The 144179-nt window shown below is 40.5% G+C and overlaps 3 protein-coding genes across 3 annotated transcripts; 2 read left to right on the top strand and 1 right to left on the bottom strand.

Annotated features, from left to right (window-relative positions):
• Positions 1-42562: 42562 nt before the first annotated feature.
• On the bottom strand, positions 42563-47350 carry LOC137272881 (piggyBac transposable element-derived protein 4-like). The gene has a single exon (XM_067805296.1). The coding sequence runs from the start codon at positions 46267-46269 to the stop codon at positions 44560-44562; it is 1710 nt and encodes a 569-aa protein (XP_067661397.1). The 5' UTR covers positions 46270-47350; the 3' UTR covers positions 42563-44559.
• A 9715-nt stretch (positions 47351-57065) lies between these two features.
• LOC137272025 (protein FAM133-like) lies at positions 57066-58109 on the top strand. The gene has a single exon (XM_067804399.1). It carries the CDS (start codon positions 57066-57068, stop codon positions 58107-58109), a length of 1044 nt encoding a protein of 347 aa, XP_067660500.1.
• A 2235-nt stretch (positions 58110-60344) lies between these two features.
• LOC137274339 (guanylate cyclase soluble subunit beta-1-like) lies at positions 60345-115851 on the top strand. The gene is made up of 8 exons (XM_067807486.1): positions 60345-60627; positions 66784-66857; positions 96169-96269; positions 96733-97714; positions 99747-99984; positions 101236-101379; positions 102141-102295; positions 110350-115851. Exons 1-8 carry the CDS (start codon positions 60625-60627, stop codon positions 110507-110509), a joined length of 1857 nt encoding a protein of 618 aa, XP_067663587.1. The 5' UTR covers positions 60345-60624; the 3' UTR covers positions 110510-115851.
• The last annotated feature ends 28328 nt before the right edge of the window (positions 115852-144179 follow it).

The raw sequence follows: 144179 nt of genomic DNA, 5'->3' as shown, positions 1-144179 counted from the left end.
TTCGTATAAAGGCTATGATTTTGTCTTCACGTGTTCACAGAATGTAAATTCCCATGTAACAGAACTGATGCACTTGCCTTAAAGACGTTTTTTCTGTCTTGAGTGACTCTTTCACAGTGTAATCCTGCATGGATTGCACATATCTGTACATACTAGTCACGTGAAGACACACTGTCCAATATTTCCATGCATCGCTAGTGCAACAACAGATGCTAGTTTTAACTAGCAAAATGCAAATGTGTGTGACAGCTTATACTATACACTCTGTCCTACAAGTAGCAGTATAGAGATATCATGACTAAGGTTCTCATTGATTCTGCACTGAGACACAATATGCTGAATCCGAGCCAGTCGAACTAAAGACACTCTATCCAATGGTTGGTTCTTCTATGTTGTTGATGAAGAATAAACAAATTAGTACGCTATTACAATACCACACCCACCTCAGTGGTCTATACTAAAATGTGTCATCGAGCGTTATTCTTGTGCTAACCCCGATAATACTAAGCTTCAGGAACTCTCTAGTTTACTATATCGCAATTATCCCATTCAGTCCGATTCCAATATTCTAAGCATGGTCGTCAGTCCGATCCGTGATGATCCAGGTTAGAAATGGTCTTCAATAAACCATGCATGTGGTTAGAGGCGACTAAAGAGATCGGTTAGTCAGGCTTGCTGATATGGTTGACAGAACAGAAATGTTATTCTCAAAAATCACATCATGTGACACAGAGAACATGCAACAATTTGATGCATATTAAAACATTGAGCAAAGTCCAGTTTTAATGAATCTGGCAATTTTAGAATTAAGTGGCAAATAGTCACATTTCTTTAGATGCACCATTTTTTCAATCGTAGGGTGTTTACAGACTTATTGAGGAAGAAATTGATATCCTAAGGCTTTGAGTGCTGGGCAGTATAATAGGAAGTGAAGTTGACAGATATCATATCCAAAATGCGTAGATTGATGCTCGTTATTTTGATGACTGGATTGTCTTAATCCAGACTCCATTTTGTACAGGTCGCCGCCATACTGCAGGAATATTGCTGACTGTAGTTTAAACAACAAACCAACCAGCCTCGTCAATCTGACTGGCTAATTCAAACAGTTTATCTCATTTCTTTGTTGTCATCAATGTAATCATCATAACCTTCATCAGCTCATACTTTCGTGTATTGAATGTAAATTATTATTTTAACCTACTTATCACACGATCTACAGAAGACAGAGAACCATCAACCCGAAGCAGGTGCGATCCTAATAATCTCATTGGTAAAATTATACTTGTAATTTTAATAGAATATATAGTGTGATTTTATCAAGGTCACGGGTTGCATAAGTATGTCCTGAAACAAGGATGCGAACATATTTTTTTTCAGGAATACAAGGATCTAGCCAATCATCCCAACCAGACAAAGGGATGGAACGAGTTGTCCATGAGTATATTGTACAGTTAAGTGTCTTAGCAACAGCAGGATTCTGGTTCAAATTTCTCTCTGAACCAAAGTTTCAGGCCTCTGTGACCGTCAAGGCTGTTCGTCTACAAGCCGACACGACACGTCATGGATAGAATGTTGGGAGAATAAGAAAAACAAGCCAAACTCACTCATTTACTAAATACATGTATATACCCATTTGAATCAAGAATCACCTCAGATCACCTTTGAAACCGTAATGTTCTGCGCCCCTTGCTTATCTGAAACTTACGTTTACTACATACATGTGAGACTCATCACAAAACCAGGATGATGACTTGGCAGTTAACCCATATAGCCAACTGCTGCATGTAGAGATACAGCAGGAAGCTCATAGCTGTTTCCTTAAATTATCATTCAGATATCACACTGATATGGTAAGAGTTCTATAATTTTGGTCAATAATACACAACATTCCGTTTCTTTGATTTCGTTTTATAATATATCCACTGTTTGTTCTATGATTGTGCAGTCAAGATATAATTTCTACGCCATGTCCTTAAAGAAACACTGGCAAGAAATGATGCAATGTATTCTTATATGGATGCAAAAATCTTTGCTGAAAATCCTCCTTCATCGCACCCTTTCAAATATCAACGACGAAACTAAAATGTTGGCTTGATGCATGTGTCCTGGTCCTATTAGATGTCAATTATTTGCTATTTGTCAGTTTTTCTTTCTTTGAGGTATTGTAGGAAGTAATTACACATTAACAAAATTTAGCAATATGACTGAATATCAAGAGAGATCGATTATCCCGTGTTTTGTTTTGAGAGCGTCCACCTCGTCAGGTCCAGTAAAGCTGAAATTGAACTTATTCCCTCAGTATATTTAAAGGTTGAATCCCATCTTCTACATCGTCGACATGGCAGTCATCTTTATGACCTTAACATGGACTTCTGGGAATAATTTATCACTTAAAACACAGAGAGTTGGGACAAGTGTACTTATTATAGATCTTCGTTTCCCACGGTATTTATTTATCACCTTTGTTTTACTCTTTGTCCTCTGGAATACTCTCCAACATTTTCTGAAACAAAATATCTTGCACTGTACACATCGTTTCTTCAGATACATCCTAAACAAAGACGCTAACAATTTACACGCTTCTTCAAAAGAACAAAGAGACCTGACGACAGAATCTGATACAATCTTTTGTGGTTTATTTAGCGTCACGAATTGCCATTTGACTGTGTATTGAAGTTCATTACTGGTTGTGAGAAATTGAACAACTGGTGTACATGAACAAATATTTTGCGACACCTGTACATTCCATAGATTCAATGTTCTACCGAAACGTTTTGAGAATTATAAAAGTTCTTTATCAAAATCGACCTTAACCGATTGCTACCGGGTAGGAATACTAAAACCGACTGATGGCATCGGATGGTTGGTCTAAATGCTTTGACTGAGGCATGACGTAATTCTCCAGTGTGCATCATCGTCATGTCAACCATTGATCCAGATACAATAGTTTCACTGAGAAGCAGCTGTAATGTAGCTTTCTGCGACGTTTGAAAAGAGTTTTTTTCTGAACTTAGCTTCAATAAAGAAAGAACTTCGCTCCAATAATTAATATTGTGACCGTTCTGTGGAATTCAAAGAGTTTGTGTTATAGGCAATTTGCACTACTGCAATATTTCGTCTCTTTATTCTAGACCTTAGTAACATAATCACCAGTTGTATAACATCCTCATACTTAAAGGTCGTCTTTTTCCTATAATGTTCAAATCTTTGTTAAAATGATATAAATGTTTAAGAAGACTTTGAGTCATACGATTGTGGGATAAATGTCAGCCCGTCCCCAGAGTACACTCAAGTCCACCCTCCTTCGAAAGCATCCAAAAGCATAAAAATGGTAGCGTGGACAGAACCATAATTCTCTCTTTAATACCGAAATAATTTTAGGAACAATTCTATAATTATTGTGATAATACTGCAATGAAATATATAATTTGATATTTCATGTGGAACAAGACAAGGATGCACACAGCTTGAGATGATGGAAGATGAATGTACAAAGAAAGTCAGTGCTGATCACATCGCTTAAGTGAAATTATAACCACTGATCAACAAGAACCAAACGAGAAGGAAAGACTAATCTCTAATGTTTGTAGTCCACTGAATCTTGAATAGTCTTTGATAGGCGCTATCGCTTGTCCACTCGTACTGAGGGACTGATGGACAAAGTTACCCTTCATGACCCTTACAGTGGTAACGCTGGTGATGTGTGGAATCGAAATGAGCTGTAAAAGTGAACCATAGCCAATCACAATCCAAACATGACTTTGAGCTATTCATACAAAATAACGCTAATCAGAGCAGACATGCAATTACACAAATCAGTACTGTTGTCTATAATAGTCATTGTGAAGAAAATGAAAAAAAAAGCATCAGCCATGTTTGAGAATTTGTTTTGCTCTTTTGGTGGTTAGGAGTCACAGTGCTGCAAGATGGAGCGCAGGGTAATGAGTTGGCAGACAGAGACCACTTGTTTTTGACACAAACCCCATCCATTTCAATCCGTTGTAATTAGTGCTGTAAGAACAACATATTAAGAACTAAAAAGAGGCCTTTAACTAACAAGAACATGGGCAAATTATACACAAGCTGATTGTGGAGGCTATAGGTATCTGTCCAAGACACGGGCCTTAGAGTGTGATCGTCATGTAGCACGTTCTCAAGTGATACTCCGTTTCTAAAGTAATGCACCCATCTGTCAGAAGATGGGTTTGTAAGTAATGATTCATAAAAAATTAGAACTTCCGTCGTCTGTCTTTTCTGTAGCCATCCATCCCTGTAGTTAGTTATCAGTATTATATCCATCTGTCAAATATGTTCCACACTCTTACACACTGACGAAATTCCAAATGTGTTTCTTTTCCGACTGCATGGTGAACTATTCTCATCTCCACCTGGCCTTCAGTTTGAGCTGGCTAATGAAGATATGTCACCATACAGAAAACGTCTTGTTTGAGTGCCAATTTAAATTAGAGAGAATAACATACAACAATGGTGACGCACTTACACAATGTCCCAATGGTTCTGCTCAAAGCTACATGTTGGACTTCAAGTCAACCATCCAGAAATCTCAAATCACATAAAACATACGTTTTGTGTTCAAACGTGGAAACTGACGTCCTTTTGTTCTAAATCTTTTCCGACAACAGCAGCATTCCTTTCTGAAGGGAAGACCGTTGAAACAATTTAGAAAGCAAATATTGTCAGGTGAAATCCTTCTGAACATCATGACTTTCATTTACTTTGGCCATGGAAATGGACATGTCATCATTATTTTTTGCGTGTCTTCATGCCCCAGCGTTTGGGGTCCATTCATGTAAAATAGCTATGATATTACTGACACATGAACCTAACATCCCTTACCTCACAGTGTTTTTTATGTATGAATTGAAAGCAGTTTGTGCAACTGTGTAACTCTCCGGTTGTGAACGCGGTACTTGCGAAATATGTGTAATATGCTGATCGGAGAAAATATGGATACATTTATCACAACCCAGCAGACAATTCAATGTACATATGAGAAAGCATCTCACTCGGGTTCAGTTTGGTTCAACTGAATTAACCTGAATGAATCTGGGGGTTGTCCGATTGAGATTCGATGATTTATTAGAATACATCTGCGTTAAGCAACAAACATAGACAAACTTCCTGCTAAATATAATGCTATTTGTGATGGTCTTATGTATTTATCGCAGAAGGATTTTCAAGTCAGAAATACTTGTAAAAATGAACCCTTGATGTCATGAAAACTGTCCAAAGTCTTCGGTCAATCAAGTCATATACTGCTTTGTCTTTAGCCCACCCACCAAGGTAAAACAGTACAGCCACGAATGAGTCAGTGACTAAGTGTGGGTATAGACAGGAGGGGTGGAGAACCTGAATTCCACTTTCTGTCCTTTTTCATTCCCATTTGTGAAATATACACATGAGCGGATACCACTTATCATACAGGCACATACAGGGCTTATTTAGAATATCCATCATGGCCTCAGCAGTCTCGGCTGAAAGAGCAATACTTTATACGCCTAATGTTCAGGACAACGCTATTCGACAATTCAGTATGATACTACAAAGACTCAAAGGTTCAAAGGTTACAGTACCAAATTCTTTCCTGACCATTCTAACACAAACACACCAGCGTTCCCAGATTTCGTTCACCAAAATGGTCTGTATATTTATATAGTAGTAGGTAGATGATTTAGTACAAAAAGGGTTTCTTTGAAACTTAACATTTTAGAAATGTCTTAGCAATAAATTAGAAATAATTGCTAAATGAACATACTGACTGGAAAATATGATGGAATTTTATAAACTCTATTGGTTCCATGCATTCTACACACAATCATTCATACTGTTATCTCAGTGGTCAACTCTAAGGATAACATTTTTTTCCATTAGATTAACGAGTCTACAGTCCAACCATTCTTTTTCAGATGTCCAGTTTATGCTGACAAACTATGGCCAAACACACATGTACACTCTTGAATGGATTTCTCTAATGTTAATACGTCCGTCAAAAGAGTAATCCAGCAATAAACACTTTTATAGAACCTGATTAAATTTCTCTGAACGCAGATTATTGGCGTCCACATGGAGGTATAAGTTTTCTATAAGCCAATTACAAAGCCCGCAAGGATTTACATAACGCATCAGGTTCTTTTTTGTAAACATCTCTCTGAAACAGATTACGATTTTGGGCCACTTTAAACAGCTGCTCCACTGGCTTTACAAAAACAATCTTCAAATGTAGCTTTATACGACTAATGCTCACATATTTATTTCAGATTACGTTTGAGTGACTATTTGTTCTTCTTCGTTAACGTTAACACAGTATTGAATCGTAGAATTGTTTGTATGTATTATTAAATCCATCTCGAATGGTTTTTAGTTTGGACGAACCCTTGTCAACAGTGAAGTAACAGAAATTACGTAGGTTCTCTGAGTGAGTTTAGATTTACGGTGCAATCAGCAATATTCCAGCTCTATGGTGGCGGTCTGTAAATAATCGAGTCTGGACCAGGCAATCCAGTGATCAACAGCGTGAGTATTGATCTGCGCGATTGGGAACCGATGACATGTGCCAACCAAATCAGCGAGCCTGACCACCCGATCCCTTTAGTCGCCTCTTGTAAGGCAAGCATGGGTTGCTGAAGGCCTATTGGACCCCGAGCCTTCCCGGGTCGTAGGTTCTCTGCATTAAGCCATGTTACAGCCAGGGCAACATTAACAGTAATGATCGTATCTTTCTTCTAGATAACCCTCGAGTGTTTGAATGATCATTAGCAAAATGATGCATGTATGTGTATTTTCTTGGCGAGAATTACTTAACAGGAATATAGACTAGCAGTCTAGAAAAAATAGATAAATCCCACCGCACGTTAATAACCAGTGTCTATTGAGACCATTGGGAATGTAAGTGAAAAGTATAGGATTAGATGACTCACAGCCATTACGTCAATATGGAGCTAATGGGTTCTTCAACAGACCAAAGATGACATGTTGCTTGACATCCACTATGCATGAGGGTAACGATATGAATAATGCAATATACACAAGCAAAGTATGGCTGCAGTATAAGCTCTAATACCGATGCGAAAATCTGTTTGTATACAGAACTCCGTAGAACAAGAACCTTTGTAAATCTCATTTCAGTGGATGGGACATTTAGTCAATATATTCATATATTGTTCTGAAAATATCAATTGAACAAAAATACAATACGAGTGATTGATGGAAATAGACATGAAGAGTTGAGCTGCCTGTTTCTCAGATGCAGATGATCTGTTCAATGGTGGGCTGATGAATAAGCTCATCGAATTCCGGAAGTTTCTGAACCCGGCTGTGTTCCGGGTGTTCATTGCCCTATCAGATTACCAACATAGTCCATACCTCTGTGTTAATAGTCCCCTCCTCTGGAAGTCTGGTCAGATACCCGGAGGTGGAACATGCGTATGTGGGCTGGTGTAAATATAACGAGAAAGTCAGCTGTCAGCAATGAAGAATACAGCAGCATTCTTGTAAAACGAGCACTGGCTAATTTTTATCCCTCACCATGAAGTGGGAAAAGGGTGATGGTTTCAGCTTCGTCCATCCGTCCGTCCCTACTTCTTCAGCCCATCCGAGATGATTGGGGCACATTTCCTCAAGAACAGTCTTGATGGAGGTGGAAAACGGAAACGTGCAACAATCTGTAACAGACTGATGGCCCTTATCATAGTTACATTTCTTGATTACGTGCACCGTATAAATGAGGAAACCTACTTTGGTATGCATTTTCAGAACAGAAATGCCTCGATGGAGTTTGAAAACAGAAACCATGTTAAGATTGTTTACAGAGTTATGATCCTTGTCATGCGTTTCTTTACTTAGTGGCCGCACATTATCATCAAAGGGGACAGATTTTCTCAGGAACCTTTATAGATAAGGGAAACATCTGTAGTCTGTGTTTTCTGGACCTGAAAGCCGTCAAACAAACCAGGAACCAAACACTGTTAAAGATTGAACTGATGACCATGTCCTCTTGTCGGAAGTGCATTTACAGGCGGACGTCGTGTAACAGGAAGGGAAAACAATTAACAGATATTTACTTCTTGAGCTAATCGTGTGAATAACGGATGCTACCAATTGGGTACGACATCCTTACCTGTTTAGCAAAACACTGGTGTCACCCCTCATTTCCAGGGCAATTTATATTTTACGATGAATGGAACTTGTTTCGGCGAATGATGGAAAGGAATCATTGTCTCACTTTTGATGTCACGAAGAAGATAAAAACCTGACAAAGTTAAACCGTCTACCTATATATGCTGTTAAAAAAGCAGTGGAGCCTTGAGCTTCACTTTGGACAGGAAGTATAAGTGCTGAAAAACATTTCAAAGACAGACATATTATGAATGTACCACCATTTCTTTTAGATTTGGAAAAAGCCTGAATCTGAAATTCAGGCTGTAGTTTCCCGTCTTGTAGGATCATGATATGCCATACGAGTCGACGTATTCCCACGCTTACTCAATGAAATATATATATTTATGGAAACGCCAAACATATTTATAGACTTGCCTCGTTTGGGCTATACCATTACATTGAACGGGGAAGCATAACTGCATGCGATTTGATTGACCAATTGTCCTTTCCGGCTTATTTGATGACGTTGGACGGTATTCATAGTGAGTGAGTTTTCACGCCACATTTAGCAATATTCTAGCAATAACACGGCAAATGGCCTTCACGCCATTGTACTGTTCTGGGGAATCGAACCTGACCCTTTGGCGTGACTGGCAAACGCTTTAACCACTAGACTACCCAGCCAACCGCACGTTTTTGTTTAGAAAGGCAAGGTTCCGTTGCTCATTAGCCTGTTTACAGGCACTTCTGACATGGAACTCCACCGGGGAAGAAGACTAACAATTACATCACCACCAAGGCGTGAAGTCATCTGTCATTCGCCAAAAGTAGGCACACCTTCACATTTTGCGCATAATATTAGCGTGTACCGGGTCACGTCGCGTGCCAACGGAGCCACCGTTAAAGTTCTTTTTAGTATTTGAATCATTCAGGTTTCTAAAATTTTACAACTGACGCGAATTACGCAATTGCACTGTTTTGAATTCATACATACAGACATTGTGAGAACGGATAAGGGTTATGTGTTCGTGCTGTAGCAATAATATGACAAAATCGCAGAATGAAGCCAAGACGCTGGGTCATGATGACAGACAAATAATAATGACAATAATGTATGTGCATTTGTGTAGCCCCAAAGTAAATGTAAGGCCACGATAATTTGAAGCATTAATCCTAGCATTGTTCGCTTTTCAAATTCTTTCAGCGTACAAATCAACACATGCAGTGTTTGTGATGACACGATGGAATTACTAATAAATCATTATTGATGATTTGTAAAACTTTTTCAGAGACATAAAGGGGCATTTCTTCAGACTGGAATAGTCACTTGAGAACATGCTACAAGAAGATCATACGGTAGGATCCCGTGTCTCGAATAGATAACTTATATCCTCCACAATCAGCTTGTTAATTAACCTGTCCATGTTCTTGTTAGTTTAAAGCTTCATTTTGGTTCTTAATATATCGCTAGACCTTGTTCTTACAACATTAATTAGAATGGATTGAAATAGATGGGCGTTGTGTCACAAACAAATGGTCTCTGTCTGCCAGCTCATTACCCTGCGGTAGCTCTCCTAACCACTAAAAGAGGAAAATCTCCTCAAACATGGCGCCTGCGTTGGTTGAGGACAAACATGACTGAAGCGGTTTGGTTTTCTTCACAATGCCTATTATAGACAACAGTACTGATATGTGTAATTTCCTGTCTATTCTTTTTAGCAATGTGTATGAATAGCTTATCACTGAGCTATTAACAAAATGGATGGGGATAAATGGTTATTGTTTCAGCTCATCTCGATTACACACATCAACACATCACACAGTCTTGCAAATTTGCGTTTCTGTACTGTCGGACATCAAATTTTGTACATCAGTTCATCGTTTGAGCGGACAGGTGACACGTTTTGCTACTTACCATCTACTTATCCTCTCAATCTTTATTCAGAACTGGAGGCCACAGGCCCATAGAACAGATATATAAAAACAGTTCAACAGTAGAAAGGATTTCTTTTCGAAATAGCATGATAAATAAACAAAGCAACATTTCCAATGAGTATCCCATTGGAAGTTGACAGCAGTTGGAAAGTTGAAGACAAGGATGTAGACAACTTGAGATGTTGGAAGGTGATAGTACAACGAAAGGCTATGGCCTTTATTGAAGTAATAACTCACTGGGAAACAAGAAGAAACAAATTGATAGCTCTAACTAATTCAGATTACAAACGGGCCCTATCTTACCCTTAATTAGTATTGCTAGCAATATTTAATTGAATCTTTATTGTTTTGACGGTTGTATCGTAAAATAATTGAGTATATATTTGATTCTAATGTTTCTATAGTAATCCCAAGTAATTGTACATGGTATTCGTCTTCCAAGATATTCATTTTACAATATTTGCACACGGTGGATTTCTTGTGGAATTTTCCTTTATAACAGCTTAAGTCATAATAAACGGAACAGAACTGGAATAGTGCGCATGCGTCAAGCAGAGTGGTTGAAGTCAACATTTGCTCTCATTTGAAATGTCCTAAATTAGAGACTTGAAGACATATACGACGTGCAAATAGCTCAAACACTTGTCGGACATAACTGTCGTGAGTTTTGTCGACCACGATGGTGGATATAACAACATGGAGACAACGCAACGTATCGAAGATACACACATCGACCAGGTTGGAGACAGATAGACAAGATGGCTACTGTGTATAACCCAGAAACGAATTGGTCAACAACGACTGAACATAACTACAGAATGGTGAGCCTTCTTGTTGTTGCATGCCTGCTCGGTAGTATTCATCACACAATCGTTTTGAACTTTGCCTTTTCAGTAACAAGAAGACTATTAAAGATTCAATTAAATATTACTAGCAATACTAATTAAGGGTAAGATAGGGCCTGTTTGTAATCTGAATTAGTTAGAGCTATCAATTTGTTTCTTCTTGTTTCCCAGTGAGTTATTACTTCAATAAAGGCCATAGCCTTTCGTTGTACTATCACCTTCCAACATCTCACGTTGTCTACATCCTTGTCTTCATCCACGTCACATCTAAAACATATATGATAAGGCATGTTGTAAAAATAACTACAGATTTCAATACAGTGAAAACCATTGTTCCTAAGTTAATCTTGGTATTACTGAAAGGAATTAAGTCATGATCCCATAAAAATTATAATGCCTGTGAGGTGAGTGAGTAAGTACGGTGTTACATTGCTTTTAGCAATATACCAGAAATATCGTGGCGGGGTGACCCAGAAATGGGACTTGCACTTCGTAGTCATTTGGAGAATCGGAGGGGGCCTTAGGCATGACGTGCCAACGCTTTAACCACTAGAGCGCCCCGCCACCCCTAATGCTTGTGATTTGTGAGTGAGTTTTGATATCATTCGAAGGAAAGTGGAGTGAAATACAGCTTCAGCGGTGACGAACGCTGCGAAAGTAGGACGTTTGCCTCAGAATTATTAGTTTCAAAGTCTTTAAACTTTTTGATCATTATAACAAAGGTTTGCCACATGCATTCAAAAGATTGTAGAAAAGAAATATGAGCTATAAGTACAGAGATGTTTTGCAGGTCCAGAGGAAAGATAAGATTCCCGCGGAGCTGATAACGTATAAAACAAACCCTTTGATCAATTGAACTGGATAGAAAGGTTGGAATCTAGACAGGGAAGAAAACCATAAAGTAATCTTTTGGGTTTTTAAATGTCGCAATGGGCAATACTACAGGTACATGTCAGTACAAATCTGGATCAAATAATTTATTGGTTGACGTGATAAGCATCGCTTATACTTAATTGGGAAATGTCATGCCTCACCCGAATCACTGAAACTGATAACTGTCAGTCCTTGGGCCCTGGTGTGGGGATCAACCTTCAGTTGTTGGCAATCTATAGCACGTGTTTTATGTCGTATTTTCTTCTTCAATTTCAATGTTCTAGTTGTGTATGCTAGTTTTATGTTTATGTCTGTGATATTCTAGTATTCCACTGTCGACAGGTTTTACTCTTCAACATTTTTTCATTTTTATGATATGAATTGTTTTCATCACGATATGGCTGAGATATTGCCGATGGGACGTTAAATATTACCTCACTCACTCACTCATTCAATCACTGATACCGTCAGTCGGTTTGTAAATTCTTACAACAATGATGTTAAGGTCGATGATAAAAGTACTTTCTTAACTGATTACACGATGCCATTTAGAAAGTGGTCAAATGCAACATATGTCATATTTATAATTTCACTTACTCAGTAAAGTAGAAATTCTAGTACTTTTTCGGTTGAGTCCCATCCGAATCCGCACCCTCAGAGTCAGGCTCCTGGTCGCCAGCACACAAAGTCAGCGGCATGGCCCGCTCAGCCACCGTGACTTCCACGAAAATGACAGTCGGACAACTGGTAGTCTAGACAGCGTACTTTGTGTACCCCTCTGATAAGTGTGAATTGGCACGGCTCCCACGACCGAAAGCTATGATTACACGATGCCAGTTAGAAAGTGGTCAAATGCAACATATGTTACATTAGGGATTTCATATTTGAGATTACTAGAATTTGTACTTTACTGAGAAAGTGAAACTGGCTTTGTGTGCTGGCGATTAGGTGCCTGACTCTGAGGGTGCAGGTTCGAATACCGGATGGGACTCGGCCGAAAAAGTACTAGAATTTGTACTTTACTGAGAAAACGAATTCCCAAATATGACTGAAGCTCGCTTGTCAGCAGTTTGGAACGTAAACAAAGAAAGATTTTTTATAATATATTTTCAGTTGCTGTCAGCATTGCTTTGGCTATATTTTGTTTAAATACAGAGGCCAAAGGTGCCAATAATTTTGAAACAGCATTGTTTTGGCTATATTTTATTTAAATACAGAGGCCAAAAGTGCCAATAATTATGAAACAAGAATGGACAAGTACTATTTTAGAACAGAGGTGCAATGCACAGTTATGTTTACTTCGTGCAAAGTTTTAATATACTTGCCGATGAAAAAGTGAAATGTCTAACACCATGCAGATTTGTCCATGATCAAAACAACAACACATAATTCTCACGATTTGAATAAACGATTAGATTATCCTGAAAGTAACTTACTTGCTGAAGACCAGCGTTTTCAGTCTAACAATTCTGCAAAAATGTTTACTGACAAAGCGATTTAATTAGTGGCCGCAATATAGAAATGTCAAAATAGCTTCCATCAAAACTAACTAACTAACTAACTAACTAACTAACTAACTAACTAACTAACTAACTAACTGGTAAATTGTTATCTGCTTTGTTTGGGATGTTCCTGATGACACGATGTTTGCGCGTTTTCCAAAGCGCGAAGGAAAATCAAAGATGAGAAATAAGATACTTGAGGAAAGAGATGCGTTTAGGGTAATAATAAATACACATGTACCAAATATTAATTAGTTTTGAATTGATGAGATATTCCAAGAAAAAATACGTGCTCATACTAATTCGACCTTCAAACACATTTGGCAAACAATGTACAAGTATTGAGGTTCATTTTATTGTTGTTTCAGTCAGGTGAGGTGAACAATCAAACACATCTGTATAATACTGTATTTATTTGTAATCAAGTTGCAAAATTCACCAAGTTCAGAAAACAAACTGACTAGTAGCAAATCAGAAAGATCCCGAACACATACATCAAGTGATATCGTTCTACGTTATCACAAAACGCGTGATCATTATGCAGGAACAAATCGAGTCTGCTTTAAGCAGATACTTGAAAGACTTTTATTGTAATTTGAAATGTGCGATCGAGATTATTTTAGGCTAAGCATTTTGCATCCGCATGAGAATATCCCGGAACTTTGTTTCTAAAAGGACACGAAGTAGAATTTGTATCTCGCCTGGTGCAAAACAAACAAACAATGTATGAAATGGTCGTTCTTCATTTTTCACTTCAACGATGTTACAATATCAAAAGGAAATCAAAGTATTATGGACCAGAACTGTAGACCGGTTTGAATAGTAAGTTACAAAAAACGGAATTCAAGTTCCTCAAGTATTATCTTCACGAATGCTTTTATTGCCAATTCACCATCCTGGTTCTAGAACATCTGAAGACCCTCATATTCAAACACTCAACATAGGATTGGTTTCATATGAGTAATATGGAACATTGTGGTTAAAAGTCTGTAACTAATAGCCGCTGTGGGAAAAAGGCAAGAAGTGACACTTGCAGACTGGATTGCATAGTATTTTATGCAATTAGGTAAATGCGTTAGATGGCGTTAGTCACAGAGGTACTAAGTAGACCACTGTATATCTGACGTCGTTCAGAGATTCAAATATTGATTTTTGTCAGTTTGCAACGTGTTGGGATGGACAGTGCAAATATAGTTCACAGAGGCTAGAAAATTTGGTTCAAAGACTATCAACTGATTAAACAGGATTGCGACTATAATCCTGGAAGATACGTACATAACTCTGTAGAGCGTATGTATTACCCCAGGGCGTACTGACAACGCGTTCCACGAGTTTATGTTCTGGTCATTAGCTCCATACTATATCCTATTCATATTCTCTTCCTTGCTCTGGGATGTTCTATTCAGAATAAGTATATTTTTGAGATTACTGGGGTCGTGATTATTTCGGTTTAATTTGATATTTTGTTTTCATCTGTAAACCCTTTGACACCGAGAGAATAATTTACAATCATGTCTAGAAAATCATGTCTTAATACGAGATAAGATATGAAAGAGTGATGACAATAAACCAATCAGATCATTTTGTGCCGTAAAAATACACACAGGTTTGATTAGCATAATGCCAGATGGTTCCTGTAGCTTAGTACTTTCGAGGCTCACACATGGGCAATAACGGTCGATGAAACATTTGAGTATAGAATTGTAAGGTGGGTGTCGTATTGTAAAGATCTACTTACTTATTGGAATTTGTCATAATCCAAAAACATACAACAACCTCCCTCTGGATAGCTCTAGTGTCTGCCACGAGAGCGGAAGGTTTCGGGTATCTCATTTTTGGTCAGAGCAATCGATTTCTATAGCTATCTGTGTTTCTCTCTATTCTACCTACCTGACAAATGCTTTCTCAAAATCTGTTTTCATCACTGGATTTTGTACAGAGGCAAAGTCCATGCTATTTCCTCACATACATACATATATTTTACTGATTGACGGGGTGTTAAGAATCCAACAATCAAACTTATGTTCCTCTCACACAAAAGATCATTATACTTTTACTTGATGTTCTACCTTGCAGTGAGTGAAGAAAGTTCTGGTGTCCCGTGATAGTGGTGAATATTGATAAAAGCAGTGTAATACTAATCTCACTAACTCTACCTTGACTGACATATCACAGAGATAGAATAGTCTGAAACCGATGGACAATTCCCACCCTGACAAATGCCACCCGGACAATTCCCACCTAGGGCAATTACCACCTAGGACAATTCCCACCTAGTTATTTTCACTATAATTCCCACCATATTGAAATAAGGAACTTGAAATTGAAAAGAAGTTTTAATTTGAATTTTTTTGTGGGATATTAGTTTTGATAAAATTGTGACATTAAAACAAACTGACTTTGATGAAGCTTTTGGTTTCTCCATCTGGACGTTCCTGGATGTTCTCAGACGAGAGCAGGCCCTGAACAAAACCGCGCTTTGGACCCTTTCACATCTTGGCTAAAGATTCACCACTGGTAACCATTTTGCCAACGCCGTACGTAGCATGACATCAAAGTAGAAATATTATGTACTGAATTATGTATTATGTTTAGCCATTATCCAACATATATGCTTTATAAATACGCCTTGCACTCAGGACTGGGCATATACCTCTAATGCAAGAATTATAATTGCCCGTTTCCTGTTTATGACCGATCAAACCAAATGTTCCCTTGCATTATTAACTACGATGTTCTGTTGGCACCAAGCGTTTACATTGAATTATTGCTAATGGAGATCATGAAATGAATACATCGCTTCAAAATGCCCATTCAGGATATTGGGATCTTCCTATTCCACATACTACAGACTGAATTGATCCTGCAAGGGTAGCTTTTAATCATGAAATGGGTGTTTTTCAAGTCCTCTTTCAGAACGAATGCTGTTTAGTCAAGACAAATACATCATTTACGAAAAGTCCAGCATTTACACCTCTGATAACGCGGGGTAAAGAGTTTGACCACCCTTGTTTTCGTACTCTACCTTCATCTGAAATACTTATTTTTGCGATGAAAGCTCAACGGGCTACATGCCTCAAGTAATCATTCATCTTAATACGTTGTCTGTTTGCCATCATCCGTTCTCTTGTTGCAGATTCGGATTATATTCGACAATCGATATTCAATTTGAAATATGGTTTCTTCATGCGGATTTCCATCAACAGCTTTCATATATCCCCACACCATGAGTACAGGAGGATCACAAAAGTTGGATTTCTAACAAATAATATGATATTAATAAAGGGAAATAGCTGAATGACATTAGCTACGTCGATTAAACAGTTGCCATGAAAAACTAAAATATTTGAAATGTGCATTGGCCAACATAACGTACGGTTATGTGTATTTGTGAAGTAAATGTTCGATTATCTCCCTTTATCTTTTGTGTGTAACATTTTAGAAGTTGGGACGTACAACATGATACAAACTTTATGGAGAACAACACATTTTCATTTCGATTGCATCTCCCTTTATCGTCATGCCCGTTAACATTTGTAACGTGTTTCAATGTTATAGGCTCATATATGCTCACTTTATGATAGCTCGGTGAAATGTTTGAATCTGTGTAAGATACAGTGAAAAAGGCTAGAACAGAAAAACGTTATGTTTTTGTTTAAACTGAACAGAAATAATAAAAAGTTGAAGAATAAAAAAAATTGAGCCATGCCTCTATTGGCATACTTGTTTGAGGTGTTCTGCTTAGCGTTTAGTTGTACTAATAAATGTAGATCACACCACCGTACTCTGGATGACTCTGGAAAACATTATGGAACACAGTTAATAGGATGTAAACTGTACTTCCCATTAGCCCCCACCTTCAGATAATATATAATGAATTCAGTTCAAATATAACTCTATGCTATCAATAACATTACATACTATTTTCACTTCGATTTCACCTCGCCTCACGATGAAGAATTATAATTGATAAATAGTTCACAGAAGATGGAAGTTGTCTTCGTGTCAATCAGTTCAGGAATTCGTTTTTCAAGGACGTTCTTAAACCAATGTGCACAAAAGGTGAAACAGGTGCATGCAGTGCCCAAAGTGGTGTTGAAGAACATGGAAGACAGACACCAACTGGTGGGGTAATCCAGTCAGTGTTCGCTATTATATCATCATCTCAAACTTGGAGGTTTGTGAATGCGGGGAATGGGTTAACATGCGCTTTGACAAATATTTTCAGGAGTATATCTAAGATTGAAGTTAACTCTGTATCAGGTGTGTCTACAAAAGACGATGACCAGAGAATCAGGACTGTGTTTGGTGGATGTACTGGGTGTTGGAAGTGAGGATATTGTCACATGTCACATTCCCTCGTCACATGTAGACATGTGTATGCAGCTAAGGGATAGCACATACCTGGTGACCCACAACAGGTGTGGATCAAGTTTCTTTTTGTCTTTGGAGAGGCGTCTCTGCTGTTTGTCAAGCTTATAGTAAACAGTGTTGGGTTACTTATGGAGTCAACACATATTTCCGGTTTCTTGAGGCCATTGTCCAGTAATGTTATAGATGTTTCATGCCATTTTTGTATGCGATACACTCGGTCGCCTTAGGGCATGATGAATACGTAAAGATGCACTTTTATTCATGTCAGAATTTTCTCGTGACATTTGAATGGAGAGTCAGCATGGCAATTTCTTTCCGTGTGTACATATCCGTCTTATACTATTAAAACAGAATTCATCCTTGCACCCATGCTCGTTGCTGGACACAATACACCGTTTCAGGAAGCATTACAAAAATGACAACAGTGTCATATTTCTGCTGCATGTGAGGGACACTATGGGAGGAAAGTGAAACTGCGCCAACATATTTCGTAATATTAGCAATTAAATAAAAGATTGGAGTACTTATCCATTCCTCCCAAAATGAAAGATGAGCAAGTTTAGCAGATAAAATTAACATGATTTGAGTCCAGTCACTCTAATGATCCAAGCTTCCTGGGACACTTCGGTAAAAATCTTGAACCTGGCCGTGGCCTCCTCTCTATTTGCCTGACTGGAATAACTGGTTCGAGTAGGTTCCTTCCTGATGCTCTGGTCATCGGCCAATAATAGGGTTCACACAGGTTTGCCACATCTAAAGTTGTGTCCCTTAAGTCACGGTTAAAGGTAAATATCTCGCCCTTTCCACAAAATGTTACACCGACCTTGTAGCTTACAGTCTTACTGGTCGGATTGATGACATGTGCCACTCCTCTGGTAGTGTGTAGACTCGGTTTCAGGGTCTTCTGTGACACTGTTCTCATCCTTTAAATTTCTACATCAAAACCCTGTAACCAGTGTCCCGTGGCTTAGTACATAACGACATCATTTACAATTAACTATCCCGCCCTCTTGGCACACGCTGTGTGTTCCCTTCAAATGATTATCAATGCTGCGTTGTCATTAAAACCAAATGCAGTCAGTTGTGATGGATAAGTGATGGGCATGGATATTCTCTAGTTAAGGAGTTCGCTGGTCACAACTGGATGACCCGGATTAGACAACATGGGCATGATAGAGGAAGCCCATTTCTGGTGTCCCCGGCCGCCATGATATTGCTGAAAAATTACTTAAAGTTGAGAAAGACCATATCCACTGAACCATTGCACCTCAGTATTTGCAAACGAAACACACTGAGCCAACTGTTACAGAAAGCGCGGTCAGTACATAGATGTCAAAATACTTTATAAAACAAATCATTATTAAAATTCTGAAAACTACCTCAAAGATACTTGAGACCACGGGAATTGTTTAAAAGACAATGCAAAACATAGTCTGTTACCTTTACAGACATTCTGAGGTCTAGCAAGGTCTCCTAGTCATGGGGTTTGTTAACGTTGGCCCCAATTCGCCTCCCCCACAAGTCCAAATGATATTATTCTTGTTTGGAAGAGAACAGGCCCCGCCGTTTACGACCGTGAAATAAATGCATATGTTCCATGTGCCGGGAACCGTCTAATACACGAGTCTCTGGTCAGCAAATTCTGTTTACATCCTCAGGTTTGTTTATACAAAGGTTCTAGTGAAACCATATTTGACAGAACTGGTTCAACGCTGTGCAACGCCTTGGTGGCGAGTTTCATAGCACGTTTCATAGCAAAGAGTTATTGGTCATGAAGGTTTACTTCCCTTCTGTGATGGTTTCTTTGTTTTCTGGACCAGACAATCCAGTCAACAGCCAGAGCTTCGATCACTGGGATTCCACGACATATGTCAAGACTGTCTTGGAGTCTGACCACCCGATCCTGTTAGTCGCCTCTTACGGCAAACATTGGTTGCAAAAGATCTGTTCGGACCCGATTATCAGACTCCTCTCTCAAACTAAACGTTTAAAGTATATTAATGACATTGACATTTACACTGCAAAGGAAAATGTGTATACCTACAAGCAGAAGATCCACAAAAAACTAATATCTGGGCAAGTATGTGCCCGATAGATGCAAATAGTCTGCAACGGTTTTGTAATCTGCTAAATGGTCCATCTCCAACGTGTTATTATTGAAAGTGAATTCCTACCTATTTGCAGGTACACCTGTGATGTCGTCTAATGGAGCATTTACATATGTCAACTTGTCAGTGCAGAAACATTAGTTGGTGTATGCATTAGCGACAAGGAATTTACATTTTCTGTATTGTACTCAAGAAGCTGTCAAAACGCATTTGGTGAGTAAAATGTGAATGATTACCGAAAAATGGGATGCAGCCGGCTGAAAGCTTGTGGAATATTCTCTTATAATGGGGATAAATCGTACTGTTTCCACAGTTTTCAATCAAGTTTTTCATCCAAACATTCCCCTATAGGAATTTTCCCCCAATGTGCAATAGAACATCAGGTACAAATATATACAAAGTCACCCACTCTGACTAAACATCTGTGCAAGTTGTGAATGCTGCAATTACAGATGGGTACGGTATTTATGACGGTGTGTCAGTAATGGAGCCAGTGTTTGTCTTGGTAGTTGCCACCCATTCCCTCTCATTAAAGTAAGGGGCAGGTGTTAGCCATGATTAATCGGACTTCAAAAGGAAACAGTCTCTCTTCGTCTTCTCTGCCTCCTCATTAGCTTATGCTACTGATGGGCTCACTCCGCGTCCGATGTAGTCTCTCATGGCTCCCTCATGGAGCCCTCATGGAGTCCTCGTACGGCACGGCCACTGTGTCAGTGTGTCAGCCTCTCTTCAACTTCTGTGGGTATGAACATGTACGTTTGGCAACTCCTCGTACGTCTAGCAGCTATGTTTATCTCTGTGCCCTCGTGTACATGAAGCAACAGTATTATGTGCATCCCTGCAGTCAGTTGGATTCGTTGTTGTATGTATATTCCCATGTATTTCAGTCAGTTGTGTATGTCGAGAACTGTCATTGTGCTGGCCCTCTTGTGGCAAAGCATCAAGTACACGCTCCTTACGATGTGTAAAACTGTAGTTCCATGGCCTGTCTAATTCAGGGTCAGTGATGAACCTTTGTGGGAGAGTTTAGGGTTCATTCTTTTACAACGTCCCTGGACCCAATGGCTTATCTATTTGGGAGGCCTTAGGGTTACCAGCCTGTCCATCTGGCCAACTTTAGGTCTACTCTTAGGAGACTTTAGGTTTCCGGAACTTTATGAGCAAACTCCTGGGGTCACCTCTCTTACAAAACAAAAAGGCATCACTGTCCATATGCAAGACTGTTTATTTGTAATTGCATATATTTGCATATCAGTCGTAGTCGATGGATCTATGCGCATCCCATTAGGTCAGTATGGACAGGTATATGTCTCTTGGGATATACTGGATAGTTGGGACAGAAGCATTTGAATTTGCCTGTTTAATTTGTTGGTTGGGCATATTTCGTTTGTAGGTACAGACTCCTTGAACTAACACCCCACCAGGTGGCGTCTTACAGGTCATTCTCTCCCACTGTGCTCCTTCATGGCATCCGTCTCCTAAATGTCAAGACAGGAAGCACTCCACATCATGATTGATCGAGAAAGTGACGGCAAACAGTATCTGCTCAATCCTGTATATTGAAATATATCACACTTGTGGACAGCCCGTCATTTCTACAACCACCACAATAGTTGATTTATCTCCCTTGAATAGACTTTCTCTGACTTGAGAGCTGGCTAATTTGTCGTGAAAGCGCTCTGAATGAAGCTAATGAAATAACGTGAAGATGATCTGTTTGATTACATCAACAGAATTATTGAACATCAAGAAACCTGCAAAACATCTTAGCGTTTCCGAAAGCGTCTGTCACTTCCTTTTCCAAGTGAGGGTTTCCCTTCTCAAGAAATAAGAAAACCCCAATGCCCGGACTTTGGATCAGGGTTGTCTGCCGTAATGGTGGATGGAAGAGGAAAATCTTGATTGCAGGCTTTCTCTTTGCATCTTGCTGCCGTCAACGAGTAGATTCGCCGCAGCATAACATTGAACATAATTTGTTACGATTGAAAAATATACGAAATGACTGATACCGGTGTCAAGATGTAATTATTTTTTGTTCGGAAACATGATAAGCACATGAGGAATGAAGCGTTCTTCCAATTAAGCAGATTATCTAAACACTCACTGTAGGAGAAGCAGCCTAATGATTTGTAAACAGACGCTTTTATCCATTAGTGTCCATGAATTCTCGTAATTGCAAGCGTTTTTATGTTATTCATAATCAAGCCTAGTTTTTTCTTCTTGTTTTTATTTTTTCGGGGGCTGTTCTTTGGTGAAACACATTGGGTGGACCAAACTGTATCTTATCTTTTCTCGTCATTAGTTTGATTGAACACAATTAGGAAGTGTCCTGAATTTTATGCATGCTCTACGAATGCAATTAAAGCGCTTGACTTCGGGTTAACTCAACCCTTAATTATATTTCAGTTCAATTCACGGCGTGTCAGTTAATACTTGAGTGACTATGGACTCCGACGTTTGGTGACATTGACGAGAACTGTCGCAATACCAGAGCAAAGGAAACAGGCTAATGGTTGTATCTCACATTACAGAGAATGAATGAATAATGATTCAGTCAGAATGAACTGAAGATTGGAAAGTTCTTATGATTCTGGTAGTCTTCCAAACGTTCATACAAGTCGCTCATAACATTTGGCATGGGGCCTTTCCCGAGTAGTTAATGTATTCCATTAAGGCAGTAATGATTCAACATATATTTTACATGATACACTAGTAGCTACAGCAGTACTCCTTTCAAGGCATGACATGTATACTTTCATTCGCTTTTAGGAAGAAACCGAAAGTGTAAAGCGGTAAATATTCTTTGTGACACAAAACGTGAGCATATACAGAGTATTGACTTGATATGAAACGTGCAACTCTATTCTACAAGTAACCAGTCATGGTTACGTGGCACTATTTGTAACTCCTCAGTGAAACTGTATGAAATCTCAAATCTGGCAATGTATTGGCATTTATAAGGGCTTGCTTAAATGGCTTCGGACTGGACATTGATGCATGGAAAATACATATTAGTTTTGCTATGTAATCACACTCTATGAAATACTGTTATAGCTAATGCAGGAGCCGTAGAGGGAGCACGTACACACCATTAGTTGTATAAACAGATGCACTGGTAGTGGTAAATGTTGCGTCAATTGTTACCGAGGGAGTAGTAACAGCAGCAACAAAAGTAGTAGTAGTAGCAGCAACAGCAGCAGCAGAAGCAGTAGTAGTAGTTGAAGTAGCAGTAGTAGCTGCAAACGCAGCAGTACTAGGAAAAAGGGGCGTGCGAGAAAGAGAGAGACAGAGAGAGTACGAAGGAGAAGGGCGTGTGGGCGAAGGGTATGGAAAAAGAGGAAGTTGTATGTCTTCTGACTTACTAACTGTAAATGTTGATATCTGAAGACCAACTACCAGAGTGGCTAGGCTTCCATACTAATAGCAGAAAAATGCAATGTGTTTATTGATCATGTAATTTTTTTGGTTGAACTGATAATTGTTACAGGATTCATGGCTCAGATGAATCCCTACTACAGCGGCCATTGCCATCCTTTGCCTTGCCCTCATCAGAAATCTGGAACCATTCAGACCTTAGCCTTAACCGATTGCTTGCACCACTGACGTTGCACATTTCTAGCAGTTGTATTCTATTCCGTGTGCTATATGTTCTTAAGATTACAAAGGTAAATCCCACATGGGGTTTGTTTTTGACTGAATGGACTCTGTTGACTTGCTACGTGCTTAAATGATGCAATCGTGCTGAAACGGAATTGCTCTATTCCTGGCAAATAACAGTCACATGCCGTTGATTGCAGCGGAATTGCTTGGCCGTCCATAGCAATATGCTTTCCATTGAGTATTTTTTGTTTGAGTCTGATTTGGTTCTAATTCTACAATGCACGACTGTTATTCACAGTTGGAGAATTGATTACTTGTCAGCTGTCATCGTGGTTGCGAGTGCACTAAATTCAGTTGGAGAATTATTTTGTTTAGGGGTTTGAAAACACTTCTCTGAAAACACTGAGACTTCATCCGAAGCTGTTTACGTGATTGACAGTTGAACTAGGTGCGAACTATAGACAGAGGGATTGACAACTCATCAGATGAGCATATTGTCGGGGGCATATTTGCAATCAGTGGCATGACCAAAACGTCCTGGCCAAGTGATGGGCTCTAAGACGGACTAAAGTATCATATATGTGAGATTCGGAGTGTGTTATTGTGAATAAAATGGATCACAATCATAGAGTGCTCTATCCCCATTGTCTCTTCTGAAGATGATGTCCTAGGTAATTTGGAAGATGATAATACAATTAGATTAATGTTAGTTATTAACCAAAGTGATGACTCGGGTTATCAAAGACCTCGTCCCGGGATCATAACCTGCTGATTTAAGTTGAATGGTACATGTTTGAAACGAAAAGCATGTGTATTCTGTGAAATAAATATTGATGATTTAAGAATAACGACTCTGGATACAAGGTAAATATATCTGAGTGACATAAAAAAAACCTGCGCTGTCATGAAATGACGTATGTTATAAAACGTTCTAACTTCAACCTATAATGTCTACCACAAATTTTTCTGTGATCACAATTTCCGTTTGTCACAATTTGTCCCATGTTGATTTCATTCCCCATTCCGCTTGTTTTGGTTTAACGCAATGGATATTTATCTATCCACACACACACACACACACACACACACACACACACACACACACACACACACACACACACACACACACACACACACACACACACACACACAAATACATACCCAGTGGATTATGGTGTACCAGCATGATGCAGGGGACCCTCCAAAATGACGTAGTCTATGAGTTGTTTTTTCACCACTTCCTTGAAATCCATGACAACGGTAGGAGGTGCATCGTCGGGCTTTTCTTGTAGTAACCATTAACTCCAACTCTTCCGGTAAATTTAGTAATTCCGTCAAGAAATGTAAATGCTCTCCTATTACATTGTTTATAATTTCAGCAATCGTAAAACACATAATGTGTAATAGGGTTTAATGGACAGATTGTTGCTGAATTCCCAAAGCAATTCTGGAGCAAAGCCAGGTGTAAAAACAGTTTACAGATCACCTGTATTCGAAAGATAGAGTGCCTACTTCAATTACACGAAGATGTTCGTCACGAATAGTTTTGGTCTTATGATGCATAACAAAACAGAAAAAGAAGAAAACATTGATACCCAAAGTATTTTTACCTCGTAGATTAACAGATATAGTGTAATGTGAAAGCCAAATGAAAACAATGACAGCCTGAGGACGTGGAGGGTCTTTACACGAACTCTTCCCCTCATTAAACGTTGTCTAACATACCACTGTCCGATTCTACAATATATTTACCTCAACAAAACTTAAGGCTTCCTTATGCACGTGTTCTTTGAATCATTTTGATATTTTTTACATAAATGATTTTACAACAGTGCACGTGGAGGGCATTAATATTGTTCTCACCATGATGTGACTTACGTTGCTGAAATAATATATTTGATTTGAAAAAATAATGATCACCTTCAAAATCATTCACATTGAAAATGCTATCTTAAAACAGCATCTGGTTACCCCCGCAGTCTAAGCTCTGAAAAGACTTTAAAATCTTCGGCAAGAACACTTTTCAAGTTTGACAACAAGCTAAACTGACGGACACTGGTAAGTTATTTTGATTTCAGAGGAGAATTGTGAAAAAAACCCTTCATGTTGCTTTACTGTCTGCCTAAATCTGGACGAATCAAGATATATGGTCTTGAAATTAGAACTGGAGACGAATTCATCTTCTGGTGAATCTACTTCAATAGGAATGAATTATACAACAGAATACCCTTGGGGTTAGTCATTAAGATGGAACATGCAGGTAAATCCCCATCAAAAGTTTGGGCTGGAAGTATTAATTGCACATTTATTTAAGAGACGTTTCCAATATACTGATCTGAATTTACTTCATTTATGAAATAGGCCGGAGGTAGTCCGATGCGGTCTGCTTAGAAGCCAGCACGCCCAGACGGAAACGGTATCACCCGACAGCAGGAATGGACACACAGCAAGGTACGATCCGGAGTCGAAATTGTTTGAGTTATATTAGACAGAATGAATTTATCAAGTCACATGGAACCAAGGTCCCTGTAATTTCTGAAGAAAAGAAGTAAATTTCGGAAGGCCAAGACCAAACAGCTGCTGTTTCTGCCATGAGCGCTTTTATCATCACATTTGTCTTTGTCGGTTCATTGGTTACACACCACACCAGCTTTCAAGCTATATGGCGGTGGTCTGAAATTAATGTATTCCAGACACTGACAATCGAATTGCTTTCGTGTCTTCGTTTGAGATTCGGAATTTTAGATGAAATTCAAGAGTGAGTGAGTGCTGTTTTACACCATATTTTTTAGAAATATTCCATCGATGTCACGGTGCAAAAGACCAGAAATGATCTTCACACCTTGTGAAGAATTTGTTGGGAATCAAGCGAACGCTTTAACCACTAGGATATCCAAACGCAGATTTTAGAAGCTGTTACTGTGTTATTTTAACGCATCCACTACATCAACTACAGTCATCCACAATGTTTTCCCTCCGTCATCTTTAAGGACAAAAAAACGAGCACATTTTTTTCAATTAGATTAACGAATCTAAAACCCCACCATTCCTTTACAGATGTCCAGTTTCTGCTGACAAACTACGGAGCTAGACTATCCAGCTTTGCCAGCAGGTAAACATACACTTCTGAATGGATTTCTCTAATGTTAATACTTTTGTCAAAGGAATAATCCTGCAATAAAGATTTTATAAAACCTGATTAGGTTTTTCCTCCACGCAGATTACTGGCGTCCACATGCAGTGATGATTACCCGCATTCTATCATGCCATTTACAAAGTCCGCATGGATTTACTCAACGCATCAGATTTTCCGTAAACAGGTGATACACTGGCTTTACAAATACAATCCTGTAGAATTTTTCCAACTAATGCTCGTATCTATATTTTCAGATATATGTTTGGGTAACTATTTGTCTGGCTTAGTTGATGCCGTCACAATGCTGATTGTTTGAACATATCATTAGATTTAGCTCTAACGGGCTTTGGTTTGCACGTGTCGTTCTCAAAGGTACAGTAACAGTAGCTTTGTAGAAAGGTACCATACAGTCATAGCGAAAATTAACAGTAATTATCGTATCTTTGTTACTGATGACTTGCAAGTGTTTGGAAGATGATTAGCAAAGTATGCATGTTTGTTTTGTTTTCTTGACGAGAATTACATAAGAGGATTTTAGACTCATATGGACAGACAACCTTAACGTCCATACATAGCCTATCGGTTCTTCAGTCTACAAAAGATGACACTTTTTCAGAAGATTAAGATACTGTACGTATTATCGTAACAATAATAACACTAGCGAAGATAGGCTGAATTAAAAGGCTAAAGGCTAGGCGGCACTAATAGTGAAACATGTCTCCATAACAAATGAGAAAATCTGTTGGTTACGAAAGGAAAAGACAAAGGCTCCCTATTCTTAACTCTGTAGAAAATGGATATTTGCATATTTGATTTCATTTGTACCCGGAGGAACGTGTTCAGTGTCTATATGTACTAACAATATTTTGACGTCGATGATCCCGTGCCATAGAGATCCCCTTGAAAGGTCCATGGGTCTGATTACTCTATGTGGGCAACTGTGTCAGATGATGTCCGTCATCCTCAAATGAAATGACGGAAATACTGATATTCATTAATAAGCATGAAACGTGGTGTGTCGGTCTACTGATTGTCAGACTGGGTACATTGTACCGGTCATACAATGAAACAATCTCCAAGCCTGAACACCCATTCATCACTCCACCTCTTGTGCTCACCACAGACTGGCTTGAATATTAAGATCCTCTGAAGACTATTTTGGAGGTGATGGCGACAGATGCGATCCCGGAACCACATGGGGACAGTGTTATGCCTGGCTCTTATCAGTGTGAAAATACCCCTTCTCTATTTCAGGCAGATGACAGTGGTATGATATATTTGATGTCTGTACTCCTCTTTTTGAGGAATATTGTGAGCTTTCGTTGTTCGCATTGCGTATCTGAACCACCCGAATTTCCAATGGTAAACCTTCTTCACAGGAATTCAGTGAACTAAAGCGACAGCTGCATCCGTCCCCACGATTGCTGTTTAGTACATTACTTTGTGTTTGATGCCACATTGTGATATTTGAGTAGTATATTTTGCTTGTTAGCCAAGTTCCTCATTTCATACTTGGATGATTTTCGCACCTTGATTTAAAGAGTGCGTGTTGTTCAATACCGTACATCTAATCTACATAAACCTGTGACTAAACAGTCTGATTTGCAATCCTTAGCCAGCCTCGACATCTTTGGATCACTTCCTCATTGGATTCCCTATAGGTAATGGTTTAGTACGCGGTAGACGTTATTGGCAATGCGTGAGGATCACTCTCTGAAACCGGCCCAGTAGCCGTACGTATCCTTCCCTCTGTCAGTATGTCTCAAACGTCCTTTGCCAACCCCTTAACCAGGATTGCCATTCGCTTTCGAAGTCGTAACGAAAAGCGTGTTATTATGACGTACAACTTTCAACAGCACATGTTCAGTCGCAAAGACTCATTTAGGGGAAGGTGGATTGAGATTATTGAGATTCTGGAAAATACGAAAATAGTGCACTATTAGATTTGATAATAAATAATGTGTCTTAATAAAAAAAATGCTGTTAAAAGAGGTTGTTCATCCTACTGTTTCTGGGGACCTAGTTCTAACTATGCGAAATCTCATGACATTTGCTAAGTGCCTGATCCATGACAATACGTACTTAATATAAACACATTTATGAATAGTTATATTGTATTTACCCACATGGAACACACTGGTACGAAGATCTAGGAAAGCGATACACCTTAGTGTCTTCAAAATGGAACAAAACGCCACTGGCTAAAGAGGTTAATGTGGCCTGTTTCACCACATAATATAGTACACACAATGCAGAGTTCTGTTCACGAAGACAACACGGCGACCATCCATGCCACAAGCCACCATTGGACTGCAAATGTGTTTGCAAAGCGAGATTTGGCATGGTTATTAACTGATTCTCAAGTCTTATTAGGATCGATACGTACATCCCTCTGTGGTCAATGTTGTCTAATAACCATAGTGAATCAATTGTCCAGGAATTATTCCTTCATCGGATCCTCCCTCAGGAATACCTCTGTCAAATGAAACAGGGACATGATCGACTTCAGCGCCAAAGGAAACGTCAGAAGGATATTACAAAGCGTAAATTTGATTCGAATAAGGGTTTGGAGACCAGGGCGACAAGATGAACTGTTGGGCTGTCTGTTTCCCAGACACGATTGGTAATTGTCATCTGCGGGATGGTGGCCAAATGGATAAGCTCATCGAATTCCGGAAGTTTCTCAACCTGCTATGTCCACTGACAGACACATTACCTGATGTTCATGGCCCTATCAGATTACCTACGGTGTCGATACCTTTGTGTTAATAGTTTCCCTCTTCTGGAAGTCAGGTGCCCCGAGGGTGGAGGTGGGGGTGGGGGTGGGGGGAGGGTGGCTAGGTCGAAGTGTGTATGTGGCTGATGTACATATAACTAGAACGCTTTCCCTGAGATAGGATCCAGGTGCATTCTCGTGAAACGAGCACTAGCTAATTTTCGAAATTGGTTTTAAAAAGACTGGCCATGCTGACGTCGTGTGGGAGAAACAACAAACGTATGACAACAAACAAATACTTATCTTATGTGCTAATTGTGTGAATAACGGGTTCTACCGAGTAGGCAGGACATTGCCTACAGAGAGGAATTGGTGTCTAGTGTTGACGTTTGATGTCTGAAAGACTTACATTTGACCAGAGGAAAATATGCAAAGTCTGCAACAGCACGTCTTCAACACATTAAAAACTTGTAAAGGCGTCGGTAAATAGCTACTGGAGATGACATACACTTGACCAAATCAGCCAGGTTAACAACCCGAACTACATTTTAGTCGATTTATACCAAACGCAGAGAGGACTGAGAATTTACACTACACGCGGGTTCATCATGGGCATCCTTTCCAATGAATGGTTACCAAAGATCACTGGAGCCCAACCAATTGATCTCATCCAATTGGCATTTATCATTGGGATCAAGTGTATGACCGTTATTTCTCTATAATGTACTATAATCAAATCAATATTTGACAGTGCCACTATCATGATATCATACACTGACCCAAACTTTGTGTTAAAAGTGAGGAGTGCAGAACGTCCATTTAACGATTCTTTCCTTGGGTAAAAGCTGATGGGAAACAGTTTGTGTCCAAGATGTCTAACAGCGTGTTTTGTACCTTCAGTCAAAGGAAGATCTATATGTCGTTAAATGCAACGACAGGGAATTTGTAATTGATGACCAACTTTTTAAAACCTTATTACTTATTCGTAGAGAGACTATAAAATATTCTTCAAATAAAAAACGCAGAAGAGAAAAAGAAGAAAGAGTGTTGATACAGAATATTGAAGAAACAACAGAAGCTTTGGACAAAACAACTGACTCGCATACTAAAGTTACCTTATTGGAACAAAGCAGTGACCTTAATGAAAAACTAGAAAATATAAATAAAACAAAAACCCAGGGACAAACGGTTAGACCAAAGGCTATTTGGGCCGAAAAGGGGGGAAAACCTACCCAATATTTTTTCAATAAATCATTCACCTGTCTAGAAACCAATGACGGCAAAACTCTCACAAAACAAAAGGAGATACAGGACGAAGTGAAATCTTTTATTCCAAACTATGCAGGAAAAACAATGACATAAGCGATGTAAACCTTGAAGAAATACTGAAAAATGTAAACTTTGCAAAACTGGACGATGCTACTTCAGCAACGTTGGAAGGGCAACTGAAATATGACGAACTGGTGGCTGCACTGAAATGTTTAAACAATGATAAAAGTCCTGGACCAGTTGGTTTCACGGCCGAATTTTAAAGTTCTTTTGGACCGATATAAGTAAATATTTAATCAGATCTTTAAACATGTCCTTTATGAGAGGAGAATTATCTGTGTAAACATTGCCAAAAAATGGAGCAAAATATTTTAATGGATGAAGGGCTATCCCATGACTGGAAAAACTATAATAAGATACCTTTCATATGTACCAATGACACTATATTACAGTGGTTCCAGTATAGAATAATACATCACACCTTGCCGACTAATGCACTTCTAGCTAAATTTGGATATGTAGACGATTCAAAATGCAGCTTTTGTCAACACGAATGTGTGTCACCTGACCACATTTTCTAGTCTTGTAACAACACCACACATATCTGGCAAAAACTTGAAATCTGGCTTAAATATAAAGCACATATCAATATTAAAATAACAAAAAGACATTTACTTCCTTGCTTTCCCGACAAAAATAAAGATCCTCTAAACATTCTTATCACTATCTTCAAAAACATCATTTTTGGAAGCAGATTTAAAACGAAAGTGCCACATTTTCATGTTTTCCAGAATGAACTAAGGCACTACTATATGATAACCAAATGTTCTTCCCTAATTTAGTGTTATATCAACACCTTCTATAAGTTCACGGACTGTTCATTTGATGTTCACAACTTCTTTTTATGAATTTGGATATTCATGTTATTTATTGTCTCTGCCAGTATTTCCTTGTATTCATAGTCTGTTAATCTGGATGTCAAATTGTTATCTTTTTCCCCAAAAGACTGTAAAATGTATGAAAAACAATAAAAAAATATATAAAAAATTGTTCAATAAAAATAAGCAGTACAAATGAATACGTCGAAGTGAAACTGATTACGTTAAAAAAAAGCTTTGCTGTTGCTGTGAGGTTGAAACTGACGCTGAAACTAATATGAATTGGCCGCTGAAGATCGCAAATGTGAACATTGCTAAAGATTGCCAAAGAGGTTGTCCATGTATGCAAAAGGCACATCTATATAAAAGGTTCATCGATGCGTATTGATGCGTTCTGTTGCAAATGATTTATCCGTGCTATTTTCCTGATTATCCAGCATATCCAGTGAATGACAAGAGCCATTATATGGATGGCATATTCATTTAAATAATATTGACTGTTTACTAAAACTATCTATACTTTATCCGAAGTAATGCTTGCTTTAATAGTGCTTTATAAATATCAAGTGAACACTTAATCCTTTCTCTTTTATTAGAGGTAATGGTCACCTCTTTTGAGGAGACGTGTGGTCTCAATTGACACATTTATAGCTTCATATCTGACCACTATCAGACTCATCGCCTTCCGCTCCCTAACAACGTACGCCTCTTGTGATCTATAAAACACAAGGAGGGACGGATAAGGGCTTGGCATCAACTTAACTATACCCCAGGAATGTTGTCTTCGGAGGGGCGGTGGATAGCCACGTGGTTACAGTGGTCCGTCCGTCACGCGGATTCCCCATGTGGGTTAAATGTGTAACGCCAGATTCACTGCTTTCTGTCCACACAAATGGAACTACATTCTGAAGCAGCTTTTCTCCATCTTGTCTATAGGAGAGGTTATCAGTCTCTGTTTCTCTTGCAGTTTCTGCAGCGCGAGCATAAACAAGGTTAAACTCAGTAATTGTCTCCTTAATCATTTTGATTACGACTCTTTTGACCTCCAAAAATGGATCCGGTTTTCTGCTCTCACTATTGCTATTGCTAATGATTATCTCACACAATTGTGTCAGATAAATGGTCTTCAAATCTACAAATATTACATAGATGTACTATATAAGCTTCAACGCGATAAAACTGTAAATCAAGCAAACTATATTAGCAGTTTGCAACCCCTGAAGATCCGGATTTGAATTATACATCTAAGACACAGTGTACCGTCTAGGAGCGTCAGACTACTAGTGGTGTGCCGATTAACTGAAATAATCGAAGACTGGTCGCAGTGACCAAACGACTAAGCAATCGATCACATTTTTTCATAATCGAACGCAGTCGGTTTTGTAGCTACTGTTTTAGTGTTTGAAACAATTGACGATGGAACTTTCGAAGTTGTCAGGACCTGAAAACCTGAGATTTCAACCTATTCCCAACACTGCAGACTACCCGTGAAGAAGGATGGTGACCCTATGATTTACGAAAGAGGCGATTAATGGGATCAGATGGTCAGTCTCAGTGACCTGGTTAACACATGTCATCGTATCCCTCTTGCGTAAATCGATGCTCATAATATCAATCAGCGGAGTGTAAATCGAGATTGGGTTTACACACCGCCTCCATATAGCTGGAATGTTTCTGAGTGAGGCGTCAAGAAACAAAGAAACAAATATATCAGCTGCTTGACTGAGTAGGCTCGCTCACATCCATCCTTTAACGCTCCTATCACGATTGACAAATATTCTATACTAGCGTGTTTAATTCAGTCCTTCTATCGACACTATTTTTCACATAGAAAAGAAATCAAGGGAGATATTCTGTTATGTTCAATAATTCTATTCAATCCCATGGTTTGGAGCAAAGAGTCCTCAAATCAGCTAATGCAAAGATCCCAAGATTTAGGAACGCACGAATACATCGTCTCATCAATTCTGCGATGAGGGAGTTTAATATGTCTAGTCAGCGGAAGTTGATGTGCCCTACTTTTCTCCAGCAATCATTCTCCAAGACTTTGTCTCAATGGGCCTGCATTTTTGTAATTTCCCTCCAAATACGATTTCCTTCATATCCCCCAAGGTTGTCTTTCGTGTAGCCTTGACCTTGGCCTTGGTTTGATTATGTAGCCTCACCCTAACATTTATGGATGTGTAATAAACCTTATTAAGCCATCGTATCGACAGAGTCAATATGTACCCATACCATTACGCTGCGTCGATACCAGAGAGTTATCGGCCAAAACGAACGGCAATCTGGCATGTTTGAGGTGAGCATAGATGATCTCGTCAAACAAACATCACTGAGGGACAATAAGTGATCGATCGAGGGCGGGGTGATACCATATCTCAATAAAGTAAATTTACTCCAAATGATTTGTGTAAATGAGATATTCGAGATACCACAATTTTGCTACACAGGGTACAGGGTTTGTCAAAAGAAAGTGGTTTTGATTCTGTCGTTGATCGATGTGTAACATTTCTTTTGTGGGCAGGTATTATCGGTATATACTGAATATATACCTGTACACCATCTAAGAACCCACCTGCTGAAAATAGGTTTATGGAGACTTTATAGCTATGACAGTTGATATAGTCATATCGTTCAGATGGTACTTTTGTTCCTGACCTCCATCAGCTGGTTTGTTGGCGATGCTGTGTTGATTGTAAATGCTGATTTTGTTGCCGTCCAAGATGCTAATATGAATTTCGAGTATTTAAATACAGTTTCAAATTTTAGAATGAAAGCTGAAGTCACGTGTCAATATTCGAAGAAATGAGAAAATAATTTCCTTGAATTTCTTTCCCTAAATAACCAGAAAAAAATCGAAGGAAAGAGAACTTCAGCTGAAAACAAGTATTATCTATGCAACAAAAGTGACAAAAAGAGCATGGTCAGCTTCTGAGTCGTTTTGAGACATATACATTTCGGTCAACTATTCAGCCGTATCTTCAGCTCATTTATCAGCAGACCCGTGAAGGTCCCGGGGTAGAATAGGCCTTCAGCAACCCATGCTTGCCATAAAAGGCGACTATGCTTGTCGTAAGAGGCGACTAACGGGATGGGGTGGTCAGGCTCGCTGACGTGATTGACACATGTCATCGGTTCCCAGTTGCTCAGACCGATGCTCATGTAGCTGATCACTGGATTGTCTGGTCCAGACTCGATTATTTACAGACCTCCGCCATATAGTTGGAATATTGCTGAGTGCGGCGTAAAACTAAACTCACTCACTCATTTATCTACATGTAATGGAAATGTAAACAACTTCTAAGAAAGCATATCCTTCCAGATGTATGCATTAAAAGTCGATAAAGATCGATGCCAACCAATGGAAGTTTATGACGGGAGATTGTTTTTTTTGGCTTTACCATCGCGGCTTGTCCTTTCATGTCGAGCAAAGTACCAATAGCTCCGGATAGAAAGATAACTTCCTCAGTGAAACATATCCAAATCGGACGTTTTGGGGTGGGCACGCGTTCTCGTTGCCCTGTTGACTATTGCGCTCATGCTGTTGATCACTGGTTTGTCATGTCCAGACTATATAGCTGTTATATTTCTGAGTACGGCACAGTTTTGTCTGAGATAGTAATATACGTTTTTGTGAGTGGCCGTGCTATCGAGCGGGGAGTAGATGTTTACCCTTTGGGAGAAAACATTTTCATATGATCTTAATTACAGTTTTGTATTTTACCCCCCATGGAGTCTGTTTCGGCAGATAATCGAGTCGGATTTCTCCCTGGCTTTAAAATAACCACGATATTCGGTACACCTATGCTACTTAACTTGAACAAAAACAGTGTTTATTTTGTAAACTGTGGAGATGTGTGTAACTCCATAATACCGTTAACATAAACTTATCGAATTAAAGAACCGTATTTATCGCATCGGTCAGAGCGACTACCTCATGTACAGAATCGTTTATCTTCTGCTTTAGTGTTTCATCTTCATTTAATTGAAATTCCACAAGACGAAATTTACACTTTTAGCATGTTCATGGAAAGTTGCCATGGCAGATAAAACAGACAACGTCAATTTCAAATGCACGGGAATCTAGCAAAGTTCTTAAAATATCACACTTCCCAAGACTTTTCCTAGTGTGGGTGACATTTATAGAAGGCGAACATTGTTCTATCCATTCTAGTAGTAATAATAATTACAAAAACAAAAGAAATACGGAAAAGAAAAAGCAAGTTGAAAGTAATGCGCAGTTACATGTCTGATGGTGCGCCTATGTGTTTAGCTTCCTGTTCAATGCAGCACTCAGCATTAATTCATTTGCATGTTGACAGTATGTAAACAATCGAGCCTGGACCATACAATCCAGTGACACGATGAGCATCGATCTACGCAATTGGGATACGATGACACTATTCAAACAAATCAGCGTTCCTGAACACCCGATCGCATTAGCTGCCCCTAACAACAAGCTTGCGTTGCTGAAGATCAATTCTGACCCGATTTTTCACAAGTGTAAGACCTACAGCATTTGATAAAAACAGTTGGAGGAAAGCATTTGAATGGGTCCATGCTTGGCATGTTCTTTCCCGTGAGGAAGGTTATTCCATAAGCTTGGCGAAGCGTAGTAGGCAAAATGACTTCGACCAGTTTGTCCACGAAGATACTTCTATGTCAAACAAAATACATTTTGACTTCAGTCAGGACCCTGGGTTTTCATGATCTACTGACGATGCATCGATGCATGCAGCTGTGTTCTGCAAGATCTAGCCAGACTACAACAAAACATCATATCAAAAATACTCCTAACATCGAACCTCCCCACTGAAATGCCGTGTACGAGAGCCTTGACAAAGAAAGCACCCAACTACCTGTATTGGATAACACGTATCGTGTCTCACAAAGTGTAGATTAAAGAGATTTGTCAGACTTAACGGGCTAACGATTTCTTTTATTTGTCTATATGGGATGCGCCATGTGGTGACCAGCACGCGGGTTAATACAAAATACGCACTGTAGATAGACCCGATACACGACGCGATACATTGCGTGTGAAAGTGAATCTAGTCACCTGTTACACTAACATGACCCAGCCTAATAAATACGGTAACAATCCCTAGGGGCTCTCACCTTGATTTAACAACTGGATTTATCGCTTATCAAGACTCAAAGCATCTGACTCAACTGGAGGCATTGGCTGCAGTGGTGGTGGTTGTATAATGGACTTGTGTTAGTGCATGTTCTTTTTTTCAAAACTACATTGATGTGATTAATATTTCATAACATTTATATGATGATAACCAATTGTTTTCTTATAATAGTCACATATTTTAATCATTCTGGAACTAGTTGTGAGACAACTGGACAGTGGTTAAAGCGTCAACTCGAAATGCCGAAGACTCGGGTTCAAATCCGCATCGGTACAATGTGTGAACCTTATTTCCACCGCTTTGATAATGCTAGATATTTTGCCAACAGCGTCGAAAAACAATGTTCACTTTAAATAAAGCTTTTGATAGCACAGTTATATTAAACTTGATAAATGTTCTAGACTCGACAGCTAAAAAAGGCTGAATATTTACGTTCCTAACCATCCAATCATTCACTCAAACACCCATTCATCTTATTTAATGTAGATAACACAACAACCAGTCAGTAAAACACACCGTCTCTTCCTTTATAATTACATAATTTTTATTTGCAAAAAAAATATTTTTGCGAAGAATTCGGTAGTAGAAAAGGCGTTTGCCCTCCGATCACGCAATCAAGTAATGTATTGTTCTACAGATGCATCGAGCAAGCACCACTTCAAGGTATAAAACACAATCAAGCCAAGAATGATTGAAGGACCTGCTTGATAGTAGCAATTTTAAACAATGGAGACTGCTTTGAAGGGCATGTTATATTACCATCTCATGCTTCGGAGGAATGCTGTTGAGCGCCAGTAGGCTTATTGTATTTCTGATTTCGAGCAGTTTCTTGCATTTTGAGTATGGTAGTATTGAGTGATGCGGACAGTCAATCATGCATCGGCCGTGGAGGTGTGTTTACAGATTGACAGGTGAGACGCCACTTGTGGATTCACAAGAAGGAAGCGCTATTTGAGAAAATGATTATGTGGTGATTCGCATTTTCATCCAGATGAACAAACAATGGGTCGAATTGAAAATGGAAAATCAGGACCGATATGGAATATATAGCAGGAATTTGTCCATATTAGAGTTTATAGTCGAGTTACCCTGACTATATATTGTGTTAGTCCATAAGGAATTTATAAAAGGAAGATTGTTTACTTCGAGTGAAAAGGAGTGTACAGATTGTGGTGTTAATCGTAAGGCATGTTAATTTGGAGTTGCACCTTCTTAGTAAGGTATAAATTCTAATAGGCTACGTCAAATATGCTGAATCCTATCCAGACTTATCTCTCACAATTTAAGAGTCAGGTACCTAGTCGCCAGCACACAAGTTCAGCCTTCTAACCCACTCAGCCATCGCGGCTTCAAGAAATGTCACATTTACCAACATTCTGAATGACGTTGCCTATCAGTAGTGTTAAACAATGGACAAAAGGGGTGCAGCTTGTGCTAAGTTCTAACAAATATGAGTATGAAACTGGTACAAGGAAATGAAATATGGATTGGATCTTATCCTGAATTCAGGTAAATGTGAGAATGAGTGTAGGTGGTGTACACGAAAATGAAATTTTGAGTTACAGTGTATTTTTAAAATCGAAGAAACAGAAACGGAAGAGAAACTCACAAGCAGTTCTGCTATTCTATGATCACATCCCCTTTTAACCCTTTATCTCATTCCACCACACTGTATATTTTTGTCAAACGGTTCATCTGACTTCTGATACAAAATTCAGATAAACCCAAAAGCTGTCTACTTGTTTACAGACTGTACAAGTGTGTACAGATTGTCGGACATCCAATACGCAGACGCTCTGTTCTATCTAAACACATGCAATGAGCAACACTCCTACAGCCGAAACATAACCTAAACACGACATTCACAAAACCTAAACATGTTTAGATACCGATCTGATATTAATCTGATTCTAGGTTTAACACGTCCCTTTCCCGTGTTAAACTCTCGCACATTAAACTGCTAAAAGCAGGGGGAATATAATCAAACATAATATATAAAATACTCTTACTGTAAAACGCAGGCCCCAAACCTGCAATTATCAAACGAACGGCAATTAACAGACAAGTTAAAATGTTGAAACTCATTTTTTTTTATAAATTATCGGTCTGAACACAAATCCATATTTTCAGTAAATATAATCTACGCAAGTCATCACGACAAATATTAGCAGTAATGGCACGTTAGTATTATTGTTTGCGATAAAGGCTAATACTTCACTTCAAGCACAATGTTGTTTTTCATTAACAACTCATTTAGAGCTGGTGCTATCAACAATATGCCATTGGTGTTACATATTGAGTAAACAAAAAATCAAAATGCTAATATGTTATCCCTTGCACATTGTTGTTAGCATGTGGATACACACTTAGTTATGGAAATATCTCGCACAAGTTGCAATTATGTGTAATAAGGAAAATACGCCATAACCCTACTTTATCATCTCTTATTACGAAGACCCTTCGTCATGACAAATTACTAATACGTCGCTGGGCCGATTATTTTGCTTCCGAGTGTAAATACAGTTGTAAACCAGCTTTCAAGCCAGAATCTAATTGTGTAGAAAGCATAAATTCACTGACGTTCATTTCCCTGTCGATATGTTTACTCTCACATAAATAAATCATGCTTTTTTATCCCGGTGGTAATGCGCATGCGGGGGAGCCAATGCTTTGGCCTTGACCTGACATTTTTCACATTAAAACACTGTAACGAGGTCACGTGTATTCGGGATTGTATTGTTCTACCTTGACAGATCTGAATTCTCTTTGTTTTGATTTACGGCCATATAACGGGGCGGCCACAGTCGTTTAGTGAGATGAATGTGTTTAACCGGGTAGAGGGTACTGAATGACTCGATCCAACTGAAAAGTAATTTATAGCATGAATACCTGGGACCGTATGTTTAATCACTTGCTTTTTCCAAACCAATATTCGATTCAGTACATAGGTACAATGTCTGATGCCCACTTCTGGTGTCCCAGCTGTGACATTGCTGGAATAGTGCTAAAAGCGGCGTAAAGCACAAACTCACTATAGCGCGCTTCTCCAACCGATGTGACCGGTAGAAATGTGGGCTGAAATGAACAGCTGATCAGATTCAGCACCTTGTCTGGCTTGGCACATTGGCAGATGACATTAATCAGTGTTCCTTATATTTAAATCTATGTTTTCATTAAGCGTTTGGCCTTGTGGAAGAGTAACGCCAATCGCAATGGCAAGTTGTTTCACTTAGGTAACTGTCCAGATCCAGTGATCGTGGACTCGAATCCAGATTTCGAATGTAAATTGATGCTGAGATATGCTATTTTTGAAAGTGTAGACATGATATAAAGAAACAGTAATAGCGGTTTCAGTAACACTCTCGATCCTCTGGTTTTAAAATGTAGTGTGGTATCGATGTCAAAATAAATATGAAAAAAATGTTACGGATGTTATCGATGGGGTCTGGGTGCAAGATGGTGCTGAACTGAAAATTGTATGAGAACATTGTGCCAGTAATATCGATGGGGTCGGCTAGGGAGCTGGTGCCGCCTACCACAACTGTATAGTTCCGCCAGAAATACTGGAACCTGGATTGAAACATGTACCCAAGTAATGGGAGCCCAGTCAACATGACACAGGATCAGATGCTGTGAAGACACATCAAGGTGTAAACGATCCTGACGTTTCTTACAGTGCATCCTTACTAGCTGACCTAGCAATGGCTATATCAGTCTCTTCAACAATGTCTGTGACAATAGTTCCTTTCTTAGCAGGCATGACATGACAGTAAAAACAAAGCACAACAGCCAGCATGAGATAAGGCAACAAAAGGTCCTTGAGAACACAGATAACAGCAGAGAACCCCAGCATAAACTGAAGCTTCCCAGGACGCTTCTGACGGGAGCACGGATGCACGTAAACGTTACATGCAGTCTTTTCATTAAACCAGACACTCGTGTCCCAAGTTTATATGAGTGCGTTTGTTTGATTGATGTAATATTTGTGGCCCGTGTCGAGGTTTTGACATCAGCTGAAGAAATTGAGGACCGAAATAGGTTTCTGATTTACGCACTAAGTCTTCATGACAACATTTGCACTAAAGACACCGTCGATGTTTCATTTCGTACGTCTTTATTTGGAAAGGGAACCGAGGTAGTGTCTCTGCACCTATGTGAAGGGTTGGGGTTCTTGTTGTGCCAGGAAATTTATGATTAGGAGATCCAGTTCCAGATCGTCATGATGTTTCTAGGTTTGTCAGCGTTATAGCGTGTTTTGTTTGTGTGAGTGAGCGAATTAGATTTTTCGATGCTTTTAGCAATATGTCTACAACATCAGGGGAGGGAGACACCAGCAATGGGCTTCACACATTGTATTCATGAGGGCCGGGGAATCGAACCAGGGCATTCGGCGTGAAGAACGAACGTACACTTTAACCGCTAGGGGTGGGTTTCACTGAAGTGCTAAACATTTGAAGACTCTAACGCGTCCTTCCACACAACACTGACATCCCGTCATCTAAGTACAATCCATTAAATTCATCAGTTTAAGTAGCAGATTGTAGACATGTATGTGCATAATGGTACTCCATCTTCACGAATGCTGGCTCTGGTTAGAACTGGTCCGACCTGAAAACGATTCGGGTCAAGTACGTCACTTTCATTATCACTAAATAATCTGAACCAAACGTTCCAAACAACGGTCACCTGTGTCAGTTAAAGCTAATCGTCCTCCCCCTGAAGATACCGGTTGGAATTTGTCTTCAGTGACTCCTACTTGTCGCAAGAGGCGACTATGGCGATCATGAGGTCAGGCTCGCTGACGTAGCTGACACGTCATCGTATCCTAGTTGCGTAGATCGATGCCCATTTTGTTCAACAAACTGAAGCTTGCCATCCAGTAAACTAACTTTCTCAGGTTCTTTATTCACTCGGGTTTTGTACCATCGATATGTACAGAATATAGAGATTGCAACCATGCCTGTATCCCTGCGTTGAAGAGTTATAGCTCTTTAGAGTGATGAATTCTCATTTTAGGACATAGTCAGACTTTCACAAAGAGCATGATTTACAATGCAAAAGGTTCCCTCAGACACATGCAGTATCAGTATGAAAGAAGGACATCTCCATATTACAGACACCTGAGCCTGTCAAGATAGGAAGTCCTACAGACGGTTATTTTACTGCCAGTTAAATATGGAGCCTTAGTGAGACCTTCCATTCTTTTATATCCTGAAATCATGTCTACAGTATATGAGGCACGGCTTGACGATTCAAGGGTGTAATAAAAATGCGTTGGACTATATATCCACTTGTGGAAAGGCTATATAACCATAACCAAGCAGAAATGAGTAGATGTTAAGATACAATATGGCTACTGGTAGTTCAATACGTCTGGTCACAGAAGTGGTCCATTATACAGTTGATTATCGTTGAGTTCAGACAAAAGCCAACGAGAATTCAGCGGAAGCGATCAGGTGGTATATGCAACAGTTTACTGAATCAGTTTTTAATCATAAATTTGTGTTTAGATGATATAACGTTCGAATAACCCACAGACATCTTTCCGGTTCCGTTCCACTTTGCATTCCAAATCAGAAGTTGCAAACACGAGATTTAAGTGAGTGAGTGAGTTGAGGTTTTCGCCGCACCCAGCAATATCCCAGCTATATGGCGGCAGTCTGCTAGTAATCGAGTCTGTACCAGACACTCCAGTGATCAACATCATGAGCATCGATCTACACAACTAGAACTAGTACATGCATCAACACATTCAGCGAGTCTGACCACTCGTCTCCTCCAAGTAGATGTGTTTGTAAAGAACGTTCACATGACCTTGAATTACTGTTATTTCACAGTGTACACGAGTGATTTAGCTGGACGTGTTAAACAGCAAATATAATATTGAACCGTACTGGAAGTTCCTGCTTGGAAGGGTACAAGTATGGACGCGATTTCGACATTGATTGGTAGACGCATAAACGCCCTCTCCGTATTTAAAAGAGTATGTTTGTAGTTTATCATTCTTTCTAGTTTTCAGTCGTTTTGAACACTGAAAATATTTACCGAAAGCTTCCCTCATTTAACCTTTAGCCTGCTGAATAAATTTCAGCATAAGGCGTTGTAAAGAGGGTGGGTGATTTCAAACAGATGGTGTGCCATTAAAAACGTGCCAAGGTAACCAATATTTTGAACATTAATTATAGATAGAAAAATGAACATAAGTATAAAAAAAATTCCAAATATTTTCAAACACACAGGGGTTAAGGCCGACGCGAACTTAAAAATTGTAAATATTCGTAAAGTTCCCTGAATTACGTGATGGTAGGTGGAATACGTTTTGTATCAGGAATCTGTATAAATCGTGAAATCAGCGCTTGTTGCTTCCATCCATCAATTCTCCAATATCTCAAATATAGCTGAGTTGAAATTAATATTTTTTCATTGGATGGCACCGACGCGAAGGCAAATTATGAACTGTAACAGGAATATATCGTACGAAAATTGTCGTCAAAATACATTTGTATTTTCGATGTCATCGTGCCATATGTTCAAATGACTATAATTAGTTTGATTTAACGTGTCATGCCATAAAAAATACAGGACATAACAAACGACAATTAAGGACGCTACAACTCAAGTTTCAGGGGGTTTGGTTCCATATATTCCATGTTCAAGCAGATTTACCCGTCTCGTACTGCAAGCAGACGTATCAAAATCAAACATGGCGCGCTTCGATGTACACGATTTAAAATGTTGTTATTTAATCCTCAGTAAAGTTGCTCTTTCTATCGTGTATGTGTTATCGATCGAAAGCAGATGATCTCCTTAGTCGATAGGTGTTAGATTTGATATAACCACTTTATTAGAACGATACATAAACGATAGGAGAGATCAAACATGTTCACGACACCGTTCAGGCAAAAGTTGCCGGATGTGATGTCACTCACGGGGAGACGTCAACCGATTCATTCCTTGATTACAGAAAATAAGTAGGTATGTTTGTATCACTGTAATTCGTTTGTATCTTTTAGAATACACAAAAAATATAATTATGATAAATCATAATGGATAACGATTTGGCCCAGGCGATAAAATTCGCACATTTCTATACCAATTTGACCTTCAATACTCCCTTGACCCGGAAGCGGTAGTTCTGATTTGTATATGTTACCACGAAAAGGAAGTTCGTCAGTATCATTTGTTTGAAGATGTATTAGACGAAATACCGCATGTTGATCACTCTAAAGACGCCCATAGGAATATCATTGATTATAGATAATAATGTTAAGGAGACAACAGCACAATATTCTGAATTATATTCTGCCCCAAACAAGTAACATTTTCATACCGAGCGGCATGACGACCCAAGCTGTTGACAGGTGCGCGAAAGAAGCAGAATGTGTTTGAATGGATTTCTATACATGTAGGTGTAATATGATACAACGTTTGAACAATTAAATATTGTTGATTAATATGTTTCAAATAAATATATATGTCCTATGTACAATTGAATAAGTACTAAAATAAATAATTACAGAATAAATACACCAACTGAGGGACTGTTCATAACTTATTGCTGTGGGGAGATAATGATTTACGTGGAGGAGCATGAACAACGTGACTGCCCCGATCCTATGACTTACATACCAAATAAGTGACACTCCTGCCCCAATTCCCAATTTTTAAACATAACTTTAGGTACTAAATGTAAAAAGTTTGATTACATCTGTGTCCCCAGTACATTAGTTCATATGAATAAACTTGTACTGTATAGTGCGAAGTCGTCTAGTTATATGCTTGACTAGTACATGTGCACAAAACTGATGACCTTTCTTCCTCCCCAGTACAAAATTGGTGACGCCCCTATCCCTCATACAAATAAATATCTCTCTCTCTTTTTATACTCACACGCTCGCTCGGTCACACACACGCACGCACGCACGCACGCACACACACACACAAAATGAACAGTCCCTAAACATATGTACATTCTTTTTGCAAGAAATTTTTTTTGGTATTTGTTTTCACAGCAACAACAACAACAAAGGTAGTAACAGATACTGGACATTTTGACTGCTATTTTTAATCATGGAGACCTGGGTAGCACTGGACTTTATAATTTATTAAGGTATGGTACCTTTCAAAGCATGGTACAGGGCACATGTGAACATTACAGTTCTTGCAAATGAAAGTGGTCTGATGTCTTTTGGCACCTCTGAACGAACAAACCACACAGTCATTGCACGAGATCTTACCTTTAGGAGTTTTATCCTGGGTCTTACCTGGGAAATGGCGAGCTGTTAGTCTAGCAGGACGCTCCAGGTTGGTTGCAGGACGCCCAGATCGTGCTCTTCCCTGTCGCTCATAACCCTCCAGGCACCTGGTTGCAATGACCAGTCTGAACTTTTCAGAACTTACTCTCTTACCTGGGTTTGCAGCTTTGAAGATTATCAGAGCATTACTAAATGAAACTTCCATCAGGTACAAAAACACCTTCTTCCACCACTTACAACACCTGTGGAGCACCATGTAGTATTGCAACTGCTTGTCTGCCTGGTCCACTCCTCCCATGTGCTGACTGTATAGCTGAACTGCTTTGGGTTTTCTTACATCTCTGAAGTTGTTTGGCGATGCCCTAGATCTTACTCTTTTCAAAAAACAAGAACCATTGTGAATGCTGGTCAGAAGGTTTACTTTTCTTTTATCAGTCCATGTAATATACAAGAATTCATTATCCCTATATAAATGCGGATCATCACCAGCTTTTGGTCTCGCATCCTTGACAGGCTGTGGTACATCCAGTCGGGAGGCCCTCAGTGTGCCACACGCACCAGTCTGGTTGTCACTTAGTTCCTGGAATAGAGAAGGAGAAGTGAAAAAGTTGTCCATGTACACATGGTGACCCTTACCATACAGAGGCTGACACAATGACGTAACAACCTCGTACGTCAAACCGTGTGGTCTCCCTCCCTCCTGTCTCCCTGTGTATATTTGCCAGTTCCACATGTACCCAGTCCTGCTGTCTGCCAGACCCCATGACTTGATACCCCACTTATGTGGTTTATTTGGCATATACTGCAGCAAACCTGTTCGTCCCTTGAAAGGAATCATACTCTCGTCCACTGATACCTCCCTGCCTGGGTGGAAGTGCCTCTGCCATTCTGGAACAAGAATTTTCATGAGTGGTCTTATTTTGAAAAGTTTGTCATGTCTTGGGTCCTCTTTGGGGAAATCTTTGGCATTGTCATTCAAGTGAAAAAACATGAGTATCTGAATAAATCTATCCCTTGCCATGATAGCTTTGAACCCTTTACATTCGAGTAGTGGGTCACTTGACCAGTAAGATTCATACGATGGTTTCTTTGACAAACCCATCACTAAGAGTATAGAAATGAAAGCCCTCATTTCGGAGGTATCAACCGCTTTCCAATTCTTAGCACGTGAATGTACCTTCAACGTGTCCATCTTTTCAGCTATAAATTGTGCTGCATACCTGTTCGTTTCTGTGACAAGCAAGTCAAACACTTCATCATTGAAAAAGAGAGAAAAAGCATCATACTCACTCAAATTTTCACCTGTATTTCTTGGCCCAGATCGATCAACAAAATCTTGTAGCCATGGCGTTTCACTCACTCCGACTGAGGGGTCCTCCAAAAAATCTTCTTCATCGTCCCCAAGGTCCAAATTTTCAACTTCTTCTAAATCAATGTCCTCGAACCCGAAAAAGTCTTCTTCACCTTCACTATCCGAGTTTCCGAAAAGTTCGCGAAAATCTTCGATCGCGGAAGCCATTATGCAAATCTAAGTTCTAGATCAATTGCGGGTTACAAAAATACAAAACTATTAAGACTGAGGGAGATTTCTATGAACCGTGACTACCCAGGTCAATGAAAAGTAAACAAGTGAGGCTGTATATAATTGCTAATTACGTCATTTCCTAATTATTTGGCGGGAAAATAATTCCGGAAATTTCTCGAAGGCATCCATATTTAGCGAGAGGCGTGGTGGTCCGGTTTCCACAATCGAGGAAAACAATGCAAGTATTGCAATATCGTTTATATATATGTAACACTTGGTCATTGCAACCTATAGCCGTTATTGCGTTGCATCTATGAATTAGATGTTATCAATCGTTTTCATTTATTAGCTTGGATATGTGGTTATGTGTGAAAGTGATTCAACAACAAATTAGCGAGTTAGCCACGCCTACACGTGTCATCCACACACGTCAACAGCTGGTCATTGCCGATGTTTTCATGAATTGTGTCCAAAAATCAATGGGGAATATTATGCTTTACTAAGAAGAAAACTGATAAATATGCGTATCTGAAATCAGTAAACAAAATTAAAGTTCTAATGTGGCGAAAAACGGATTTTCCAAATATGTTGATGTGTTTGTTTACCACCGTTGCTATGACAGTTTCCGTGTCAGCCTGTCGATGATGTAACAACCGTTCTCGTTTTTGTGATTAATATCTTCACATAAAGTGACTACTTTTCGAAAATAAGCTTTGTTTCTGACTCTGTATTATAAAAAAATAACAAATTTTGGTCAGTTAAAAAAATTATAACATTTCGATGAAAATATCGGACTTTATGTAGCTGAACGTGAAGCGCCTCGCATAAACAATGGCCGTTGCGGGAGCCTTGTGCCGATAAAATTAGCTAATGCATTTTTTAATTCGTGGGCGTTTCGTTTTGAGGTACAAAAACTTCTTAAACTTGATATATTTAGAAAGCTGAGAATTTGTTCATTCCATACGTAATTCAAGTCATACGTAAATCATGTTTGGTAAATAGTTGTTGCAAGTTATGTTTAGGGATGTCATTAGGCTACTGTTCTGTCGAATGGGTTCGACGGCAGCATTGAGAGGATTAAGAAGGAAGTCACACCTCTACGGTCTGTTGTTGTTTCATGACGTCAACAACAAAAGGGCGACAACTGCATATGTTTCTTTTGGTTTGACAGGGGCGTATGTTTACATGCGTTTCCGTACTGAATTGCTTTCAGTTTACATTCAAGTGACCAAAACAAGTACTTTGCTATGAAATCATGGTGCGGGTTTGTTGAAATAATATAGGATCGCGAAGAAGCTGTGTTGGCCCTTTAGTTTTCAAGAGCTAAATTAGCAAGGGTAACCTAAATGCACTTGTTTTAACCCGTTCCTTGTAAAAGCTAACTACTCGGTACGAAGTCATGGAAATCGAACTATCATGTCAACACGGACAAGAATGTACCAATTTTGCTGATCGTCCTCTGCCAGATAGGGTCATGGTTTAACTGATGTTTTGCTTGAGTGGAAGCGAAAGTAAACAACAGCAAAGTCAAAGCAACATATACCTCTTCGATCGCCCGCTGTTCCTTCGTAAACCAACAACCAACTGGTCGATAGACAATTTCCTCCATCTCCATAGCTTGGAAAGAAAGCGCGTGGAGACTGTGAAACGTCACGTTCTCGTGTGATCAAGCCGAGACTTGGGACAGTTGATATGACGTCACAATGTATGTGGTATGACAATAGAATCGGAACGTACATACACCGCATCCGATGGTGTCAGACGATGAATGTGTTCGTCGTTCCTGTTTGGTGTGTGACTGTGTGAATTGGGTCATCGAGATGTGACCACGCACGTGGGTCTTGAACGGCTTATTGGATCATGTCTGAGACGATCGTTGAAGGTTAACGATATGCTATTTTACATGGACTAAACACGCAGTCAACACGCAGTCAACACGTAGTCAACACGCACTCATATCGAACAATGTAGGCCTGCAGGTAATGAATCAAGCCCGGGGTGATAACGAAAGAAATATCCGTCCCACGCCACCGGATTCGGAAGCCCAACTACCTGAACGTTAACACATTGCGCCATCTTCTGTTTAGGACAAACTATATTGGATAAACTATTTTTGACAAACGATTCCTTTCCATTGAGGAGAAGCTAACTATTATAGGGCAAACAAACAAACTATTATAGGGCAAACACACAAACTATTAAGGGCAAAAGAGTATAAGGCAAACTATTTACCAACTGTGCTGGACAATCTGTTTGTTTGCATTTTGGACAAACTATCAGGTCAAACTGTTAGGACAAAGTTTTAACTATTAGGGAGAAATATTTAGGACAAATTGTGAAGACAAACTATTTAGGAGACTCTATCAAGGCAAACTATTTAGGATATTTTATATTCTTTTCCTTTCTTTCTTCCCATTAGGACACACACCAGATGGCATCCTTAACCTAAATCTATGGCAGCTATTTATGCAGTGCCCCTTTCACAAAACTCTCGTAAGCCTAAGATCTCGTACGTTTTCTCGTAGCCATTGTACCCGCTATACTGTAACACAGGAGCTACGGATGCTACGAGAAAACTTACGAGATCTTAGGCTTACGAGAGTTTTGTGAAACGGGGCCCTGATATACATGAGAGTGTCGACCAGGAAACATTTAAGGATTAATGTGCTCAGACATGATGACTGGAATACATTTGTTCCAACAGCAAGGAGGTTTGGTCGGTCCTTTAATGTGTTGTAATTTACTTCGTCGCAGTCGAAGCACAAACTGCATCGTGTGTCCAAGTGTTTGAAGTACCAAGCCACACGGAACACTATAAGGAGCCACAAACGAACAAGCGTTCCACCTGGTTAGTGCCCAGAGAGTGCTCACGTTAAAGAACATGCTTGTGATTCAAAGGCATTCAATAAGGACAGATTAAGTGAACTACGAATTACTTGGATTTTTATGGATTTCTATTCGTGGTTGAGTTTTAACCTGACCTAGAAATAAAAAGCACCAGAGAAACTGTCTCATCTGTTTTATATCAGGAGCTCAGAGTAAACTGAAAACAGCGAACATACATGTAACACCAAAGACCACATGAAAGAAGAGACGTTTTCCAAAAGTCAACATACCCACTATGCAAACGTTTGAAATACACTTGAGTTTGTCCATTTTTATACGAACATGTCCTGAGATGATTCTCGAAAGCTGGTTGATTAAGATACATCACTCAAGGCCATAGTAATGTTTAAGTTTCCAAACGTTTAATGGCAAACATGTGGAGGACATTTCCAACTGATGAGGAAAGACGATAGGACCTCAGGCCCTTCATGTCAGTGGTCAGCTTTCACAGTGAGATAGCACCGTAGACCCTTCATGTTACTGGTCAGCTTCTCAACTGGGCCGTTTCGAGCTGATTGAAAACATATTTTCTCTTGTTCCTTGCATTTTTAAAGTAGCGCATACACATAACAATTCATAATAATTAAGAAAATGTAAATGGCAACTTGACCATGGACATGTCGATAATTGAGTGAGTGAGTTTAGATTTACGCCGTTTTTAGCAATATTCCAGCAATATCGGGACACCAGAAATGGACTTCACACAGTGCGCTCATGTCGGGAAACGAATCGGGATCTTCAGCGTGACGAGTGAGCGCTTTTACCACTTTAACCACCACCCCTGTCTATATTTAAATTGATAGAGGCTGCATATTTTGTTAATCAGTAATAGTCAGTTGGTTGACATTTTCTTGCTATTGTTACAAATTTTACCTTTACAGTTTACATATTCAAGGCTGACTTGAACACTGAATAAGAAAGATTGTTTCCTATTTTCATAACATTGGTGTATAAACATTCTGCACAATGTCACTATATCACCATATCCTGCGCATCATCATCATATCGTTCTATAGACCCTGCTATTATCGGGGATTTTCTACAATTATAGAAAATTGTTTTCGCAGTTTTACGCAGCAGTACCTCTCCTGAACGGAAAGAATATGATATGTCACGCATGCACTTTAAGTACATAGTTCTCCTTTTTGCGAGAAGAAAACATAAATAATGCAATCGCCTTATTATAAGACAAGAACAGAAACGTACACTTGAGCCAACCGGTTCATGAACACGAGTTGATGACTCAGCCAGTATTGTCTTTAAAAAAGTACTAAAATATTTTTTCGGTGTTTGGTTTGGTTTTGGACAATAGATCAACTGCGGTTCTTTCGCGCACTGCAGTTATATAACACCATAGGGAAGCTTAACACAACAGTCAAAACAAACGAACAAAAGTTAATCAACGTGAAGCAGAAACTGTGTCTCTCAGGGGGGAAATTAATGAAAATGATGTCCCCGTTATCTCTGTATGTCCTTACGGTTTATGTTACTTTATCTACACCTTCGCAATTTGTGTTGGCATTTATTGCGATACGGCTAGGCGTGGGAGCAGGCCTAATCATTTTAAACATACATAACACTTAATTCGTGTGGATTTTCGTCGAAATCAGCAATTTTCAGGGGTTGATAGGAATCAAGTTTGTCAGCAGTGGTAATTTGTCTTATTCTAGTTTCGTCGACATAATGAAAACATCGTTTCGTCCAAGAGAAACACAAAAAATGCAGTTGTCCAGTGAATCACCGTATACACAAAGCTGGGATTCTTGGAGAAATTGAGTCAATGATGTTAGCAGTATTTTAGTAACATAGCGGCGGGGAGACCAGAAACTGGCTTTGCTCATTGTACCATTATGAGGAATCGAACCCGGCTCTTTAGCGTGACGAGCGAACGATTTCACCACGTGCACTCGACTACCCTACCGCCCCAATCCTTGGAACAAACGTCGAGCGAGTATGATTTAAGTTGCGTTTGGAGACAGAAATAGGAATAATAAATCATTGAAATCAAATGTACCCAAACCTTACAGAACTCATTGCACATAAACACATGATAGATTTTGTATCAAGTAAAATTTCTTTAAATTAAAAATTCTCATTCCTGAAGATCAGACAGGCATTCTCGGTTTCAAGATGCTGAAATATTTTCACTTCCATTATATGCATTAAAACTGTCCTGAAAACTATGCACTGCCAAAGTTAAAGCAATACTGTTAATTCAACCATTGAATTAAAACCCCGAAAATCTAAAAATATTGTGATATAATTATTATGAGCATTTAATGACATTTTACATCCTCATCAGCACAATTTTCACAAAATCTACAACAGAAGAACAAATTGATAATATATCATGCCCTACTAATCGATTTTCGTGTTATTTTCCCAAGCGTGCATAAAAAGAAGAACAGCTGCTGATTTTGAATCAAGTAGTTTAATGGCTGATGCTGCGTTAAGCAATATTCAGTCACTCACACACGCAGAATATTCTAATTAAGTCAGTAAAGACGTATGACATAACCTCGGCAGTATATTTGGTCGTATTTATGGACAAGTATGATGACGATAGTATAAAGTAACAGTGCACGAAAGTATTTCCTTCATGATTATACTTTGATGACGTTATTTGAAACGTTGAGAAAAATGTTAATGAAGACAAAAAAGACTGCAGCTAGCTATTACAAGGTTGTTGGAATACATATTAAAACACAACGCTCCTTGTCAGATGCTTGTTTATCATATCCATTCAACTTTTATCACTGGGCTAATTCCGTTCGAATAAAGTAATGAATGGTTCCAAATAAACGTTGCAACAATATCCCCTCAACCAATGAGAGACTGGCGGAACTCGTATGCTGATCCACGAAACAAGGGGGCAAGGAATAATCCAAAAACGTTGTGTAAACAATAGAGAGGACGTTGACATCCATAACATTTTGTCTTATTCCTGACTATCAACTTCTCTCAAGAACCAAGTATGATGATAGGACACATTCACACTACTAAACATTGCTAGATTCAGCATTCGGATACCTATTGCTATTGCGAAAGACCAAGGCACATATTCAAGAACAACAAATGACTCCCCTGTTAACACCAAGGGATAGTTTATCATTCGGACTAGTCACTTATAAGCTAACAAAATGAGCACTTAAACAGATATAACTACTTCTGTGGTCCGCTCCCATCTGGACCTGTGATGGTCCAAGTTAGAATGTATCTTCAATAACCCATTCTTGTCTTGACTGTCTGGTTCAGACTCGAGTACTTACATACCGCCGCCGTAGACCCGGGATATATTGCTGAGTGCGGCATAAAACTAAAGTCACTCACTCAGTGACTCTTCCATCTGAGGAGAGATGTATTTCTTTGCGGGTTATCAACATAATGACGTTTGGGTGTCTTGGAGAGACAGGGAAACATTACACACTTTCCAAGCCTAGAAGTGTAGAAAGTCTTATAAAGGGACACAATAAATGACTTTTCGCATGGTACGTATTTGGTCCTTTGGCTTTTGGAAGAGAAAGCCGACTCACAAGAAGAAGAAGTAGAGGATATGACAGGAGTGCCCATTTCATACTACGTAAAGGACACGAGTGCCTAAATGCTGGTATGTTCCGAGCGAGATCGAGGGATATGCCAGTATTCAGGCACGAGTGTCGTAAACGTAGTATGACACGGACACAAATATAATAATATATTTATTACAGAAGTCGTCAAATAGCGGAAAATAAACCCAAATCTATTTTCAAACAAAGGATGGCTACCCGCCGTCGCCAAATGTAGAACGCAACGTCATAGTAGAAACGTGCCGTCAAAGTATTGTTCATGACCTCACCATGACAAAATGATAGTTTGCCTTATGGCATGGTACGGAAAATATGAACCCTGATATGTTTGTGCTCATAGGTAATAAAGAGAGTTATTGCTCTTTGCCTTCGTTTGGAGAGTTGTCTCCCTTGGTGTTAATTGCTTGCAATCGGTTAGCATATGCACGACGGCAACAAAACATTTGTAGCCGTTTGTGAAAAAGGAGCGTCTATATGTAGCTTGAGATTGCAGGCTCGGGTACTGCTCCGAACTTGCAGAGCCCAAGATACGAGTCTCCTGTTTGGAATTCCTTCTTAAATTCACGTAAACACTGTCACTCAGCGGAGATTAGAAGCTGCCCATTACTCATAAACGTTATCCCCGCACATCCGACGTTGTTATTTTCATATTCCACAGTCTCCTTGAGGCACATCAGTATTTCAAGGGCAGGAAAGGTCAATGATCTGGACAGACGATGGTGGTGTTCTGGTTAACAACATGGAAGAGGACATTATGCTCCGTTAACCTCTCCATATCCTTGACAGATAGAAATGTTTCTCTTTTTGGAGGTTACTGGAATGTACTGACCTCATGGAGCTGGTTAAGTCAACTTGAGTCGTTTTTTGCAGGAGCACGTGGTGACTTCAGAACTTATTTAAACTAGAAGAGAATAAATATGTCGTGGCATTTCGCGTACTCATTTGCTCCAATGACAGTAACCTAGTGTAAATTGTTTAAACTTTTTGCTTAAATCAAGAGGCAGGATAATATCCTGGACCTACACAGCTTAGATCCCCAGCAGGTGTTACACGTTACATTTATCCCTTCCATTAATGGTCCTAAACTTCTTGTTAATGTGCAAGAGAGAATCCACGCTGATGAAACACTTTATCGTTACTGAGGTGTTTCAAACGACACTGACATGTTCATCGGGCTCGACAAATGTAACACTTTTCATCTGGAACGTGACATTGCAGAAGTGAGGTGATCAGTTAATTTACTCTGGCAGATAATTTGATATATACTGACGGTTTTGTTACGTAACAAGCAGGTAAGAGAAGAATTCTGGGATTATGAAAAATAACTTCGGCAGAATACCAAAATAGGCTTTGAAAATCTGGCGTTTAGAGCAGTAATGCCGTAAGACGTCAAACCCAAAACACATATGCTATGTCCGTCCTTTTTTGCTTATAATTTTGTTGATTGGTCATGGCAAAACTCTACTACACAAAGAATAATATCAGTCATCATATGTGCCCGCTCTCTCACCAGTCATTCACTTACATTTATCAGTTATAATGGAAGGGCGAGGTACGACAGGATGGTATTGAACACTTTTGCACACATAATATTATATGTCTTTGATGCTTCTGATGTGAAGCCATGTCAAAACATGATGTAAACACACATTCCACATCTTCCATAAACGAGCAGAGGATTTGGGGAAAAACGAAATCTCAGTGTTGATTTTGTTAACGGTTGTGTACCTTTGGATGTTACAGAAAAGAGTGTCAGCTAATCGTCATATCAAGGCTGAATTGAAATTTTACGAACTGAGCCAAATTAACCTGACCCTTTATAATTATTCATATAATTAAATGTTGTCCCGTTTAATATTATTCCTATTGGCAACGTTCAACAGCCTTCGCCTACGAACTGTCACGTGAACATCCAAAGTGCCGAGATGTTCGACTTGGAATAGTTTGTGGTGCTTTTGGTACCTTATGACCTCACGGCTGACACTGGGTGACTGCACCAGGGCCTGCTGCTCCGAACATACCTTTGGTTTCTGGGAGTTGCACATTCTCGGAAACGTTCTTGGTGAGTTCAGCACTACTGCTCCTCTTCCTCGGAGAGGCCCCATGTAAAGAAGGCAAGGTGAGCCTAACCAGTCTAATTGTGCTAGGAAAACCAAACCTCCCTACCGCATTTTACTTTAATTTGTGAAAAATATTAATAATGAAAATGCGTCAGATTCCGTCAATCATGCAAATGCTCTTGTGCAGGCAATCCCTCGGTCCTTGGGTCAGTATTGATACTTTCTCATTAAGCTTTTAAGCAGTCGCTGCAGTATATTCATCAACATGCATCATAAAAATACGTTTACTGTTGAAGGGTTAAACATGCGATTTTGTGCCCAACAAACATCAATTAAAGTGTCATGCTTGGGAATGATTTATTTTCTCTGTAAGACATACATCATTACGGTCTATCAACATTTATCACATATCTATCTGTATGTAATCAAAAATGTATCAAAAGGTCGCATCTCCGGATACAGTTTCATCTGGATGAAGATGGATTACTGATTATTATAGCATGACCTATACTTAAACGATCCTCTCGAGTTTTTTGTATTTGTAAATGTCTCTTCGGTGAATTGCATTAAAATAATGCGAATTCACAAATGTACGCGACCATTGATTGATTGTTTGTTTGATTGAATGAATGGGAATTGTTTTACATTGCTTTCAGTCGTACTCTGGCATATATCAAGGGGGGATAACCATGCATGATAATCTTTGTACATTTTACCCAGACTGGTTATAAAACCCGGGTCTCCAGCGTGTGAACTCCCAGTTACATGGAAGATAACCCCGGGACGATATACTTTTGACTTCTGACTTTTTGTCACCCTGCTTGGATCCCTTCATTCTGGTCAGAATACGGGGCGTCGTATGGATCATCCGTGACAAAATGTTAGTATCTTTAGGCTAGCACAATACAACCGGTAGTATTCCGGTAAACTGCCTCGTTGAATCTGTAGAACTAGTTCTGGGTAGCAGGGGCGGTGGGGTAGACTAGGTATTCAAACGTTCGCTCGTGACACCGAAGATCCGGCTTCGATTCCCCATATGAGTGCTACGTGAGCCTGAATATTGCTAAGAGCGGCGTATAACTAAACTCACTCACCGAACGGCGTTGTACCACGATGATAGGATCCTGCAACACTTGGTCCGGACCCCTGTTAGTCTTCTACTGTTACTGAACACCAAGGATTTGGGCAGTGATGTAGCCTAGTTACGTGGTCTAAGCGTTCTCTTGGTTCATGAGTGCGGCGTAAAACAATGCTTGAAGAACATAATTCTGCTTTAGGCTGTAAAACAGGTGAAATTACCTACCGCAAAATACATTGTTGCTTCTGTTACGAGGATTCGTAAGAGAATTATATTTCAGTTATTATTCCAGAAATTACGTTCATGCAACAGGGGCTTATATCAATTTAATCTGGACAGAAATCCCAGCCTCTCCCTCTCTCGCACGGAGATAATTTAAAATGATTGCTCCAGTCCTTTTTAATATCTCATGGGACAGAACCCAGCAGATTGCTTAGCTTTTAAATAATTTGTTGAAACGTTTAAAAGTTAAAATTGCACAAGAACACAATTAAACTCATATTCCATGTTTCCTGTATTTAACGGTGTTTGGGGGTTTACGTTTTGATTTAATAATGAATGAAAATAACGGTTTCATCACGATAATTGAATACATTTGAATTAAACCGTACTCGAGGATGGGAAAACATCGTTATTACTCACCCGTTGAAGATATGACTATTTAATGATTTTACAAAGTTGTTACACATTGAGTAATAACATAGCGCGATGCCAATATGTATGACGTCAAAGTATTTTACAGTTATGACGTCACAGTGCTATAAGACCTTGTTTGACTCGCGGAAAGCTAAGTGTCACCGTGGAATTCTTGGGTAAGAAGTAAGAGACTTATACCCCGTTTATACGGCCACATTTGCTCACGTATGTATCGTTTGCATATATGCAAATTATACTTACGTGTGTAAATGTGGTCGTATAGACGCAATTACTCATGTGCAAAATTTGCTACAAGGAGCAAATTTGCACCTATCAGGGGGTAGGTGCAAATTCATTTACTAAGGGTAAGCAAAAGCAATTTTTTTGCTACCCTAAGCAAACATGCCGTATAGACGCACAGTAACTTTACTGACGGTAAGCAAATATTCCCGGGTAATTTCATCATACCTATTTTTAGAGTTCTACCGCCAAATCTGATTGCACCTGATTGGCTTTTCGAATATCACTTGATGTTTTGTCGTCACACTGTCAAGACGTGTTACGATGGCAAGTAAACAGAAAAACAATGATGGAAAAAAACGGGGAAATTCCTGGAATGACGAAGAAACAAATTGTTTGCTGGAAATATGGGAGGAAAATAGTATTGAAGAACAACTTGAAAATCCAAAAGCCAATAACGGGTCAGTTTCCACCGAAATGTTGGACAGAGGATTCCATCGTACATCTGATCAGTGTAAAGTGCGCATTCACACGTTAAAGAGAACCTACAGACAATACAAAACAAACATGAAGAAAAGCGGGAAGGGAAGAAAGATGTGTAAGTTTTATGAAGAGATGGACAGAATTTGGGGAACCAGACCGGCCTCGTCACCCGTAAAAGTGATAGAAACTATGAGTAAGACGATTGAGAATGACGAAGTGAATGACCTTGGCGTAGATGATAGTGACTCAAATGTACCTGCCGCGACAGAATACATTGGAGACATGGTGACTGTTGATGATGAAGATATCGAAGCACAGCAAGGATGTGAAGAGGAATCTTCAACGGAGACAGACACAATGAGTATGCCAAGCATATCAAATGCCGAAAACGCACCGGATGCAAAGCGAAAGGAATCGAGTAGCGAAGAGACAGAGAAAACTAAAAAAGAAAAGAAAAGAGTCAGAAAATCCAAATTTGAACTAGCTATCTCCACTGTCATGGACAAATTCAGTTCTGAGAACGAGAAATGTGAAAAGAAAATGTTGGATATTGAAAGGAGTAAAATTGACCTGGAAAAACAGAGACTTGACCTAGAAAGAGCAAAGATGGAGTCAGAGGAGAGACAGAGACGGGAAGAGAGAGAGCACCAGTTTAATATGATAATGGGGGCTGTGCGAGGGCCTGATGGACCGCCGTGTTTTCCTAGCACTTATGGACAACGATATGGTCATCGTGAAGATTCATTCAGAGGTCAAGGGTCTTTAGCATCCTCCGTGGAACACCCTCATGCATTGCACCTGATACTATCGATGACAAAACCTATTACAATCTCTAATGCATGCAGTTTAACTTTGATGGCCGAATCTGCATCGATACTTGGATGATACTTTGTTCATGATGTGTTTGCAAACTATAAAGGATTTTATTTCTTTGAAGAAATAGTAGATTTGTTTTCAGGTTTTAAAACTGTCATTTTCACAAGAGTGTGAGGTTAAACTGATTATATCTGCGATTTTTGTTACACAACTGATTGTTATTCAGTGTTTCGTTTCTTTTCTAAATCATAATGTAAACAGAAAGAGTGGAAATGTTTGTTTTTTTTAATTAAAATAAAGAAACAGACGAAAGGTTGCTTTTTTCATATTGAATAAGAATAATTAAACATAAGAGATGTAATCACAGGGATCCATGAAAAGCCAGCTGACATGCGAAATGAACATGGAGCATTATGATAAAGGGTAATGTCTAAATGTGTTCATATTTGCAAACATGAACGTTTTATGGAAACAAAATACAGATTTTACAGTCTGTCTAGGGTCTGTTTACTGTGAAAGCCTGTGCAATGTCGTCTCGGAGAGCCCTGGCGCAACAGGGTAACTCCTGTGCTGCATCTTGCATATCCTGTCCACCATCTTCATACTCCTCCTGATCTACTCTCCACTCTTCCCTGAACACCTCCCTGAAACTCTCACATATGTTGTGGAGGACGACACAGCAGCCTATCACAGTGCACGCAAAACCCACACCCACATCCACATCTAGTCTCTTTTGTAAGCATCTCCACCGTCCCTTTAAACGACCAAAGGCATTCTCAATTGTCATTCTGGCCCTGCTTAGGCGATAGTTGAATGTGGTCTGGGAAGGTGTGAGGTTGTCCCTGCAAAGATAAGGTTTCAAAAGCCAAGTCTTTAATGGGTATGCCCCGTCTCCAAGAAGAACTACAGGCATCTGTGAGTCTCCAACCTTCTTCCTCCAGTTTGGAAATAGGTCACCGCTATCACCAAGCATGTACAGTTCTGAATTTGCTAGGACACGGGCATCATGTACCCTACCTGGCCACCCAATGTTTACATCTGTAAAGACATAGTTGTGATCACACACACCCTGTAGTATTATAGAGTAAAACCCTTTTCTATTGAGGTAATCGCCATGGGAGTTTTGGGGAGCTATAATCGGTATATGACAGCCATCAACAGCACCTGCACAATTTGGAAAGTTCCATCTTTCCTCAAAGCCTTTAATTACATCCTTAGGGGCATTTTCATCAGGGAACCTCACAAATTCATCCAGAAGTACCTTCATGATAGCTGTACAGACTTGATGGACACATACGCATACAGTTGCCTTCCCGACACCAAAAAGATTGGCCACTGTCCTGTACTCGGAGCAGGAAGCAAGCCAGTATATTGCAATTGCAACTTTCTTTTGAACACTTAATGGTTCGTCAACTGTATTACGCTGAGGTGACAATTCATCCCGGAGTCTCTCGCAAACAAAAGTGAATGTTTCCTCTTTCATCCTGAAGTTTTCTTGCCAATCCAAGTCATTAAATTCCCGTAAAACAGTATCTTCAAACCATCTACTGTGTCTTGCTTTCCTCCGCATTTCTCTGAAGTTTGATGTTCCCAGTAAAACACCCAAACTAAAGAAATATGGAAATCTTCTACATCGACTCAGTCTTCTCAGTCTGACCCAGTCCATGACAACTGTTGGAATAACAAATCCCCTGAATTTTGCTACCAGTTAACGTATGGATTTAAAATGAACCATGAACGCAACGCAAATTTATATTTGCATATGTGAGTAAATATACTCACATGAGCAAATTTGCTTATATGTAAATGTTTGCCGTATAAACGGGCTAGCTTTGCTGCTAATGGTGAGTGAGTAAAAAATAAAATACTTAACTATGTCCCGTGTAACACCATATTGATGAAACTTGTGAATGGTATCGTATCGAACGAGTTAGATATCAAACCATTCTCTCATTTCATAAATATGGTATTACACGGGACATAGTTTAGCATTCTTTATTAATCGTTATTGCCAGCACTTACATAAAACTAAAAAGAAACGCATGAATGCCTGAGTTTTCGATGTATTACTAATAAAACAGATTTCTAAAACAGTGCTCGCCTATAAACGGAAAACGGATCTAATTTTATCAATACGGCAACTGCCTGCAACTGTGGGGTTATAAATAGCTGTGGTTCTCTTCAGCGAGGAACACAGCTGAAGCCCGGATCGTTTCGTTTCGTTATTGGTGAAACGCGCCCACGTTGCCGATCCACATTTTCTAATCACTCCGATCTAAACACATGTGCCGGGCGGTAGGGAATGTTTACAATTGCACTGATATGAACTAGGTTGCGTTTTCAATGGTTTACTTCGACAGTGTGTGCCGCACTGACATTAACCACTCGCGTCTCTCGCAACGCCATTGTGTCGAAGGGGTGAAGGTAGCTTGTTTACGGTGTTGTTAGAGGGAAGTGTTTTGGTCGACGAAGCCTAGCCATGTCTCAACTAACATAGCGAGCCGAACGGACCACTCCGAAGGCGTTCGAGACGAGCTGACACATCGACGGAGAGAATTTGTGTAATTCCCCACTATAATCAAAAATGGTGAGTACATTTTTCTTGGTGCCAATTTCCACGCATGTTCAGACCTCGTTCAGTGGCTAACCGCTTGTTGTCACGGTATGCCGGTATCGCAATTCTTTTCAATCGTGTGCTTCGAAATTGCGTGTTTATTTGATTTCTGCTGTTTATGATATTTGCATAAATCCATATGTATTAATGAATTTAATAAAACCTTAAATAACGCGCCATTTACAAACATAAATAATGCTGCTTATGACTTTGAACTATAAATATATTTCATATATGGCGTCACTATTTTACTCTGATCGAATTTAATTTGAGCTTATTGCTAAAATTATTACAATTGTATTATGTCTATAAACTAGGCCTCGTAAAGAGATTGAACTTGTCATAGTGGTGTATACTGAGTTACATTTGGATTGACATAATAATCTAGTCCGAACATAACCCTTCAAAATAATTCCCACTGACAGGTAAGAACCCAAGTGACGGATATAACGCTCATACATAATCCCCTCCCCTCTTCTCCTGTATACCGCCCCGCTATGTCCAGCTTGTGAACAGGTTGCTTTTGTCCCAAGGAGTTCATTGATTCCGCCTGGATTTTGTTCAGATTTTACGATGTGATCGGCAACTGATCTCGCCACTCGCGGAGTTTTATTTAATAGATCGATATGCTGAGAACGAGTGTAGGGTCGCGGCCCCTGTTGTGGCGAGCGTCGATCAAGAACGCCCTCCCAGAGAGGGGTGTTGGTCGGTATGTAGACAATAGCCTGTTACTTGTTCTGTACTATTTACACTAGGGCTTGAGTAAGGTCGGCAACTGACCAAGGTTCTTCCTGGAAAACGAACTAGAAAGGGTTCTCCACTCTCGCTTTGTACACGGGCGAGGGCCCAATGTTATAGACAGGTACCTTACCTTGCCCATGGATCTTACTGAAGAGCTCTGTGGGTGATTCGCCATACAATGAGACACATTAACGGATCATTGGATAGAAAGTTTAGACCGATCATTTGGAAACTCATGCTGGGACTATGAGATTTCACGATACCAGAGACATCCCCTTGAACTTGGATTAACACTCGTACGACCCAGACCACGGAATCTCCCATCATTCTGTGATCGTTATTAAGTCATTGTAAGCACAATCTCGATATTGGAATTCCCCATATATTTGGACTGACGTTCATCGATCTCGAATCAGAGGGCCCCTGTACTCGGACTGGTGTTTGACTATTGTCGGGATGAGGGTCCCTGCTTTGTATTCACTGGTGTTTGACCATTGTTGACCAGAGAGACCCGGTATACCCGGATGAGGTTTGACTATTGTCGACCAGAGAGTCCCTGTTATATTTGGACTGGGGTTTGACCAGTGTCGAGCGGAGCGTCTCTGTTGTACCTGGTCTGGTGTTTGACCAATGTCGACCAGAGAGTCCCTATTAATATGGACTGTTGTTTGACCAGTGTCCATCAGGGAGCGCCCCTGTTGTACTTTGACTGGTGTTTCACCTATGTCGACCAGATAGTCCCTGAAATATTTGGACTGGTGTTTGACCAATGTCTACCACAGAGTCTCTGTAGTACCTGGACTGGAGTTTGACCAGTGTCTACAAGAGAGAACCTGTTGTACTTTGACTGTGTTTCGCCTATGTCGACCAGATAGTCCCTGTAATATTTGGACTGGTGTTTGACCAATGTCCACCACAGAGTGTCTGTTGTACCTGGACTGGCGTTTGACCATTGTCGACCAGAGAGTCCCTGTTGCACTTGTACTTGGACCGCTGTTGACTCCCCGTTTTACATGAATTCGTGTTTGACCAATGTCTGCCAGCTCGTCCCCGATGTAATCTCGACATTGGAATTCCCTATATATTTGGACTGAGGGTGATCTATCTCGACCAGAGAGTCCCAGTTGGCCACCCCAACCAGGGAGTCTTCCTACGCCCAGTCCCTTGTGTGGATAGGTGGTTTTACTGGTCGTAAAATATCGTTAAGTGAGAGGCGATTTCACTGATCCGATGGTCAGATTTGATTGCTGAGGTGTAATCTTGATCGTTGCCCTCGGTGGCAGTCACTGGATTGTCTCATTCAGACAAGTTTGTACAAGTCGGATGGCCCAACTCCACAGATACCACGTCTGCTTAATATTCGATGTTACCTACTGCTGAATCCGTACGACGTGCTGATGGGTTTTTAACGCAATTATGTCCCGCAATTATGTCATTACTGGTATCCCCTGCCTTGTTATTGTTTGGATATAGGTAAAGACGGCGTAAAACCTGCTCACTAACCCACTTGACTGCTTTGGTAAAACAAAGGGTGACAATTTTTCCAACGCAATATCTGCCGATCAATCTTCTAACCCTCGACCTCTGGCTCCTTTCACGGCCAACTGAGTGATTCATCAGATTCCAAGTCTGCCTGTGCCTACTGTTTATTTTGTTATTTGTCTGCTATGTTCCGTAATCAGCAACATTCCAGCTCTATGGCAACGGTCTAAAAATATCGAGTTTGGACCATCATATCCAGTGATCGACATCACGAGCATCAATCTACACAACCCGCCCCTTCCCATGTCGGGATATCTGAAGAAATGGAGACCAGCCGTATTATTTCTGGACCCTTTGCCTGTACAACTGCACGGGATATTATTTCTTACCTTCAGCTCCCGGCAGTAAGTCATGCTGTAACTATTAGAATTACAAATATAACTGTATCTTTTTCACTTAATCTAAAATTTAAAAAAGAGAAAAACAAAAACAAAATGAAAAAAGCACGAAACAAAGAAAAGAGCACGAAAAACAACAGCAAAACCTAACAAAACAACCAAAAGTACATAAAAAGCAACAACCAAAAAACCCAAACATTTACACACACACACACACTAAAAAAAACCAAAAAAACCCCCAAAAAAACCAAACTCACTCAATACAATGGTTTAAATGTTATGATACTATATGAAGATATACTAAAAATTCCGTTTCTGAACACGTCTGATTGGGAAGCGTTTGGCACAGGAGCGTCCAGAGCATAATAATATATCGTCACGATGAAGTCCTGAGCTTGTCCCCACAAACCATACCCATTTATGGCACCTTGCCGCAGTGATAGAAACGGTATATTGCACAAAACGGCGTAATGGTTATCTCGCTCACAAACCCTTTCAGTGATATGTACAGACTGTAGACATACTTTAGTCATTTCGGGTCAAATGAATGAGTTTGCTATTACCGCTCAACTCCAAATCCACAGACCTGAAGCCACACGACAGTGAGATTAATTGACGTACGCTAACTAAATATATTTTGGCCTGATCTTTTCCTCATTGAGAGAGGTTCGCCGACATCGGAAGTGTCGAATTGCGGCCATGCATGTAGTATCCGTGATACGTGCGTTGTCCCAACAGTGAGTCGGTACAGAGTCTGCTTAGTAAGTAGAAAGAACAATAACGACCCAGGATGGATATCGCGGATACAACTATGTTCAGACGCGACCATTTTCGTTCCAAAACCGCCCCACATTTTTTGAACGAGGACAAGGGAACCCGCGTTACGTTTGTCAGGCGAATAATGTCCAATGAAATCAGATACCTTAACCTATCGAAATATAAATATCTGTCTCGTCGATAATGGAAATGAACACGATAGAAATTGTCATTGTAGTATTAGACGACTGTGTAGAATACCCCAGACGCCATTAAGCCACGTGCCATCTCTACCACCGGTCACTTTGAAATGTTAAGCTCCAGTCGTCCAATGACTTTCCCATTTGTCGCTTAGGTATGCATCAGTACTCACATTCTTCTTCGACAATCATATGGATCTGGCTTTTATTACTCCGTACTCGCATGTAGCATGAACAGCATGAGGTATGCGACCTTTTGACCTCATTAATATGCATAAATATATACATACCTGTTGGCTAGTATGGACTGGCTGGTTGAGGAGAGCTAGCCGAATAAAATTATGTGAAATATGACCGAGGTGCGGGTATCAATGAATATCGTTCATTGTTGTAGCGGTGACGTTTCAAGTTGGTTATCATCAGAAGATCTTAAACAGTGTTAAATGTCATCCTATATTCAACGTGCCCAGACATGACTGTAAGCCCGACAGCTATAGATCGTGGTGACATGTGTATACAGGCGGAGAAATACTCGCGATCCCCGTCCACTTTATTATCGCAGTAAATTTAGTCATGATATTCCAACGGGAGCCAGTTTGTACACAACGTTATGTACGCTGTCACCCTTTGCGGGGAACTGTGTCTCCTGAATCATCTTGCTGAAGTGTCATTCTTATATAATCGCACAAAGCTGGAATATTACTGAGTATCATCGCGACAACTCTAGGGGTTGTACTGTGAGAGCGAGTTTTGAACGCCGTTTTTAGCAAAGTATTCCAGCAATATCACTTATGGGGACACCTGAACTGGACTTGTACCCATTTTCCGTGTCTTCTGCATGACGAGCAAACGCTTTAGCCACTAGGCTACTCCACCACCCTGTAAATGGCAGAATAATTAATCCACGATGTCTTTGCACAAAGCCCACAAACAAGTGATAACAGTTTTATTCACGTACTAAGTAGGCATAAGCTAGTTAGTCAAGTGCTGGGTCAATAAGAATAGGAGCTCCAGAATGTCTAGGTCAATTAGTGTCAGTGTGGAGGTAATGGATGCTGCCCACCACAATACGTGCAGTGTAGGGTGAGTGAGTAAGTTTAATTTTACGTCCCTTTCACTAAACTTCAATCAATATCACGGCGGGTTACATCACAAATGGGCTTCACACATTGTACCCATATCGAACGCTTTAACCACTGGGCCACCCAACGGCCCCTGATCAGAATTTGACGGCAGCAGGGAAACAAGCTGGCAAGAGCTGTTGCGGAGCGTCATCATTGGAGAGGGGCGGTGGGTAAAGTGTTTGATCGACACTCAGAAGACCTGTGTTCGAATCCCTTTGTAGGTACAACATGAGTAACCCGTGCCATCGTCATATCGCTGAAAATAATTTTGCTAAAAGTGGCATGCAACAATACTCGCTAGAGGAGAATCTACAGGGGAACACACATCGCCTTCCCTCTTCCCACCATCAATAGGGAAAGGCTGCTTACATTTCATTAGGGGCCGTCAAATTCGTTCGGGCATGGTGGCGTAACCTAGTGATTAAATCGTTCTCTTGTCACGCCAACGACACGAGTTCGATACAACGTGTGAAGCCCATTTCCTCCACCTGGATACTGCCTGAATAGTGCTAAAGTTATAATGAGTATAACTAAACTCCCTCGCTGAACAGCGTTGTACCATGGTGACAGGTTCCTAGACACTGTGTTCGTTTCCCATGTTAGTCGTAATTTGTTAATGAACACCATTTCCATTGAGATACGTGGGGGTCTGGGGTAGAATAAGGCCTTCAGCAACCCATGCTTGCTATAAGAGGCGACTAACGGGATCGGGTGGTCGAGCTCGCTGACTTAAATGACACAGATCGATCCTCATGATGTTCATCAATGGATTGTCTGGTCCAGACTGGATTATTTACTTATGTCACGATAACACTGTAATGCTGTTCCAGTGCTGATTTCCGCATACCACCCTGAAGCTCTCTCCATGTTACCGGCAATCATCTTCCCAGTATGCCTGATTCATATAGTGTAAGCTGCCAAACCTTGCCCGCAGAGCCATGAAAGATATATGTTAAACTGAGAAGATCACAGTAATAACCGAACCAGATACCGTTATGGAATAACCAAACGCCGGACGGTAAACACGTAACCAGTTGTCGGCATGTCTCGTCCCCATCTATTATCATACGGGGCGGTGGGGTAGCCTAGTGGTTAAAGCATTCGCTAGTCACACCCGTCTCGGTCCCCCACATGGGTAAATCATATGAAGCCCCTTTCTGGTGTATCCCGCCTTGCCGTCGTTGTAATATTGCTAAAAACGGGATAAAACTGAACTACACTTACGTATATTGATGCGGGGCAGTGGGGTGGCATAGTGGTTAAAGTGTTCGCTCGTTACGACTGGGGTTCAATTCCCCACACGAGTGCAGCATGTGAAACCCATTTCTTGTATGCCCGTCGTGATCATTGTTTAAAGCGTTGTAAATCTAACCTCACTCACACATTCCACGGTGATGCATGTTCAAGATGGTGTTTGTTATGTTACAGTACGGGTTCGTCAATCACGCTCTGGAGCTGCTGGTGCTGAGGCAATTTGGGCAAGAAAAGTGGGAGGCAATCAAGTAAGACTAATACTGTTTTTGTTTAGGTGCGCGGTAAACAACAAACAAATAAGATAACTGTACCCAACAAACAAACACAACGATCAAACAACAAAACGCTTCACCCGGCACAGATGTGGACAACATGTGGAAGGAGTTTGTTTTTATGTGCACGAATACAACGCTCATCGTCCATTAAGGCTGTTGATGTTAGTACATTGTAATACAACCCAGGAAGAATAGAATCCAGATCTCAATTCTATGTTTAGACCTCCTCAACAAAAAGAGGGAAAAGATGTGATTCCGATTTCCCCGCCGACCCATATCTGAAGAGGCTGACCTTGATTATTTTTAGGTGTCTTGGATTTTTCACCACCTCAGGTCGCGCTCTACAAACCGTTCGTATTATTAGGACGTTTGTAAGCCTGTGATAAACCGTTAAGTCCCGATTGGTCGTACTGCGGTGAACGCCTAGGGACCACGGTCCTAATAATGTCCCATACCACTTGCATAGTTACGATGTTAGACTAAACATTATAGAAACACTCGGTTTTTCATAATAGATTGCAAAATTACAGATTTTCAAAGAAAAATATAGTTAGAATTGGTCTTATGGAACCCTTGCTTGCCGTAAGGGGCGACTAACAACAACAACGAACAACCACGTATATGGAGTAATTATGGACAACAGTACCTTTTACCCACAGTGAAAAGCGATTTTTACTAGCCACATGTAGTTAACATTAGGACGACAATGAGCCCACCGTGACATCTAAACAATATCTATTTAGACCTTCCATGCAGCAACTGTTCCCAACCCAGTAACGTAACGTCCGCTAATTCGCACATTAAACATGCCAGTAACGGCATGTTCCCAGTACTCCAAATATATTCTTCATAATGCTTGTCCATGTTCCTATTGTTTAGTTAAAGACACATTGTAATTTACACACATTTAATCTATACTACTCCATCTCTTATGGTAGAGTTACTTTCGTTAGCAATACGGAAGTGAGTTATTACGAACTGTTCGATTAAACGAACTGATATTACGGGCTCGGAATATACTGGTTTGCTGTAGGCGTCGCAATGTGTATTACCACGTGACACATACATATGCGCACGCAGGATGGCCATCGCAGACCTGCCTGCCTTGCGTATTTTAGCGTATTTTGTACGAGACTTTTCATTAAATACGGGTATAGGTTGTACGCCAATCGAGTCATTTTCTTCAAAAAGTAGTTTCATTCCACAATGTAGTTCAACTTTTAGTATTAACCATCATTGAGGACGTCCTTATCTGTTCTACTCAATGCCATCACCACCCATACCGATGTATTCCGATTGTTTACTAATGGCAATAACAGGACTGTCCAAGCCATTGACAAACCCCCGGATTCGGAAATCCAAAAAGTATCCTTCGATCAGAAGATTATTGAGAAATACACTTCTATCACCGGAATAAGCAGGTCAACTAAAGGTATGACAAGTATGACATTGTGTATTGTACATATTGCTGAACAGGAACCAGATTATGTTCGTTATGAGACTGCACACTTTCACACCTGAAAACACAACTTTTAGCCGCCTTGAATACACTTTGAAGCAACTGGGGTAGGGAGGTCTGCCATCGGTCCTAACTGTAGATTTGAAAGCATGTCTGGTTCCTGTTCATCGATGAGTATTAGTGGGACGAAGTGTTTTTCAAATTCTCTGTATTTTGTAATGTTATGGAGGGGCACGTGTGACCTAATTCGCTTAAGGCGCCGTAACTGTTTCTTTGTATCTCGAGGACTTTTCAGAATCTTGTGGTAGCGGGTTCCATTTGTCAGTTATCGGATTTTACTGGTAGTTTCAGAGTAACTGTGGGGTTTTCCCCGTCGCCGGTGAGTCCAGTGAGAAGCAGCCCTAACTTGTAGGCTAATGGCTCACAAATACGTGCCATGGGTTGGAAATGCCCACATTACAATTTAGTAACGTGTTTTTGCACGAACCTTGCGCACTTCTACACGCTTGGGAAAAGGATGTGTGGCGACTGTCAGTTGAGTCCTGTCGTATTTAGAAACAAATTAAGTAAAGTTAAGACTGTTTTGCTTGTGTAATACGTCTCTTTGCTTGCATGGCACCTGCTAAGCAGACGCAGGAATAATGGTTATCTGGAAACAACACATGGGATTCCAGCTGCTACAAAATGGCTGGGCGCTGTCATTAATCAGTAGCTCAGTCATGCTCCAGGCTCCAGATACCGCAATGGCGGTGGGGGCTGGGGTGATGTTGGAGTGGGGTTATCTACGAATAGGGTTATGTAGGGGCGGGGTTATGGAGGATGGGGAATGGGGGAATGGATATATGTACATGTCAGATAATGTAGAGGTGGGGTTTTATGTCTTGAGGGTTTATGTTGTGTGGAGGGTTTATGTGGGGATGGATTATATATATGCGTGTAGGTTATGTGAAGGTGGGGTTATGTGAGTGTGAGATGTAGTTAAGTGGAGGTGGGGCTATGGAAGAATGGGATTATGCAGTGAGTATCTTTAGTGGACGCAGCCATGCACAATGGGCGTTAAATCCTTTCACGTAACATGGGATACAATATCGCAGCATTGCTGGGTGCTCAGACCTCTGTGTACCACTGTGGACTCGACAGAACAGACAAGACAAGCCAGATACGGAAGCGACTGGTGCACCATGACCTAAAGATAGGTCCCCGAGTATAAGCCATACCCATGGGACAATAGACTCGAGCATGAAGCATCTAAGGCTACTCTGTCAGCCTCGGGGATCTGAAGTATACAGTTCTCCTCCTCCAAGAGCAAGTATACAGAGCGGTTGTCCAGATCAGTAAGGTCCATATACAGTGGAAGCTGTCTAACCTGGCACTCATCAGGACTGAAGAAATAGTCCGGTTTAGACAGCGTGCTGGATTGTAGAGCTGATGATAAACGTACAAGCAACGGGTAGGACAGGCTTTATGCTGACATTGACAACTTGCCGAATGGACGGATGCCGGTTATGACAGCTATAGTATAGACAGAATAGTTCAAACCTCATGTTGTCTAAGTTAAGACGTTAACTGATGGTGCTTGTTACTGCCATGCCTATCACAGAGTACGCAGTGTAGTAATCATAATCTGTGCAACTATAGATTACTAAGTTTGTCCAAGTTGATGCATCAGGCCTGAGAGACGGGCATTTGTCCTTACAAATAACGCACGCACGTTTGTACGTGCTCATGCCGCTTGTGCACACGTAAACGCAGCTAAACACACCTAAACAATTATGTGTATGACAAATCGTAAGCGCGAAGTTAATCCATCCATATGAAAAGAACGCAGAATATGTTATTGCACAGGCTTATTGTTACCTTGGTACATATATATTCGTGAACAGAGGCGGTGTTTATATTTTGATTACCACGTGTGATTGTGGTGCCTCAAGATGAATGGTGTGAATGGCTACCTAGGGAAGACCAACCAGGAAGCTATATTGTGTGTCAGCGTTGGTATTTTTCACAGTATTGGCCGGCCAATCTATACTCGAAGACGACTAAATGGATTGAGTGGTGAGACTTATTGTGCAGTAATAGTGTGAGACCCTTCTTATCTTATCAATCACTGTCCATTTACTGGCCGTCATCATATAACTGAAATATTCTGAATGTGATCAACACCTAACTACAGTTGGGAGTGGTTATCATACTTCATACTGACAACCTGATTGATTCATGTCATTACTCATTATATACTTTATCGGGAGGTGAATCTTTTCAATCTTAATTGTAAAAATATTTCGCCATATGTGGTCCGATTGTCTTAAGCGCAATTTGCTATGCAGAGTTATTCATCTTGGGCTCTTCAGGATTCTGTGATTCGAATCAGTGTTTGGCCTTCGTCCCTTATTAACCCGACGGACAGTAAATGACTGCAAATTTGCAGCCACTTACACCGTGCACAAAACACACAAAACACGAGGTATGCATTTTAGTTTCACCCGTCGCCATAGTGATAGATGAAGATGCATACGCTGTTTGGTACAATCCTGAATGAAACATTTGAAACTTTGAATGATACATGATGTCCAAATACCCCATTTTAAATTCTGCTTTAATGTTGCTGCTTCATCCATAAGATATTCCATCAACTGTTACACTGGACGTTGGGCCCGTACAGCTCCTGGTGACCTGCAAGGTGATATACTGAAATCATCAAATCCCCTATTCAGACATCCGAAATGTGAGAAATTACAAGCCAATTTCAGATCAATACTAATGCAATGGTACCGTCGGTTATTTGGAATTTCACAGCTCTGTTTGGTTCAGAGTGTAGAACTTCGGTCATGCGTAGAATGTTTTCAAGGTCTTCACAGCCACGATGACTTAAGAGATGTGGATGTTCGACTGATGCGCCTTCTTCCGTCCCAAAGACGTCATGAAAAGCACATTTGGAAACATGAACTTAGCTGCCATTAATAATTCAAAAACAAGCGCCAATTACTCGGTTCCAAGGTATCAAGTTCCAGTCAAGATGGCTTCATGGATATCTTTGTGAGGTATGCTCCAATCTGGCTACAGCAACGAAGCTGACATGTCACATTTTAAATTACCTACACCTCCCGATCAATGAACACTGGGGCAAGGTCAGATACATTTCCCTTGGTGAAGTCCAGTGTTGCTGTCTATTCCAGAGGACAGGATGATGGAGACGTTCGGAGGCGGAAAGGAAGCGTGTTCTTATTGAGCATTGGGGTCGGGTTCCGGTTCTGGCATAGGGTTATGATTTGTGTTCCGCTGTCAAATAAATCAACGAAGGTAACGTCACAGAGACGCTGGCCAAACTCAACGTTTGGCAGTATTATGCAAAGCTGACTTTTGGGACCGTGACTTCACACGAATATTTCCAAAAGAGTGAGTGAGTGAGTTTAGTTTTACGCCACACGCAGCATAATTCCAGCTAGATGTCGGCAGTGTGTAAACAATTGAGACCGGTCAATAAATCACGAGCATCGATCTACGCAAAATGGATAGGATGACATACGATGACTTTTTCCAACCGAGACGTAAAGCCTTTACCTTCACTTTCGTAGATAGCCCTGCCCTGGTATTGCTGGACAATTGTGAAAGCAGCGGAAAGCCGAACTAAGCCGTTGAAGATTACGCCACGTTCATAGGGGCTTTGAACCCAACTACTCACTCGTCAAACACCCCGATCCCTCTTGCCAGCATTTGCCGCTGAAGACCAAAGGACACCGGAAATAGGCATCTCACATTTGGGAATCGAACCCTGGTTTTCAGCGTTACGAGCCATCATGTTAACCACTAGGCTACCCCACATCCACACAATGCATAACGGTTTAACAAATATATCAATATATCAAAATATGGAGGTGTCAAAATCCTATTTTAGAATGCGCGAACTAAAATTATGTTGTTAAAATTTTGGCACTACGATTTAATACGCGATGTGTTTATATTAAACAGTGATATAAGTAAGTGTCGAAGTTGCACTGAAGGATGTGATGATGATAATGCTTCATTTAAGTGCTGATATTTAGCCAACATTGTCCACTTGACTAATGATATAGACAGCCGAACCTGCCCACTTGATCCGTAATCTTGTCTGAGCGTCTGTTTCCAGCAATATAACTCCCACAAGAGGCCAGGTCTGCCTACCTTTTGATGATCCTCAAATTGAACGACAAATTATCTTTCCTTTGATGCCACGGCTCCCAGGTGTAATATGGCAATTATAGCAGTCGGAATAGACTGCCATCAGCACACTATCAGCTGACCTGTTACCACGGCCGGGGCACACATCCCATAAAAACACTGACTTGATGCTGTCTTTTGGGACCTGTCTTGGTTCTGTGTCACGGCGAGTAATTGTCTTCCCTGTCCCGAACAGAGACCCAGCAATCAAGTTTCAAATAAAAGTGGAAGAAGTCAGTAATTTCTGCTGATATGAACTCGCGAAACGTTGATGAGCACACACGAGCAAATATTTGTTGTGATGTCCCACTGACCTATCTTGTAACAGGCGCATTACTGGTCAGTCGAACGCTCTCAAGGAGGAGACATTGTTGTTGTGATTTCAGCTGTGTAGTCGATTATTTCTAAAACCTGCTTGTTGCTTGAATGTCCAGTGAGCGAATTTTTGTTGTTTAACGCCCCTCACAGCAATATATTAGCTATATGGCGGCAGCCCGTAAATAATCAAGTCTTGACCAGTGAACAACATCATGAACATTGCCCAACGCAGTTGCGATACGATGACATGTGTCGACCAAATCTGCAAGTCTGACAACCCGATTCTGTTAGTCGTCTAAGCGTGGGTTACCAAAGATCATTTCTAACCCGGATCGTCAGGAGTGCCCAGTAAGCCGTACAACTTGCCTACTTGCAGGATCAGCAAGTTTCAATTGAATGCATCACTGATGGTGAGTTATTGTGGTTCACCGACACGTCCCGTCCAAACCACATTTAAGAGTATACAATATTAACATCAAAGTCAGCAACGGCTCCATACATCAGCAACTGTAATGTTCAGATGTTGCAAGTCGATAAAGAACCGTAACAACGATCGTTGCCAATTACATTTAGACACTCCAAGCCAAATGAATCCACTTCATACTTTTTCAAAGAAGCATCGAATAGCCCTTAATCATTTTTGTTTGAAGAAGGTATTTTCACGAGCGAAAAACTTGGCTGATTACAATTTTTGCCGTAACAGTTCTCCGTTGTGGTCATTACAATCGCTATACAAAAACTATCGACCATCTGTGTATTGTTACATGGCTGCAAGGGACTCTATCATCTTAGTTAACAAATCTGTCCGCTTCTATCAACCGCCCCACCATACAGCCAGTCAGGGCCTTAGTGTGTATCTTATTAGATACATTGAAAGACGCTGCAGTAATTACTACACTCCCCTAGCTCCAATCAGCTTGTGTTGGGATGCTTTGATCTGGTAGATGAAATTCCCTTTGTCTAGTGCATATCTGGAGGCAAACTAACGCTCTGCTTTTGTGTTTCGATAGGGCCTGATGGTAGAGTTCAGTGGAACGTCCGGTTTGTGGGAGTATTTGCGGGCGAATGATGATAAATCCAGTAGAGTTCACATTTTGTGAGGAAATTATTCATGACTGTACTCTTATATCTGGCATGGAAACAAAGAATGCAGGTTACTGTAACTTCTCTGTGTTTGGGAATCTTTAAACATGTTTTGTGCTACCACAGTCATCCCATCAAGTGATTTGACAACTCAACGATTTTTCCTGCTTATGTCATGGCACACTGCAATTAGCTGTGTAGAGTCGTGTCCCTTAGTCCTCAGGGGATTCGCTCATCGTTATGTTAAGTGCCAGATTCATCTTGACCATGATTCGTAGTCTTTTTAGCTTCACACCCATTGCTCATTGGTTTCACTTGATGGGGTGAAGTTAGTTAACCACCCAAATCGTGCGGGTCCCCTTAGCACAGGATGTGTTATGTTGAGATGTTGTGTTCTATTCAAACTAATAAAGGCGCAATGGAGTAGCTTAGTGGTTAAAACGCTCGCTCGCCATGCCCATGACCCAGGTTCGATTCCCCACGTGTCCAGCTCATTGCTTGTAGATATTGCTGGATATTTTGCTAAAAACCTCGTAAAACTAGACTCGCTCGCACTGACGATCATTTCATTGATGTTATTACATGTACTCCAGTGAGTCAGGGTATAATGCGAATCAAAATCAGTTCGCATTGATCAGCCTGCTGTTTGTGTACAAAACGTTTCGATTAAGTACATGTTTACATTTAGTCGGAATGCATGGACATTCCTCACACACCAGTAGACAAACACGACTGATATATACATGCACGCATCAACATCATTTTGCACATTGCATCGTCTCGACAACCACGTTCCCGGTAAGAATTCCAGTGAGCAATCTAAATAATGAGAGTGAATACCGAGTCCTTTACGGTAAGCATTTCGCTCTGCACTGTTGTGTTCCATTGGGCCTGTAAGTCTCCAGAGGGGCTACTTTCGGTACAAAGCTGATTACCAGCGCCTTTTACATGGGCCAACGAGACGGGGCCCACTTTATTTCCGGTACAAGATTTCCAGTGACAAGGGAATGAATAAATCAACAACCAAACCGCAAGGTATGACTTTACTTGACAGGACCAAGTGTACGGCCATGGTCTGTACACAACTGTCATACTATTTGGCTAATGTGTGGATGGATGTAGATCTAAGTTTTCGTATTCCTGCAAGAATTAACGGTTCCTTGCTGGCAACTGTCAGCCATGAGACCATTCGGAAAGTACTATTCAGAAGTATCTAGGTCTTGCAAAGTGCCGTGACGAACGAACCCTATTGGCATGACTAAACTATGCTCTCAGGATCAAATCGAGTTGTACCCACATGAAGATCCGGGTTATAGCTAGTCTTCAGCAAGCCACGCTTGTCTGAAGAGTGGACTAACGGGATGGGGTGGTCAGACTCGCTGACCTGGTTGAAACGTGTTATCGTATCCGAACTGCGTAGATAGATGCTCATTCAGTTGACCACTGAATTCTCTGGCCCAAACTCAATCATTCACAGACCGCCGCCATATATAGCCGTATATGTAATTATATATTCTCATTCTATAGAAAAAACTCAGTAGATGTAATCATATAGTCGACAATCAGAGGTACCTGCCCGCACAGAAGCAGTCTTTGCACATCGCTGCATGACGCTTCGTCTGAAATTTTGTGTGAAGTTCTGACCCACAGTGGTTGTTAAAAGATGAAAGCAGGCAGTCATACAATGGCTGACGCTAAGATGAAAAGTCACTAAGGAAAAGCGACGATGACTTGTTTAAATACACCTACCATAGAAGAGACTGACTTCTCCAGACAACACTCTTTTAAGGATATTTAAATCTGATTATAAAATATTGCCATATTTTCGTTCATTGTGATGTTATTCGTATTGTAACTTCATCATCTTGAGTACTTGGCTTACAGAGGTGATTATGTCGTCAAAAGTATCAGGATTTGCTGCGGCGTTAACTGGAGTGGAAAGCTGTACAAATGGCATGATCTCTTAAGTGCTTCACGCCATAATATAAATAGCTTTCACGTTGATAACATTGACAAAACGGTAAGCGTGACACGTATATGATGAACATGCTAATGACGATGTAACGAATATTGTTTGAGTTTGTCCCGACCATTTGCTGTGTATTTTAGTGGAAATGCCTATAACGAATTACTGATGTAATGAAGTAAATTTTTCGGTCCCTTACAGTTCGTTGTACCTATGGTTTACTGTACCACTTTGTTATTAACATTGCGGGCGGTGGGGGAGAGTAGTGTTAAAGCGTTCGTATGTGGCGCCGAAGACCCGAGTTCAATTCCCCACGTTCGTACAATATGTAAAGCCCATTTCTGATATTCCTCGCCGTGATAATGCTGGAATATTGCTACATGCAGCGTAAAGCAAAACTCATTCGCTGTTAACATTATCTTATTTACTCTTGTCGTACAGTGTTCTAGAAATAAATAGTCTGAGGCATCTTAAAAATTAATCCTTTGATAAACTAAGAATGCCAACGAACGCACGGAGTTTTGTAAATAGGAAGTAATTATTGCATATACATGTACATCGTTATAATAGTTATACAGTTTCCTGCAAGACCCTTGCCGATTATGTTGGACGTGCAGTTAGTGACATTTCCTAATATGTAATCAAGGAACGTCGATACGATCTGACAACCACTTTCAGAGTGGACACTCAGTTTAATAGAAATATGAGGGTTATGTCACTCAATGCTGTAATGATCGTACTTTTGCATCTGTGAGGGACAAGTGTTTTCAGTTCCTTCCTGCTTTGCTCGTGAAATGACAACTCCATGTGTCTGATGGGCGACTTGACATTCTCCCTGAATTCCACCTGTATAAGGGCTGTAATTTTGTTGAGGTGAGGGTCCTTAGACAGTCCAGTTGATAACAAGAGCGTGGTCAGCGTTCATAGCTTGGAGTTCAGCATAGACGGGCCCGAGGTCTAAGCACAAGCTGCTGGATGGCAGGAGCTGTCCTTCACCACACCTTCCCGCTGGGCTCGAGAAGGTTCTGATAAGAGGAAGAGAGTCAAATTGGATTGATCACGATGAGGACCTAACTAAACTGGGACTTGCATTCATGCCTCATTGCATGAAGACTAGATGAGGGTTGACAACGAATTTGGCATCTGCCATGAACGTCCCTTCTGAGTACCTCTCAAGGAAACAGTCATCCTATGCTATTGTTATAGGGATTAAAAGGAGAGAGATTACTTTGTAGCTTCAGAAATTGACGGGAGAATTTAGCAAATCCTCCTTGATTGTAGTAGAGGATTGTAATATCCCTAAATAGTCCTATCATCGGACCAGTTCCTGGTCTCCCCAGTACGTCACGGGTACCCGCTATTTTAGGGCATCATAGCTGGGTGTTCATTTGTCGCTTTGTAATAAGTAAGCTTTTCGTGATCCGTTGGTGCAAATCCAAAACCTCACTCTAATATGACGTGCCTTGATTATCCGGTTTCGAACTGATCTTCAGTAATCCATGCTTGCCGTGAGGGGCGACTGACGAGATTGAGTGGTCTGGCTCGCTGACTTAGTTGACACTCAACTTGACACGTCATCGTATCACAAGTGCATAGATTGATGCTCATGCTGTTCTCAGTTCCGGACTCGACTGTTTTCAGACCGCCACCATATAGCTGTAATAGTGCTGAATGCGGAGTAAAACAACACACAAGATCACAGTTATGACCCGTGACCTGTCAGTATTTTACACGAGCTTTTCAAAGTTGCACATCATTGGAATCGTGCTCCTTGGGATGTGACCCATCCCCCGTTCTACCAACCTTGGCACTCAGGGTATGCACATTAGCTTGTGTTGTGTGAATTTGTAATATTTGGCCGATCCAGTGAAACAGCGCAGTGAAAGGAAACATCATGTACATGTAACACCTATAAAAGAACATTTGTGTGAGTATTTGATAAAACGTGAAACATCCTGATATCCCTTCCCGTTTATTCAAACGACACGAAGGGCACTGATGCCTGGATTAAGCCATGGCTTCATTACCCTTACCAATAATTGGCTTCCCTTGCTATGGTCCTACCTCTGTTGTTTGTTTCACATGGAGATATGTCTGGCAACCTGTTCACCAGTCTTTTCAACCACATGAGTAAGCAGTAAAAATATGCTCCAAAACTTCGTGTTCATAAAAACACCAGAACTTGACATCCATCCATGTTTGTCCTTGACACGAACGTATTACCAGCACCGTCTTAACTAACATTCCTTGATCAGCAAAAGCTAAACATGCAATATACAGGAGGTAAGATCGTTCTATATGTGTTGTAACTTAATGTCTATTCAGAAAAGATAGAGAATACTCTTGAAATTAAACTCAAGGAAGCGATCAAGACACACCGTTATTTTCTTGCTCATCAACCTGATACAGTTTATTGATAACAACGTCTGAGGTTCCAGTCAGATTCTTTTATCTCTGCAAAAGGTTCACTTCAGAATGCCTCTTTACATGCGATGCTTTATCTAGACAGTAAATTTCAGTGACGTAAAAAGTACATAGGCATGCAAAGTATCACCTATTGTTTTGTCAGGTGTTTCCCACACCTCCGTACCTTTCCATCGTTCGAGTTTGTTTGTGTTTCATAAACAAACACGTGCAATATTTCAGTAAAATAAGCTGACATATGCGCTAAACGAGGTAATCTTTGGTAACTTGAATCCCGAACTGTCACATAAGACTGCTGTGTTTACCTGAGTATGGCTTTCCTTTTGAGGAAAACGTTATGCTCAAGAGCTCCTGCTACCGTATTATATTTAATGTATGTGAGTTGTGAGTGGGAGATTTTTCTTCGCTTTTAGCATTATCACAGTGATATCACGGGGGTGGGGGGACACCTCGGGAAATCCTGTTCAAGATACATTTGGGCATTACTAAGAGTTCGTGTTGCAGGCTTTACTTGCATGGATGATTCTGGTTCATTTTAGTAAAACTTCAACCGCTTATTTAACCCTTTGCATCCATTTTATAGTGGTCGATCATTATAAGCGGTTTTACTGAGACGTCAATCCAGCGCTCATTATAGGCGATTGAGCTTTGTTTTACATACTACCTCACAAGTAATTTCCCTTGGACGAAGGGAAACAAAATAGCGGTATTTACTGTTAGTGTTACTGAAATGTTAGGCATGATCCATTACAGTTGTTTTAGTAAGACACGAAACCACCATTTTATCTCCTTCGGCAAACTGGTCAGTGAAGATCCGGGGTAGAATAGGCCGTGAGAAACCCACGCTTGTCACAAAAGGCGACTATGCTTGTCGTAAGAGCCGACGAATGGGATCGGGTGGTTATGGTCGTAGACGTGGTTGACACATGCCATCTGTTCCCGATTGCGCAGATCGATGCTCATGCTGATGATCACTGGGTACTCTGGTTCAGACTCGGTTATTTAGAGACTGCCGCCATATAGCTGAAATACTGCTGAGTGCGGTGTAAAATTCGGTTACTCCAACGGCAAACTGAGTCTAGGACAGTGATCACTGTCCTTCCATCCGCTTGTTCGTGTCTCGGTCCGGATTTGCCTACGGATCATTTCTCGGAAACCGGTTAATATTTGTTTTAGAACTTTACATATGCGCCAAACAGATGCTATACTAGTTGTCGTTTGGCGTTTGCTTTTTCTAACAAAAATTTAAAACCCCGGAATGTTTGCGTTTCCTTGGCTGCTCATTTGAGGCATAAATAACATGCAGTATTGGTTTCCAGGCTATAACTTGGGTTCAACTGAATATTTTATGACGAAGGGATGCATATGCATCAAGCACTTTGTGAACTAGTGTCGTGTAATGTATTTATTATATTTACCTTGTTTCACCTAAAGGATGTGCCCACGAAGATTACTGTTATGGTCGGTCTTCATGCTTGTCGTAAGTGGGGGTTTTCCGGGGTAATTGCCATGGTACGTACCTAAATACGTATAGACGTCCCGTTTCTGGTCAACGCTATATCTTATGAAGTGTTGTTCCCAATGTCTTCAAATGTGGTGACAACCTACATTAAGGGATTACACAGACACCAGGCCTTATTTTCAAGGTCACCACGACACTTTGCACGCTTTTCAAACTCTTTGCTAACGCGATATCTCCCGAACTGTTGTACGCTTTGTCTTCAAATTTGGTGACATCATACATTGACCTGAATTTGGGTGACCTTGATGTTATTTTCGATATGACCACAACACTTTGTCAACTTTTCGAATTTACGGTAACGTAGTATTCCAGAAAACATTGAAACCAATCTCTTCAATTTTGTCGACAACCTCACTGGGTGATTATCCAGACACCAGTCATATTGTGTGTAAGCAAAAAGTAAAGAGAGTAGTGAATATGGTTTAAACATTTCATTCTTCTTTAGCGGCAGGGGACATTGCTATGTTAGTGGCAAACACTTGTTATAGTCAGATTCGGAGTGTCCTTTGAGCAACTAGACAGATGAAATCCAAGCGATATATACGGGAATTATTTTTATAACGCTGATTCACTTCAGAGCTTAATTGGACCCTATTTGCCGACATAGATTTGTGATACTGAACATATGTTGTTTATTACAAGACAGTCCCAGCCTGTTTGATGCATCGACTGACGGAATGAAGAGCAAGGCACAACAATGTCCTTCGGTTTTGGTTAGTTCGATGTCCTCTCAAATCCTAAAAACGTTTTGACACATTTTCCCAACACAAATCATATCAATCCTCGGTTCAACAGACTAATGTAGCTGAGTAATGTCAGCATTTTTGAGTGTTTACACATTAGTTCCTTTAAAATCTACAAATAACGATCGTACATTAGCGAAGCTTCTTATCATTGTCCCTACTATCGATGATGGTCGGATGTGTGTTTTTTCAGTCACACTAATTGTTTTCAGTCGACTAGGAACGCCTGCAGCAGGCATGGCGAGACCATTATGTCGATACAGTATCTGTTCTGTCCAATCAAAGACGTGGACTTCTATTAGTATCGCATCTCGCGCCTTTGAACGAGACTGGCAGTACAGGTGGAAAAGCCAATTAAATCCTCGCTGAGCTAGTTCGTATTGCAGAAATGGTAGAGGTGTTGTGTGCGATCTTCGTCCGAGAAGAAGAAAATTCTGGTCATTGATCCGGGGACAATTTGAAAGGAGAAGATGTCTACAGAACGTCTGCACCTGTCCAGATATGTTTATATCCCTTGGGGTCGATAGACCGTGTTATATCACCTGTTGTCCAGTGTAGTCGAATGGGACCTTTTACGTGTTTTCAATACTTTACGATCGTGTCTTTTAGTCCAGAAAAACTTTTGATGTGGTCCTTGTTTGGGTGTTCATTTGAAGGTATTGTTGAATATCTTTGCTCTGGAAACACTTGTAAAGTATCAATTCGGCCAATCATTCAATCTCACGAGTGCAATGTGCTGATTCTATAGATAAGTACTTACGGAAATAACATAACTGCCTTCAAAGTATATGTTGCACGACCACGGGGCCTCTTACGAACAGCTATAAGTACATAAAGTACGACGGGAAAAATATATTTCAGGAGAGAACCGATCGAATATGGTGCTGCAATTCATTATGCAGGTTTCCGTCACCCAGACGAGCCAGTATGAGCCTATACAGACCTAACTATTTGTGTTTGGAGGTGCCGCACCCAAGGGGGTAAAGCGTCACTCCAGAGTACCTGGTTCACAGTGTGACTAAAAGCGACAGAACACCTTCCACATCCATGAGCTACCTCTGCCAAAAGAAGCACATTTCCGGTGTTCCCTGTGGGACATTACCTCTCACTCTTTGTTACATCTGCAGATGCTCTTGCGTTTTTAAGTGATGCAAACGTCAAAAATGACACATGTTACCAATCTATTAGCCATAGCGGCATTTAACACCCAGTTTGGATTGTGAACACAACAACTGAACAGGAATCATTAAAGATATGTTTTCTGTTTCATATTTTTTCACATTTTATAGCGCACCTTCACACGAACCTATCGATTTATTAATCAATGCTAAAATGTCATGATGCAAAACGAACCATGTTTCACTTCGGGTCGCCCTTATAACGAGGAATCGTCGAGAGCTTCTAATTTGTGTCTACCTAAACATAAGGAATGCCTTTCCGTTTTCACTTTGCCATGTTTAACATTAAATATGAATGTCAAGCACGTAAGGGGTGGTATTCAGATATCTGTAAACCAGACCTTTGCTCACTTATGGCCGATATTTTGAGTGTTCCGGATGAATCAGCAGATTGTGCTTATGTAAGTATGGAGCTTAGTGCTGCCCCTTGACGGCGTGGCAAGCATATACATGTATTTGTGTGTGCTTGTTTATTTGGATTCTATCTATCACTTTGGCATACGACAGCTTGAAGTGAATATTTGTGTCCTGGTTTATATCGCGCACTATTCTACATATTTGTACAAAGCAGATCCTACTGACATTCGTTAAATAAATCACATGAAAGGCTGTTGTGGTTTAAAATCCTCTGATAAGGACGGAGACAGTTGTTTCGCTGTAAAACACGACTAACCTATCATCATCAGATGACTTAAATGGCAGTTGATTTGGGCAATGTATATACTGGGAGAAACTGAAAAACGGACACTTGAAAATTCAAGCCTTTCTAAAATATTTTCTAGTTTTCATCAAATAGTTTAAATAGCGTTGTGGGAGGAAATCTGAGAATAAAAGACTATTGCCATGAGGTGGTGTTCCCTTGTTTGTTTCCTTCAGTATATGTGCTTAAATATGTGCCCGCTTCAAATAAACTGTCAGTCTTCAGTGTACACCGAAAACGATCCGGGTTGTTTTTCTCGTCAGCTACCTGTACTTATTGGTTACACGCATTTAAGAGGATAGCAACGGGATCGAGTGGTCAGGGTCTATGAAATGATTCATGCATGTTATCGTACCCAAGTTACGTAGATTATTTCACGATCTCAGTCACTAGATTGTCTGGTCCACATTCCGCTTTGTACAATTTGCCATATGGCTGAACAGTTGCTGGGTACGATGTGGTACAATTAACAAAACAAAAATATGATCGAGTGTTCACCTGTCAACCCATACCAGTTGTATAAGGCGAACATTGTCATTGGGCACGGTGGGCAGATATGTCGACGTTTCATAAGCATTGCCAAGTGTTGATGGACTTCATAATTAACAACACCATACAGGTAGATGGCATTTTAACAGAGGAACGAGACAAGAACAAGTCGGGTTGTTTTTTTTCAAAACAGAAGCTCAACGCCAAACTCATTTCAGCTTTTGAACTGTATGTTGCGGAATTTACTGCCACGTTTGACAGTGTAGTAGGCGAGGACGGTTTTCTTGGCTGAATTTTCTTTCACATGTCAAGCCCAAGTTGGCGCGTATTTTGTAGATGTTATTCTGGTTAGTGAGAAGCTCTCGTATGTCTGTCATACAAACGGAACACCCGGCAGGGTGATTCATGCTCTCTTGGTGTCTCTGCAGGAGGCCTTGTATACTTGACACTGCAGGGCCTGCGATCGCATTTGTTAAAGCTTTAGGTAAAGAAAATATTTGCCTACTCATGTGGCCTTATCCACATTCTATACAGAAAATATTAATCATGCATAACGCGTATTATCTCTCAGGGGAAAGGCTTGGCCACCTTCACTCTCAAACATAGGGTCAGTTATGAAATGCTCCTTTTGAGCCGATAGGTCACATGTACAGGGCATTATATGTTATAGTTATATGTGTTATCACTAATCCAACTTCGACACCTGATTAGCTATACATTAACAACAGTGTAAGCAGTCAGACTATTTCGGGCTTTCATAACGTACTCGGGGCGTATGGTAGGTGAGACATACGTACTGTTGGAGATCTTCACTTGATGGGTGTGATGGGTGGCACTAGGGCGAGTGATGTTAGTTTTACGCCGCATTCGGCGGTAAAACACGGACAGGCAGTGGGTCAAAACTGAGGTTTGGTTTGCTTTGTTGTTTTACGCACTCAGCAATATTCCAGCTATTTGGCGACGGTCTGTAAAGAATCTAGTCTAGACCTGACAGTCCAGTGATCAACAGCATGAACATCTTTCAACGCATTTGGGATACGATGACACGTGTTAACCAAGTCGAGTCTGATCCCCCGATCCCGTGAGTCGCCTCTTACGACGAGCATGGGTTGCTGAAGATCAATTCAAGCACGGATCTTTACGGGTCGGCCTTACTAAGGGATTAGATAGAGGATGGTCAGAATGGGTGACACATCACAGGCGATATTATAATCGGATGGGTGCTGTTGTGGTTTCAAGCACCCATATAACATCAGACCATTTACAACGGACCAGTCATTTCATATTCTCGAGGGTTAGTGGCATATCATGCACTGTTGTAATAATCAGTGCGATGAGTAACCAATTAAAATATGGTAGGGTAGCCCCAAAGCGTTCGCACGTCACACCGAGACCAAAGACCAGGGCTCGATTTCCCAACATGAGTATATTGTGTGAAGCCCATTTCTGGTGTCCCCCGCCGTGATATTGCTGGAATATATCTAAAAGCAGCGTAAATCCCAACTCGCTCACCCAGGACCAATAAATAGACAATAGGGATGTCAGTCGTAACATATATCTTCGGGTACGCGAGTCGTTAAACGGATCAGGGGGTGTGATCGACGTAACATATATCTTTGGGTGCATGAGTCGTTAAACGGACCAGGAGGTGTGATCGACGTGTGCCGTGTCGGGGAATATACTTGTGAAATATATCATGGTATATCCACGTCGTAAAACAGACAAAGCTGAGTGGTCGTCTGGGAACATTTTAGTCGTTAAAATATGTTTAGGGTGTGTTAACAGGAGATACGGACCTTGTAAGCTTATCAGGGATCATTTAGTCATGAAATATACCAATGGGGGCATTAAACAAACCAGGAGATGTTTTGGACGTGAGTTATGTTGGGGATTATGTTATTCTATTAAATTGGTGAGACACATCAGCATGTATGTTAGTCGTGAGGTGCATATGTAAGTTGTTGCATAGATCAGAGTCCTTAGGGGTTGGGATGGGTTGATTTGGGGGTATGCTGGCCATGAAATATATCCAGTAGTAGATCGAGAGATATTGCTCCAGCCTACATATCAAGGTTATTTGATTGTGGAAGACTTAGAGTTCTTGACTAGATATTCTCGAAACTTTGTTTGTGCTGCGAACCTCTTGAGCCAATTCTTAACAGAATAGCATCGATCAACATTTTAAGAATTCTTAGGGCTACGAACGTTTCGAGAATAAGGGTCATCACAAGTGCGCATGAAGAGTCATATTCAGACGAACAATACGAAATAATGTTTTTCCAGACAACAGTTCAACAACAACCTCTTTTGGGGGACATTTTGGCCTTATTTACCCAGCTTCACATACGATGAACACACACACGTGTGGGCTGCTCACCATGTCCGGCAGTTTCGGTTTAGGTACGTTTCGGGGACATCCCCGCCAAGGTTATGAACTACGTCCTAGAACATTTGCTGTCTAGGGAATGTATGTCAATAAAAGGGAAACATTAGAATCACTACCATCTATCAAGTATTGTCTCCTGTTCATTGTCTTAGAAAACACCATTGTTGATCGGAGTGTTTGCCCAGCTCATTACATATTTAGGAAACGGAGGTTTAGGGGATGGGTGTGCTTAGTCCAGGTTTCCATAAAGAAAAAAAACAGGAGAAAATTTTCATTTTTGTTGTTGTTTAGGGCCGTGCCTAAGGAGCCAATTTGTTAAAAGATATATACCTTTCAGATATCTTTCTGAATTTAACGGATAACAGTTGGTCGCATCTAAATGGCAGTATGGTTGGTAGTCGTGAGCTGTGTGTGTCTGTTTCGTGATACATATCAGTGGGCTGATGTTGATCTCTTGGTATATCTATGGAGTCTCATTTTTGCAAAAGAAATGGGAGTGTGTTGTTATTTCATAATAAGGGGTTTTATTGGTTGAAAAAGAAAGATCACTTGTTTTAGTCGTTGGCTATGTCAGGAAGCGCTTTAGTAGTGAAATGCTGTAAAGGGTGTGTTAGTCGTGTAATTTTTTCGAGGTGTCTTAGTCGTAGACACCATTTATTAGCGAAGCCACCACCTACTCAATGGGGATACGGCGACGTTCATTCATCTATGTGGACCCGTGGTAATCCAGGATTGAATTGACCTTTATAGCAACCCCTGCGTGTCCTGAGAGGCGTGGGTGCAATGTTTGAATTTTGATGTCCCTCGTCGCGATACAGCCGATCTATTGCTAAAGGCGACGTAAAAGTCACTCACTCACTCGTAAGAGGCGACTACTGGATCGTGTGGTCCGGCTGACTGAGTTGGTAAACAAACATCATCGAATCCCACTCGCATAGATCAATGCATATTGTTTAAGGACAGCCCTCGTACAGATAGAAAATTGATGGATGCAAACAAACAGCAAAGACACAAATATTCATTCAAGTTTTCGTTAAGGAACGGTACTGTCCGTTGTTGCCGTTTTTGTTAAATTCATTGTTTACTGACATAGATATCCGCAACAACACATAAAAACTTGATACAGATAGTAAATTTCCCCGATAATCATGAGGGATTCTTTAATACCAACATGCCGTCACCTGCGTGCGCAGCCACGAGAACACGTTAAGTCATAAACTGGTATTTTCAAATTGTTTGTCTTCGCTCATTCAGTTTTTATTGCATTTCTATTTGTAGACCGAAACACGTTCATCACCGTTGGAGAGATATTTCATTGGTGGAAACTTTATCACTTGATGGAAATAGCAGGCAAAGTTTTCGCAAGTTTGACTGTTTTTGAAAAACGTAGTTAAAAATAAACGCCGACATTATTGTTGGAAGGAAATTGATTATTAGGCATAATGTGCCCGCCGTCTGATCGGATCGTTATTTGCTGTCCGCAGTTTTCTTGCTTCGCCAAGAGGCCGATAATAAACCCAGAGGACCGTATTTGATTCATCACATACTGCTTTTACCCCATGTCGTGGAATCCGTTCTCATTACAATGCTTTAGTCTACATTCGAATAAACACTCCCATCATCGGAAGGTAAAGGAAATTGATATTTTTGATCAATGATATTGTCTATCGTTTTACGTTCAGTTGATTATCCGTTTCATATTTCGTCTTTTTAACAAAATAATGCGGCTAATTACGGATGTTATTTCCACGTGCTTGTTAACGATACCTGTCCATTATGGCCATTAGAGTGACTACTTCTGATGTTTATTTTCTTCTCACTATTATTTTTTCTTTCTGAAAACTTATTTCACGCACTGACGATGTCAGTAACGACACGTTCAGAAATAATGTATTAAATGTAAGGGAAAGGAATTAGATACGTCAATTACGCGATCATTGTGAGAGGAGTGAATGGTGAATAAAAAATCTGAAATTGAGAAAGGAAACAGAGGAAAGGTTTTATTGATTGGTTAAATGATACTTTGTTGTCTAAAAGTTTTGGATTATGTCATGCCAAAATCCGATGTAGGGACTAGGTCGAATACAAGGCCTTGTCTGAAGATAAGATCTGTTGTGGCGTCAAATACGTTGATTCAGTCAGATATAGGGAGTCTGTTGCTGGAATAAAAAAAGAAAGACTATCTGATGATTTACATATATATATACTGAAGAGCAGGAGTAACGCGCCTGTTGTTTTTTTTGTTTTGTTTTGTTTTTGTTTTTTTGTTCGTTTGTTTGGTTATTTTTTTATTTTATTTTTTGGTCAAGGTTTACGACAGAGGATATAAACATGAATTCTGACTTTTATAAGATTTCATTTTTTTCAAAAGTTGCGTTTCTTTTTCCGTTCAGTATACATGTTCTGGTCTTGTGTTGTGAGTGGAGCATAGTAAGATTATGTTATGCCTAGAACTGCATGCACTGATAATGAATATTCCCCATACTGGCCGTTTCATTGTTACCTTAAAATACAGGCTACTGTCAATCTGCCTCGTGGCTGTATACAGTTTAATGTTTCATGTACCGAGCTAATTTCAGACTGAATCCCTTTCTTGGCAAGAGAGCTTGATACGGGAAATGTTAAACTATATCCAAGCACGCGATATTGTGATAACCACATGTATACCAAGGCAACGTGGAATAGAACTTCAAGGATATGGCTTTTTGAAGTGCATATCCATCGTCAAGGACACGACACGCATGTAAACGCGGTTAATGTGTTCCCAAAGAACCAGTGAAAACGAGAACAAAGACCGAATTTAATATGCTCGTGACCTTTTATTGATTGCGTGAACCGAACTACATGTTCTTGGTTCCATCTGAATGTTTACCGAAAATTAGACGTGTCATTATTCGAACCGAAGCGTCTTCGCGTTCTTCACGATGGGGGCAACATCTTGACACAGTATCAGGGATCGCCGCTATCAAAATCAAGTCCCAACCATCGATAGTGGGGATATTGACTAACGTCCATGGCGCTGGGTTCGATGAGAGTCAATACAGTTCGCATAATATCTCAATTATTGTGGATATTAACGGCACGATTATTGCATACTGATTATTGGCAAAGCGCTGATCACCCTGGCGTCCATTGACCACAACGGAGTGAAGTCTTTGAGGCAGATATTGCCATCGAAGCGGACCAAGACATGATTTTAATTACATCCAGGGACATTTTGGCTAATCAAGTACAGTTTGTACTGTCGTTCACATCGAGAGCCAAACGGTAAATTTCACCGGCGATATTTATTTCTTGATCTTCTGGCAATACAATAACCGAATGTCTTTGTGGAGACAATGTCCATAGTTCCCTGAAATTACGTGCCGAGAAAAAAATCTGTGTATGACACATAGCAAAGCAAGGGTCAAAAGTACTCGATTCTAATCTTCTTTTAAATGAACGTTTGACAGAGAGCTAAGCCTGTGCGTCCTAGAAAAGGCACGAACCGATCAGAATTAGTCGGAATGATAAATCTGCTCAAACAGACAGCGCGGTGATGTGGTTACATAACGCAAGACCATTCCAATGCAGATTCCGTTAGACGTACGTCCTCGCCTAGCATCGACACACGTAGAAAGCCAATTTACACAATTCTTTTGATTCCACTTTGGGATCTTTAAGATTTCTTTGCTGCGTATTTCATGCTAGACGATGACATAAAGGTCGCTTTATCGTGTACCGATTCTTTGATTCAGTTCATGAAAAGGAAGTATGTATCGGACTGAAGAGGAACTCCTCAACCAGAAACAGAATAAAATGAAAATAGTGGAAGTAGAGGCCATAGAAGCTTTTTAGAAGCATACGTGCTTAGAATAAAAGAAGTGAAGATTAGCGTCTGCATAGACATAGCGGGACAATAACAATTTATAGCAGGCAATATATTTCTGTACTGTCTGATGTTCAGAAGGCATCCTGTTTGAAATGAAACGATGTTTTTCAACAACCAAAATAATACTAGTGTGCCCCAATGATTGCTCTCAAACAGGCAAAGGTTATCTTTGGAAGAAGTTTGAATAAGTAAGTATTTGAGAAGTTCATTGTGTGTAAACTATTCTTCCTGTCTATTTATTTAAGGATTTTTGATAGTGTCATATTGATTGTGTACGATTAAAATGATTATGTAATAAACTCTCTCTCTGTGTGTGTGTGTGTGTGTGTGTGTGGGTGTGTGTGTGTGTGTGTGTGTGTGTGTGTGTGTGTGTGTGGGTGGGTGGGTGTGTGTGTGTGGGTGTGTGTGTGTGTGTGGGACAGACTATTGAAATGCTGATTTGGTCTGAAGTTCACCCGAGGAGCAGTTTTCTCTTCCCACACTGTTGACCTCTATCGGCTGAGTACGTCAGTCGCAGCGGGCATCCTCAACGGCGGTGGGGTAGCGTAGTGGTTATAGAGTTCGCTCATCACACCAATGACCCGGGTTCGATTCCCCACGTGGGTACATTGTGTGAAGACCATTTATGGAGTCCCCCGCCGTGACCTCTCTAGAATATTGCTAGGAAAGGCGTAAAAGTATAATAAATAACTGACGCAGTGGATTTGTCCAGCAGGCAAAGCATAAGTTCGTTACGCCGAAACACCGGGATATTTCCAGAGATGAGTAAAATGTAAAATGGAGCTTATATGTCTTTTAGATCTGACATCTTTCAGCAACCCATATCTTTCTTCAAACTCAGCTGAAAAATAATGAACACACCAAAGTGAACATATATATATTCTTATTTTGATGATGGCTTAGCAGTGAGTTGGTATGGCAGAACACCCGTCTGGTTCTACTTATATATAATCAGGAATGATAAGACAGAGATATGGGGTTTATGGATGATTACAAGGTGGGTGGCCATGTTGGCGAGTTTGTTGCCATGATAAAACAATGGTCGTTTAGAATAGGCCTTCAGTAACCCATGCTTGCCGTGAAAAGCGACTATGCTTATCGTAAGAGGCGACTAACGGGATGGGGTGGTCAGGCTCGCTGACTGGTTGACACATGTCATCGGTTCCCAGTTGCTCAGATCGATGATCATGTTGGCTACTGGATTGTCTTGTCCAGACACGATTATTTAGAGACCTCCGCCATATAGCTGGAATATTGCTGAGTGCAGCGTGAAACTAAACTCACTCATTCACATGTGGTCGTTATGCTCAATTAGAATCTTGGTGCTTGCCAGTAGACATTTACATTCGTCTGAAGGTGCAGACGAATAGCAGTCAATTTGTGTGGTCATATATACGTGTGTGTACTGATGAGTTTAGTTTTACAGCGCCTTATACCAATAATATAGCAGTATTACTGCGGGGGACACCAGAAATGGGCTTCACACCTTGTACCATGTGGGGAGTAGAACCCGCAGTCTCTGCGTCACCAGCGTTACCCACTTGGCCACCTCACGTTCCTGGTGTCTCATAGGGGTTATCTCAGTGGTTCATTTGTCACGCCATAAACCCGGGTTCGAATCCCCACATAGGCACGCTATGTGAAGCCCATTTACTGCTCCCCCACGCCGTGATGTTGCTGAAATGTTGATGAAACGGCGTAAAACTAAACTCGCTCACCTACAAAATCTGTGAAACTAACAAACCTGCACTTTCATGGGAAGTACACATTAGCAGATTCTGAAATGAGTTAAAATGCGACCAAACACGTTGACCGAGCTCCCCTTTTTACGTAGTTTGTCTTTACATGTTTCCGAATTTCTTTAATTAGCGACATGCTGGTGATGCACGTTCACCGGGCAAATTCCATTTACCGGTGTGACCCCTTCTCGCGCACAGCTACCGAAACTCGGTAATCACATTTTGGGAACGTGGCGAGCTGTATTCCCATGTGCTTTTAATTACATTTCGTCAGTTTTTTTGGCTGTAGCTCCTAAACAAACATGTCTTCCACTCGGCAACATTTGTTACATTGGCTTCATGGCTATTACATACAAATTGGACTAAATATACGGTTCTTATGGATATTGTTATAAATAGTATTTTGTGAAGGAGATCAAGATAGAGGTGTGGTGTGGAGATAGTGATGGACAGTGTGAGCACAAATCAACAGTGCAGTATTACCTTAAGGAAGGTCAGAGGTTATTTTGCTGCGTAAGGAATAGCGATACTCGACAGTGTTATTGTCATTCGACTGAAACCGCCTTCTGTCGCGATTGTATTATCATCTAATTTTGATCGTAGCCCACCCGTGAAGATCCGGGTAAGAATTGATCTTCAGTAACACACGCTTGTCGTAAGAGGCGACTGACGGGATTGGATGGTCAGGCACGCTGACTTGGTCGACGCATGTCATCAGTTCCCAAATGTGTAGATCGATGTTCATGATGTTGAGTATAAATCACTATCGCTTAGGGATGACACCAACATTTTCTCGAAATGATGAGCGCATCCAACTAATATATATCAACCTGGTCTTCATCGTGTTTTTAAACTCCAAACCAGAAGAACTGGCATTCATTAAACCCTCCCGAGATGGCACGTTGGCCATTTGTAGAACTGTGATGTGACCCGGGGCACAGTGTAAATAATTCTGCCACGTGGCTTGTACACACGCAGTATTAACGGGGCCTTGATAAACATCCGTAAGCGTGGGCTGTCTCCAGAAGTCTTCTTTATGTGATTTGCCATGGTTAAGCCACAATATATTGAGACGTGCTGAGAAGACAGAGTCGCCATCAGAGCACATTATGCTCGTATAAACTGTTTACATTAATGAAACTCGGCTTCCTGATCCAGATGGTCAAGCAGCACTATCATGGTCGGTTGATTAATCCAAGAACACGACAGTATCCATGTGGAGGGCCGACAGGTCGTATCTTGTTGCCCGTGTTGTGGATGTTTGCCCAAGGCATTCCCCAGGGTGCAAAGATCTGCTTCCTAAGCTGATTACTACAGCTGTCCATATGGATACTTCCTGGCCTGGTCGCTGTGGAGGTCACTTAACATGAAGTGTTAGGAGAGTGGTCCAGGTTTTTTGTGGGTTGTGTGGCTACAGCTGGCGAATGCAAGCAGCGGAATGCTCGTACCAGGAAGGAAGCGTCTCCCGAGTCCATAGGGGTGGGTGTCTGAGGGCAGAAAGGCACTTTCCGTCCCCGCTGTGGACCTTGAAATAAGACAGTTGATGTTTCCCTGCCTGGGACGTAGGAATGACGGGTCGACTCGGGGCTACAGCTGGGGAATACATGCACAACTGTATACTAGTTCCATAGAATAAATACCTCCTTTGACTTGCTTCTTGACCGTGGCTTGTAGTTGGTTGACTGTGTCCTACGTGGATATCAATGTTCAGCTGGGTTTTCATCCGGGCAGAATAGCAACCCTTGCTTGCCACAAAAGGCGACTCAGCTTTTCCTAGGAGGCAATTAACGGGATCAGGAGATCAGACTCTCTGACTTGCTCAGTACATGTCATCGGTTCCCTATTGCGCAGATTGATGCTCCTGCGTTTGATCACTGGATTATCTGGTCCAGACTCGATTATTTACAGACCGCCGCCATTTAGATGGAATATTGCAGACTATGTCGTAAAACTAGACTCAGCTGGGTTATCACCTTTAGCCCGGCTATATTTGTCCAATGCTCGTGAGCCGTCATTGGTCCTTGTCCCACCTCCCTAAGTTATTCGGACGATAGTGGAAAGCCGATAGTGTAACTGGTGAATGATAATGTTAGGACTGTGCATGACAAATCTCCACACATATCAAAACAAGGTTTCCCTTTGCGTTGCTTCCCAAGACCCAACGATTCCACTGAACATGTTGAAGACGTGCCAGAGGGACACTCCGATGTAATGCAGGATTGATGGTAGTAATTAGGTGCTGTGATTCGACCCATGTTGATATGCTACTCCATGGGACTTAAATGAACATTGTTTGGGTGACCGTTAAGATGACATCTTGATCTGTCTTGCTGTCAGAATGACTCAGATGTTTCCTGTGATATTCCTTTTGAAGGCTCTTACCATGATGTCAGGTGTTTCTTACTCATTATAGCGATGTATGAATAGCTATATGTGCAGCCATATCCCATTGTCCCATGTTTATCCCATGTTTAAGAAAGTCATCACCTTCTGCCTCATATGCTGAACAGCAAACGAAACGCAACTGCATTTTGGTCATTTTTTAAAATAGAAGGCATAAACATGAACGCTTACTTTTGTGGGATTTCATTTTTTTCGGCACATGCGTTTCTTTTTGCCGTTCAGTATATTTTCACGTGCAGGTCAATGGTAGTCGCCGGACGTCGACAAGAATCCTGTACCTATTAGACGTATTGCAGTAACGTATTTCTATTTTGATTCAGGATGGTTGAATAGCCTAGTGGTTAAACAGTTCGCTCGACAAGCTGAAGCTGATTCCCAACATGGATATATCGTATAATACCGAATTTCTTGTGTCTATTGTCGTGATATTGCTAGAGTGTTGCTGAAGGCGGTGTAAACTATACATTCTTAAAAGTGGTATTTAAGTGTATTGTACGTCTTATGAGGATAGTGAATGAGTATGGTTTTACCATTATTCCTGCAACATCACGGCATGGGACACCAGAAATGGTCGTCACACATTGTTCCCATTTGGGGTATCGAACCCGGTTCTTCCGCGCGACGAACGAACGCTTTAACCGCTATGGTCTCCCACCGAACTATCATTAGGCTAAGAACTGATAGCTTGACTGTATGCCAGAGGTAATGCAGCCATAACGTCAATAATAACAGATCCATTTACTGCTGTTCGTGTGAAGACAAAATAAGAGTGACATTCTGACACAAACTGGTCCGATATTCATTGAGAGTTTAACGCTGGTCGAGAGGAAGGGAGATATGGGTCTTGGCACCGCAGGAGCAGCCATGCGGAATTAGCCTTTTAAATCAAAGAAAGCTCCATTTCCAGCTGTTTATTGACTGCTTACCCATCTTGCACGAAATTTGACTTAGTGTTCTGGCACTAATCTGCCTGAGACAAATGGCTGTGGCGTCTGAATCGGGTCAGCAATCCTCACCATGGTCAGGGGAGAGTTGGCGTCTTGGTAGACTAAGCCGAGCTATGCAGCACCACCAGACTCGTTCCGATCTGTTCTTATGATCATTGAGCATGCGCCACCGGAAGTGTAGTAGCAAACGTCTCCACATGCCATAGCTCACAGACGTGAGATTAGTGGAAAATTAATGAAAACAAAATCGTATGGAAAATGAGGATTTATTTAGGTCAGCTCGACCAATCTTCCGGTGGAAGTGTTGCTGTAATTTAGGAAATGGTACTATTGATCGAGGAGATTCATATGAAGATGAACATCGTAGAAAGTGATGCCTTTTTGGAAAATGCAACATGTGCCATTATTCTTGCGGTTTTGTTCTGGTGGAAACCCCTTTGACTGAGAGGGTTAGATCGCTGACCTCCGTGCTGGAGCTTATGTACCCAACACTGCGAATGCCGGACTCCACCCAAAGCAGTACAAGAACAGGACACATCTTGCAGTGCAGTACATAGCGTTTAGTTCAGTGTGCTAGCATACTTTACACTTGATTAGTTGGTAATGTCTCCAAAGTTCATACATTTTCTCCCGAAGAATGGCAAGTTAATTATATGTGTCTTCATATAGTATTTGTATCGGATGCTCACTGTGCTCTGCATTTTGCATCCGGAAATAACCTGTATGGTCGTGATGGCGATGTGTTGGCATGAGTTTATAGATACATTACAGGTCTGTAGACATGCATTCCAGTTTACCACCCACTTCGAAATTAAAAGCCCTTATGTGTCTGGAATTCTTTTTACATTCACGATAAACAGAAACTCGGTCTCGGTCCCAACTCTGAGCTGACACGCTACATATCGTACACTTGTTTGAGAAAGCGGTTTAGGTCCTAGCTCATTCACTCGAAGCACACATTTTATCCCCTGTTGCCAATGGAGAGTGCTGGTGTGTGTGAGTGAGTGTTACGCCGCACTTAGCAATATTCCAGCTGTTTGGCGGTCGACGTAAATAATCAAGTCTAGACTACACAATGGAGTGATAACAGAGTGAACATCGATCTATGCAATTGGGATATGAAGACTGACCACCCGATCTCGTTAGTCTCCTCTTACGACGAGCATGGTCTAATGAAGATCATTTCTTACCCGGATCTTCACGGGTACTGGTATGTGATGTGTCATTAATGGTCTGTGTCGTTTAGACAAATACATGTATTCTAGGGACTCGAAAGGATGAAGTTCAGAGTAATTATACAACTACCTTGCAGCTAAAGCGCTGGCCTTATGAATAACACATCAATTGTCTTATCACTATTTTCTCTTGGTGAAGTCAGGAAGACGAGGTCAAACAGGTAGAGATGGTCAATGGCTTAGTTAATTGTGAGTCGTTTTACCCTGGGGCCTCTGTGGTCGCTCCTTCTACATTAACGACCAACTACTAACTACGTCAAACTCAGGCACCGTGAACATATTCCAGCTATTATAAAATTGCAATATAGGTCATTTCCACCTAGAAATACATTGACATATTTATTTAGAGACCGACCAGCCAATTTGATTAGGACTGGCGACAATAATTTGTTCACGTAATCTCTGGAGAGTAATTGTCTCGAGTTGTTGTTAAGAGCAACTCTTGACTATATGGATGTATTTAGAAACTGTTTTCGACTCCTTGAGAAAATATTGATGCATTGAAGTGGAAGAATCTTCTATCTTAAAGTCTGAAACAAATCCCAAGAAATGAAGATGCCAGTCTCGAACCAATTTTACTCTCACTGTTAGTGTACAGTATAAAACACTGCATTTTTCTTCCAGGCGAGAGGCTTTACTGGAGATGGAAGGTCACTTCCTTGTCCGACACGTGTACGACGACGGTATATCGTACGACCTAGTCGGAGCGGCGTCTAAGGTGTTGGGTGAGTGACAGTAACGATATAACTGACAGCGGTATAAACTTAGTGTGACTGGCCTAGCATCCAGAGTAAGTGCAGTTTGTAATGTCAGTCCTTGGGCTGCATCTTCGTGACCTCGGTGCTACATTATTGAATTAAGCTGTCATGTTTCTCCCCGATATGGGGAATAAATGACAGGTAGCATACTAGGCCTCGATTCTGATTGTTGATTTGGAAAGGTATCTGAAGTCCCGAGTTGCCTCCCTTGTCTACTTGGATTTGCTGGTCTGTCATCATCTATATTGTTCCCTGAGGTTTTGTTGTCATATAGTTAAAAATCTCCACTTGTAATTCAAGGGCATTAGAAACCTTTCATAAATTTGTTTCTGACACGTGTATAGAATTTTATTAGCGGTCCACTGTGATTAAGGAGTATTTGGAATGGTTGATGTACAATCTGATATCAGAATGTTTGTTTGTCTTACAGAACTACCAGCAGCTGATATTCTTGAGGCATTTGGAGGCATGTTCTTCCAGTATTGTGAAGAATCCGGATATGACAAGATTCTTAAAGTGTTGGGCTCCACTACCAGAGACTTTCTTCAGAATTTAGATGCTTTGCATGATCATCTTGCAACCATCTATCCGGGCATGCGCGCTCCATCCTTCCGGTGCACTGAACGGGAAGGAGATGGAGCTACTGTCTTACATTACTACTCCGAGAGAGAAGGTCTGGAACATATAGTTATAGGAATTGTCAAGACGGTGGCAAAGAGGATTCACGCCTCCGATGTAGATGTTAACGTTTACAAAAGCAAAGACAACGGCATTGACCACGTCCAGTTCACCATCGTAGAGAAAAACAACCAGGGAAGGAACGCAAAGTTGGATCTAGAACATCAAAAGACTTTGTCAACAGATTCGAAAATAAGCCCCGCAACATTTTGTCGGGCGTTCCCTTTTCATATAGTGTACGACAAGAACCTTGTCATCAAGCAGGTCGGTTCTTCAATCGCTCGGGTTATCCCTCAGATGGCAAGCAAAACCTGCAAACTACCAGATCTCTTTGACATGATCCGACCACACATGGATCTGTCCTATGCGAACATTGTATCTCACATCAACACTGTATACGTCCTGAGGACGAAGCAGGGTGTCCTGGATTTGCCAAGCATGGACAACCAGGTGGATGAGAACTCCCGGATGCGTCTGAAGGGCGAGATGGTCTACGTGAGAGAGACTGACTGTATCCTGTTCTTGTGCTCCCCAAGTGTCATGAATCTCGACGACTTGAACCGACGTGGCCTGTATCTGAGCGATATACCCCTCCACGATGCTACTCGCGACTTGGTGCTGTTGTCTGAACACTTCGAGGCTGAGTACAAGCTGACACAGAAGTTGGAGGTCCTTACGGAGCAGCTGCAGCAGACTTACAGAGACTTGGAAGATGAGAAGAAGAAGACTGACAGGTTGGTCACAGCATTTACCATTCACTTCAATTAGTTTCTGTGCGATAACCTAGTCCTTAAAGCGTTTGTTGTTATGCCAAAGACCAGGGTTTTTCCCAACATGTGTACAGTGTGTGAAGCTCATTTCTGTGTACCCTACCGTGATATTGCTGGAATATTGCTGAAAGCGGTGTAAAACCCAGCACAATCTCTGTCTCAGCCGAGATACGACTTTGGTGTAAGGTAATATGTCGTAAAACCCTACTCACCGGAATATGCATGAACTGACGGAAACTACCAACGAAACACGAAGAATTCGATAGGACTTTTCATACGACAGGCAAAGATCCTATACGATAATCAAGATCCTTTCAATTACGCTACGCTTGTGTTTGCATGGAAATGCAAATGCAGTTTACAAAGACTTACGAATACATTCTTAATTCCGCAAACCTAATACTGCTCTGCAAACCGACAGATACCAGAACGATACTCTGATATATATTTTGCAAGTGTTTGCTTGTCTCTATTTCATGTCAAATAATCGTCATGGATGCGCCTTTTTTTCGTATCACCTCCATCTTTGTTTGTTTAACTTAAAGTTTTTTAATACTCAATCAAAAGAATAAATGAAAAAATGCTACCCTGTTATCTTTAGAAGCGATGCACTACCCTGGGGCCTGTGAAGGTCCAGATACGCGGCCCTCTTCTCTAACTGTCTCTAATGGTCTCGGTGTCTGAGTAAAGGTTCCTGTCGCAATACATTAAGGTCACGCAATTCTCTAATTAAGTGATCATCTTTGCTCTATGGTAATGATATTCCTGTCGCTAGGCCTTTGATAGCCGCCGGTATCAATAGTAAACTTTGGCTTTCAATGGGCGTCTATCGCATTTCTGTGTTTAGACCACTCCCGTCTAATCCGCTTTGAGCTCAGAATGACTTGAGGTAACATCGCGTCGAGAGAACTTGAATCAACTAGAATTAATTAATCTTCAAAGCAATGCTATTTCATTGATGGAGTTTGCGTTTCGAGATGATCTGTGAGATTGTACTCACTTGTTGAAAGAGATGCTCAGTTTGGACGAGGGAGGATCCTGGTCATTGGCAAACTCTGGTATCTGGTAACAGGAACCATAGGAGTATAGAATATATCACTGGACAACCCCTGGAGTAGCTCAGTGGTTAAATCGGTCGCTCGTTACGTCGAAGATCCGGGTTCGATTCCCCATATGGATACCATTTCAGGTGTCTCCGGCCGTGATATTGCTAGAATACTGCTAAAACTCACTCACTATTACGGTGGGGTAGGTTAGTGGCTAAGCGTTCGCTCACGTCATGCTAGAGACCCTGTTTCTATCCCCTACATGGGTACAAAGTTTACAGCGCATTTCTGGTTCACCCGCCGTGATATATCTGGAATATTGGTAAAAGCGGCGTAAAACTCGCTGTAAAACACTTTAACCAGTATTGTCTATCCATATAACTTCATGACGCCTGTATGCCGACCCTGGAGTCTTAAATCGCCACAAAAGGTCTTAAACTTTAATACTTTTAGGCACTGAGACATGTTTCTCGGCGTTTTAGTATTTGCGCTATGTTGTTGAACTGCAAAGTGTCTTGAATGTATTATTCAGAATATCTCCAACGAGGTAGATCTGCCACTGTTTTATAACGCGGCTTCTTATATGAATATGTCGTATTCTCATACGATGGACACGTGTACATATGATGCCGTAGGTCACGTCATGGCCGCAGCTCCCCTGCTAACGTGTAAACCCGTACAAATTGTGTAACGTGTACCTGTTATCTCACTCTGAATTCCTCAACAAAATTATTTTATGTTCCTGTGCATCGAGCCTCTGTCAGATTAGATTTCTCATCGTGAATCTTACTCAATGCATAATTTACAATTGACGTAATACGCGAATGTCGTTTTTTTTCTTAAGCACCAAACCTAACCTGTTTGGTGTCCGAAGCGCAGGTTTGAACACTCTTTGAAGGTGTTACATTAACGCCACATGTTTATTGTATCTGGCATTTTGCTTTTTTCAGTCTCATGTACTCCATTTTACCTCCTTCTGTTGCTAATGAATTACGTCACCAACGCCCAGTGCCTGCCCGGAAGTACAATGACGTCACTCTGATGTTCAGTGGGATTGTGGGATTTGGTGACTTTTGCGCCAAAAATTCAGATGCATTGGGCGGAATGAAGATAGTTCAACTTCTCAACAGTGTATATACCAAGTTTGATGTTTTGTTGGATCCTAAGGAAAACCCGAATATTTTTAAGGTAAATCATAAATTGAAGTGTGGAAATTACTCATACTAGGAATACATGTTCATTCTTTATTTGAGATACTGACACTACAAATCTCAATATTTGCTTTGATATGCAAATGCATTATGCTGTCATAACTAATCTGGCATCGGATGGTCTTCAGCAACCCATGCTTGTCGTAAGAGGCGACGAACGGGATCGATGAGCGGTGGGATAGGTTCGCGCGGGATAGGTTCGCTGACCTGAAAACCGTTAAATTGTTGGAATATTGCTCTTTTGAAAGCGCTGTAAAACTATACTCACTCTTCACCCAAGCGGGATCGAGCTGTCATCCTCACTAACTTGTTTGACACATGTCGGCGTGTTCAAGTTGTGTAGATCGATGCTTATGCTATTGATCACTTGATTGTATAGTCCAGGCAGACCTCCGTTATATTGCTGTCTGCGCGTTAAACAATAGACAGACAAACTTTGTCAACCGAGGTTCTACAAAACGACAGCAGCTGGTACATACTTAAGACTGGCGCTGTGTTACCATCGCTTCTTCGTTGAATGGAACCCTGAACGAAAGTAATAACGATTCACATACTATAAAGAACAGGTGATCCATACTACACCGTTTTACATATGCCCTAAATGCATGTTGTTTTGTATAACGTACAACGAAAATAGTACATGAGCGTCAATATACATTACACCAAATCCTCAGCATAATATATTAATGTTAACGTCTCGACATCATCAACAGTGCATATCCATTGCGTTTTTGTCTGAATATATAAACAGTTATAATCGTTCTTTAATTGTTTTAACGTTTGGAAATTATTACTAATGCATATTTGAAACATGCGTAATAAAATTTAAACCAGATAAGGAAATGTGTAGCAGGAGGCCTTACTAGTTAATAAATTAGCATTATAAATCCAGTCACGCCAGGAACACGCTCATTGTTCATTTAGAGTTTATTGTTATTTTCTTACGTGGATTTTAGTCAAACTTTATGAAGTAAAGAGAATGTGCTTGCATATTTTATATCATGGAAATGAATTCTTCATATAGATTATGATGCTTTGTTTTCATGAATGAATAAACATGGTTATTACATTAAACGTCCTTTATAACAAACTGATTGATATAACGAACTATGGCACCAAGCCACTTGCCCTCTGGTTTTGTCCAAATGTGTCTATGTTTGTCCAAATGCGTCTTGTTTAATCCAGATGCATCTTTTTATGTCGAAATGCAAATTTGTGTTAATAACAGGTGGAGACAGTAGGCGACAAATACATGGCCGTTAGTGGACTGCCAGAGCCTTGTGTTGACCATGCCAGGTGTATAGCAAGGCTTGCACTGGACATGATGGAGATATCCAAGGACCTGCGGGATCCCGATGGCAACCCCCTGATGGTGAGCACTTAGTTTGAAACTTCAAATGATGAGTGAGTGAGTGAGTGAATTAGCGAGGATTGGCGTAATACTAAACTTACTCACAATCTGTGATACGATCGTTTTTTTTACTATATTTTTACAATTTTACTACATAACGAGACCTTTTATTGGTTCTTTTTTCAAAATACCACCACCACCCACCTCACACGATATCTTATTGACTGATTTTGCGAGATAGAATGGGAAACAAATTGTATTTACAGCGATATTAGTTCGGAACATTCAATCTGTAAAAGAAACCATTAAATGTTACGCGAGTTAGGGACTTTGATCACCTGTTTCACTTTGCATGAACCCACTAAAATTGTCGAGGGTAACGATAACGATTTAATAATAGCCCAAAATACTTCACCACAGTTGTATGGATGTGGCAGGCATTCTTTACTCAGGTATCCGGATCCGCTCAACATGGGTTTGAACCTTAGATTTGTCCATCTTGTAATCCACAGAGCTATACCATGAGAGTTGGTTTCGCTGAAGGGCAAAAATGTACTGTTGTTTTTCAGATTTTGGATTTGCATTAAGCACACAGTGTGACTATAATACGGCCACAAGGGCACCCTGACTTTGTTGACACATTGCAGTTAATCACTCGATTGTCGATTATTTACAGACCATCGCCATAGAGCTGGAATATTGCTGGGGTGCCTACAACAAACGCACTTCTATATTTGCAGTAAATGTTACATATTTTCTATTGTTTATGTTATCTGTTACAGATCACTATAGGCATCCACGCAGGTGAGGTGGTCACAGGGGTTATAGGGAAGAGGATGCCTCGCTACTGTCTCTTTGGTAACACCGTCAACCTGACCAGCAGGACGGAGACAACGGGGGTCAAGGGATGCATCAACGTGTCCGAGGATGCATACAGGTACGCCAACATTGTTTTACGATCTGCCCCAGGGACAGTGTATTACCAGTTGTATACACAATGAGTGAGTGAATATTGTTTTATCCCACTTTGTAGCAATATTTCAGCCACATCACGACAGGGGACACCAGTAATTGGTTCCACATACAGTGGAAGCTGTCTAAGCCGGCACTCACTGGGACTGAATAAATAATCCAGTTTGGACAATGTGCCAGATTGTAGAGCTGATGATAAATGTACAAGTCACAGATGGGCCTGAGATTTTATGCCGGTGTTGACAACTTGCCGGATTTGACAGATGCCAGTTTTGACAGCTTCCACTGTACTGTAGCCTTTGTGGAATCTAACGCAGATCTTCAGCGCAACAAGTGAGTTCTTGAACTCTTATGCAAACCCACCACCTTTTTTTTCGTAAGAACCGCATACATACATTTATATATCTTCAACACAGCCCTGAAGTGAAATATCATTTCCATTGACTTGTATAGAATCTGTAACTACAGTCAAGAAATTAGAATCAACTAGAGTTGCTTAATGAAACTTTTGCTGCATATAAATCAGATAATATTGGCAATAAACGTTCTGTCGAAATTTAATGGTGAACAAACCAGAAACAAACATGGGAGCATGTTTGAATATAATGATGGGATTGTTGTACCCCAGGCCTGTTCATCAGAGCGTTCCTATATTCTCAGACTTTCACCCACAATACAACTGAAAGTCCTGAAAAAGATTAAAGGAACACTTGTATTCTCTACTTCCTCTTGTTTTGCTCCTAGTACACAACCTCTGGGATTTGTGTATTCTAAAACGGTCTTAATTTTGTTATTTGGAGGTTAGTGAGTTTAGATTTACGCTGCATTTAGCAATATTTATCACTGGGCTACCCTACCGCCCATTTGGTAATATTCAATTTGGCATATTACGGTAAGTTTATAGATCACCTCAGCGCTAACGGTGCATCCATCTTACTCTGGTTGTAGAAGGACATTTGTCCCATTTTACGCAGGCTGATACAAGTGAATCTGGGAAGTTCCACGACAGAGTTTGGTCTTGTCTGTGTTTATTGTGATCCATGAATGTCCTGACCTTGCCTCGCATCATTATCATGACCGACTTTGACAAAATTTCACAAATGTGAAAGCATAGAACTTGATATCAAGTATCATCTATATGGGCTTCACTGCCCTCAGCTTGTGTTGTGATGGTCACGGGAGCTGGTGAATCTTATTTCAGGATGGATGCTCTCTAAAGCAGATATGTTTTGGCGATGATGAGTATTGCCTCTGCCTTATGTCGTTCACTTCTCTCAGTTTCCTTCCCTGTCAAGTTGACTCTGTGACATTTTTCGGATACTGTGTAAATATTCGTGACATAATATCTCTGTCTCTCTCACTCACTCACTCACTTAAAGGATTTTTGGTTTGTAAATTTGTCCATGGATATTGATGTATTCTTAATAACCCTGACTCATTATGTTGACAAGGCATCTGTTGTGTAATGCTTGGAACTTAATGTGACACTCTCGAGCCGCGAAACGCCTCAACATAGAACAGCACATGTAAACACCCGATATAAGCACCCAGTACATCACTACACAAGAAACATCCAATGTGGGCATCCCGTAAACCGTTCCACACACCATGAAAACACCCCGAAAATAATACACCTACACACTATGACAGCAACCTGTACAAGGACCGCCTGTTAAAGCACCGGATACCCTGACCTTCAGGGATAGTAATAATCCTCATGACATCCTAATTCATCAGCAACAAACACCGGTCTCCTCATGCATCGTACCACTACATATGTGACTTGTACATGTCATGTCATGTCATGTCATGTAGAATAGGTCTTCTGGAACCCATGCATGCCACAAAACACGACTATGCTTGTCGTAAATGGCGACTGATGGGATCGGATGGTCAGCCTCGTTTACACTTGCCATCGGTTCCCAATAACGCAGGTCGATGCTCATGCTGTTGGCCACTGGACTATCTGGGCCAGACACCATTATTTACAGACCACCGCCATATTGCTGGAATATTGCTGAGGCGGCGTAAACTTAAATTCATTCACTCACTCCACGCAACTGGTACATGCTCAAGACGCTTGTGCAGTTTCGATCATTGGATGTCTATCACAGCAAGCGTATGTGACGCCATGCTTCTTCTCATTGAGAGTCATTAGAACGCTGAGATCTGACAGTATGGAAGAAAGCAGTCATAATGTCCAATTGTAGGAGTTATGAAAACAAGGCGGGTGGCGTGGAAGACTGTTTTGTGACAAACCACTCACCCAGTCCATTAGCATTTGAAACCACCGCAAACTCAATTACTACAGCTTCAGCGATTCGGTGTGTAAACCCTCGGCTCTTCAAATGTGACCTCCCTACCGCTATAATGAAGACATTATCAGCATCGACGGCGAATATTGCAGTCTAACCAGAATTGATGTCGGAATTAAGTTAAGCCGATAAGGACCCACATACTGCACGTTGTTCCATCTTGACGTTAGTGGTGGGAACTTTGTCTTTCCCGGCGCAGTTAATGTGACATAATCGTCTAATCTCATTACATATTCTCCCGATGTCTGTCTTGTAGAGGTCGCCTGTTTATCGAGACTATAGTACTCTGATGAAATGCATGCCCACACAGATGGTATGTCACAGTAAATAAAGTCTACGGCCTCAATTGAAGGCAATTGTCTTGACACTGTGAATAAATGCATGAGGAATTACCGAAACGGATCTCTTCAATCCAATCCGGGAAAGCGAACTTACTGGAAGACTTGATATCTGAGAGCGATTGTCCGAGCTAACAGGCACTCTGCGTGATCCTGGATCCATCGGTTGTCCTACAGACGTAAAGAAACTTCCCGGACAATTACAGATTGATAGGATCGGGCTCCAAGTGGTCATGAATTCCTGGCATTCTAGAACGCGTCCATGTTCTCCAGCACAGCCACACCATTTCTTTATGTACGACTCTGTCACAGACCTATAAAAGTCCTTTTCATATGTATCGCGTGTCTGTGTGCTGACCTGAACGTTGATGGCCGGTATAGTCAGCCTTTAGGTAAGCCATTTACGAATGATGGAAATGTTTCAGGGCTATTCGAGCTGGAGACAGATTGATTGGTAAATCTACAATTGTAACATGATTGATGGTTCATCCTTCGCCAGAGGAGTAACCTTTAATTCCTTGTGCCGCCCAGTAAGCAAGACGTGTGACCTCGGTACGCTGGAGCGTATTCACAGTCTAGAAATAGACCCCGTCACACTCCTCGGAATACGTTACCTAAGAACATTAGCTTAAATAGACGATCCAGTCAGATGATGTTTTGGTTCGGGTATTTAATTTCCGTAAATGGCGGCTCTGTCGGTTGCAGAGGTACCTTGCCATCATACAATTCTCTTCATCTAAATTGTTTATAAGGAAAACGATAGGCCGTTGCCGGATTTGTGTTTTGTAAACTCAATTAAAGTACAGGGCTGTAGGGAAACATGTAACGTTACACGTTTTCATGAATCGGATGGTATTCTGGAACTGCCAGGCGTCTGCCTGTCCGTTGAAAATGGTTGGTGTTACAGCATTTAGTGCAGGCATAATGTCTGGAAACAGCGTTGAGTCGTCACCATGGTAATAAATCATAAATACAGACTGATTGATGTGTAGAGTTGAAATTTTTCTTTGACCAAGTATATGTTTATGATCTGATTTCCTGTTTTTGTTCTGAAACCCGGTGGAGATCCAGGTTAGAATAGGTCTTCAGCAGCCCATGCTTGTAGGTAGAGGCGACAAACAGGACCGGGTGGCCAGGCTTGCTGACTTGGTTGACACATGTCATCGCATCCCAGTTGTGTGGATCGATGCCTTGATCTCTGGATCTTCGGGTCCACACTCGACTCTTTTAGACCGTCACCATATGCAGTGTTAAAAATCATCAACAAAACCCAAACAAACTGAACATAAAGAACCGATGTTTTAACAAAACTTTGAAAATCACTGACGCTGGTTTTATGTGTATTTTGTTTTTATGTGTGGATACCTCTTGTGATATTCTTTGCGTCTGCACTGTCACCAGGATATGCCAAATCTGTAGGATCTCACATATAGCAAACTGATCTGCCATGACAAAACATAACTGCATTGTAGAGCCCCAAAGTAGGTCACAGCAGTACGCAAGACCTTACGTTGGTGTGTACTCCCGGTGACAACCAACGTTTTAATGCCTTTTCGAATGGTTTCATGATTGCATTTGATAGAAGGGAGCCGATAATCCATGCAGAAAAAACAGCCCCAAATTGGCCAACTATTGGAACTGCCAACAGTCGTGACAGACAAGCATGGCTGGACACTTGGTCTGGCCTAGAGTAATGTCACATTTGGCGGTCGTGCTATTTGGACCCAGAACTGGTTCTTGAATATAAGCTTGTCACCAGAAGTCATGTACCTGAAGTAAGCTGGGTCCCATCTCCCTTATCTCATATTCTACCGAAAGCAGCGCCTCGTGATACTTACAGGTAACTCATCAGGTACTTGACATAAACAGACAACGACACATTCGAGATTAGATATACCGGAGATGTTTTTGGCTACGATATTTCAGCATTAAAAGCGCTTCGTGACATTCACAGAACAGGCACGCAGGATTCAGCAGGAAATATCGTTCGTGTGGGATTATGATCATAGCAGGAATGGCTGCTAGAAACGTGTTCCCAATACTTTGTAGGGTATTGCGTCAACAGTTAACATGGCGTCACATTCCAATGAATTTATCAATCTCTTATTCTCTAAAAATGGTTGTAGAGTTTATGCACAGCTTATGAAAGTCTTAAGTTTTTTCATTATATGTGTTTTATTTCATTTTAATATTAATATTATGTCCTTTTTTTTGCTTTCCAATCACTGTAGGACGGAAAGCTCCAAATATTGTTGCACCTCGCCCCTAACACCGTACTGGTAATGAACATCGAAAGTATGGAATTGAAACGAAACGAAGACGTAATCCGTAGCTTTCCACAACGTTTCTTTAGCAGATATGCGATTTACAAGACCCACAGTGGCACTTTTTCTCACAATTACAAGCATTTACAATTCCCCAGTGTAGCAAGTCTTACTGGTGGAACGCCAAATACATCTCGGTATATAAAAGTAGAAACCAATCAACAATTACGACTTCTCTCGGAACCGAGTGTCTACTACAGTCCCATCCAGGAATACATGTTTATTTCATGTCTGTAAAACGTAACTAAAGTATATTCCGGAAAACGCATTTAAGTGCGGAAGTTGGTCCCATGGATACGGTGGCTTGACGACCCCGGACATTCACAGTTATGTCTACAGTTGCCGTGGAGAAGGTTTTTATTAACCCGAATATCCGGAGCTGAGATTTCCTACTGCTTGTGACTGTCAGATAGGAAACTCCCGATCCTTGCATCAATTGCATCTTCCGGGGCAGACTGGGCTTCCGCACTTCACGAAATGAGTCGGGAAAGTACCGTCTTCTCTGCTTAATCTCGCCTACTATCACCTTTTATGAAAAAGACAGTTTCTCATTTTAGTAGAGCGTCGTCTTCCCATTAATGGCTTCCGGTCAAACGACGTGACCCGACTGGAACAAAGACAGGCCGCTTGGCGCCTGTGGGGTGTAATTAGGTAAGCATCGTGCCATGCTTGGTTTTAGTCGCGCAACTAGCCATTGGAAAACAGCCTTGAGAAAAAAATGGCAATTATTAAAGATTGTCAGGTCTGAGTTTTTCATTGTACAGCTGGGATCGATTTCATGGTCACTTGTAGTAGCTTCTAAATGTTGTCCCGTTTTCATCGTCGTCTGAGGCTTGAGAGATGAGATGTGTCGTATTGGGGGAAATGCAAATTGAATTAGTTTGGCACTAACAAGGTTGGGATAGATTTTACGACGGACAATCTTATGAGTGTGAGTTTAAGAAATACCATATTGGATTGTTTCTTCTGTTCTGTGTTTTCAATTAAACTTCAAACGTTCTCGACATAGTGCGTGATGTTGATGAAAGTTGATAGAGCGGATAAAGGTTTGGGGAAAGAGGGAAAAAGGGAAATACTTGTTCTCACGAGTAACACGATTGGATACGTGACTCCAGTGTAAGTCTGGACCTTCTGGCGTCTCCATACTCTTTGTCTAAGCGAATGAAATTAGTTTTACGCCGCTTTTAGCCATAGTAAACCCTTGTCCGCCTCCACAGTCTTCAATCACTACATCATCCCCTTCACCATCCCCTATCTCATGCACCCACAGGCGCTTCTCAACCGCCACCGCCCACCAACAGTAAGACTAACCCTTGGAACCACCATGTTACGTATACCCCACACAAACATATATTGTATACTACGCGCCATACCACTGGACCACGCCCAGACCATTCTCCACACGGAGATATATGCGTTAATTTCAAGATGACACGGTGACTTTTATTACCTCACAATCATCGTTCCGAGTGAAGGAGCACTAATACACTCCAGATTTCTTCGCATTGCCTAAAACAAATACGGTCGTTTGAGTAAACGCCTCTTATTCAATGTTATTGGTGTTAATTTTCGACAGAAACTGTATTGGCAATATTATTTTATTTGATATATGTTCACCGAAGTTTTCATTATGGGACTAAAGTCAGTGATTTTAGTTTCTTGATTGTGGATACAGGCAGAATGGAAGTCCACGGAGATGATATTTGACTACCGTACTGTGTTGGAGATATGAAAGTGGATGTATAACGGTCTTATAGAATACCTAGCAGCAAGGTATCCGAGTAGTCACTCGTTACGCCGAAGATCCGGGTTCGATTCCCCACAACGGTACGATGTTTGAAGCCCTTTCCTGGAGTCCCTCCGTGATATTACTGGAATATTTCAAGAAAGCGGCGTAAAACAAAGCTCACTCTCTGACGTGATTGGATTGAAATCTACCAATGAGGATCATGTTAGCTATTGTGTGCATGAGCGTGAGTGTAATCACTGATTAAAGATGATCCAGCCACTCACTCACTCACTCACCCACTGTTCCATACCTGACATTAGGCATTAGACTGACAATTATTCCCAGAAATACACTTATCTTACCCAATTCATAGATACAAATCCAAATGAAGCCGAGAACAAACTATTTGATTAGGACTTCTATTTAATTTAAGATCAAGGGTCTGCGAGACAATTTAATCTGGTATTGACGTAAGTGTAGAATCCAAAGAGTTGGGTATATTTCTACTGATGCCGGTTCACGCAGTTGGCGACCACTATAAACCCAACGTACGTCCGGACCCGTCCACGCGTCACCACACGCACATGCATGTCGTATCCTTTAGTCTCACACACGCACGTCGTTATACCGTCTTTACCCTCACATTAACCTTGGGCGTGGTGGGGTTATCTAGTGGTTAAAGCGTTTGCTCGTCATGCCGAAGACACAGGTTCGATTGCAAACATGGGTACAAGGTCTGAAAACCAGTTTTTGATATTGTGATATTGCTAGGATAATGTTCAAAGCGGCATAAAACTATACTAACTCACATGTGGTGTTCTTTTAGCTTTGATACGTGCAGAGCAGTGATCACACGATGTCCTCTCAGTTGATAAACATGAACAGGGCTCGATCCCCACATATGAAGCTTATTTCTGTTGTCACCGCCACGATGTTGCTGGAATATTGCTAAAAGCAACGACCCGTGAAGGTCCCGGGGTAGAATAGGCCTTCAGCAACCCATGCTTGCCATAAAAGGCGACTAGGCGACTAACGGGATCGGGTGGTCAGGCTTGCTGACTTGGTTGACACATGTCATCAGTTCCCAATTGCGCAGATCGATGCTCATGTTGTTGATCACTGGATTGTCTGGTCCAGACTCGATTATTTTACAGACCGCCGCCATATAGCTGGAATATTGCTGAGTGTGGCGTAAAACTAAACTCACTCACTCACACTAAAAGCAACGAAAACCTGAATTCACTCGCTCACTCACATTGAAGTAGGAAAATCGTAATAGAACTGACAATAGTAACATTTCATGTCTTCCACAGGTGTCTCATGAAACCTGAAAGCAAGGATCCCAGTTTCCACTTCGAGCAACGCGGACCAGTCACCATGAAGGGAAAGAAGGAACCGATGATGACGTACTTTCTGTCCAGAGAGAAACCGGGAGCTGCTGTCAAACCGCCGACCAAAGTATGCGAGGTGTAGAAGATGTACATAAACGGCGTGACGTGGCAATAGCCTGCATTGTCGACACCGACAGTGGAATGTTTTGGTATGGTCTGGTCGACCCCTGGGTCAGAGGTGTGCTGTTCTTTTTGTTGGGCCGTGGCAAGGCTTTAACGGTATTGTTCTGTTAGTTGTATAAGGATCCCACATGTCGTTGTCTTGATGGGTGTCTCGTCGCGTTGGGAGGTGACCCTTCCATGCCTTGGCCACTGCCTAACTTTCCCCAAAGCGACGTTAATAGTGTGACTGTGAGAAGGCTGTGTTAAGGCACGGGTGTTAAGACCACCTTAGGTCTAAGACCGCTTTGCGGAACAGGGTCTCGGGGATCCTTTCACGAAGCAACCTTTACTAAGGTTAACCTTAACACCCATTCTTTAACATTGCACTAAGGTTACCTTAGTGTCTTACGATCACCTTAGTGCTTTTTGAATGGAGGCCCTGTACATTTGATATTTGAATGGGACAGGCTGTTCAGAGAAACTGGGTCACAGAAAGCCGGCATCTGTCAGTTGTAAAATATTCAGATCAGAGAAAATCATCAGATCGTTTATTGTACAGCCTTTATAATACTAGTGGCTTTGATGAACTTTCTAAAATCACACGTGTGTCAAGTAAATACAGTGCCTATAGTTTTGTCCATCAGCACTACCAAACATGGACATTGTCTATGAGTCTCACAGCCGTCTTTGTTTATTAATCTGTTAACTGTGTCATAGTTCTGTTTTCAAGCCTTGCCGCTATGTATGTGCTTGTATGTATGTCTACCCGAGGTATATATGCACTCTCCGTATGCATAACAGTGTCAGGCAAGGCTGTGACTGTGTAAGGAATAAGACATCCACTTGTAAAACTTTCTGGGTTGGAATCCTCTGTTACATACATCCACAGTGCAAAGCTTTGTTTACAGTATGGAGTATTGTCGGTGTATTTATGTATTTTCAAGCTTTACCGATGTATATATGCCGTGTCAAGGATAGTCGGTGTATGTATTCAGTGTCAAGTATTCAGTGTAAATATTCTAATATTCCGCTTTCATGTGTAGATGACTACATAAGCATTATCAAAGAGGCTGTGTTAACGTGCAGTGTAAAGCATGGCGGTGCAACGATTATATGCCGCCTCGCATCGTTTATCGGGAGAAAATCTTGTTTTAGGCCGCATGATCAATGTTGCAGCTGTTCATTGCTTGGCATTGCATAGCTATTCCACAATATGGGTACAAAGTGTGAAGACAATGTCTAGTGTCCCCCGCCGTGATACTGCTGGAAAATTGCTAAAAGCGGCGTAAAACCATACTCACTCGCTGGTATTGAATCTAAGCAGGCAACAGTAGACAGGCGTATGTTGAATAAGCAGAATCGTAAACAGGAAGGAGTATTAACACACAAGTCCCAACGAATGCATCATACGTTTAGGTGCCGGATGTTGCTGCAACTCCGGGGACTAGAAAGAAGATTGTCTGACACTATAATACCATGTTATATTACAACTTGGCGCTGAGACTGTGTATTGATGTATCAGTTTGATATGACCATGCACCAGACTAGCAAACATCACATACAAATGATTTGGCAGTCTCAGAGGAAACGTGTAGATTTATCTGCAATACAAAAGCATTTATCTCAGTTTACAATGTGAATAATGCATTCAAACCAAATATGTGTACATATCGGTACAGATCGATTATTTGTTGCTCAGTATTGATTGATTTTAGTTGTAAAGTGCATTGTTGGGAACACTGACAATCCTGCAATAATCAAACGCCTTTATTGAGTACGTTTGTGTAGCACAATATGCTGAGAGAAACAAATAACGGAACACAGGAAACTCCAAGCGTTCCTTAATATCTCCCAGGTTTCATCACCAGCTTTGAATAGCGATGGGAGGAAATTTGAGAAATAAAGGAACACTGCTATGAAGTCAAGTTCCATTATTTGTTTCCCTCAGTGTATTTAATACCACTACTGAAAGTTAACAGAACGCATGGGAACGTAGCTGATAACACAGTCCACCTAAGTGTTTCTAGTATGTATCTGGTATATTATTGTTGTTTCAGATACATAGCTTGGCAACCAACGAAGATTGTTAGATTCTTGTACACACAATTTCTATATTGTTTTATTGGTCGCTCATCCATGGTTTTGGATAGTGCGATTTAAGTGATGGTGTGACTCGGCCGATGGAGCACTACACACGTACTGTGTTTTATAAAGGGTAGGGGTGGACACCCTCCTCCAGGTCCAATGGTACTTGTTTGCAAAACGCAAACGCCATTGATCATTCATGGTCCCACTGATGAACGAAGAACATTTTCTGGCTTTCATCTTTTATTTTGTCTTTGACACAACGTCACGGGGGCTGCCTGTTCATTAGTTTTACCTGATGACTGGGCCCGAACAAGCGCTGATAGATTGTATCAAAGAATGAAAAGAAATTGAAATCCAGAAAATTCTCTGCATGCATCAAATAGCATCTTCTAAAATGCCAAACATGCATCATCTAACACTTGATGCTGTATTTTCAGCGTGACCGTTCCTTTATAAATAGGTGAATACAGATTTGTGATTTTTTATTGTACACATCTGTGTATGTATACAAATGTATTTGTCAACTCACCAAAACGCCAAATACCGCTGCTTTAAACAATGAAATGCAATATCCAAAAGTGGGCATTCGTCAGGTAATAACGTACTAATTGCGGGTATCAAGATCCTCATAATTCCAAGCGTTGCTTTCTAGGCGCACAACATTACGATACCTGTAGCAATATGTGTATTTTGTCCTGTGACTGTTAATTCATTGCCTCTACATAGGGTGAGCGGCATAAGGTGTTTCAATGGAAAAGTATCTCCTTATTGTAGAGATACATGTAGCATAAGTAACTGATATCTAATCGTGATATACACTGAACACGTGTGGGTGTAAGTGTGACTAGATAGTGTCGTCTTAATCCGTATTTCGGTTTATCAGTATTTCGATTTATCTTAGTGTATGGTGTACACTGAACTTACATCAGCTATTTACAACACGTTAAAGGTAGTTATCGAGCCATTACTAATAGCTGGAAGACCTTGAGTTGCATGTGACGCTGTAGTGAAAATTCCATTTCTGCATGTCGTTTGTACGGCATCTTGATTATACTTGTCGTAAAGGGACAGGTGTGTTTGGAGAAGCAACAGATGGTAAATAAGACAAACACCTTTTATGAAATGATCGCTCGATGATTACCCTTAAGTCAGCCGTATCATAGCAACAGCGAACTGCAGACATGGCCCTCCGATCCAAATTGATTCCATGAGAGAAATATTGTCTTGGAATGTTTTGGGATCAGCTTGTGAGCTTCTGGAACTTTTCGGTGGTTGAGAAGCATTGACAGCGGCCTAAGTTGCAGACAGTGAATTCTTAGTTGCCAAATATTTGTAGATGAAATTTACTGTTATTTCAAATCAAATAGTAGCTTGTTAGTTGGTGCCATTGGTACATATTATAACATTTGTTGCATCCGTTTCCTCGATGAGTGCCTGTATTTTGAAAACATTTCGCCATGTAGTTATTATTATAGGTAATTGAGGAAGCATTGTTAGCGTTGTAAAGATGTGGTACCGACAGAAAGGTGTCTGCGCTTACTCATACATTGACAGGAAGGTTTGACGATGTACACGAGCGGACAAGTATACTATTTATCTGGTATCTGGTGTTATTAGCATCGTGGAACGGGTGTTTTCTTTGACAATGATATAATATAATAATACACACACACACACACACACACACACACACACACACACACACACACACACGCATATACATACATACATACATACATACATACATACATACATACATACATACATACATACATACATACATACATGCGTGTGTATATATATATATATATACCTGTGAACTATGCGCTCAGGAAATAATGTCGATGTTTCCTTACGTCCAATCAAATGATTATTAAATATGAAGTTTTTACATATATCACACCGTATTCATTCTCATGCCATGAAATTGTTGCATTATATATTATAAATTTTAACATTTTAGGAACTGAGTCATTGTTTGCGCGCAGAAAATAGAAATTGTGTTGCAGAATGAAAATGTAAAACTGTGAATAATACCGTAAATGATTTAATTTGATATCTATTATTTTAAGAAAATTTAAACATCAAACATATGTATGTGTACAGTTGGTAAAGCAAACCTCCGCGGTTCAAATCTAGCCTGATTTAACGCCTGTGCACTTTTTATCATAGTGTAAGAATTTAAAGAATTACCGACTTTTGTCCGGTAGTGTATAGCGTCTCTTCTTCCGTCACTCAGAGACGCGTGGGGCATGACTATAGAATGATGGCATTTATATGTACAGCTTTATCTGAATGTTGTGTCTGTGATATTCATGTGATAACTATATTTCCCTGTCATCTCATTTTCAATATGTATGGTCGTTTTTATTTATTTTGTTGAAGTCGTACAGCTACTGGCAAACAACGGAAGAAATTCAAATGCTAAGATTCCTTTTTCAGCATCCTTGTGAAAAATCTATAAAGTGAAAACACATTAATTCCTGTCAAATAACCCAGATCAAAAGACTTTCGGATCATATGGAAATCTGAAGAACATTGTCTCAAATGCATTGTCTAAATTGATATGTTTCCGGTTTCATGGGGTTTGCTGTTTGCGTAACATGCGAAACAGGGCTTCTTGTCGAAATATATGCGCAGATAAGATGCGCATCGGACACGTTACTTTCTGTATAATGAAAACTCCCACTGGTTGTTTGACGTCACGTGGCTTGTATTTAGTGATTTTGTTTACTGGAAGTATTTTTTCCCAAAATTGATTGGCAAACGTACAGTATCCACTTTTAAGCTGTAATCCTAATTGTCGATGATGTATACCCTCTCCAAATTATTTATTTTTGCAGAGTATATTTTAAAAAGGCCATGTTTTATCACACCATTGTTTACTTCAATATATATTTCGTGCAAGTTCCTAAAGGATATTCCTTGATCGTGTGTTGACTATTAGATGTTTTCGATAGCAAACCTCAAACAAAATGCCTACAGAATTGTTCTCAAGGTGTACGTTGGAATAATGTTGGGACTGCCATTATGTCATTAAGAAGTAGCAACTGTCAATATTGACGAAATGTCAAGCATTGTTGCAGTCTCGTACATGTGACCGACGCGGAAGTTGAGTTTGGTTACAATACAATTGTTACATATCAGGTGTTACCCTCACGACGGTGGCGATTTGTTTGTTGCATACAAGTGTGTATTTACATACGGCACCCATAATAAACAAATAATACACAACTAGGTTGAGTTGTTATTTGGATATACCCGGGTTAGACTTTGTCCTCGGCACTCTGTGCTTATGGAGACGACGAAATGGCTCACAGAATGGTGACTGACTGAATAATGTCACCTCATACAAAGTGCACAGGTTTGGTCTCGTGATGTAGATCACTGGGTTGTCTGATCCAGGAGGGGCTATACGCCAACGTATAGTTCGAATGTTCTGCGTGTTGTCTTAAACAATGGGCAAATTAATTAAGACATGTCTTCAGAATGAATGAATGAGTGAGTTGGGTTTTTAAATTATATTTTAGAGTGTGATCTTAGTTCTACGCCGCCTTTAGCAATATTCCAACGCGATCACGCTGTGGGTACCGGAAATGTGCCCTACACAGTATGCTCGTATGTTACACAGAACTCGGGTCTCAAACGCCTTAACCACTTGGCTCCCCTGCCGTCACTGTCTTTACAGGAACAACGTGCTGAGTCGAAGGCCCAGGTTTGATTCCCCGTATGACGTTAATGTGTGAAGCCCATTTCTGGTGTTCCCTGACGTGGTATTGCTGGAATCTTGCTAAAAGCGGCTTCTAAATAAATTCAAATTCACTCACCGAAATTTTCAACTAAGTACATCCCTCGGAGCATTCCTCAAACAGACCATGGCATGACGATGACCTTGACTCTCATATTGGCGGAGATTCCGAGTTAAAATCCATCACTGGCTTGCTTTGACTTTTGGGGGTACCATGGTGGTTAAGGTGTCGGCCGCACGTGAAGTCCATTTCTAGTGTCCATTTCACTCGTGGGTCGTTGCTCATGACATCAGTCACTGGATTTTCTGATTCGGATTAAAAAATTTACAAGCCGTCATCGCAACGCTGTAATATTCATAAATACGGAATTCAGAGTCAGTCGCGGAAGCGCACAAAGATATATGAGAATATATATTTACAAGATACATTTTCACTTGCCAGATAGTGTAACAGCGAACTCTCGTGAGATTGGGAAAATGTATCCGAAGTCGTCATGGAGATTTGGTTACGTGATAGTCAAGGTGGAAGTGGACTATAGAAGGAGGAAGTAACGCCCAAATTTAGGAGGCTTTAGGCCCTTTTTCGACTGGCAACTATTAAGTTATCTTTCCTCGCGATCCCGTATGTATGGTTTGTTGTGACAGTGTTGGGAGACCCCTTTTAAATCACACTCTTATATTTTACACTCAGTTGCTTTGCATTCTTGTTTTAATTCCCAATTTCAGAATCAAATGACATTTTCATCCATACATATGTAACATTGTATTTCGAAAGCGTCATTTGCTAATAAAATAAACAGTGGGAAATATATTATCTGATATAGATCAGCGGTATACTTTGAAACAAACATCATGATTTGACAATGGCGCGAGGAAGAAGTAAGAGGAACACGACAAAGTCCACAAAGTGAAAACACTCCCAACTTGGGGGTAGTTCTTGTACGACTTCTGGGCGGCATGGAGCCTGGAAAGACTAGAGCATGAGCTAGGATTTTATCTTCCCCTGATTATCTGGAAGGTCAAGGTCATAGTCATGGCCATATTCTCACCGACACTTTTTCGACACACCCAAAATAACACAGATGAGATTTCTTCTTCATCTCGTTTGAAATAAACTGCGCTAGAAATGACAATGAAGGCTGAGATGTTGGTAACGCTGAAGACGAACATCATATTAATGAAACATTATCTTTTGTTAAATATGCCGCCATCTTGGATGAAGATAACACACAAATAGACTTTTTAAAAGATTTATGGCATTCTTACAATATCTCATGTCTGCGATAGTTTCCAAAATAGGCGATGTATGAATCCCTTATGGGTTTATTTAGGATGCTGGTAGAACTTAGATCTTTGGAGAGAAAGTGGAAGCAAGTTTGACTCAGAAATCACAAGGGGTCTGAAATGGATATCGTTATTGACTTTTGCCTCGTGTATTTTAAAACCCAGCCGCTTTGCACAGGGAATAAAGCCAATATTCCGCTCCGTGCGGATAAGCATGTCTATATTTATACCGTATATATTGATACGGTGCCATTACGTTGCACTACGAGACGCAAGGTTGCCGCTAGAGATATAACTGGTTTGTTGTTTAACCCTATACTCACATTTCAGCAATATTCAGCGCTCTGTAATTAATCGAGCGTAGACCATACAATCAAGTGATCATCAGCATCTATCTTCGCCACTGGAATGCGATGACGTGAATTTGAATTTTGGATCAAGTGTCCAGGTGGGCGTCTTCCTCCTGTAACGAGGATTGGTGACCATTCAAACTGTCAACAACCGTTGACCTTGTTGGAACATGAGGATGCCACGCTATAATCAGAAACACGTCACCCATGATTTAATGCGATGACGACATAAAGTGAGTGAGTGAGTGAGTGAGTGAGTGAGTGAGTGTTATTCTCCGCCTTTTACAATAGCCAAGTAACATCACCAGAACACCAGATATGGGCTTTACATATTATACATATGTGGGGAATCGAACCGGGTCTTCGGCGTGACGAGTGTTTACTTACGGTCTAGGATGGGATACTTATAAACTGCCAACCTTTAGCGTGATTGCTGCTGGGAAGGTACCACGAAAAAACGAAACAGCTTGATCAGCTTGTGTCAACAAACAGGTGAACTGAGATTTATTTATTTATTTATTTGCTTGTTTTTTTTGTTTTTTGTTTTGTTTTGTTTTAGGTTTTTTGTTTTGTTTTGTTTTGTTTTTTTGTTTTTGTTTTTTGGTTTGCTTTTTTTTGTTTTGTTTTTTTGGGGGGGAGGGTATGGCGCGACAAGGGGCGAACCACTGACCTTCCACTGGACAGCAACCACTTTCTCAACTGCACCACAAAACCTACGGACAATACAAGGTACTTGAAGGACATACTTTAGACTCCAGGCATTGGGTCAGTAACAATATTCTTGCAGATCAATAAAAACGTATTTTGTTTATGTGAGCAAGACACGTTTGTTTTTTTTCCATTACGTGATCATGGAAAATGTGGCTTTAAGATGGGTTTGTTTTCCTTGCAATAGAACTTATGTGTCAATAACCTCAAGTAGGTCAAGACAAGAGGCGTTGCTTAAGCAATGCAAACATCGCAAAGTTTCATTTTTCCCCATTTATTTCTTAATTTGTCTATCAGGATATACTCATCGGTGTTGTAAATTTCTAATCGCCTGTCATAAATTGGTCACAAGGCCGATCGTCCTCCAAGAGAACGGGAATAATTTGATCAAATGACTATAACACAGTTCAACAAACATGCCGTTTGACAACAGCTGACGTGCATGCGATGAACACCAGGAGACGAGACGCCACATGTCACGTGACGTCTCACACGCTGCATCAAACAGAAAGGCAGAAACAAACATCAGTTGGTGAGTATGATAATGAACGTAAAATGTAATCCTAGAAGAAGTCAGGTTGTAGGAGGGCTATGATCCACTATGTGATCCCTAGTTACCGTGTGCAGTCAAGCTGCACGTCATGTAAAAGATGTATGTTAAAACTGAGACATTGTGTGAAATCTTCACTGGCACCATCAGTATTTAGATTAACATACCAATTAATTTCACTATCAAAGTGAAGAAAAAATATAACCCCTGATATTTATCGCTCAAAATGTACATACAGATATTCATTGATAATAATTTTGGTAGAATGATTATTCAGATGTAAAACGCATCCTTTGTTTTTGCCAGTGATGTTTCTCGAACGTTGAAGAGGACGTTCGCTTGTGCTTGCCAAGGTTCGTTCGAACGTTCACTGTTAGGGACAGGAATGCAGTTCGGGTTAGACGCCGTGTGTGACGTGTGAACATTGACGTCACAGTCAGTGTTTTTTGTATCATGGAGTACAAACGTATTTGTATTATCCCATCAAGTGTTGTTTATCACAGTAAGATTAATTTAGCCTCCATCGTATATGACATCAATTAAAATGAATTTATGAATACATAATTGAATAACAACGCTCACTGCCTTGAAACTATTGATTCTACCGGTTTAGTCTTTTCATATTTTAGTTAATCAATAGCTCAACTTATTTATAGCAAGAACAAACCCATGTCGACATTTGAAAACATAAATATTTTATTACCTCTTTAAGTGAGGGTAAAGATAGCCTATTTCTATATCATTATAACACCAATGTCGGGCTTTCCCGACAACACCTTTTAATTTGTGGGATACAATGATAATTATCTAAGTGGGGAGATACAGTGAGAATACATATCTCACTATTTCAGGTGTCATTTATTAAGAAATCAAGACATGTTTATCGCTGAACCCGCACATATGCTTCATGCAGTCGATAATACTTTTTATTAGTTTAAAATGACGGAAACATAATTGTGCATTACTGAATAAACGGTACAAAAATATGTCTTATAATTAACTGGTAACGAAATTCTATTATATTGTTCGTATGCTATTACTCGTGTACAGGTTGTTTGTATAGGATGAACTATTTATTTGTATACCATTTTGGAACAAAGAGGTTTAGGTTCCAAGTTTTTATTCTGAATCAAACCGTAGACTGCAATGTTTACACGCCAGAGTTGTGTATAGATAGGTAGATACATGTATTTACAGTATTTACCATTTGTTACAGTTGTTAGTGTAATTGCGTCATTAGATAGCAGACCTGTTTGTTGTCTTGAAGTAAGTTATTTATAGATAAGCATTTTACCACATAAAGCAACATTTACATTGTATCGTTTCATAGAAACATTGTTTTGTGTTTTGAATTACGAGCTCACATTGTATCGGGCTGCATTTAACAACCTAGTATTTGTAACATGAAGATAAATTTATTTCACGAGGAAAGAATTTATATTTATCTTCAACCAATCGCTGGTGATGAGAGATATGGAGCCATGCGCCTGCTCCCTTATATTGTCTTAATGTTCTAGGCCATATCGGATTGATCTTTGCTATTCAAGATTCTACGTTACCCCCAAACTGCTGGTTATCATGTCCACGCCAATGTAATGCAAAACTGATGAAACACAGAGGCCCGGGTTCGACTCCCCTCATTGGTACAAGCCACTTGAAGGCCATTTCTGGTGTCCCCCGCCGGATATTGTTGGAATATTGCTAAAAGCGGCGTAAAACCATACTCACTTACTGGTATTGCATATGAGCAGGCAGCAGTAGACAAACGTGTGCTGAATAAGCAGAATTGTAAACAGGAGGGAGTATTAACACACAAGTCCCAACGAATGCATCATAAGTTGAGGTGTGGGATGTTGCTGCAACTCCGGGGACTAGGAAGAAGATTGTCTGACACTATAATACCATGTTACATTACAACTGGGCACTGAGACTGTGTGGTATGACCATGCACCAGACTAGCAAACATCACATACAAATGATTTGGCGGTCTCAGAGTAAATGCCTAACTTCGGGTCGCACGTTGAGTTACCCACTCACTAACTTACGTTGTGTTGATTTCCCTTGAATATATTGTCACTCCACAAATCTGGTTTATTCATACGGTACCATTATTACAAGTATCGGCACTCTTGCATGCATCTTATCACACTGGCGATAATGAAGACTGAGAGTGTTCGATAGAAATATACATATTTGCATTAATCAATCAGGTTCCGTATGAGTCATACTGACAAGTCCACCTCGACACACTGACCCACTTCAGTCAACAGGACACCCTTGTTTGCTGCTGCTATAAATAGACAAACACATAAAACAAATTAGCGCAAACAATACCTTCTGTTCCGTGTTTAGAACACAGCGCTAATCAGTTATGAAAGGGCAGTGGGCCGAAAAAAATGCAATCTGTAATGTTTCCTCAAGCTATAATCACCAAGAGAAATCCTTATCCTCTATTAAGTATTACTCCTTACACTACCGGATCGTTAATCAAGACAATGTTTGCAAAAGTTAATTAGAAATAGTGTTTGGTTATGTTGGGATTCAAATATTTAACGGAATCAGATGGGGTCGTTGTTAAAGATGACTTTATCGCCTTATTCCAATTGCAACCTGACTCTGTTGTGCTTGGTTTGATGGTGTTGGGGAGCACATTCGCTTTCCATGCTTTAACATTGATATAACTAATGCGGTATGGGTTAAACATTAAGGCACCACCCTTGGAAGCAAATTTCAGCTGTGTGACAGCGGTCTGACGAACATCGAGTCTGGTCCAGACAAACCAGTGATCTACAGCATGAACATCAATCTACGCAGGTGGGACATCCGATGACATGTGTCAACCAGGTCAGCGATCCTGAACCCGATCCCGTTTGTTACTTCTTTCGACAATCACGGCAGTGGAGACCAATTCTAACACTGACCTTCACGGGCGAAGAACGCCATAATTTTTAACTGGCTGTAAGTGTGATATAGCTAACTGAGAGTTATGACAACTGATTAGTACTGTTTCTTCTGCAAGTCGGTCTCTCTTCATATAAAGCGGCAGTGTTAGATCTCTAAACAGACGTGCGGTTATGTAGTCTAAATATCTACTCAGTTAAAGTAGAATCTAGATATCAACGCCGGGTGAATACGTGTCTTGTTCGGCTTAAAAACGCGAAGGTGATAAATGAAATACAGAAACAAGATAAGTTGATTTTTAATATAGGAAATATTATTTTGACAAACAGGCTGCCAGGCTAAAGAAAACACACATTCGTGTGTGATGATGGCTGAAAATGAGGTCAACAAGAAGCGTTTCTTCAATGGTGACATTACACATATCTCCCTCCCTATCCCTCGTGGATGTGACGTCAAAAGGACACCGGACCCACGGAACAGAAGTATGTTGAGTGAAGTGTGAATTTTCGCGTGTATACTTTCTTTGGCCTGGCAGTATGCAACGACTCGCCCTATCTTTAGACACAGTTTTGCAGCCTTCTACATGTTGAGCACAACACGACATCTACTTAAAATCACATGATATATGAACATGTAAATCAACGATGTGGACTAGATTCTTGATTGGGCAACTTTTAATAAAATGTGTTCTCGTCAACATTAAATACAATCTATGGGCGTGAACGTTTAATATTAGCTATACAAATGAACGTTTAATATTAGCTATACAAATGAACGTTTACTGTAATCTATGAAAGTCAACGTTGCAACGTATGCAAGTCAACGTTGAATAGATTATATACAAATCAACGTTTGATATAACCTATCCAAATCAACGTTTAATATAATCTATACACGTGAACGTTTATCATAAGCTATACACATCAACGTTTGGTTTAATATATACACGTGAACGTTTGATAAAGTCTACACATGTCAACGTTTGATAAAACCTCTATACACATCAACGTTTGGTTAAATATATACACGTGAACGTTTGATAAAGTCTACACATGTCAACGTTTGATAAAACCTCTATACACATCAACGTTTGGTTTAATATATACACGTGAACGTTTGATAAAGTCTACACATGTCAACGTTTGATAAAACCTCTATACACGTCAACGTTTTTTTAATATATACACGTGAACGTTTGATAAAGTCTACATATGTCAACGTTTGATAAAACCTCTATACACATCAACGTTTGGTTTAATGTATACACGTGAACGTTTGATAAAGTCTACACATGTCAACGTTTGATAAAACCTCTATACACGTCAACGTTTAATATAATCTATACATATCAATATCAATATATATACATGTAATCAAAACCAGCTAACATCTGACAAAATCTGTGTCAGTCTATGTTTAACAGTGGTATTTAGCCTTTTGGAACTGTTCTTCGACATCAGCTTGTACATATCCATCGTTGAACAGTTCAAACATAACAGTCACTATTCCAGTAGAATCATGCCATTTGTGCAGAAAGACATGCAATGGCTACAAATACCGAAATGTGATAATTAGTGAATTAGTTTGCATACTGAACCGGTCGAGTCTTCAACTAAGAGCCCTGTGTACTCAATCCAGTGCTAGCTATTGTTCTTGTGACATACCTGGCGTTGATTGAAACAATTCACCAACTTGCGTGTGAACCCTTCATCAGTCTTGTGTTCCATGTAAGCATGTTATTTAATTATGTCTGTCTGGGCTTTGCTAAATTCAATTATTTGGTGTACGGTCTGTATGAAATATTAACAACAACACACAAATTGAAAAGAATGTATTTTTCTTATGAGAATGATGCGATGTTTAGTTTACACTGAATGCAATGATAAATCAAATAACAGAAGTTGTAAATAGATGTCTTCTGACAGGTATAAATATTAATTCCTTCACAGTGTGTACGTTAGCTTTCACAGAGCTTCCAATTTAGCTTGTTTTTCAGGACAATGTTTGAACATAATACATTCTTGATGTTTAGGGAAGTGATTGCAGTACTTGTAGTAAAGTCCTTTCCCGTAAAGAAGGCACGCGTCCAGTTTCATTTGTTTCGCATAAAGAAGCTTCTATCAAGCTCGCACTAATTTTCGTAAATACTTTTAGCACACTGAATATATGTGCGTTTGTGACTTTAATTTTATGCCGCACTAAAATATAATATCTGGGTTGGAAGTGGTCCTCAGTAACCCGTGCGTGTCGTACGAGGCTTCGAATGGAATCAAATGCTCAGACTCGCTGAGTTCGTTGACTCATGCCGCCGTATATCAGTTACGTAAATGGATGCTCATGATGTTGATCTCTGGATTGTCGGGTTCAGACTCGATTGTATGCCAACCGCCGTCATGTAGCTGGAATATTGAGTCCCGGGTTAAACAAGCAAACAAAACCAATTCCATCATTTCAGTAGGTAGGTGCAGGTGTATTCTCCTGTGGTATATGTTTGTGATCAGTAGTGTATTTATCCATGGGGACTCCGACAAAAACAGGTTTTACTCTTGTGACCGTCCTACCATGGTAGTCGTGACTTCACTTCATCCACCCTTGATCACATTACGATTCTTTCGGAATGTTTGAACAGCGTTCTAGAACTCTGTGAGTCGAAAATGAAACATACAACTTGATAGCTACAAGTTCTTGTTCATTAAATTATGGATAGCAACTTCTTGTTTTTTATTGATCTCATTACTGAATTGATCTTCTGTAACCCATGCCTGTCGTAAGAGGCAACTAACGAGATGGGGTTGTCAAGCTCGCTGACTTGATTGACATATCTCATCATATCCCAGTTGTGTAGATCAATGCTCATACTGTTGATCACTGGACTGTCTGGTTCAGGCTGAATTAGTTAATAACCGCCTCCATATACCCGGAATATTCTTGAAAGCTAATACAAGTGAGCTGTCTATCTTGCTCTGCAATATTCAGGTTAGCTCCGTATTTGTCTTAACTATTCTTGTAAATACTGCAAAAGAATAAAATGATTAAAACCAAAACTTATATTTTTCTCTCATTTCAAAATCATGATTGCTGGAATGTAAGTGCCTCGTAAAACGAAACTCTTGTTTATTATAACATGCATGGTGACAATACAGATGACAAATTCTTGATTAGCATACTCTGCATGGCAACTTCCTGTTTGCTATTAGAGTTGTGTGCTTCAGTTTTGATTCACCAGCTTCTAGAATGCCGTTTTGTCATCAATAAAGTTGTATGAGACTTGTCATATTCAATGAACACATGCTTTAATAACCTTTGATAACCTAACTGCAGTACCCTGCATTGATGCCTGTTTTATAGTTCAAGTGTATTAGGGTGGGACACCATACCGCGGATACCCCCTTAGACACAGAGTCTTTGATATCAGACCTACACCAGGTAGGCAAACAACAAGTGTCAGGTTATAACATCTTTAAGTATCACTCCCCCGGGATCGAACCACCGACCATGGGTGTTTTCCGGTCAGACCTGCTACCCACTGCACAAAAGGTCAGGGAACTTTACAGCTTGTTCAGCTTGACCTTATCTACTTTACATATGTATGGCCTGAGAGGTCAAATGGTACAAACGGCAGGTATGTTAACTTCATTAAACAGGAGGGAAGAGACTGTTGTTAACGTTGGGAATACCGGAAATGTTAAACCATCCGTAGTTTATTCTTTTCAAAGAAAGTTAGGCCATTGCTCACAATTTCTCGACACTGAGATGTCAAACGGCAACTTTGTCTCGGCTGTTTGGACATGTTAACAATTCGCTGACGAAGGTGCACCCCTTCACAATAACAGACGAAACCAGTCACGCAATGAATTAGCAGTTGAGGAGTACCACTCCGACTTCAGAAGCAACCGAAACGCTAAACGAAAGGGTGAGTGAGTGAGTGAGTGAGTTTGGTTTTACGCCGCTTTTAGCAATATTCCAGCTATATCACGGCGGGGGACACCAGAAAATGGGCCTCACACATTGCACCCATGTGGGGAATCGAACCCGGGTCTTCGGCGTGACGAGCGAACGCTTTAACCACTAGGCTACCCCACCGCCCCTAAACGAAAGGTCATTGAGGTTAAGGAACTAAGGAACTTTTGCGCTCAGCTGTGACCTTATAATTAGTGCGCAGTGGTCGATGCTCACAATATCGATCACTAGTTTGTGTGGGCAGACCTCGCCATGTGACATGTCATCGGACTATTCAGTAATATGTTTACATAGTAAAGACGAGCTGGTTAAATGCAGTTTGTAAGTCGCCTTATCCAAATAAAAGGGAGGCAGACATAACAGCAGGGTTATGAACACATGCTTACATTCTTTCTCAAATACTTGTGTACGAAACGCTCAACAAACAATGATAAAGATCAGGTATTGGTCATACACTTCGAGTACCACTGTCAAATATCGACTCATCAGAAGAGTAAATACATGTACACCATTCAACACCTAGGTTAGGATTTATCGATATTAGTGTTTGTTAATCTAACAACAGTGTAATTGCAAACACTTGACTCCAATACAAACATTATGAGGACAGGCGTTATTCACAAAGCGGTATTACGGTGGTGTTTGGCGATCGTAACAAGCCTGTATTATAGACATGCTTATGAATGTCCTAGCGCTTTGTGTACATGGACAATACTCTAGTTGTAAAGAAGGATAAGAATATATGGAAGAACAACCTCTTTCTTGCCGTGATTGCGACATTTCGGGGATGCCTCCAAATGACTGCGTTAGAGCCTCTAGACCTGTTGTAAAGAAGGATAACAATATACGGATGAACAACTTCTTTACAACATGAGAGCGACATTTCGCTGTAGGCTGTATAGTAACGGCGCTAGAGCCTCCAGACCAGTTGTAAAGAAGGATAACAATATGTGTATGGACAACATCTTTATTACCGTCAGAGAGAAGTTTCGGCCTCTTAGTAACGGTGTTAGAGCCCCCAGACAAGTCCAAAGAAGGATAACAACATAAGTATGGACAACATCTTTATTAGAGTGAGAGAGAAGTTTCGGCCTCTTAGTAACGGTGTTTGAGCCCCCAGAGAATTCCAAAGAAGGATAACAACATACGCATGAGAAACCTCTTTAGTAGTGTCAGAGCGACGTTTATAACAATTATATGAATGACCAATTTCTTCACTCCTTGAGAGCGACGTTTCGGTGTTGATCACTTAATAACGGCGGTAGAGCCAGCACTGAAACGCACCCTCACTGTAAGAAACAAGTTGTTCATACATCTTCTGTTATCCTTTCTTACTGTTCTAACTTCTAAATGCCTCTCAAAGAAGTTCTCTAAATGAGTTATTCGTTTCAAACCGGCAAAGGTTTTCAGCCGTATGACACTATATGGCCATTCAGGCATTAATTAAGCCTCGTTTATAATCGTCAATATGCATGTATGTGCATGCATATAGCTTTCATTATGATTCATATGCAGTGATTATTAAATGTTACATTTGGCATGAATGGGGATTCACTGAGCGTATGCATGCTATTGTGTGCTCATGATTTTAAATTGACAGGTTTCGTTTTTCTGTCTGATAATTCACGTTCTCGATTGCACATTTTCTCCTTATCGACAGTTTAGGGTGACATGTACATACAGGCAGGATTTGATATATGACAGTGTTTGGAATGCATTATAACGAATGTGTATGTACATCAGTATCTTACTGCATAATCGATCAAAATGATCATCATTCAAACGGCGATTGATTCCGCTCTGCTACATCGTTTACGAGCTTTGTCTGGGGGGACAGATAATAAAACAAATTCATGACTACACGATTCTGAAAGACATTAATATTGGCCAGCAGTAGAATGTATAGGGTGATGCAGGGAAATAATCTGACAAAGGTGATGTAAATAACAACGCTAACGATAATCGAAATTGATTAAAACATTGTCCACTGTATCATTAAGGTTTCAATACGAACATTTGATTTTGAACCACTAGTGTTAAATTGTTGTGATACTTGGTGTTTCGAAAGTGGAGAATGTGTCATGTACCGCCGGTGACACCAGTCAGAATCATATACAAAGGAACGGCAAGTTGTCACCTAAACAAAACCATGAAGATATGGTTCACGTTTAAAGGAGATTTATATCGGATATCATTATAATCTGATGTCAAAATGTCACATTTCACAATCATATATCATTCTCAGTTTATACCGTTTGTTATAATTCAGGGGAAAAAATACATCCCCTAGGTCATTTGATTGTTTAAGATTGGTTAAGATACAGAACGAATTGAATTGAATGTCTCGCCAAGCTGGCCGAGGTTTAAACCAAACGTTTTCCTTTCGAAATTTTATCCAAACATTCCTGAAAGAATAGCATCATGTTAAACTGTCTGCTATTTTTCATAAACATAGGAGATATAGAAAGACAATATCTAATCTAAATTTACCCGTGTTTTTATATTCGACTGACGAATCATTAAACATGTGGCAAACTATGTTTCTGCGTGTATTCCAGGATAACTAGCAAAATGTATTCACCGTTTGTGGGTGCTGAAAACACATTTTCGACAGCATAATTTTCAAAGGATATTCCATGACAAAGAGGTGAAAACAAGTGTCGACTGTGGTGCCAAACATTCCGTATTAGGAATACACGCTAAAAACAACGTCTGTTTCTCATACTCAATTTAAATCAGTTGGACAGGGTGACATGTTGGTCACCAATCTCAGATAATTAACACCAATACCCACATTATTAAATCTATTTTCACATGTTTCATTATGTCAAAATATCACGGGCAAGCATATGAGTTCCGGCAGATAATCACATTACCTTCCGCAGGTGGATCGTTAACACCAATACTGATGAAAATAATTGGTAAACACCCATAAGGCGTGACATGGAGATATTAAACAGCTTTTGGCACTCATTAGCATTAATGTGATATAAATTACGCTAGTCTAGCTATTCAAAACCAGATTTGTCTTTGCGAATTACATAATTGTTTACATAAATACAACTAAACGTGTTCCGATTATTTGATAGCATATGGCATTTTGACCGATGTTTGATCCTCACTAGTTGATGATTTCATAACACCCGAGACACTTCCAAATTACGTTTAGCAAGTCCGATTTGAAACAATTCGTTCTGCGCAATTAGGCTTAATGGGGGAAAGCTTGAATCGCTAAACAAGACTATTTTAAACATACCCATTTTCATGAAAACGAATTGAGGAAAAGCTCTCAATCGTAACTTAAAGAACATTGTTCCTTTAGGTTTACCAGAAGGGGTATTTTCAATACTTTTATTGAATGACAAAGAAACAGAGAAACATATAGTCACTAGCACTGCTCACTGAATATATAGTCTTAGCACACGGCTGAACATTCGGAAAAACGGTTTCGCTTACATCATTATGACAACATTCCTTGCCATATTGGATCAAATCAGTATCATTCCACCACATATATCTTCCACTGGTAACTATAGTGGGTACAGTTTGATTCCAGTCAGTTCCAACAATGGACATTTGATAAAAAATAATGTGACTTTTCACATGGACTGCCCCATCATCTTTCTGAATACTCGTTTAAATCATTTCAAAACACTCTTTAGCTCACCATAGTTGGATCCTGAGTACGGGTGGGGTAGGGGAATGGGTGGGGTGTGTGTGCAGGGGCTCGCACCCCCTTGTGTCCTGAAAGTTTATTAATTGATTGTCGTTACTCAGTGGCAATGAAGTGGACATCCCCTCCTTTCACGAGTGTGCACACACCCTCCCCCCGCCCCCCCCCCCCCCCCTCTCTCTCTCTCTCTCTCTCTCTCTCTCACACACACACACACATACACACACACAGAGGCACATCCCTTTCTGTATCTGCCCCGGGTCGCTATCATCACGACACACCTTTGTTTGGATTGTATTGATTTTTCTCACGGAAAAATGCATGAACTGGATATTTACCTGTTCTAACCTGCACATAGATCGAGGAAAGGTGTAAACATTCCTTTGTTGAACGGGTTATGTTTTCTTAACGTTCCAGCGGATGGGGTACATGAAAATTAAGACATCTTTGCCTATGGTGCAGGCTATATTATGATACAACTGCTGAATTAACAGGTTCAGTAAATGAACGTATAACGAATTCAAATGGATCATTTGTTTATAGTTCGTATTAACAGCTATTTAGTTGTATGTATTTTATCTAAAATATACAGAAACTGACCGGTTTCAGTTCGTTATGTCCGTTTGTTCTTTACTGGACACACACACATACACCAATCAGACGATCTAGGTTAGAGCTGTTCTTCAGCAACCAATGTTTGTAGTTGGATCGGGTGATCAGACTGATTTGGTTTATAGATGCTAATGCTGTTGATTCCTGGCTTGTCTGCGGGGTGTAAAAAGATACACAGAATACGAAGCAAGCACACGCCAGTACATACGTTATCGTAGTTTAGGTAATGTTCCATGTTTCCATTCTCCTTCAGGAGAATATAGCCATGACCAACTATAGGTCCTGTCGGACTATTGGTCTAGACAAATTGAACATGTTTGGGATATTCTTGGACGGTGGGTAGGTGACAGTCAACAACCGCCGACTGTTCTCAACGAACTCGACGACTCTTGGTATGAAATATGGAATGAAATGAACCACGTTAACATCTAATGTGGGTCATGTCTGGTCAAATCCAGGATTGCCTTGAGTACAGACAGACTGAAAAGATAATACTGTTTTGTCATAGACAGTAGGGTGCTTTGGTCAATCATCTAACAACATTTGAGGCCATTTAACGTTCAACAATTAATACAAAACTAACTGGCTTTCCGTTTCTCGATATTTATAAAAAATCAATAGCTTAACACTTTTTTCTTGAATATTTGATTTTTATAGCAACCACACGTGATATATCAGTACACACAAACGAGACGAACTATAAGCACAACATTGCTACTACAAACAATCATAAATCAGCGCATACAAAACATGCTACATGAGTTCAAGTAAAGAACTTCTGCTGCCTCATATTCCTAACCCGCTTAAACTATGTGACTATACCGTTCTATTCCTGTGAGGTAGATGGCAAACTGCTTCATCCTGGCAGTGATACAAACGCGAAGCTGGTGGCACAGATCTGTCACGGTTTAAGTAAGACTGTCTATGTGGTAACAAGGAACAGGGGAACTCATTTGTCACGGCCCATGCAAGAACAACTCCTGTCAGAGGATCATTTGTCATGACATCTGCTGGACGAAGTCTAGCTACTACTGACCACGACCTGTCATGGGATCGTCTGCTGCGATCTATGGAAGACACCGGTTTTCGTCATGTCAGAATAGAGAATTATGTGTCATGGCCTATTCAAGGATGGAACTACTTCTGTCAGAAAATCATTTGCCAAATCTGTCAGAACAGACAATAATTTGTCACAGTCGTATGCAAGACGAAGCGGACCAGTGATCAAAACCGCCCGTCAGATATGAAAATATATGTCACAACAGACCGCGAAAACTTTTACTGACACAGGATCCTCACGTTCCTATGGAAGGCAACGATTTTGACAAGAAACTGTTAGAATGAGAATCATTAATTAAGGTCGCATGCTAAACGGGGGTATAAGCAACCAAAACCTGCCCAGTCATGAACGATTTTTAGAGGACGAGATCTACATTTGGTAGAAACATAAAGTTCTGTCAGATCACAGTATTATCTATTACGATCTATGAAATACGAGACTTATGGCCAGAATATGCCAAACAGAAAATATTATATCACAGTGCAATACTAGATCAGTGACTATAACCTTTCAGACAGAGGAAGAATTTAGTAAGTATCTATAAGGTGAGCTATGGCAACGCAATGAATAAATGAAATAAGTACAGACCATATTTATGCAAAGCAAAGATTTCCATGCACCACCAAGACCTTTTTGAGATGATCTTGCACATGAGTCTACATGGTTTAATCTAACATCCTCAGAAACACCAAAATGTAATTACGACACAATAAAGTATACACATTTTAATTGGTGCTACCAATACTCATGTATAAAGTCACAAACTATCAAGAACGTGTCACTGCGGGCGGTCAGTGGGTCACAACAACTGGTTCTCTTTTCCAACAAAACGCTAAGTAGAAAATGATGACAATCCTCTGAACTGTGAGCCCTCCTGCCCTTCTACCGCTGTAGTCACTTACCAATCTCCTACTTCAAAACAGCTCTGCTTCCAGTTTCGTTCGACGTCTATAGCTCGATGTCATATCAATCGCCCAATTTTGCTAATTTGATGCCAAACTTTTGGTCCCTTATTGATCAAATGGTTTCACAATGAAATTCATCTGCTTTAGAACTTGCAGATATCGAGCGTTTTGATTGATTGGTACATGCAGTCTGGGTCACGTGACCTCCATCGGCCCCTCGTCCTTTCATGCCCTCTGTGTGTAATTAGTTCTACAAATCGTACAAACCTTGACTTGGCATTTTCGGGTCAGCAGAACTACGGGAACCTCCTTCAGAAGGCATGACCCATATCAGGACGAATGGACTGACGTCGACGGTTGTTTGTATGTCCTTGACCCTTAAGTTTTATGCAAATAGGGCAAGGCGACTCTTTCATCCAGACACATACAGGAGAATGGGTTGCAGTTTAAAGGTGTGAAAATGGAAGCGTATTTGCTTCAAATTGAAGAAACATCAACAGAATCAAGTTGTGTTTTTTGGATAGTCAAATGCAAAAAACTGTGAACAGGTCGAAACCGATCTTGCCCTTTAACATGAAAATGAAATAACGTTCAAACATTTTCAGACACATTTCCGTTCAGCTCAAACGCGGTGTATCAATAGATGTTGCGTTTGATTGATTGTACTAGGCTTTTGCTTCTTATCAGTATCGAATCTAACAGGATGTTTGACGAGGTAACACTTTGACCACTAGGCTACATAACCGACCCCAATTCATACATTTCGTCCCCCGCTTGCTGATCAAAACGTTGGTTCTTCACACCAGATTTTCATCGGTGTTATGCATTCAGCTTTTCAAATCTCCAACGGTCTCTTAACTGACTTAACTTTCCTTCTTCTCGACAAGGCGTAGGGCCCACGATATCTACACATCTATGTAGTTAAGATGAAAAGGGTCGAAGACTATGCATGGAAGCGTTGCCGAAAATAAATATCTTATAGTTTTTAGCATGACTCAGCGTGTCAGGTGAAGCTGTAAAGCAATTATGAGTTCATATTTTTCTTCGTTCTACGAATTTAAAAAAAATGACATGCATTTACCCCCATCACTCACACCTGACATGGATCTGTTAATGCGTAAAAATGCAGCGACCAAAATAATATGCTTGTACATCCACTTTCTGGATTTATGACGTATCACTCGTTCCCTGACTACCTTAAGCTTGAGCAGCTACGTCGCCGCCTAATACAATGCCGTAATTTGAATCGTGGATTCGATGCCGGTTCATCCTTCCCAGGGCCAGAACACTTATCATGTGCATCAAGGAGTGTCTCATATTGTCAAATATCCAAAACCTTTTTCATTTCCACATTTCAGCCAACATCGAGACCACACGACACGATATGACTTTAATATTTTAGTTACAGTTCGATTAACCAGCTGATTAACTGCTACGTAAGTTTGATATAATCTACGTCCAGACTTGCCAGGTGTGTGGGCATTGAAATAATTGCTCTTAATTCAACACCATTCACGGATCGTTAACACCCAATAGCATTCTGTTATCATGTGTGCCTGCAGAGCAAACTTTGACGTTAAATTGGCATAAAGATAAGATACTTTCAACAAGGAGCCACGTGCGTTTTTCTAGATCGTCTTTCGGAGGAAATGCGCAGTTTCGTTCAAAGAGTCAAATGAAATTGGAATGGATTGTTCCCCTATTCCAATAGTGATTCAGTGACTAAACGCCCATCTCAGGCCGGCTTTACTTGTTCAATACTTGTCCTCAGTTCCTCTTGGACCGACTTCTTGGAATAGGAAAGCACCGTGTCAAACGCTATTCACTCAATACAGAGGAAACGAGCCGTGTGATAATCCTGTATTCCTTTTACCATACCGCTGATGTTACCTTTGACATTAAAGTGTTTGTGTGACAACACGTCTGCAATGTGGGTTAGGTTTCTTGATTTATCCATCAACACAAAAACGTTTAACAGATTTCAGCCAGGATGAAATGGGAAAGACACCTATGAAATATCATTAGAATGCTTCTCCAATTTTCAGATATCATATCCACAATGGGTGACCTCCTTATTCCTAACAGGTTCTTTAAATGTGGATTCGAAAGACGATGGTTGTAATTGTACGACTCTGCAGGCGGGAGTTCTGATACTCAACATAACACAGTTTCAACTACAGTTCCCCAAAACTATCACCTTTGGAATGTCAGACATGCAGCCGTCAGGTTTAAATTACCTGCAGGAAAGTGCTATTATACTGACGTAGGTTTGGGAAAATCCTCGTTCTGTATGTCGTGTTTCATGAAGACCCGTTGTTGCTTGTGTGTTTTGTGCTCGCCTTCTGTTAGGTGGCCATTGAGAATGAATGGTATTTAAAATACTCAAAAGAATAGTACCTTGGACATATGATTCAAGAACAAAGAAAAAAAACGAAAAAGAAATTGGAAAATGCACCAACATAGGTAGTCCATCAAATTGTAGTTACGTTTAACAATAACGTAACAATATATTTGTTCCAGGGCCTCGTCCCTCAAGATGATCGCAGCACTACGACAGTCGTAAATCAATGTTAAAGTGTGTGAGTTATCAACATAATAGCGCTACGGTCGCTTTGAGGAACATGGCCCAGAAAAACGCTTTCGAATATCAGGAAGAGATGCTACACCGGAAATAACAGGAAAATAGTTATTGGTTTTCTGAACCCAGATTACCCGGGAATCATGATTCTGAAACGAGTGTAACACAGGTTAGGGCTTTCATTGTTTCATTCTACTTTCATGTATTAACAAGAACAAGAATGAAACATAATGCAGGGCTTAGTAGAACAGTGTTAAGCAAGATTTTTTATCTGAGTTTGCTTGTTTGACGTCAGGCACGCTCAACAATATATACCAGATATAGGGCGTCCTTGAATAATCGTGTCTGGTGCAGACAAACCAGTGATCAATATGATAAGCATCGATACACCCATTAGAAATTCGATGACATGTGTCCACCTAGTGAGTCTGACCAATTAACCCCCTTAAGCGCCTCTTACGACAAGCATTCATTACCGAAGAAGCGTAAATAATCGCCACCACATGTCTCAGTTCGAATGCTGTGCTTCACTTCATGAAAACACGTGTGAGAAGGATATTGCTGATAACAACTCAAACTGAAGCAGTTTCCTAGTGTTATAGCATGTTCATGCTGTGACGCGGTGTCCATATGACAAAAGCAGTGCATCTGTTACTATGCAAAGTTGGATACTTATGACAAAGAACTCAACTCTATCGATAAGCAAATAAAGTGTAAATGTGCGAAAAATGACCTTGCCTCTCTTTACGTGATTAAAGTTGATCGTTCTGAGACCATCTCCAATGCGGAAACAAAAGCATTACCTTTTACGCACAGTACCAAACACAGACCATCTGTAAATCTATAATACCCCTAATGTTATCAACAGCTTGAACCTCCATTAGTTCTCACTTGAAACACTTAGCTGTATGTCAACACTTGACAACTTTCTGCACGGATGGATTTGATCGAGCCCCCCTCGATTGCTCAGTAATGTAATATTTGTTTTCCAACCAGTATTTCCCTTCAGTTTTGTTAAATCGCTCAGTGAAGGACGTCTTCTTTACCTATGAGTGATTTAATGTACCTGATCATTTAAGAAGGTGTGTTGTGTTAAAGTTGTTGTGGGCAAACTAACGTGCAAAAACAACAACATAAACAGGAATACAACCAATTTGAATACGTTCACACACGTTCACGAGCTTATGAACAAAGACAACAATGAATCGGATAGACAAGATAAATGCACAATTTAGTAAGGTACATATACTGGTTATTGTCGAATCTAGAAAAAAGGCATCCGCACTGATACTTTTAAAAGCCTGACAAGTTCGATCTGTTTACACCATCGAACCACGAACAAGAGGTCAGACCAAAACACAGCCGTTGCTGAAAAGGGGTATAAAGTGATAATTAGACAGCTCAAGCACCTGTCTCATCACGCTGAACAACAATACCAACTTCGTGAGAGACATGACAGGCTCTCCCAAAGCAACTATCGTCTATTTTCAGATCAAGTGGAGGGACGAGGAAACCAATGATTTATTGAATTAAGGAAAACATGCGAGTATTCTGGCATGTATCCTAGACGTTTTAGACATGTATCAACCACACCAGTATATCTTTCACGTGCATCTTATCCCTCTGTTGTCAGGGTTAAGTCACCAGCATGTTTGGAATCGTTCGTTGTGTTGAAAACTGCAAAAGGAAACATAGCATTAAAATTAGCTGATAATGAGAATTGTATTCATTCCGTGACAGATAAGATAGAAGTGGTGTAATTTTGTAGGTTGTTTATCAGATTGACATGCATTCATCTTAATGAAAAACGGGTCTGGATTTGCTTCTTTACCATATATCAGGCTTACTTGTGTTCATTATTCCTGGCCCCACGCCATCAGATTCGGGCTATCAGTGTGTCATCTTAATCAACACCATTGGAACCAATTTGACACTTTGTGTTTGGCGCCACACCTTCCTGATATTTGAATCAACGTGCCTATACACTGAAAGTGACTCCGTGTCATGAAACAACAGATTATTCCGACAATGGTTCCGTACCATCCGAACCAGTAAGCTGATTGCCATTCTTTGAGTCTAGTTGCCCAGCCTATCGGTTTTAACTCGCACAGTTTTTGATACCATTTTAACACCAAAGGGATTATGTTTGGAAATGGTCCTATGCAATTTGTGGTCGTTGCAGTGGAGACTAAATAACACAGATCAGTTGGAAGGTTTAGGCGAGTGTTTGGTTGTGCGTCAAGAAATGATAATCATTTTCAGCCACCCAGGGACAGGCGGGTATGATTTTCATGCGATCACTATAATGTCACATAGATATCTGACTACATGCTTCCCAGTTCGGTGTTTCAGAGGAGTCTGAAATGTAATTGATGTACATCGATGTAATTGTTTCATGGTCTCATCTGATCCACGCCATCCAGGTGGATTTTACAGTGTCACTCAGCCATCGGACCCACGCATTGTACATCATTCGACTCCAGTGTCGTTCATACTGTTTGATGGATTTTGCTGTCGTTATTGATACGATAGAAATACCTTGCTTACACTAGTACCCCGTCATCGAGTAACGTATCTTTGTAAAATTGTCGTTTCATGTCAGTCAGATGTTGGTCAAAATCACGCCTACTAACACATGGACATTGGACTTGGAAAAAAAGTCTCAGGACATATGTTTACAATTCTGCTGAATTCATTGAACGAATGTTTTATGTTTACTAATTAAGTTCCATAATTAGACAGAACAGGGAATTTGAATCTATACTCACCAAAAGTCCCGAGTCAAGTAGGGGATACAACTCTGCACGTAATTTGAGATGTCCTTAAGCATCCTTGGGAATTAAAATACTTCTTTTGTGTGTCAAGAGGCAATGACAAAAAGACTTCTATAATCATGACATTTACCTGCGTGGCAAACATAACTTGCAGAATACAATAACATGTGGGATAAAGGATAATGAAGTCTTCAGACAGAAGATGTGATGATGTAACCACAACAGAAGAATAGTTTGTTTTGCAAAACTTTATTCCTCCCCTTAAGATATAAGTAACCCCAATACCTATACTAAACTAATTCTACAGGTGCAAATACAACTAACTAATCTAATTACCTAACCTAGCTACATATACAGTTCTGTCTACCACTTATATTGCTAAAGTTCTAATAATACTACTACTACTACTAACTACACTAAAATCCTAATACCCTCACTAATATAGATAATGATTACATATAATCCCAATCAGAAACTAAACAATTGAACTAAATAACAATAAAGGAATTAGCCACTCAGAGAGAACACTTTCTCTTGTACAATGTAATCAGAATGTCAGTGCACTGTGGTTCCACTTGGTGACGTCATGGTATTTGTGTGGTATCCCTCACACCCAGGCGATGGTTTCCCTCACGGAGTTTAAGGGGCCTGTGTAATGGTTGATGGCTGTGCCATCCACATCTCACATTACTAGGAGATACATGCTCCTTGTACAACAGGGAAGACTCTTGTCTGTCTCCTTACAGGCGGAGATAATACCCCTCTCCTTACTTTAAGGATAACCGGCCAGTTCCGGGACACTACAATACAATATAAGTAACTACAGTTACTCAGTAAGACATGTGTCAATGTCTTATACTTTATGCATGTACTTTACTCCGATTTACATATTTGAAAGTGGAACAGGTTTTGTGGAACGATAACATTCAAATTTTGAATGGCTTTGTGGCTATATAGTGTTACAATATGCACATATATCTAGAAATACTACATCAGTAAAACAATTTCTTGCTACATCTACTCAATCAATAAATACAAAAGTAATAATGATAATAAAAACTTACGCCAGCCAGCGTGAGATGCAATCCCATACAAAAGTTGAACCCATACAGGTGAACACAGTGGTGATTCTGGCTGACTGTGCAGATTACTACCCTTCCTCACTATTTATATTGACCTCCCATACCCAAGCTACTCAACACCTCTCTATTGTTTACAAATTAACACCCCAGCTCTCTGGCCATACCTGGTCACGCTTCCCTGAACATAACCCTGTTCCCATAGTATTACCGAACATAATCTAACAACAACTCCCAACAATATATAACACACTCTAACAATACCATACTACATCTATTTACAGTACCATAAACTAATTATATAAACGAAATCATCTGTGATCTTGACATCACTCCCCACTTCAAGTAATTGTACACAAGTACAATTATATATTACACTCAAGATCACATTTAAGTTTGTTTTAATGCATAAATATCATAAAACACAATTGTCTAAATGTACAATAGCACAGTAATACATAAGAAATAACTGCTGACAAATAATCTGGATATGCAGAGAGTACATTATTTACACACTGCCATACACATAGTATGACTAGGGTGAACACCGGCTCAAGAGATCAGCCCCAACATTCTCACTTCCTTTGATTGCACGAATTAGAAATCTGTAGGGTTGCAAAGTCAGGGCCCACCTCATCACTCGTCCATTGGTCATTTTTGCCTTGGTCATCCATATTAAGGGCTGATGGTCAGTCTCCAAAATAAATTCTCTCCCATACAGATATCTTTCTAACTTCTGTATTGCCCACACAATAGCCAAACACTCTTTTTCTATTGTAGAATACGCTCTCTCACGATCTACTAACTTCCGACTCACAAACAATATTGGAAATCGCTCACCTTCCTGTTCTTGTAGCAGTACAGCTCCGATTCCAACGTCAGAAGCGTCTGTTCTTACCAAGAATGGTTTCTTCAAGTCGGGTAGTTTCAAGATAGGAAAACTTGACATATGGGTTCTTAACGTAGTGAAAGCTAATTCCTGGCTTTCTGTCCATATTACCTTGTTTGACTTTCCTTTCTTTGTGAGATCAGTTAGCGGAACTGCTATGGCTGCATAGTTTGGGATAAATTTCCGGTAGTACCCGGTCAGTCCCAACAACGCTCTCACTTGTTTCTTGGTTTGAGGTCGCTCCACATTTAGGATCTTTTCTACATTCTTACCTTCTGGTCGAATTAGACCACTACCCACCTTGTGCCCTAAAAAGTCCAGATGTTTATATCCCACTTTTACCTTTGAAGGTCGAGCTGTAAGATGGAATTGTCTTAACCTCGTAAATATTGCTCTCAGACTTACCATGTGGTGTGACCAGTTCTCAGTTCCTTCTATGATGTCGTCTATGAAGTTGTCTGTATTTGGTATGTTGTGCAATACTTGTCTCATCAGTCGGGAAAATACTGCAGGTGCATTAACTACTCCAAATGGCATCACCTTCCATTGGTATAATCCATCAGGAGTTATAAATGCTGTCAGTTCTTTGCTACTCTCTTCCATTGGAATCTGCCAATATGCTTTGCTTACATCAATTTTGGTAAGATATTTACAGTTCCGTAACCGTGCAAAGATGGAATCAGCTAATGGAATTGGTTCGGCATCAAATACGGTCACCTGATTCAGTTTGCGAAAATCGGTACAAAATCTGTAAGTCGAGTCAGGCTTCTTCACAAGTACAATGGGGGATGCATATGGTGACTGAGAAGGTTCTATCACCCCCATGTCTAACATTAGCTGTATCTCCTTAGCTACAACATCTCTCATATGATGAGGAAGTGGATAGGGCTTGGATCGTATAGGCTCATTACATGTCAGCTTGATCTTATATTCCATACAATCTACCTTCCCTGGTAAATCACTCAGTACATCTTTGAATTCACTTATGAGCTCCTTCACCTCATTTTGTTGCTCCTCTGTCAAATCTTCAGAAATGTCTACATCCTGATACGTTTCCTTAGAAACTAAAGAAGGTGAAGCTATGTCTAACATACTCACCTCTTCAGCCTTGACATCCACCAGACCAGCACTGACATGCACAAGTTGAGCTATGCTGACGTCACATACAGCTGTGTCCTTGACCTCCTCTCTCTCAATGTACCTTTTCAGTAGATTGGCATGATAGGTTTTAATCTTGTTACCAACCTGTATTCTGTAATTGCCAATGCCAAAGGTATCCAGTATTTCATATGGCCCTTTCCACTGCAGCAACAGTTTGTTTGAATCAGTGGGCAACAGAATTAATACTTTATCACCAACCTTCATTTTTCTTGGCTTGGACTTCACATCAAAGAACTTTTTGTATTTACATGCTTTCTTTTGAAGTTCTTGCTGTGCTACGTGAATAGTCTCCTCAAGACGGTTTTGAAGATCTAGCACATACTCATATGTGGTTCTTACCTCTGGATTTGGTATATCTCTTGTCCAGATTTCCCTCAGAATCTGTACTGGTCCTCTCACAGTGCGTCCATATAAGAGTTCAAATGGGGCAAAACCCAAACTCTCTTGAGGTACCTCTCGGTAAGCAAATAACAAAGCAGGTACATACCTGTCCCAGTCATTTGGTCGTTCTGCACACATCCGTTTCAGCATCGTCTTCAGGGTTCCATTGAACTTCTCCACTAGGCCATTGCACATTGGATGATAAGGGGAAGTAGTAAGCTGATGTATGGACAATAGTCTACTTACCTCCTTCATCACGCCTGACGTGAACTGGGCTCCCATGTCTGTTAATATCTCCTTGGGGATACCAACCCTACTGAATATCTCGAACAGAGCTTCGGCAACATATTCCGTCTCTACTCTGGGTAAAGCTACTGCTTCTGGGTATCGTGTTGCATAATCAACCACCGTCAGTATATACCTATTACCCTTGTCTGTGACAGGATACAATGGACCAATCAAATCAACAGCTACCCTCTCAAATGGCACTTCAATTAATGGCATTTGTCCCAGTGGTATTTTCCTTACCTTTCCCTTCGGCATGGTACGTTGACAAATATCACAAGACTGAACATGTCTTCTGACATCACCAATTACTCCTGGCCAATAAAACTGTGAGATTACCCTATCTAGAGTCTTCTTGATTCCAAGATGTCCACCCATCAGTGCTTCATGACATACCTTCATTACCTGTGTGCGCAATCCAACCGGTACTACTGCCTGTACAACTTGTTTACCATTGTCCATTTTATTGGAAGTATGCTTCCTATACAGCATATCATTCTCCACAAAGTAAGAGGAAGTACTATGTCGGGTCTCCCTAATCTTACCTTCTTCCACTAATTTTCTTATTTTGTTCAGACTTGAATCCTGATGTTGTAGGGATACGAACTCACCTCGACTCAGTGTCAACCCAGCAGGTTCCAATGTCTTCAAGGGTTCTGTGCCTACTTGGCGTACTCTTCTCTGGCTCCTTGTCTCTACAGCACCTACTGTTTTAATGTCCTGCTTATCCCACATCAAGTCTGGATCTCCTGGCTCTCTAACTCCGGGAATATTGCCTAATATTAAGTCACAGATTGGTGTGTCCATACATGCTGCTCTCACCATACCCGTGTAAAAGGGCGTATTTACAGTAATCCATGCTACCGGAAGTGTCAAGATCCTGCTATCTGCTAATTTACAAGATTGTGTTTCTGAAGTCAAACATGCATCTTTTACCATTGACCTCCTCACTATTACACCGTTACATCCCGTGTCTCTAAGCACATCTACTGGAGTGTCGTTTACCTTTCCCTGATAAAATGGCATGCGGTGATCTTTGGTAAGCACACTCCCTGAGGCTACATCTGCTTTAGTAACCTCCTCTGAAGTTGCTGCATCACCATCTAGAACTTCATGTATGCAGGGCTCTACTTTTGTGTTATCTGGATGTATTAGAGACATGTTTGTGTTGTCTTCACTCACCTGGATACTTGCCACTTTAAACTTGGGTTTCTTGCACTGTGCTGCCAAATGCCCAGTTTGATTGCAGTTGTAACATGTCCTTTCCTTAATAGGAACAAATTGTTTGGAACAAGTACCATGTTTACCTGATGCGCTACCCTCGACTATTTTCCCTTTGGAAACCTGCTTGTCAGTTTGACCTGGAATAACTGGTCTATTGTATCTTCCATGACTCGTACCTCTAGCTTCTATAAATTGCTCTGCTAGTCTAGCCATTTCCATCGCGTCTTTTGGCTTTCTCTCTCTCAAGAATATACCCAGATCCCTTCCAGTCACATTCAAAATCTGTTCACGCAGCAGCAAATCTCTCACACCTTCGAACGTCTTTTGTGTACCACTTAGTTCAATCCATCTGTTGAAATAGTTCTCAATTCTAACTACAAATTGTGTGAAAATCTCACCTGTTTCAGTTTTAGCAGTCCTAAATTTCTGATGGAATCCATCCTCAGTCATTTCATAGCGTTTAAGTAATGCAGTTTTAACTGCATTGTAATTTTCAGCCTCAAAGGCATTTAACCGGGAGTATACTTCTAAAGCCTTACCTTTCAGCAGAGTACACAGGTAAGCTGCCCAATGGGACGGGTCCCAGCCTTGCGCTGTAGCTACACGTTCAAACCTTTGCAGATATGCATCAATATTGTCATTGTGGTCGTCAAATGGAGGCATTTTAGGCATCTTGGGAATGGCTGCCGATCTATTCTCTCCTACCTGCCCTTCTTGATTTCCTGCCGCACTCTTTTCTAACTTGGCTAGTTCTATTCTTTCATTTGACTGTATTTTACACTTTTCTTTCTCCAATTCTAATCGTTCTCTCTCTCGTTCCCATTCTAACCTTTCTTTCTCCTTTCTTTCCTCCAGTTCTAACTTTTTAATCTCCCGCTCCCTAGCTCTTTCCTCCCGTTCGAGCCTGTCCTTTTCTTTCTCATTCTCCAACTCCATTTGCTCTTTCACAAACACTCTCAAATCATCTTTCTCATACCCTAAACTCTGACCCAGTTTGATAAGTTTGTCAATGTCCATAATTGTCTGTATGAGGGCAAAGCAGGGTACACAAAAAGTCAAACTGTCTGGAATAAATAGGGATCCTACCAAGAATAAAACCGGAGGTGATTTCCCATATATCCCAATGTTCAAAATGTTCACGACGAACCAATGGCCTTAACTGACCAATAACCACAATACACCCTCCACCCTTGAATTCCAAATCATACACTCAAGGACGCAGAAGTGGTGCCGTATGTTCTAACCCTTCTTTATGGACACAAAGATTCTGCAGCGATATACAATCAACAACGCTACATCAAATGCGCTACAGAACACAACTAGGGTTCCCTTTGATAGTGACAAATAATCTAATTGATCCCACCGCTGCCACCAAAATGTCACATACCAAAGTAACCACAACAGAAGAATAGTTTGTTTTGCAAAACTTTATTCCTCCCC

Source organism: Haliotis asinina, chromosome 2, assembly GCF_037392515.1.
Source record: "Haliotis asinina isolate JCU_RB_2024 chromosome 2, JCU_Hal_asi_v2, whole genome shotgun sequence".
Lineage (NCBI taxonomy): Eukaryota > Metazoa > Mollusca > Gastropoda > Lepetellida > Haliotidae > Haliotis > Haliotis asinina.
This window is presented reverse-complemented; position numbering and strand designations above follow the sequence as displayed.

Bases quoted from the DNA above. Each gene is read 5' to 3' on its own strand.
- LOC137272881 (XM_067805296.1), bottom strand. From the start codon at position 46,269: ATGGCTTCCGCGATCGAAGATTTTCGCGAACTTTTCGGAAACTCGGAT.
- LOC137272025 (XM_067804399.1), top strand. From the start codon at position 57,066: ATGGCAAGTAAACAGAAAAACAATGATGGAAAAAAACGGGGAAATTCC.
- LOC137274339 (XM_067807486.1), top strand. The intron at 66,858-96,168 runs GTAAGACTAATA...TTTTTCTTCCAG, and splicing joins GAAAAGTGGGAGGCAATCAA to GCGAGAGGCTTTACTGGAGA. The intron at 99,985-101,235 runs GTAAATCATAAA...TGTTAATAACAG, and splicing joins AAAACCCGAATATTTTTAAG to GTGGAGACAGTAGGCGACAA.